General features: G+C 40.6%; 1 protein-coding gene across 1 annotated transcript; it reads right to left on the bottom strand.

Moving 5' to 3' along the window:
• Positions 1-44,596: 44,596 nt before the first annotated feature.
• On the bottom strand, positions 44,597-138,428 carry htr4 (5-hydroxytryptamine receptor 4). The gene is made up of 6 exons (XM_052013589.1): positions 138,403-138,428; positions 132,552-132,701; positions 130,215-130,415; positions 126,169-126,322; positions 124,031-124,593; positions 44,597-44,720 (listed from the first exon to the last, which is right to left on the bottom strand). The coding sequence occupies exons 1-6, from the start codon at positions 138,426-138,428 to the stop codon at positions 44,648-44,650; spliced, it is 1,167 nt and encodes a 388-aa protein (XP_051869549.1). The 3' UTR covers positions 44,597-44,647.
• Positions 138,429-144,179: the final 5,751 nt, after the last annotated feature.

Here is a 144,179-nt window from a genome sequence, read left to right as displayed (position 1 = left end):
TGACCCTCTCTACCTGTGACACCACTTTCAAGGAACTATGGTTCTGTATTCCCAGGTCCCTTTGTTTTACTGCACACTTCAGAGCCCTACCATTCACTGTGTAGTCTTAGCCTGGTTTGTCCTCCTAAAGTGCATCACCTCACACTTGTCTGCATTAAATTCCATTTTCCTAGCTGGTCAAGATCACGCTGGCAAGCTTTGATAGCCTTCCTCGCTGTCCACTATGCCCCCAATCTTGGTGTCATCTGCAAAAGTTGTTGATCCAGTTACCACATTATCATCTAAATAATTAATATAGATGATAAACAACAACAAACCCAGCACTGATCCCTGCAGCACATCACTAGTCACAGACCTCCAGTGAGAGAGACCACCATCTACTACCATTCTCTGGCTTCTCCCGCTAAGCCAATGTTGAATCCAGTTGGCTACTTCATCCTGAATGCCAAGTGACTTAACCTTCTGGACCAGCCTCCCATCTGGGACTTTGTCAAAGGCCTTGCTAAAGTCCATGTAGACAATGTCCACCACCTCCCCTTCATCAACCTTGCTGGTAACCTCCTCGAGAAACTCTATAAGATTGGTTAGACATGACCTACCATGCACAAAGCCATGTTGACTATCCCTAATCAGGCCCTGTCCATCCAAATACTTATATATCCTGTCCCCTAGAATACCTTTCAATAATTTACCCATGACTTGAGGAAAGATATACTGGCTTTGGAGGCGGTGCAGAGGAGGTTCACCAGGTTGATTCCAGAGATGAGGGGGTTAGCCTGTGAGGAGAGATTGACTCACCTGGGACTATACTCTCTGGAATTCAGAAGAATGAGAGGGGATCTTACAGAACATATAAAAGTATGGAAGGGATAGGTAAGATAGAGGCAGGAAAGTTGTTTCCACTGGTAGGTGAGACTAGAACTAGGGGATATAGCCTCAAGATTCAGGGGAATAGATTTAGGATGGAAATGAGAAACTGCTTTTCCCAGAGAGTAGTGAATCTGTGGAATTCTCTTCCCAGGAAAGTAGTAGGGGCTATCTCATTAAATATATTTAAGACACAGTTAGATAAGTTTCTGTATAGTAGGGGAATTAAGGGTTGTGGGGTAAAGGCAGGTAGGTGGATCTGAGTCCATGGCCAGATCAGCCATGATCTTATTGAATGGCGGAGGAGGCTCAATGGGCCAGAGGCCTACTCCTGTTTCTATTTCTTATGTTCTTATGATTGACGTCAGGCTCACTGGCCTATTATTTTTGGGCTTAATCTAGACCCTTCCTTGAACAATGGAACAACATTAGCTATTCCTCCAGTCCTCCGGCATCTCACCCATGGGCTAAGGACGTTTAAATATCTCTGCCAGGGCCCCTGCAATTTCTGCACTAGCCTCACACAAAGTCCTAAGGGACACCTTGTCAGGCCCTGGGGATTTATCCACCTTCATTTGCCTCAAGGCAGCCAGCTCCTCCTCTTTTATAATCCGGATACGTACCATGACGTCACTACTCTTTTGCCTCAGTTCTATAATCTTTGTGTCTGTCTCCAGTGTAAATAATGATGCAAAAATTTCATTTAAGATCTCCCCCATTTCTTTCGGCTTCATGCATAGATGACCATGCTAATCTTCAAGAGGACCAATTTTGTCCTTTGCTACCCTTTTTGTCTTAATGTAGCCATGAAAAACCTTTGGGATTCTCTTTCACTTGTCTGCCAGAGCAACTTCATGTCCTCTTTTAGCCCTGATTTCTCACTTGTGTTCTCTTGCATTTCTTATGCTCCTTGAGTGCCTCATTTGATCCTAACTGCCTATACCTGATAAGCACCTCCTTTTTCTTTACCAAGGCCTTAATATCCCTCGATAACCAAGGTTCCCTAAACCTGTTAGCCTTGTCTTTATTCCAACAGGAACAGACAGATTCTGTTCTCTCAATAGTTCATTTTTGAAAGCCTCTGATTTACCAAGCATCTCTTTGCTGGAAAACAGCCTATCCTAATCCACGCCTGCCAGATCCCTTCTGATGCCATCAAAATTGGCCTTACTTCAATTTTGAACTTCCACTCAAGGACCAGGTCCTATCCTTCTCCATAATTATCTTGAAACTAATGGAATTTTGATCACGAGATCCAAAGTGTTCCCCTGCACACACTTCTGTCACCTGCCCTGTCTCGTTCCCTAAGAGGAGATCCAGAATCGTGTTTATCCCATGCATTTCCAACCTAGATGCTACCCACATGTTTCTGTGCTAATAAATTTGTCATATAGCACAAAATTGCAGTAAAAATTCTTAGCTTTGCCATCTGCAATCAAAATTGGAAGCAAAATCAGCACCCATTACCTAAAACATCAATATATTAGATTGCCGACTGATCTAATTCTGCAACTATTATGCCTCACAGCTGAATTATTTCCATCTCCATATTTTGACTATCTTTTATATCATTTTTGAGTCTGTTGATGATAAAATAAATTCTGTTATAGCCACAGCTTGGTGCCAGTTTATCAAGGCCAACCACTGTTTTAGTTTATGAAAAAATTAATTCAGCCAGTATGATGTTTTTCCCTAGCTTTCAAAAGGAAATGTTGGTGGGCTTCTGATTATGTTAACTCAAAACTGGACTCTAATACATAAGACAAACAAACACATTATCCTCTTTTGCGTTAATGTACATCACCAATGTTGTTAGGAATGCAGGAACAGGAGGTATGTCATTCTACCTTTTATTCAGGTCGTGACTGAAACCTCCATCTAAATTGACTCTGTAGGTACATCAATAATCCAACCAAAATCTATCAAAATTAGTTTTGAAATTTTTAGTTGATTTAATCTCACCACTTTAGGGAGGGAATGGGAGCAGAGATACAAATTTCTCCTCTCCTTTATGTGAGGTGGTGGTTGCTGACAATCCCTCGGAAAGCTTCAGCTCTAATATAAAGCTAAGGCCCTTTGTTATTAACTCCCCCTACCAGAGAAATAGTTTAGCTCTTTTCTTTCAACCAACTGAGTCATCTTAATATCTTCCTTGAATGGTTTCTTAATCTTCCATGCTCAAAAAATTACATAATTAATCAATGGAACCAATCGTCATAATTTTACTCTATCAGTTTAGCGAATCACATCTACATCCTCATCAGAAGCAGTACTTTGTGTAATGTGGTGCCTACAACTGGATACTAATCTCTTAATAGGTTCATCCAGAACTTTATACGAATGTAATGTAATTTCCAATTTTTGTATTCGAGTCTCCTTAAGATTAGAGTCAAATATTCCTATTGGCTTTTTAATTAGCTTGTACTGTCTGCAAACTTTAATAACTTCTATAAATGAACACCCATGGCTCTATGCCTCCACAGTGCATTGTTTCTTGTAATTCACAAAATAATCCATGTTTCTTAGGTTTGCATTGGAATCTATTTGCCACAGTCCTTTCCTTTCACTTAATCTATCAACGTCCCTTTTCAAATTCCTCCTTGCATCTACATATTTACTTGGGTACCTAGCTTCATATGTCAAGCTGTAAGGCTCACAATTACTTCATCTAACCATTTAGAATAGTTAACAGGTGAGATCACATACAGCTTCCCAGGGGAACCACTAAACACATGCTGCAAATACCCTTTCATACTACTCTCCCATTTCCTAATTCCCTCACCTTTACTTGGGTGTCTCCAATTTCTTACATTCACAATTTTGTTAACTGTATTATTGTGAACGTTATCAAAGACCTTCAAGGAGTATTTTGAACCTTATCAGATACCTTCAAGAAGTGAGATTTATGAGAATATTCCCAGGACGTGAGAGTTTTTGAGAGAGGTTGGGCAGGCTAGGAGTTTATTTCTTGGAGCATGGTAGACTGAGGGAGAGGTGTATAAAATCATGAAAGGCATAGATAGGGTGAATGTACACAGTCTATTTCCCATGGAAAGGGAATCAAAAGCTATCGGGCACAGGTTCAAGGTGAGAGGGGAAAGATATTAAATGGACTTTGGGGAAAATTCTTCAAGCAGACGGTGGTGCATATATGGAACAAGCCCCCAGAAAAAGTAGTTGAGGCAGGTACAATAACAACATTTAAAGGATATTTGGACAGGTACATGGATAGGAAAAGTTTAGATGAAATGGGCCACATGTGGTCAAGTGGGGCTAGTTTAGATGGGCATCTTGGTCAGTAAGACAAGTCAGGCTGAAGGGGCCTGTTTGTGTGCTGTACTTCTCTGAGGCCACATAAACAACATCTATTACCTATCCTCTTTTAAATTACCACTCCCATTTTGTGACTTATCAAGCATCACAAATCGAAAAGAATGACAAGGAAAAAGAGAAAGTGATAAAACAGCTCACACTGAGTTTTTTCCCCTCTCAGTTTATTATCCTTCCCAGTGGTTAATCGAGTGGGCAGTTGGGCAAAATAAATTGGCTGGATTACTTGTTGATTATGCAGCTGCTGGAAATTAAATAGGTGCCATTATAACTTGAGCAGGTGGCAACAAACCAATGGGAATTCTGACTCATTGGCTTAAATATGAAGGTGTAGTCTTTTTCTATCACCTGTCTAGTGGGCAAGTGAATCAAGGCATTAAGTTATGTTCACATTTTGACTTTTCCTGTATGAGAGGAAGAGAAAAGGTTGGGCCTAATCTGCTGCCGATTTGCTTACCTTTGCAGGGCCCTCTTTCCAAATTTAAAACTCCTGTAGTGTGTCCCCAACTATTCTTACCAAATAACTATAATGGAACCAATGAAGGTTTTCAATTCAGTGAAAGATTAATGCTCCAATTACTTATTGATCACATTTTGTGCATGTACATTAGGGTTTCATGTACTATTTTGCTCTGCTGGACCTGTCAATTTTATTTTTAAGTTTTATTTTAAGCATAAACCTTGATTGCCACTTATTCAAGTGATACACACAACTGCTGGAGGAAAGCAATGGGTTTAGCAACATTTGTGTAGGGAAAGGAATTGTCGACGTTTCGGGTCGAGACCCTGCATCAGGACATTTATGGCTGTCCATAAACAACAAATAGAAGAAATACAATAAGTTTTCAGAAGTTTTCCTACATTAAATCCACCGACAAGTTAAGTATATGAACAACATTCAGGTAGATCTTGCTTTCCAGACAATATAATTGATGTCAAAAGGTATGATGCATATATTTAAAGTTCATAATACAACAGTATTACAAATTATTAACTTCTATACTTTTTAAGCAGCAGTTTGTGGTTCACTGCTCATATTTACTTCTATTTTCAGTCTGCCTCTTAGTCATTGTGGTGACCTTTACAGATTTACAGGTGACTGGTGCTTCATTGGATTGACTACCTTCATTGGTTCCATTACAGTTATTTTTAGAATGTGCCATGTACAATAAATCATGACTCATTTGCGTTCTGTCCTACTGGGAATGTTTGCCTTTCAATGACTCTTCAATATTTGAATTGTGGTGATTATTTTCAAAGTAAAACTGGATATTTTGATAACTTATCAATAATTGTCTTCCAAACTCCCCCCCCCCCTTATAATAGCCTGTTTGCAACCTGTGTTGTTTATGTGTCCATTTGATTTTGATTATGTGGCGCCAACAGGGAGATCCAGCGCTTGAATTACCAGATTCTGAGCAGGTTTGATAAGATCTTTGCCCTCAGGCTTTTTGAATAAGATCACTAAATGTTAATCATTGCAATATGACCCATTCTCCAGTTTTTCCAGTAATAACCAATTGCATTATATTTATGTTACCAAGCTGTTTGGCTTTTAGTCTTTCTGTGGTATCCAGTTCTTTGTTACTGAAGGAACCTAATAATTTCTCCAAAGTATTTAATCTCAAACATTTAAGTGGGCTGAATTAATTTAAGCTTTTTGGCAATGACGATGATATTTTCCCATTGTTTTATCAACAAATCTTTATTGCAAATTATTGCTGGGTTGAAATCTGTCAGTTAAGTTAAAAACAATAGTCACTCAGAAGCAGAGAAAACTTCTTAAATGAGAGAGCAAAACAATGAGTATGCTGTATTTTCAAACATCTTTATGATGTTGCACTGGGAAATGAAATGACAATATGGAGTCATAGAGGTCATTTAATCATTTTTCTCCCTATTTTAACTCCCTGAAAAAATTAACTCTTTCCACAGACGCTGTCTGACTTGCTGAGCATTTCCAGCATTTACTATTTTATTTCATATTTCCAGCATCTGCAGGTTTTCAACTTCCCTCTGAATGACCAGTTCACTTTCCTGATTGCAGTTGCTGTCTCAATGGCCTACTGCTGACTGATTTAGAGGAGTGACTGGCTGCCATCTTCTGACTGTAGTAACTTTATGGCTGAGTGGTTCCATTTTTAATGTAATATCCCACTGCCACAACCAACAGAAACCTTTCCCCTTTCTTTTTGCATTTCCCTCCCCTCTTGGCTTCAGCAAACAATATCTCACTTTGCCTTTCACCTTTTCCAAGTCGGCTGTTATAATTTTAATGTTTTAATGTCATAATTTCAAATTACATTCCATGTGATTAAATTCAATTAAGTTCAGCAGTTACAGTGATATACATTTTAAACTTCTCAGAACTTGTTTTCTGCCATTTAATCATTCACACATGCATGCACTCACACACAAGCACACACACACTCTCTCTTGCGCGCGCACACACACACACACACACACACACACACACACACACACACACACACACACTTACAGTGTTTCTTAAAGCTTCTTTGGACCAAACCTAGACAAAATGATCTTCTCTTTTTATCTTGGCATTGTGAAGGCTGGATCTTGTGATAAACAAATACCCCAGGTGCCCAGACTTGACCAGTTCTGATGAAGGTTCTCGACCTCGAAGCATTGACTGTTTATTTCCCTCCATAGATGCTGCCTGACCTGCTGAGTTCCTCCAGCATTTTGTGTGTATTGCTCCAGATTCCAGCACCTGCAGAATCTCCTGTTTCTCCTCGTTGACTTCTGTCACCAGCCATTCTGTTTCCCCCAGCACACAGCCTGCATTCAAAGTTCCTTCTGGAACTTGGATCCTTTAAATCCTGATGTGAAAGGGAAACACAAATGTTCACCTAATTCCTAGAATGTATCACAAGCTGCGCAGTGTTGGCTCAGTCTTCCAGCCCCTTGAATGTAGACACAGTCAGCCACCTTTCCTGTAAGTTTTGCTACACTAGGCTTAAAAGAAAGTCTGTATCTACTTAGAATCACTTTTGTGCCCAACATATGTGTGGCTTGAAGTAATGGAGTAAACTTTACAGTCAGTGTTGAACCAATGCTGTCCTCTGGGTAAGGTGGTGGACAGGGTGTTGGAGGAATGGGTGATAACATATAAAGTTGTCTTTGGTGATCCTCCAGTGGGAACTAGCAGAAATCACGAAGAAGATACTCTGTAGTAGGGCCCCGCATGTTGATAGGTGTCTTGTGTTGGAGAGCCAAACAAGTCCTGTCCATAAAAGAAAAAGAAAGACAAACAGCTAAGTTTGCCATCTGAAATTTGAAATCATTATAACAAAATCATTCTGAAGTCAGACCTATGTGAAAAGATCTAAAAACTATAAAAATAATCAAGCTTAAAACATTTTAAAATGTATTTAAATACAATATATTAGGGATTTTGAAAATACTTTTTTGGGCAATATTTGACCTTTCTAAATCTAATAACCCATTTAAAGGTCTTTCTGACTTACCAATCACTAACCTGAGGTATTCCCTTCCATTGAACCCAATGAGATAAAATCACTTGACAGCACTTAATTGACCAGAACTTTGGCTTTTCATGTCTGCACACACATGCATGAAAGTCCCAAGGCTGGTGTCATTTATGCAGGACAATGAATGTTGATGGCTTCACCATCTTCACCTTGCAAAAATCCAGCCTATTTGTTAACCATGAATTTGCTTTCAATGTAACCATGAAGATAACAGCCTTTACCAGGATTATTTAGATATAAGTAGGACTGCAATTTCATGGCTGGGGCTGATGTATGACTAAGCACCAATTTTCAAACATTGCTATCTGAATTCAGTGGTGTAACCATTAGCTCTATGGACTGGACTCAGAACTTATGTTGTGAACAGCTTTCACTTTCAGCAACTTGGGAAGCCAAAACAAAGATTAATAGTGTAAATCTAACATGTTAGATGGCCTGTTGCAGCTAAATATGGGCTAATAAGTATTATGTAACACAGATGTGTAACCTAGATTGCTCATTAAAAAGAATTCCTCCAAGGTTTCTCCCTGTAAGTGTGTTGCTCATTTCTGTAAGGGTGACTTTCTGTTACCTGAATGACCTGAGTGACCATAATATGGGAGTTGCCTGTAGTTCCCTTCTAGATGTTTCTTTCCTATTAATAACGTTCTGGTTCTGAGTTATAGGCCCTGTGATTAACTCATTGGCATCATTAGAATGTAGCGATATTGTCTGGAAAATGCATAATAACTCAGTACATCCTTCTGCTATTTTGTACAGTGACCTAATTAGAACAGAACTTTAGAGTTTGGCATTCAATATGTGGTAGCAGATATTCGGAGATCGAAGGACACTAATTGTGTGGTATATAAAGATCCAATCCAAAGATGGAATTTGGAGAAGTTTGTACAAACAGAACAGAACATTTCATCTTGGATGTATATTGACCAAGACCAGCAGCTTGATTTACTGAGCGCCATTGGGAGCATTGAGAACTGGAGAGAGCTCCATTTCTCCAGCAGTGGCAGAAGGAATTGGTGAAGATTCCTGAGCAAGCTAGCATTAGGAGAAGCAGGATGAATAGTGCCAACTTTAGAAGATGTTTCCAAAGGGAACGGCTGTGTTCAATTTTCTCCATACAGTAAGTTTTGGACTTGCACTGTCCCACTCTAATAGGTGTGACTCCATTTGTTTCTTCGTTGCTTGAAATCACAGTTAAAGCCTGTCTCCTCAGGATACCTCTCTGAGATGCTGAAGAAGATGCTTCTTTAATCCTACACCAACCAGACCTGGTATAGACTGGAGATTCCGTTAATTTCCATGGAAATCTTTGACCTGAAGAATGACGAAAGAAAGGACATTTTAAAGAAAATATATATTTGAATGTTTTTATTTCTTTTAAAAATATTTTAATTAACCTTAATTTGTTATTTTTAAAATTTAAGTATCTTCCGCTATGCTTAAGAACTTTTCAGCTATCAGGAACATGTAACAGCTCTGTTATTAGTGAGTTCAAAGGAGGTGACTCCTCAGCAGTACACCGCCTGAATTCTAGTCACCACCAAGGCCATGCCATGCCTTGCTGCCTGACTCTTGGTCAGTGGGATGTGTCTTCCAATCTCGCCTAGTTAAACATAGGCAGGGAGAGACAGCAGTCTGAGATTCTGGATGGTCAGCTAAGTTTAGCCCATTATATCCTGCTGCTTTCAATGAAGGATATATTTTAATGGTAATAAGTAGGTCAGAGATTTACATACAAATTTATGTACATCCACTTATGTGCTTCACCTTCCTTCTTCCTTATTTTGCCTCACCAAGCATGCACCATCACATTGCCTCCACAGAGTTGCTTACCTTGCGAGCACAACCAATCTTCTCCTCTTCTCTATCTCTCTCTCTCACAGTCTGATCTATCCGTCCACCAGTGCCTCTCTCATTGCTCTTAATGCCTTTCCTGGACAGTCACACTTATCCTTTATGTGGCCTGTGTAGGATAAGCACATTTATTCATCAACGTGTTGATCTTGTACATGACATGGTCACAGGGTAGGCAGTAAGGTTAACTTGCAACCTATGTTATGGAGGCATTGTGTAAGAAAATAGCATATTCCTACTTCCACCAAATTTCAGTTTGTACAACACAGAACATGATAAGAGATACCAGAAGGCCCCTCTGAGGAACGCGATAACTAGACATAGCTGGCCTCCTTGTACCATCACCGTGGTAACCCAGACATTAACTGATCAAAGGATACTTTAGGCACTAGGCCACCAGACCCTGAACAGAGGTGTATGAAGATCATGCAGGGAAGGTGATATCAGAAGTGATTGATCATTTTCCTTCTTGCGTTGGTCAAGAGATGAACATCTGCGCATTGGTGAAGGTGCTTTATCTTATCTCGAAACGTGTATAAAAATGTCAGACTTTGAGCATTCAAGTAAGCTGAACAGGCCTCTTCTTCCTCAAGGTGAAAAAATTGATCAAATTAATGTTTCGATTTGACTTGGGAACAACGCCTGAATAATTCTCTTACTCCACCAGGGTATCTTCTCTCCCATTACAGGAAAAGAGAACACTTGGGAGTGCATTAACAATGCCTCCGCGCATCTCATAGTTGATCACAACTGAGGAGAAAGGTAGGAAGTGAAGAGGGGTGAATTAGTGGCATTCTGATATCCCTGACTTCCCAGTTACCCGATAACAGCTAAATATCAACTTCCTGCAGTCACTGCTGCATATGTAATGTCATCTTCATAATGGGGAGATCCAACATTCATTCCTTATCTATACTGATTTGTATCTTTTCTCTCTGCTATGGGGCTTTGTGCTGCAGAAGTAATTGATGAATGTATCAGACAAAGAGTTGTTTGAAGGGTGCACCAAATCAGGACTAGGCAGCATTGTTTCACGCAGCAGTAAACAATAGCCCCAAAATATCCATGGAGGCACAAGGGACTGCAGAGGCTGGGACATCTGGAGCAAAAAACAAACCGCTGGATGAACTCAGCAGGCCAATGCAGGGTCTCAACCCGTAACCTCAACGATTCTTTTCCCCCACAGATGCTGCTTGATCTGCTGAGTTCCTCCAATAGATTATTTTTCCCCCAAATTTTCCGTGCTTTCCATGCAAAAGTTCGAACCCTTGTGCTTTTGTGGGAAGATTTAGATGATGGTTCAATTTTAATCTTGGTAGATCAGTTCACAAGAGCAGGCAGTGGTTGAAGGGTTTGCTGTAGAGAACGCATTGAAATGCACTTCCATGTTTCCAACTCTGCTCAGCTGGACAGTGTATCTGATGCTGTATCCAGGCCATTAATATAAAGGATGATCAATAAGGAGCAACAAAAATCTGTGACACACTCACAAATCTTTTATGCTTTGTCATTCACTGCAGGGAGAATAGAGGATTCAACCTGAGGTATGAATGGACTGATGTTGCAGGGCATTATGAGATTACCTTCTTTCATTGTCATTAATCACAATGATCAAACGAGTCCATTCAGACTTGACAATGTCCCTCCAGCAGCCAGGGACCTGGCACACATCAGCACGGACTTTTCTTGCTGCCACATCAACTGGAATTGGAATTGGAATTGGTTTATTATTGTCACTTGTATCGAGGACTTCTCTTGTATGCTGTTCATACAGATCAATTCGTTACACAGTGCACTGAGGAGGTACAAGGTAAAACAATAGGGAATGCAGAGTAAAGTGAACAGCTACAGAGAAAGTGCAGAACAGGTAGACAATAAGGTGTAAGGTCATAATGAGGTAGATCGCAAGGTCAAGAGTCCATCTTATCGTTCTAAGGAACCATTCAGGAGTCTTAGAACAGTGGGATAGAAGCTGTCCCTGAGCTGGTGGTATGTGCTTTCAGGCTTTTGTATCTTCTGCCTGATGGGAGAGGAGAAAAGAAAGAATGTCCTGGTTGGGTGGGGTCTTTGATTATGCTAGCTATTTTACTGAGGCAGCGAGAAGTATAGGTGGAGTCCATAGAGGGGACGCTGGTTTCATTGATGGACCGACTAGGTCCCCTCAAGATTATGAATCCTACTGGGGATGGTGTTGATTACTTATTTGTTGTCCTGTACTTATGGGAATCCAGTCAGAAAAGCAAACCTGTATATTGCCAACTCTGACTTGTGTTATTGGAAATAAGGCCACAGTCTCCATTTATCCATAAGCAGAAATCGGGGTAATCCTGACTATGTCTCTGCAGCATCCTATACGTATTCAAAGCCAATAGAGTTGAGAGTGGTGATCGTTCTCACAAGTATTGTTCATGCCATTGGCAAGCAAGTCTTCTTCCAGGAAGCTGCAATTCTCTTTCTTCACTTAACAAGACAACATTAGCATGCAAAAGTACTTTCTTTAAGAGCTCATAGAAGTCAAGCTTCTGCTTATACACATGGATGGTGCCTCCTGTAACTTTGACCCTTTGCTCCTGCCCTTTCACTGCTCTTCCTGTCTGCTCCTACTGCAGAAGTCCAAAGTTTGTCAAACACGGAAATTTTCAGTACTTTCCACAACATCAGGAATTTACATTTTTTTAGCCTGCAATGTTTTCTTTTGATGCTTAGATGCTTTCACCCTGTGAACTTCTGTCACTGTTTTCTGTTTGAGTGCATTAAGCAAAATCAATGTGAAGCTGGGAAATGAACAAGTAACTCATGTTGATCTGTATACGGATAAAGTGTTGTTTCTTTGTTGAGTTGGCTAGTTACATCTTTCTTAATTTTTGAACATTTTCTTCCATTTGAATGTTTTAAATTTTCCATAGTAGTTTAGGTTGTCTTTTGTACCGCTTTATTTTAATCATTATTTCCACTTTTTTTTCTTGTTTGTAGATTTTCATCCAATAGTTTCTTTCTTTTCCTTTATCTTTTCTTCATTGGATAGTTCTTGGTTTTAATTCCTTCATCGTGCCTTACTTCATTCCTTCATGCTTTCATTTTTGTTGCTGCTTCCTATCATTCAGTTGTCAGTCTCTACCTCCCTGCTGTATCAATAATCTGCAGATGTCTTGATAAGAAATGATCCCTGTGAAGCCTGCCTAGAGCTGAATCCATTAAGAAGGACAGAAATGCATATAGCTATTTTATACTATTGCATAAATTCTTTAACATTACTCAAGATTATGGGTATACTTTGCATTCTGTGCATTACACCAACTGATGCAACATGAATTTAATTTGGTGACACCACCTTAGACCTGGTAGGATTTGGAGCAATTATGATATTTGAAAATTGGCCTTTTAATTGGAGCCTCTGACCCTGTGATTTCTGATTATGCCTACAGATATTAAAACCAAATGTTGAATGTTGGAAGAAGCCATCCAGTTTAGAAGGTAACATCAACTCAGCAGAGAAATAATTGCACCATATACTGTAACTATATAACATATATCCATAATTATGGATAGCAGATATTAATTAAAATGAGAACAAGTCTTCAGGAAATAAAACCTATTCACAATTTAACTGATACTTTAAGGCTATTGAAACCAATCATTGGGTGTGGGACATTCTGATTCTGTACCATTGAAACTATGCAGGGAAAGACAATAGAGTTCATGTTAATTGGTGGTCATTGAAAACTTCAGGGTGAGGTGAGGGAAGACATTAAGTGGCCATCTCCCGTATTACCACACTTGTTAAAGGTGTATCCCTGCCACTTTATGCACAGTTCAGGACAGATCTGTTTTGTTACTTAATCTTCTGGCTAGTTGTATATTCAGGGAGCCATCCCTTAGCACTGTAACAAAAGAGGTATATTTTGGATGTCTGCACTTTGTGCTCAGAAGCTTTCAGACTGGCCACCAGTATTTGAATATTCAAAGCAGTTCTGCTAGTTGGGATGTGTAACCATTGTAAGTATGTAATTCTGCAAAGTTACCTGTCTGGATTCAAAATGTTAAAGTTAAGTAGGTGATTATTGTCATTGAAACTGTAGTTAATTATTTATTATTGCCTTTGTGTTCAAAAGTATAAAACATTGTGTAAGAAGAGGAGAACTAGATTCTTACCAGAAGATCTGCTGTATTGAATAAAGTCTTTTCTATGTGAGACTCAGTTTAGTCAGTCACAACAATGACCTTTAAAATCACAGAATGTTCAACATTCCTCAAATAGAGGATGTGCTTGGATTCTAAATGAGATTATCAATACACGACTTTGAACTTTAATTTAAGTGAATGTAATGTTGTAAATCTCTGCTTGATAGAGGAGAGAATCATATGCTTTGATATCTAAGTTTCTTCTTAATTGTGATACGTTGATTGCTGTGATTATAAATATTCAATGACTCCAAGTTTTTTCAAAAGGACAGAGAAAATATTTCCACTTTTCTCTGTAAATTTATATGGGAATTTTATCATTCATTCTGTAGAGCCATCAACCATCATTTTCTAGTTATAGTTCAGATGAAAGGGTCTGATAAACTCCGTACATATTTACAAAAATTATGTCTCTTGGGATGTTTTGCATACTACTACATCTGTTGAACAAATATTGCTAATTTGCCATTGACAACACCAGATTAGGGAAAGCAGTGTTTTGACCCAGAGTTAGCATTTTGGCAAAGTGAACTGAAAACATTAATATATTTCTAAAAAATGAAAGAGCAAGATGAAAACTATCCACATCTTTGGTTTTGAGAGAAATGGCATGTTTTTTAAAGATCTTGTTCACAATAATAATTAAACAATGGCAATGTTTATGAGGAAGTCATAAAAATCTTAAGCTTCTCTTAGAAAAATATAGAGGTAGTGAAGATTCATCAAGAACAACAATAGGTTTACATTCTATCTGAGAAAGGAAAACACAGAACTGGATCATAAGATAAGATTTCTTTATTAACCATATGTACATCGAAACACACAGTGAAATGCGAAGAATGTTCTGGGGGCAGCCCACAAGTATCGTCACGCTTCTTGTGCCAACATAGCATGTCCACCAACTTCCTAACCCATACGTCTTTGGAATGTGGGAGGAAACCGGAGCACCAGAGGAAACCCACAGAATCGCGGGGAGAACGTACAAACTCCTTACAGACAGCGGACTGAACTGAACCCGGGTCACTGGTGCTGTAATAGCGTTATGCTAACTGCTACACTACTTGACTAGACCCCATGCTTTGCAATCACCCCATGTGATCCCATGCCACTAAAGCCTTTTGTAGTCCTGTGGGTCTAATTGATCAGAAGAGCTGGCTGCTGCAGCCATCCCATAAAGTGGAATGGCCTACAAACAGTGACCTGTCTTCTGTCAGTGGTATCTGAGGCCCTGCCAATGGACAGCCCTGATGGCTATTTGGCAGCTTGTGTTTTTTAAAGCTCATTTGTTTAATATAAATTATTTTAAATTATTAGTACTGATTTAAAAAAACTCTTACCTTTTTCATGCAGGTTGGTGAATGACTGGGGTTGCACCACAGAGGTCAGCCTTCCACAATGTGAAGCTAAGAGTTTAGCTTCAACGTGGATTTGAACCTTTAGCTAAGCATGATTCCAGTGGCTGAGTGGGGAAACAGGTACATTGGAGTCCAGCGTATTCACAACATCTGGGTTGTAATCAGCAGGTGCAGAAGTCAATGCTGTTCCATGAGGAGGACGATACCAGTGGTTCTCTTTTAATTCTAAACGGCTCTCATAAGGTGAATACATTTCAACCCACGGCTTAAAGGTGCAGGGGAGAAATTCATCCTTAAGTGTTAGCAGTAAACATGTTACATCACTATAAACAGTAAACGTCACCCACATATTGTGCATTCAGTTCCATTGAGGTTCATTGAAACAAACACAGGGATGGTGAGCACAACTGAAGACCAATACTTTTGCGTACATTTAATGCTGGTGACCAAAGGCAAATTTCAATGTATGTATTTGGACAGTTGCAAACAGAGTGTTGCAAAATCATATTCTGGTTTTGGGATTAAGGCTGTGTTCCATTAAGATTCTGAGTGTTGCTGTCAAGGCCAGCACTTATTGCTCTTGCACTTAGCAAGAGTCAGTTAGTTACTGGTGGATCCGGAGTCACATGTAGGTCAGACAGGATAGGGGTAGCTCATTTCCTCCCTTGGAGTGAACCAGATGGGTTTTACAACAATCTGATAGTTTTTGTGATTGTCATTACTAGGACTAGTTGCTGTTGTTTTCAAATTCCAGATTATTAATTCAGTTTAAATTCCACAGCCACCATCGTCTCTGGGTTGTTAGTCAAGGCTTCTGGATTACTAGTCTGATAATTTAACCACTGCACCACATTATACCCACACATGAATCTGTTGATGCCAGAGAATTCCAAAATGAGCGAACAGTAATGGAAGATGAGATAATTCAATAGTTGAATTCCATTAACAAACATTAATTCCCTATTTGCTTGCAAATACATGTTGTGAGATGAGACTTCACTGAATTGAATTAATAACCTGGAACAGTTTAATCTAATTGCATCAATACTTAAAATAGATTCCATTGTATATGCATTATGCCCTGTTATTGTCTTACATCTATAAATATTAATGTGTAGTGGCTGCTACCGCGATGTGAAAAACAAGACACTAGTCGAAGGGTTTCAGAACAAGAACTGGTTTATTTTCCCACCTTGCGCGGGCCTTTTAAGAGAGCCTGTTCCCGCCCACTCAAAAACGGCAATGACGTATATGCTACATCATCAAATCTTTCCCGCGCGCGTGTTCTCCCTGTCACTTGGGAAAGACAAAGGCCCACCGTCATCTTGGGCCTCGCCACTCCGATGATGCGCGACCTGACCGCTGAGCCGGTTCGCTTGCTCGGATGGTGAGTTGCTACACAACCACGCCCCCCCTCCCCCCCCCAGAACTGGCGATACGGTACCCAAGGTCCACGGGCTGTGTTAGCCATTGCTCAGGAGGTCGGCCTCTGCGTCGCAATGCTGGAAACGCGACTGATTGTTGTAGATCTAAATGGGCCGGTTTGAGGCGGTCCATCGTGAAGACCTGTTCCTTGCCCCCAGTGTCCAAAATAAAGGTGGATCCATTATTCCTGATGACTCGGAACGGCCCCTTGTATGGTTGTTGCAACAGTGCCCGAGGTGTGCCCCTGCGAACTAAAACAAAGTTACAGTCTCGTAGTTCTTTGGGCTTACAGGATAGGGCTTGACCATGCCGTGAAGTGGGAATCAGGGCCAAGTTGCTGAGCCTCTCGCGCAGTCGTTGCAGGACTGCCATGGGTTGTTCCCCTTGGACCCAAAGAGCGGGTATGAAATCCCCTGGGACGACCGGGGCGCCCCGTACACAAGTTCAGCTGACGAAGCGTGGAGGTCTTCCTTAGGGGCAGTGCGTATGCCAAACAGGACCCAAGGCAGTTCGTCGACCCAGTTAGGACCCTTCAGGTGGGCCATCAAGGCTGATTTCAGATGGCGGTGGAAAGATTCCACTAACCCATTTGATTGAGGGTGGTAGGCCATGGTGGTGTGCAGCTGCATCCCCAGCATGTTCGCTAATGCAGACCAGAGGCTGGAGGTAAATTGGGTGCCTCTGTCTGAAGTGATGTGGGCCGGAACACCAAAATGTGAGATCCAAGTTGTGAGCAGCACCCGGGCGCAGGAATCAGTCATGATGTCAGATAGAGGGGTTGCCTCTGGCCACCTCATGAACCGGTCCACGATGGTGAGGAGGTACCGGCTCCTCTTGAAACCGGCAGAGGGCCAACGAGGTCGACGTGGATGTGGTCGAACCTTCTACGGGTAGGCTTGAACTGCTGTGGCGGGACTTTGGTGTGTCGTTGGATTTTCGATGTCTGGCAGTGCAGGCAAGTCCTGGCCCACTCACTGACCTGTTTGCGCAGGCCATGTCAGACAAACTTGCTGGCGACCAGTCAGACAGTTGATCTGATGGACAGGTGCGCCAACCCATGTATCCAGTCGAAAACGTGTTTCCGCCAGGCTGCAGGAACTATAGGGCGGGGTTGACCTGTTGCGATGTCGCAAAGGAGGGTCTGCCGACCTGGACCAATCAAGAAATCTTGGAGCTGCAGCCCCGAGACTGTGGTTCTGTAGCTGGGCAGCTCGTCGTCGGCTTGCTGTGCGTCAGCCAGGGCCCTGTAGTTGACACCCCAGGGACAGGTTGTGGATGGTCGGTCTGGAAAGTGCGTCAGCAACGACATTGTCCTTTCCGGAGGACATGTTGGATATCCGTTGTGAATTCGGAAATGTAGGACAAATGTCTCTGTTGACGAGTTGACCAGGGATCAGAGACTTTGGAGAAGGCGAAGGACAAAGGCTTATGGTCAGTGAAAGCGGTGAAAGGCCTGCCTTCTAGAAAGTACCGGAAATGCCGGACTGCCAGGCACAGCGCTAGAAGTTCCCGGTCAAAAGAGCTGTATTTCGGTTCGGGTGGTCTAAGGTGCTTGCTGAAAAATGACAAGGGTTGCCAACGGCCTTCGATTAGTTGTTCCAGTACTCCACCAACCGCGGTGTCGGATGTGTCCACCGTGAGGGCGGTTGGGACGTCTGTCCTAGGGTGTACAAGCATCATGGCTTCTGCCAGGGCGTCCTTGGCCTTAACGAAGGCAGCCGCAGCCTTGTCATTCCAGGCGATTGTCCTTTGCCCTTACCAGCCATCAGTGAGAACAAAGGGCGCATGATAAGGGCTGCTGCAGGGATGAACCGATGGTAAAAGTTGATCATCCCAAGGAATTCCTGCAGGCCTTTGAAGGTGTTGGGGCGGGCAAAATGGCGGATAGCGTCTACCTTGGTGGGTAGGGGTGTTGCTCCTTCACTGGTGATTTTGTGGCTGAGGAAATCGATAGAGTCAAGTCCGAATTGGCACTTGGCCGGGTTGATTGTGAGCCGAAATCATGGAGACGGGAATACAGTTGGCGGAGGTGGGAAAGGTGTTCTTGGCGGTCACGGCTGGTGATTAGTATGTCAGCTAAGTAAATGAACACGAAGTCCAGGTCTCGGCCTACCACGTCCATCAGCCACTGGAAAGTCTGCGTGGCGTTCTTCAGGCCGAACGGCATTCGAAGGAATTCGAAAAGGCCGAATGGGGTGATAATCGCAGTTTTGAGGATGTCATCCGGATGGACCGGGATTTGGTGGTATCCCCGAACGAGGTCCACTTTGAGAAGATGCGGGCCCCATGTAGGTTTGCTGCGAAGTCCTGGATGTGAGGGATGGGGTAGCGGTCTGGTGTGGTGGCGTCATTCAGCCTGCGGTAGTCGCTGCAGGGCCTCCACCCGCCGGTGGCTTTGGGGACCATGTGCAGGGGTGAGGCCCAGGGGCTGCCTGACCTGTGAACAATCCCCAGCTCCTCCATGCGACGGAACTCTTCCTTTGCCAGGCGGAGCTTGTCTGGAGGTAGTCGTCGTGCTCGGGCATGAAGGGGTGGCCCTGTGGTAATGATGTGGTGTCGCACCCCGTGTTTGGGCCTAGAATTTGTAAACTGAGGTGCCAAAACTGATGGGAATTCGGCTAGGAGTTTGGTGAACTCGTTGCCAGACAGGGGAATGGAGTCCAGGTGCGGGGCTGGAAGGCTGGTTTCTCCCAGGGGGTAGGTCTGGAAAGTTCTGGAGTGAACTAACTGCTTCCCTCGCAGGTCGACTAACAGGTTGTGGGCCTGAAGGAACTCGGCTCCTAGGAGTGGTCGGGTGACGGTGGCGAGGGTAAAGGTCCAGGTAAAACAGCTGCTGCCGAATTGTAATCGAAGTGTATGGGTACCAAAAGTCCGTATCTTGTGCCGTTTGCGGCATTGAGTACAGGACCTTGTTGCCTGTTACGAGTGTTGCGGCCGGTTCGGGGGCAAAATACTGACCTCTGCTCCAGTGTCGACGAGGAAACGCCGCCCAGACTGCTTGTCCCGAACGAATAGGAGGCTGTGTTGCCGGCCAGCCGTCGTAGCCATCAGCGGCAGCTGGCCCTGGCGTTTCCCTGAAACTTGCAGGGTGGGCGGCAATCGACGGGCCTCCGCGCTCCACCTCTGATGGTAGAAACACAGCTGGTCACCAGTGTCATCGTCTGTGTTTCTGGGGTGTGGTCGCTCAGTTGCTGGGACTGGTTGAGGCGGGCATTGGGCTCGCGGCCTGGCGATTTGGCCGACGGATGAACCGCTCTCGCATTTGGCCTTCCACAGGACATCTGCCTGGGCAGCTACCTCACGTGGGTTGCTGAAGTCGGCGTCGGCTAACAGCAGGTGTATGTCATCGGGTAGTTGTTCGAGGAAAGCCTGTTCGAACATTAGGCAGGGCTTGTGTCCCTCGGCCAATGCCAGCATCTCATTCATTAGGACGGATGGGGCCGTCGAGATGAAGCAGGCGGGCGGCGCGCTCACGATGGGAGAGGCCAAAGGTCCGAATCAGAAGGTCTTTGAAAGCTGGGTACTTATCTTCCTCCAGAGGAGACTGGATGAAGTCTCCGACCTGGGCGGCTGTCTCCTGGTCCAGAGAGCTGACCACATGGTAGTACTTTGTGGAGTCGGAGGTGATCTGCCAAAGGTGGAATTGTGCTTCAGCCTGGTTGAACCAGACGCTGGGACAAAGTGTCCAAAAGGTGGGCAGCTTGAGTGCCACTGCGTTGTCATCCATTGTGCAGGTCCAAGATCCATTTGGACCGTCGGGGTCACCAATGTAGCGGCTGCTACCGCGATGTGAAAAACAAGACACTAGTCGAAGGGTTTCAGAACAAGAACTGGTTTATTTTCCCGCCCTGCGCGGGCCTTTTAAGAGAGCCTGTTCCCACCCACTCAAAACGGCAATGATGTATATGCTACGTCATCAAATCTTTCCCACACGCGGGTTCTCCCTGTCGCTCGGGGAAGACGAAGGCCCACTGCCATCTTGGCCTCACCGCTCCGACAACGCACGACCCGACCGCCGAGCCGGTTCGCTTGCTTGGACGGTGAGTCGCTACAAATGTCTGTTAAATGGAATTCAATTATAAAATTTCCTCATCTTCCAGTACTAACTATTTATCTGGGAGTTGTCAGGCATTAATGGATTGATAAGTTTTCACATATTATCAAAGATCCCTACCATCCGGGCCATGCCATCTTCTTGCAGCTACCATTGGGCAGGAGGTACAGAAGCCTGAAGTCCCACATCACCAGGTTCAAGAACAGCCACTTCCCTTCAACCATTCGGTTCTTGAACCAACCTGCTCAACCCTTATCACTACCTCAGTATAGCAACACTATGACCATTTTGCACTACAATGTTTGCTTTGTTTTTCATTGTGCTTTTTCTTGTGAGAATTGTGTATAATTTACATTTTTCTTGTGAATGTTGTGTATCAGACGCTGTGTGCTTGTGATGCTGGCTGCAAGTAAGTTTTTTCATTGCACCTCCGCAGACATGTACTTGTGCATATGATAGTAAACTCGATTTACAACTTATTCTAAAGATAATCCAGTGATGCTGGTGTTCTGTTTTCCTTAGATTTCATGCACGGTGCACATGTTTAGTCCTATTATGCTGAAACTCACTTTCTTTCGAAGCATCCACTGCTACTGCTCCATTCACGCATGGCTTTCGCTATCCTGACGGCTATGATCTGAACTTGTCAAATAATGACATTTAAGAATACCAACCTATGGTAATTACCAGTGTTTCAAACTCCCCTGATCAGCATGCAAAACGAACGCTAGGAAAGGAAATATGTCTAAGTGTGATAAAAACTCCAGCCACTGCTGGGATTTTTAGAGCAACTGATTATTTTTAATCTTTGTAATTGAGGATGAACTACAGAAGTACTAAGACACATTGGAATATGCAGTTTTTTGGTTGCAAAGTCTGTTTAAATCTGCAAGAACTGAAATCATCATTATTATGCTTCGAACTAAATTATAGGCTGTTACTAAATAGTGGGTAGAAAATTAATTCTTGGTCACGGTGCTGGCTGTGAAATGCACTCTGCTTCTGTAATAGTTTCACAGTGTTGCAATGTTTTGGCAGCAGACTACAAAATGCAGCTGCTGCTTACATTGTGCATTTCATGCATGCGATGGAGGATGCAATCCTAACCTTATGATGTCACGCACGTTCTCTGTGCTTGTTTAATCTGATCTGTTCCTGTTCCATATATCCAAAGAGCATGTTCAAATCCTACCATGACAGTCTGAAAGTTTATATGCAGCTTTCCCCAATTTGTTCTTCTCAGTTTTGTCTTCTTTCCTTCTCCTGAAGATGCAGGGTTAATGCTGGGCTGTGATTCCCCATATATTTGTTCCCCCATTATCTTGCCAAAGTAACTTATTTCCTCCTTTGAAGGTCACCAGTGAACCAGTTGTTCATATGAACATACTGGCTGACTCTTCAATGGTTTGTTCAACTGTTAAGGCCTGGCAGAGGAGGGAATTCATTGTCTTGAAGTGTGCTGTTGTTTTCCTTTGTAATCCACATATATCTATTTCCAGTAGGGTTTGCCAGGAGGTAATCAAGAATAAGTGCTCAAATCAATTACCATTGATCCCTTGCATTATTCCTTACTACAATTTTGCTTAAGATCAAACTAACTCGATGCAGATTGATAAGTGTCACTATGGTGCAGCTGCTATCTCACTTTCAGCTCCAGAGACTTGGGTTCGATCCTGACCTTGGGTGACGTGTCCTTGGAGTTTGGCGCATTCCCTGTGTAGCTTCCTGGTGAGTGCTCTGGTTTCCTCCCACAGCCCAAAAATATGCGTGTACATTGATGTTAATTCATGATGTCAAATTCTCTACTTTTGGCATGCGTTTTAATCCTTTCAAATTTAAAACATTTGGAAGTCAAATTTTGCCTGTGTATCTACAATGACTGATTGTCACTTTGGAAACAGTATTTCGTCAATATGCCGTTAAGTGCTGAATCTTAATTTCTAAGTTAAGTAGGAACTTCTGCCAAAGCATGGGCACTTGGAATTTGAAAGGTTATTAGGTTAGAAGTCCTGTCTAGCATAGCTCTAGCATTCTTTGGTGGAAATTGAATTCCCCTGAGACTCGCAGTATATACTTTTGCAGCCCATATAAATCAGATAATATCAAAACCTTTGGGATCTAACACAAATTCAATCAAGGAAATTTATGTTTCATGGTTTGTTCTTAGAGATTTTCATTTCCTTTATGTTTACTTTAAATTCCTAACAGAAAATTAATATATACCAATAGATCTCCCAAAGCTTTAATGGTTCTCATTCTGGATACAGTCTGGAGAATGGAAGGGCAGGAGATAAATGACCCGTGGGAAAAGGAAAGAGCAGATGGAAAGATAATGTAAAGCCGGTGAAATTGTTGGGCAGAGTATAAGTGAGATGGGCACCAGGCTTGAGTTAAGGAACAGAGTGAGCCAGATTTCCTATTAACTGGGAACTGGGAGCTGCAAGGTTTGGGATCTGAAATGAAAGTGTTGCTGGAGATGAGGCTGATTCACAAAGTACCAAGGGGATAGGGCAGGGCAAAGGCCTCCTTGTGGTTGAAGCCAGAGACAAAAATTGTCCAAGAGTGGAGGTGTTGCTGAAAATGAAGGGTACTCTAGGAGCTGAGTCTGAAGGTGGAAGCCTGGGACTCACTTCATCAGTCTTCTATTCTTAAGTCTTTATTTGGGTTGGGTGAAGACGCCTGAAAGTTCATGGGTTCTTGAGGACTTTTTTTGTACAATGAACTTAGATTATTAAGGAATTAAAATAGCAAAATAATTCAAAAGATTTGCGAGTCAGGAAGATAAAGAAAGGAAGAGATAGATATGCTGTTGGGTGGTTATTATTTAGGCATGATTAGCGATAGCATGTGAGTGGGTGTGGTGTGTGATGTGACAGGCTCTGCTTAGATGTCCAGTGAATGAGGAGGAAGGTTTTAATGGCCAGTGAGAAGAGGATATTAGTGTGGCTTGAATCAATTCACTGCCCTCTTCAAGGAGTCTGTTCCTGAAATGTGGAGAGGAAGAGAGGTTCAAAAATACTTGGTGAGTGCATGGGGGGACCCAGAAGTCAGCTGTTAATCACTGGAAGATAGGAAGTTTGCAGGGCCAGAATGATTCTGTGAAGGAAAATGTTAATAAGTGGAAGAGGTAGTGTCCAAAGCGGCAGTGGTGGTCTCTATCAGTGAGTGGAGAAGAATGGGTAGGAGCTGCTGAGTTAGGGGAAGGGAGTTTGTTGGGACATAATGTGCAGTCATCCCACTTTACTATTGATTGAGTGAGGGAATACAATGTTGTTCAGGGTAGTGGAGAACTGATGCCTCTCAAAAAATGTTTAGTAGTTCCCGGGAGCTCCCAGGATTAAGTGGATGAGCTACTGAAGTCTCTGATAGCCCTATTGAAAGACATGATTGGGAGTAAAGATGGTCAAGCTGGAAGATTGAAGTTAAATGATTATACATTCAATCCAAAACTAAAATTGTTGGCTTCCAATATTCATGCAAACCACATGACAATTATCTCAAAAATGCAATGCTTTGGCATAGTGACACACAATGGCCACTGCCCTCAACTGCCTACAGACTCAATCAGCATTTTGATATTGACTCTCAATATACTATTACAATTGCTAGCTAACTGATAACTCTTAAAATGTGTACCAAGATTGCGATAAGCAATCAATCCATGCTTGTTGATTGTGTTGTAGGTAGCACATTAAATCTGGCCTGCCTGCTCATTATAATGATCTCAGCATCCAGCCAATGCACTGTTGATTGCTTAAACTGGGGTGGGGATGTATTGTGAGCAGCCAGTTCTGATTAAAACTATGATTACCACTTAAAGCTAGGCTACATTGCTTAAAGAAGAGGTGTTTTGTGATGTGCTGGAAGTTGTTATGCAAGTAAGTTGGACAACAGTGAAGAGAGCAGAACATGAGAGATGGCAATTTTTAGGTTTTTTGGACCTTGCAGATGGAAACACCCCAGGGCACATTCTCAGAAGGCAGTGAGAGAGCACTGAGCCTAAAATCGATGCCAGGAGTCAAACCTGTGGGACGTGGATACAGTGCTCCAAGAACTGACTGCACATGCATACTGAAGGTTAGTGAATACATCTTTAATGCCTTCTCCTCCCAGCTGTGTTACATAACTTGGATGCTGTTCAATTTAGTACACGTTCTTTGTATGTCCAACACAATCTTTCAGTCAGGACTCGTTCCTAACATTGACATGTTCCACCACACCCACGCACACTAAGCCCTCTTGCAATCCTCACACCCGCAACTCACAGTTTGCACGCACTGCCAGCTAGTCACCGTGACAGCTAAACCCCACAATGCTCACTGATGCACACCCTTCTCCCTTTCAGACCCAGGTGGGGCACAACTGAAGGTGGTGGCAAATTAGACTCCTGCAAGTCTATGATGCTCCAAGAGGACTCTACACTGGCTGATAGTGGGACAACTATTTCTGAGACCTTGGCCAAGATGGGGCAGAAGGTATCATAAACTGATAGTATTTTCATACCTGATGCTTCTTCCCATTTATCACCTCCCTATAAACCCACACTCACATCTGATTTATGAAGTGTGGATGGTACGAAGCGAGTACATTTTTACTTCTCCACTGTTGACAATGGGTAGCCCTCATTTTGCAGTGGCCAGTGCTGTGATCATTCAAATTCGGTTGCCGCAGATATCTAGTCCATAACAAGGGAACCTATTGCCAGAGTGCTGAACATTGGCCTGTGTGATTTGTTGCCCAAGGTCAGCTGGACATTGAGAGAGTGGAAGCTCTTCATTTCTGGGCCAAGACAGAATTGGCAAATGGTGTCACAAAATGATTTCACTGACAGCGTGTGTGATGCAGGAGTTTGCTTTCTTAGCAGTTCTTCTTGATCTCCCTGTCTACTGGTCTCTGGCCAGAGAAAATGAAATTAGTGATCCTTCTTCGAGAGTCTGAGTGACCTCCCTTACAACAGTAATGGATGGCAAGCTGCACAACATTGCTGATATCTCTGGCTCCAGCCTAAATTAAACCAAACTCACTAAAATATTCATTCCACTGTCATCTTTGACTGCTATTGACAACATATTGATGGTCCTGATGCAGGGCTTTGACCTGAAATGTCAACGATTTCTTTCCCCAAACAGATGCTGCTTGACCTGCTGAGTTCTTTAAGCCGTTTTTTTTGTTTTGCATTGACAACCCAATCCTTGTTTGCTCCAAGGTTGCAATTATAGTCGCATGTTTCCGGCCAAATTTCAGTGCGTGGGTTGTTATTAAAGTGCATGTCCCACACAACACATTGTTCCTTGCTGAAGTTCAAGTAGGAGATATGCTCCCTGAACACAGATCAGGATTCCTGCTGAGAGCCCTTTATTGCCTTACTTCTCCCCTGACAGAATGTCCCATTTTGCATTTCCCCTGCTCATTCTCCCAGACAAACTGCATTCAAGGAGAATATTTATTAAAGTACCCATGTACTGTATAGAACATGTTTGTGCAGAAGGTTCATGTCAGCAGAAAGTCTAATGGTGCGGTGCGACACCTTCTCTGTAGACACTTGTAACACTGTTTAATGTTACCTTGAAAAACATCAAAGTACTTGTTGCAGCAGTTAATGACTTATGTACAAATTGTTGTTAATTCCTTAAAATACACTGGTGCAGGATCTTCTGCAGCTGAACATATGAACACAGGTTGTCAGTGATATCAAAAAAACAGCAATGGTCTATCTGCTCTACTTACCTCTGATGAAGTTTAGGTGCATGATCTCATCCTCACGAACACAGCACCCAATGTGATATTAGGTGATGCACTTCGGGAGGACAAACCAGGGTAAGACTTGCACAATGAATGGTAGAGAACTGAGGTGTGTGGTAGAACAAAGGGACCCTGGAATACAAATCCATAGTTCCTTGAAAGCAGTGTCACAGGTAGATGGGGTCATAAAGAGAGCTTTTGGCACTTTGGCCTTCATAAATCAGGGCACTGAGAACAGGAGTTGGGATGTTATCTTGAAGTTGTATAAGATGTTAGTGAGGCCAGACTTAGAGTATTGTGTGCAGTTCTGGTCACCTACCTACAGGAAAGAAAGCGATAAGCATGAAAGAGTGTTGAGCAAATTTACACGGATGTTGCTGTGACTTGAGGACCTAAGTTACAGGGATAGGTTGAATAGGTTAGGACTTTATTCCCTGGAGTGCAGGAGAATGAGGGGAGATCCTATAGAGATATACAAAATTATGAGGGTATAGATAGGGTGAATGTATGTAGGCTTTTTCCCCTCAGGTTGGGTGAGACTGGAACTAGAGGATGTAGGTTTAGGGTGAAAGGTGAAATATTTAAAAGGGGAATCTGAGGGGGAAACTACTTCACAGAGGGTGGTTGTGTTTGTGGGAATGAGCTGCCACCGGAAGTGTTAGATGTGGGTTTAATTGTAACACCTAGAGAAGTTTGGATGGGTGCATGGATGAGAGAGGTATGGACGGCTATGGTCCAAGTGCAGGTAGATGGGGACTAGGCAGTAAACCAGGCCAGCATAGACTAGATGGCCGTAGGGCCTGTTTCTGTGCTGTAGTACTCTATGACTCTACCCCCTGCGCATATTGTGTGTCATGGACAATATTTTGGAGTTCTAAGACCGTATATGACATAGATACTACTTTCTTGTTGTAGAACATTGGCTGTTACGTTATGTTAAGTAAAACCTTATTATTTTCAGTTTTTCTCATTTATATTCCCATGCAATGCTCAGTTATAATACATTTAATAATTTCAAAACCATTAAGTGTCCTTGTTTGTAGCAAATGTCCAGATCTTCTTCTAAAACCTTGTTACACTAATAAAGATATAAGTTGAATAAATATTCAACAAACTATGAAATGCCTTTTTTTATTTAGATACTTAGGTATGCATTTGCTCATTAAGCTATGGTTTCATGAAAAATTTATGCCAAAAGAACTGTAAGATCAGGATAAAAATGATATAAATTTCATTCGGTTTTATTGTTTCCATGTAAACCCAACGTGCTCCATAAGCTATTGGAAAAAACAGTGAGGTGGAATAAAGATATGTCAGCTCCAATAATGTCACTATCTCAGTGATTTGACCAAGTCAAGCCCTTGAGTTGATGAGTGCCCTCTGGAACGCATTGCTAGCGTACAACTTGATGAAAATGCATGAGTTGTATGTCTGTCTAAGTAATAATAAATTTCAGAAAGGGAAAACATAACAGTTCTATCTTTCAAAATATTAGGTTAATTTTTGTGCTGGTGTAGCTGTATATTTTTGTAAGCTTTATTTGTAGATGCTGCTTTTTTTTAAACAAATTTGTTGCATCGTAGAATTTACTGTTCTGATAGCTTTACAGGGGTCACTATCAAACATTCTGCAAAGCTTTCAATGTTCTTCTGAAGTTATATTCAATTAAGTTATATTTATATTGCCTATGTGTTATCCTTTGTAGGACAGCAACCAAGCCAAGGCAAGTCATGGAACTTTCAAACTAGAAATACTGGAAAGATCAATATTTTAAATATATTCTGCCTGATGGCATAGTAGCAATAGATATCTGTGGTATTGTATCATTTCCTGGCACGTACTGTGATTAAGCTCAGAAGGCAACAATGAGCTTCAGAGCAATTCATCCTTGTGACCCATCTGTCTTCCTCACTTTTTTCATTTAATTATTTGCACCTTTTCCACCCTCTAAAGGAGTCTTTTCCTTGCCTATTCGGAGCACTCTCCACTCTCTCACTTACAAATACAGAACACTTCAACTTCCCTGTAGATCATAAAGAATTTTGCCCAGATATTGGTGAAGTAAACATGTTTTATGTATAGCGCTATTGCCAAACTGGAGTCACCAAAAATCATCTTAGTGGGATGTCGTCAGTTTAAGAAATCATCATGGTTCACTCTCATTTAGAAATGACTGAACACGGCCTGCTCATTTACAAACAGCAGCTCCTTGCTAAGTTGGCAGCAGCATCTCATTTGTATGCTGCCTTCTGGGAAGCAGGTCAGCTTAGTTAATGATGAGCGTGTAATGAAGGAGGAAGGGTGGGTAAATCAGAGGAGAGGAACGGTGGTTCAGTCTCGGGGAGAAACGCAATGTTGTGGAGCACTGTGATTGCACCCCCTGCTGCAAGTGGCCCAAATCCACTGTGAACAAAGGGATCAATGGAACCACAGGTTGCACAATACAGCCACTCTGATCTAAGTAAGCCCTACCTATGGTGAAAAGATCAACAATAATGAATATAAGGGAGATGGTGCTTATGAAAATAACAATCATTTAATTCACCAATGGTTTCAACCTGCTGCTTGGTTTGCTGCTTTGCTTACTGTTGGTGATAAACTAAGGTTATAGGTCAGTACTTTTTGACTCAATTTCTATTGAAAGGAAGCAGAGCATAATTAAGTATGATGGTAGGGAGATGATACCCATGCTGGAGTCAATTTGCATGGAACTGTATTGTCTAACTTCCCTCTAGGTGAGATTTCAACAGGAAGTGGATGCAAACACCTTAAAAGGTGCAACATGATCATTGCGTGCAATTCAAGGCATAAATTTGTCCAGCATCTGTTTCACTACAGCCCCTGCACTCCCACCACCCCTCACTTCCCAGCTCCTTGATAACAGAGGCATTTCTTCCTTCCACTCCAACCCAGTTCTGAAGAGTTCTAAATACTTGATGTTCTCCTCAGTTTTGGCCCTGACTGCAGTTCCTACAGACTAATATCACACATTGGCAGACCACATGCTAATTTTGCAATGTGGTATCACTTCTTTTGGGGAGGAGGTGTAAAAAAACAGACAGAAGCATCAGTGGATTTGTTGATCAGCTACTTATTTTTCCCATATGGGACTGTACTTATCTTTAAGGAATATTAACATTGAAATCTATAATTATCTGTCATCTCTTCAATCTACTATTCATGTGCAACTGCTCAGGATTCCATACAGGATGATTGCAATGTGCTGAAATGGAGAAGGGAGGACCATATTGATAATATGACCTGAGATTTCCTGCAATGAAAACGTTGGCAATGTAAACCATAATTGAGACTGTTATGTTCCTTAATCCTCTTGTGGCGAATTTACGTCTTAACTTTGCCAAAAATTGGATTTGTGTTCTGAGTATCCGGTGCATTGGACAATGTGGAGTAATTGGCTTGTATTCTAAAGGGGGGGTGATCACGGTTCTATGCAAAAGGCAGTCTGTAACTGTTTTAGAGTATAGACTGTCTTCCTGCAATTAGTCAAATTTAGGTAGATACAAAGAAAAGAGACAAATGTAAGTTAATAAGCAAACATGTTGTTCCTGCAGTGGTGTGTGCACTATGACTTCAAGATGAATTTGATATTTCATGGACTTCTGAAGGTTTCACTAGAATTAATTTTTTAAAGCTATGCAGCTATAAAAAATGTTAGCTGCAAATAATGCAAAGTAAATTGCAAATGAAAATGTACATTAAATGATTCTTTTGTATCAGGATTTGTTTGATGTTGTAGTCCGTGCATTTGGACATTGGAACCATACCCAGCAAATTCCTATTACCAGAGCAAGTATTATTATCAGCATTTCAACAATACAAGTGTGGATTGTTTTAAAATTAATAATCATCTTTTCTTTAGAAAAGCAGTAGCCAATAAATTTTGTTTCTGAAGTGCAAGCAATCACAGCTCGACCAAAAATAAGGTATTTGCATTACTCATTACATTACCTATTTTTAATGTTTTTGCTGGAAGAAATTTATGTTAAAAATAATCCCAACTGCTACTTTGAAATATTGGCATATAAGATAGTGCAATGCATACCAGACATACTCAGCTTAACAGCACCATTTTGTAGCCACTGATAATCAAGTGGCATTGATCTCCACGTTGATTTATGACAGGGTGAGATATATGATAATTGTTCAACTGTTCATGAGAAAGCTGCAGAGGGATGCATAACGCTCATGAACTCGTGGTGCAGTTTATGTAAGGGATGAAATGTAGGACTTTTGTGGTGGAAATTGGCACAGGATTATTTAGATTTATGTTTAGGGCTTTCTCTTAATATTCCAGAAATCAATCTGTTGAACCTTTGCTGCACTCCCTTTATCCTTAGATAGAGAGACCAGACCCTATACAAAATATTCCATATGCAGTCTCTCCAAGGCCCGATATAATTGGTTCAGGATGTCTAGTGTTATATACAGTTATCTTGCAATAAAAATGCACATGCATTAGCCTACCTAATTGCTTATTGAACTTGCATATTAACTTCCAGTGATTCATTTACAAAGACATCCAGGCCACTCTGAATATCAGCACCCCTCAATCTCTCATCATTTAAATTAATGTTTAAAAATCGATCACCAAAAGTTGATGACTTTACATTTTTCTATGTTATATTTTGTCACTGCGCCTTAGAGTCATAAAGCACAGAAACAGTCCCTCTGGCCTCCCGTGCCCGTGCTGGCTATTAAGTATCCCATCTATACTAATCCTGTTTCCTGCTCTGGTGATTCAGGTGTTTGTTCAGGTACTACTTTAATGTTCTGAGAGTACCTGCTTCTACCACCCACTCATGAAGTGTATTCTGGATTCCAACCATCCTCAGGGTGAAAAGGTTCTTCTTCTAATCCGCTCCAAACCTCTTACCCATTGCCTTCAACCTATGTCCCCTTTTAATATTTCAAAGTAGCAGTTGGGATTATTTTTAACATAAATTTCTTCCAGCAAAAACATTAAAAATAGTTAATGTAATTAGTAATGCAAATACTTTATTTTTGGTTGAGCTCTGATTGCTTGCACTTCAGAAACAAAAAATTTATTGGCTACTACTTTTCTAAAGTTAGAGTTTGGGGTAAAGCTTCCAACTATCTACCCAACCTATGCCCCTCATAATTTTGTATCCCATTGAGTCTCCTCCACTCCAAGAAAAACAAACCCAGTGCATTCTTCATCACCTTAACCACCTGTGTTGTCACATTTTAAGGATCTATACACTTGTCAACCAAGATTCCTCTATTCCTCAATACTCCCAGAGGGCCCTACCAGTCACTGCATATGTCCTACCTTCATAGGACCTCCCAAGATGTAAACATTTACACTTACTGGGATTAAATTCCTCCACCCAATATACAGGCCTATCTATATCATTCTGTAGCCTGTGTCTCCCTTCTTCACTATCAACAAAACCACCAATTTTGTGTCATCTGCAAACATACTAATCATGCTTCCTGCATTCACATCCAAGTCATTAATATATATAAGTATATTATGTACCACATGGATCAGTGTTGGGACCCTTACTGTTTCCTACATGCAAGTATATAAGAAACAGTAAGGGTCCCAACACTGATCCACTTGGTACAGCACTGGCCACAGGTTTCTAACCAGTAAATCAACCCTTTTAATAACTAAGGCAAGCATCACCCTCTGTTCCTAGTACCAAGCCAACCTTGGATCCATTTTGCCAGCTTGCCTTGGTTCCCATGGGGTCTAACCTTTTGGACCAGTCCTTCACATGGACTCTTGTCAGAGGCATTATTGAATGTCTTTGCTCATTTACTTAGCCATCCAGAGCCAGCTGACATCTTGTGTCTTCATGGTTTGCTTTATTCAGATTTAGGACTCTGGCTTCAAATGAAACTAAATCACTTGCAACCTTTATATAAAATTGTATCACATTTTGTTCACTGTTCCCTAAAGGCCCCTTTCTCATTGCGGAACACTAGAGCTAAAATAGCGTATTCCCTTGTTGGTTCATCAACATACACATCTAGTTGCTCATTTGCTTAAAAAAGTAATTAGATCTTGAATGCCTTGCTGTCTTTTTTCTTCTATCTTGTTTCCTTGGCTTTCTGAATAGGGAAAGTGGAAGTTCTTCAAACTACCATCCCCTCATAAAGATATTGAATCAGAAATTGCAATTAGTTGTGAATGAATGGCATTACACTTACCACTGTCTGTAAACTATTCATTGGCTTTGGAGTGGGAGATTATAGTAGGAGAGAATGTGTAAGCAAGTCAAGAAATAATGTGTCTCTTTAATCAATCAGACTGAAGTATCCTTAGTAAGGCATGCAGTCTAAACCACGAAGTAGAGGCAAAGAAGAATGGGATGATAATGAGAGACAGGGAAAAAAAAAGTTCATAATTATCTCAATTTTTATCACTTTGTCTCCAACAATAATTAAAATCCAAAGGAAAGAGACTCCAATCATAAGTGCATTTTCAATGCTAAAAGAGGTTGGCCATAATTAAATTTCCATCTGCATGATAAATCTTACTTACATCTGTAAGTTCTGGCTGTAATATTTTGTGGTGTATTGCAATCAAATCATATTAATGATGGCCTTTCTGATATTCTTAGTGTAATATCCAGGTACATGTAACATGATACTACCTTGATAATATATTTCAAAAGGCCATAACATTGTATTGTTACTGAGGAATAGGGTATGGATTTCTTCCACAATGGCATGTGAAGATTCATCTTGTCTAGATGATAAAACCATTTATCCTTTCCTCTACATTGTGAGATAAGCATATTGCCATTAATCTACATGGCAGTGACTGAGCTATTGTCTTTCCCTTGCTGAATTTTGTTCCTACCTTATCCTTGGCAAATATAGAAGAGCAAAACAAATTAAATTACACCAGTTAAATAACACTACTTAGCCTAGTTCATTGGTCAGACTCCACAATAACATCTCTGTTAAATATCACAGGACATTTCTGCTTGAATTTGATGGACAAGAAGCAATTGTTTTCATGAGTGTTTAATTCCTTTTTAGCATATGCCACAAGGGTGGTTTACTTACAACTCTGTGTGCAACCACTCTGTGTGCCAACTATAAAATTGAGTGCAGCATGGAAATGTCTTTGAGTGGAGCTGTAATTGCCTTTCTCTCATCTCATCTCATTTCATTTATAATGACAGCGTGTGATAAGAGGAAAATAGGATGGTTGTTTCAAACAATAAGTTTTAACATATTTTTGCATTGCTAGTTTGCAATAAACAAAGGTAACACTGAAAGAAGCACCATAATTATGACAAAAACATTGTTTTTCCTGTTGAATAAGGGAGAACTGCTTGAACAAGGTACCACTCTCACGGACTAAGATGTTTTTGATCTAATTTTTTGTGTGAAAAACAATTTAAAAAGTATTTTGCCAAATTGTTTTTCATGATAATGGTGCTTGGTAAGTTATTTTTCATATCTTCCTTATCATTTCACAAGGAAGATTAGTAAACAGAAAAATTACTGTTTTGAATTGGAGATCTGTAAATGCCAACTTTCCATTGTACTGAAGTTGATGCATATTATTCTAGTGTTGAGTTTTGATGTAATGAAAGTCGACCTTTATTTGAACATAGTAAATTATATGTTATAGACATTTTTAGGCACTCCTGCTCCACTACACAGTGAAGAAAGACAAATAAATAGACAAAATGCTGATGCATTGAAAAGTAATAATTTTTGGAAAATGTATAGCAATGATTCTAAATGGAAAATGCTGGTAACACTCAACAGGTCAGGCAGCATCTATGAAAAGAGAAGCAGAGATAATGTTTCAGGTCAAAGACCCTTCAACCTGAAACATTAACTTTGTTTTTTGTTCCACAGATGCTGCCTGACCTGCTAATTGTTTCCAGCATTTGATGTTTTTATTTCAGATTTCCAGCATGTGCATTTTTTTATTTTCATTACTTTAAATGGACTAGTTTACATCAGCACTGAATAGCAATGTATCTATATTTTCCTGATATGTTGTTGCCTCCTGATGGTTTAGTGTTTGCTTAGGTGTAAGAAGGAATTAAATTTAAAATCCTCTTTTTGTCTGCAGCATTCCCTCAATCATTACCTGTGGTGTAGGGAGTAAGTGGCATTATTTTGATATATTTAAACTTCTGATAATAATCCTTGGGAATGACAATAATCATAAATATTTGGATTGTTTTCCTATATGAATGACCCATTTGTATCTGGTGACTTTAATTAAAAATGATTTCCCTGACACTAATGAACAGTAATGAGATTCCTGTTTTAATGAAGAACAGAATGATATCTGGTACTCATAATCAACAGATTGTAAATGAAATTATGGGAATGTGCAGCTTTTAATTTTGTGGTATCTGAGAGTACAATTTCTTTAGCAGGTCATTAAAAAAATGGCCATCTGTTAAGTATTAAAAGTCTCTACCATCTCTACCAGCCAGTGGGAACCATTATAAATCGAGGTTTATATATGCTGAAACCTTTTGTGGAAGAGCCTAAATGAGTATGTTGTTGTTTGTTGGCTTATGTTCAAATTGTCAAGCTATTTGTAATTTAAAATAACCATGGGTAGTTCCAGTTGTCCTCATTAGGAGCAGTGTGCATACCTTTGGGATCAAGCCCCAATTTCGGTCCAATAACAATCCCACCGTGTATTCCCACTGAACCCATTGCACATTTCTCATATTATAAGAAGAATGCAAAAAGATTTTGCTAGAAACACATCAAGAAATGTTGGATGCTTTGGCAAAATATTAATGTCCCAGAAACAGGCCCTTCTGCCCATCTGTTCATGCTGGCCTTCAGGTACTATTCCCATTATCTTGTGCTCAGCCCACAGCCTTCTATTCCATGGTGTTGCATCTAAGTACTTCTTAAGTATATTCAGCAATTTAGCCTTCCGTGATAGAGAGCTCCATAGGTTCACTACCCTTTGAGTAAAAGTTGAGAGAAAACCTGCCTCCATCACCCAGCACTGACTAACAGTTGGTGTTTCCTTGGGGAATTGCTGACACTGAGCTGTCTGTGGCTGGGCTTGTCTCAGATTTTCACGCAAGCTCAGCCAAACGTGGAAGTCTGAAACAACCTGGGGGTTGGGTGTCAGTGCATCTGACCTGCTCCGCTGCTGAACTCAACATTGAGCCCTGTGGCAGAGCTTGGTGGGTTGAAGAGAGGGGCTAGAAGCACATCGTATCTGGACCTTCCGCTTCATGTGGGGAAACCTGGTGTGCCAATGATGACTCCATTCATATAAATGGAGTTGTCAGCCTGGTCAGAAAAGGTAAGAGAAAATATTTGTTAAAATTACTTTTGGTTATTTTACCTAATTTTAATATTTGTCAGTGTTTGTTGGTATTTTGTACCTTACTATCATTATTCTGGGCTTGCTGAGATCAGACCTGGGGTTTCGTGTGCAGTTTTAGTCTCCTTACCCAGAAGCTATACTTGTAATAAAGGTTCATCAGACTGATTCCTGGCATCCTGGGACTCTGGTATGTGGAGAGATAAGATTGGATCAACTAGACCTGCATACACTAAATTTCAGTGGAATGAAGGGGATCACATTGAAATATATAAAATTCTTACAAGTCCAGAGACACTAGATGCAGAGAGGATGTTTTCACTGGCTGGGTTGTCTAAAACTAGGGATCGCAGTTTTAGGATATGGAGTAAGACCTTTAGGATGAGGGAAGAAATTTCTTCACTTGGAGGGTGGTGAACCTATGGAGCTCTCTAGCATCATTGGGTATGGGGATGGAGTGGGAATATGGTACTGAGATACAGTAAAGAATCAAATTGAATAGCAGAGCAGGCTTGATGGGTTGAAAGACTTACTCTTTCTCCTGTTTGTTAGTGCTTTATGATTTTTAAAAAAAAACTTAATTAAAATATATTCATATCTATTTGACTGGAGCTGACAGTGAGCTGTCAAAGACCATCAGAGTGTTTGGGGTAGGGTCTCAGTGATGTGCTGCCTGAGACCTATTTTCCTGCAGAGTCAACTTCAGCTCGTCAGGTCTTTCAGCCTCTGGACTGGGAAAAGTTTCAGGTATCTGGGCACTACTAGGGTGTATCCAGGCAGCAGGTCAGGTCCACTGTGGTCTGGCCCATAAATTTGTAACCTGATAGAATTTATAGTCCAACATTCAAACAGTTAATCACATTCAGCTACTGGCGAATCTCAAGCTGTCAACTTACAGAGCATCACTGTTTATTGATTTAATGGAGGATGTTCAAAATAATTTGACATTTTTGAATTATCCACATTCTTCTCTCAATTATTATGTCTTTCAAAATCAAAGGACCTAGCTGTATACATTTATGCATTCATTGAATTTTATATTTAATTGTACCAATGAGGAATGGCATATATATTGATGTAAAACTTGACAGTAGTGATTACGTTTGTGTATAAAATAATTCACTGCTGAAATAGATTCTGTTCTTTAGATGTTTGATGAACATTTATATCCTATAAATGAATAGTTTAACCATGTTAAAGGAATCCTTGACACATTATCAAGTTCCCACTTTGTTTTACATTTGCACGTTAATGGGGCCGATCTGTCAGCCTTGCCGATTCTGGGATTTTCAAGGTTATTGCCGTGGAATCCTAGTTTCCAGCTCGTACGGCGGCCTAAGCTGGTGGTGGCATCTTCCACCTCTTGAAGGCTGTACCTCCCCCTGTTCTAATTCCAGAAACAATTTTCCACAGGCTTCCTAGCTCTCAGTTTTTGGAAAGCTGCCCACTGAGCCTGTGTAAACACAGCAATCTCTGGAAAAGGGAATGGGAGATATTGCTGCCAGCGGAAATATAAGCAGTTTTCTTTTAAGACATCTTTATTAGTCACGTGTACATCGAAACACACAGTGAAATGCATCTTTTGCACAAGTGTCGCCACGCTTCCAGTGCCAACATAGCATGCCCACAACTTCCTAACCTGTACGTCTTTTGGAATGTGGGAGGAAACCGGAGCACCTGGAGGAAACATGTGCAGTTATGGGGAGAACATACAAACTCCTTATAGACGGCGGCTGGAATTGAACCCGGGTCGCTGGTGCTGTAAAGTGTTACGCTAACCGCTACACTACCGTGCCTTCCCATATACATTTCCCAAATCCATGCTGGTTGATGGGTTAATTGGCTACTGTACCTCATCCCTACTGCAGGGGTGGGTGGTAGGAGATTCAAAAGTTGGTGGATACATGGGAGATAATAGGTGACAGGGAGATGGGTGGGTGAATGGAACTGAGGATGAGGTTTCTTCGGTCCTCTTCCTCACTTCCTTAATATCCAATATCAAGTTCAAGGTAACCATGGATTTCATTCTGTCAATTGTTTGAGACCGCCTGCCCCAGCCATCTCATCCACATCCTCCTATAGCAGGCTGCCTGCAGTCCCATACACTGACTCTCATCCCAACACAATCTTTACCCAGTCTCTCCTCCAGCTCGCTATAAGTTTCTGCATCCTTGATCATCTCCAGCTCCAATTTACCTTATAATTATCATTCATTGCGTGAATATTTGCTGTACTGCTCAGCTCTGATTTGTCCTCCAGATTTAAACCATCATCCTAGTCCTGCCACCGCTTCTTGTTTCAAAAGTCCAACTACATTATCAATCCTATCTCCAATGTGCCACTTCACCCTCAAGTCTGAGATTCTACCTAGCTGAGGGCTGACATGTTCCATGGCAGAGGTAGGGATAGACCTGACTGAGGACCAGAGTGAAGAAGGTAAGTAAAGGCTGAGGTAAGTAATTGGCAGATTAGAGGCCAATTCCGGCCTGACTCGAGATGGGAGTAGAAGCTGTAGTACATCATGGCAGAGGTAGGGATAGACCTGACTGAGGACCAGAGTGAAGAAGGTAAGTAAAGGCTGAGGTACAGATTAGAGGCCAATTCCGGCCTGACTTGAGATGGGAGCAGAAGCTGTAGTGCATCACAGGGCATTGGCTAGGTTTGACTCTGAATTTGGGTATGGTGGTGGTGCAATAGCTAAATTACCAGATTGATAATCCAGAGGCCTAATCTAAAAATCCAGAGACCAGAATTTGAATCCCACCACAGCTGCTGTGGAAATTAAATTCAAATAAAAACTGAAATTTGGACAAACACCAACAACTGGCTTCAGTAATGATGTTCATAAAAACTGCAGAATTGTCATAAAAATAATCTAGTTCACTAATGTCCTTCATAGGTGCTAATCTGCTATCCTTACCTGGTCTGGTCTTTGTGTGATTCCAGATTCTGAAATGATCTAGCAATCCACGCATTGTAGGTGATTCGTCACCACCTTCTCAAGAGTCACTTAAAGATGGACAATGTGCTCACCTTGCCCATGACACCCAGATCCTGAAGAAAATGAAAAATGAGATAGAACATAGAACATAGAACAGTACAGCACAGAACAGGCCCTTTGGCCCACAATGTTGTGCCAACAAAGCTAATCCCTCCTACCTACAAAATGCCCATATCCCTCCATTTTCCTCTCATTCATGTGCCCATCCAAGTTCCTCCTAAAAGTCCCCAGTGAATCTGCCTCCACCACTCTTTCAGGCAACACATTCCAGGCATCCACTACTCTCTGAGTAAAAAACTGACCCATCACATCTCTTCTGAACCTACCCCCTCTCACCTTAAATGCATGCTCTCTGGTATTGGATCGCTCAATAATGGGAAAGAGATATTGCTCATCCACCCTTTCTATGCCCCTCACAATTTTATACTCTTCCAACAGATCACCCCACAGCCTCTGCTGCTCTAGAGAAAAGAGCCCAAGTTTGTCCAGCCTCTCCTGATAGCACGTGTCCTCTAATCCAGGCAGCATCCTAGTAAACCTCCTCTGCACCGTCCTATAGCCTTGACATCCTTCCTATAGTGAGGTGACCAGAAATGCACGCAATACTCTAAATGCAGCCTAACCAGAGTTCTATAGAGATGCATCATAACTTCTTGGCTCCTATACTCAATACCTCGATTAATGAAAGCAAGCATTCCATAAGCCTTCTTAACCACCCTATTGACCTGTGTAGGCACTTTAAATGAGCTATGGTCTTGCACCCCAAGGTCTCTCTGCTCTTCAACACTATTAAGGGTCTTGCCCTTAAGAGTGTACTCTCTCTTGACATTAGTCCTACCAAGGTGCAACACCGGGTTAAACTCCACCTGCCATTACTCTGCCCACATCTGCAACTGATCTATACCACACTGTATCCGTCGCCAGTCTTCTATACTATTCACAACTCCACCAATCTTGGTATTGTCTGCAAACTTACTAACATATGCATCAACATACTCATCCAGCTCATTTACGTACATCACAAACAGCAGAGGTCCCAGTACAGATCCCTGCGGAACACCACTATTCACAGGCCTCCAGCTGAATAAGTCCCTTCAACCACCACCCTCTGTCTTCTATGGGCAAGTCAGTTCTGGATCCACACAGCCAATTCTCCACTGACCCCATGCGTCTGAACTTTCTTGATTAACCAATTATGTGGGACCTTGTCAAATGCCTAACTGAAGTCCATATAGATGACATCCACAGCTCTACCTTCATCAATCTCTCTCTTCACCTTGTCAAAAACTCAAACAGGTTAGTAGGACACGACTTTCCCGGCACAGAGCCATGCTGGCTTTCCCTAATCAAGCCATTGGATTCCAGATGCTCGTATATCCTATCTCTAAGAATTTTCTCCAGCAATTTCTCTGTAACTGACGTGAGACCCACCAGCCTATAGCTCCCCGGATTTTCCCTTGTTCCTTTCTTAAATAGAGGAACAACATTAGCCACTCGCCAGTCCTCCAGGACCTCACCTGTGGTCAAAGAGGACACAAAGATACTGGTCAAGGCACCAGCAATTTCCTTTCTCGCCTCCCTCAGTAACTCTTAGCATTAAAGTACAAACACTTCAAACCATTTGTCCCATCACATCTGTTATTAGGAATCTGCCTCATACTACATTCCCTGACATCAGCCCTCCTGCCCATTCCCTCACTTACTGACCTGTTGTTCTGCTTCCCATCCCCCTGCAAAGCTAGTTTAAACCTACCCCAGTAGCATTAGCAAACTTCCCTGCCAAGATATTGGTTCCCCTCCAGTTCAGGTGCAACCCATCCCTCTCGTACAGGTTACCCCTTCCCCAGAAAAGGTTCCAATGATCCAAGAACTTGAAACCCTGCCACCTGCACCATCTCCACAGCCACTCATTTGTCTGTGCTATCATCCTGTCTTTCCTTCACTAGTTCGTGGCACCGGAGGTAATCCGGAGATTACTACCTTGGAGGTCCTGCTCTTTGTGCAGGACCTCTACCCCTCTCTTGCCTATGTCATTGGTACCAATATGCACCACCCGAAGAATATTCTGCAACCGTTCCGAGACATCCAGGACCCTAGCACCCGGGAGGCAACACACCATCGTGGCATCTCTTTTGTGCTCTGCCTGACTTCACCCTTCCCTTTTGAACCTCAGAGCCGACCAAGTGCTACTGGCGTGGCTGCTGCTGCCTTGCCCAGATAGATCACTCCCTTAACAGTATCCAAAGGGATATACTTGTTGCTGAGAGGAATGGCCACAGGGGGACCCTGCACTGACTTCTTTCTCCCCCTACCTCTCTCGGTGCTCACCCATCTACTACCTGAATCCTGCCCTCTGGGTGTAAGCACCTGCTTTAAAGTCCTATCTATGATTCGCTCAGCCTCCTGGATGATCCTTAGTTCATCCAACCCCAGCTCCAGCTCCTTAATCTGGTCTTTCAGGAGCTGAAGTTGGCTGCACTTCCCGCAGGTGTAGTCATCAGGGGGACCATCAAGTTCCATGAATTCCCACATCCTACAGGAGGAGCATTCCATTGCCGTACCTGCCATCCTGCCTACACTGTACTAAAGGAATCTAAGACCAAAGCAGCAATAATAAATTAGAGGGGTGATGTCTTACACTGAGTTTGTTGTTTTAACAATCAGAGGAACAGAATTACCCAGCACTTTCGAAAAGCAATTAGATGGACAATTGAAGGAAAATAATTTAAGGGCCATTCAGAAATTGCAGAGAAATAGAAGTGCATAGATCGTTTTACAGTAAGCTGGCCTGGACTTGATGGGTCAAATCATGCTCCATCTGTGTTATAATAATTCTATGATTCTCCGATTCCAATTTGTGTTCACCCTCAGCTTTCTAATTACAGGGGAACATGTATCAAAGCAGATTCCATCCAGTTTAGGCTGAGGCCTTGTGATCTCATTTCTTGCTTATCTCCTTCCCACACTTGGGTGATAGTTGACTTGGTAAGTGACCATGGGACCCTTCTCCTGTAACTACCAGCTGCAGAATTAATTGCACAGGCTACCTAGATATAATGGTCTAGAAATATGATTATTTCAGCCCTAGGTGACTGAAGATGCACTTTCCTTGAGTGAAATGCAATCTTTCCTAGTTTTTTTTTTATGAGTCACATTGGAAGTTTGAGAGGTATGCAATTATGTGTCTGATGTGATTTTTGTGTCAGATTCCCACCATACAATGGCATTTTCTTTGACAGCATTGGTGTGGAGATTAGTTCATTTCCTAGGATCGGTAATTATTGGACACACCCAGGAAAACCCTGTGTTTGCTGTAAAGCCTCAGACAAGGGTTTCACTGAGTTTGATGTCCCATTTATCTTCTAGTGTTTGGGAAACAACCTGGCTCCTCCTCAACATGGTGCAGCTCCACTCTATCCACCAATCTCCCACCCCAACTTGCTGATTGGTCTGACAATTCTGACACCTCACCTTCCATTTGATTGTCCAGGCTCCTGACTCTTGATCCCCAGGTTGATTCAGGTCTCAGGCCCTGATTGGCTCAAATCCCAAGCCCCTGATTAAGCAACGGAGAATCACTTGCACCCATGGATCAGGCACTCCAAGCACTTGCTGTACAGTGCACCATAATTTCAAGGCTAGTATTTAAGGCAATTTAGGAATCCTGTGAGAAGGCCTGTAAAGACTTCAACTATTATATTCTTTATACATTCAAAAGAGCTAAGTGTAAAATTTCTTTATTAGTCACGTGTACGTTGAAACACACAGTGAAATGCATCTTTTATGGTGTTCTGGGGGCAGCCCGCAAGTGTCACCACGCTTCCGGCGCCAAAATAGCATGCCCACAACTCCACGCCCATACGTCTTTGGAATGTGGGAGGAAGCTGGAGCACCCGGAGGAAACCCATGCAGTCACGGGGAGAACATACAAACTCCTTACAGACAGTGGCCAAAATTGAACCTGGGTTGCTGGCGCTGTTGTATGTTGTTTGGATGACAACGCAGTAGTTCTGCATTGTTTGTCTGTTCTTTCTTATTTTGACCAATGCAGACTGATACCTCTGATTGTTTTCCTTTTGTTTTTCTCTTTCACTTCAGCTAATTCTTTACTACCTATATGTTCTTGTGTCTAATGCATGGAAACAAGCAAGGTCTGGGAATAATGAATTCGCCAACACTGAATCTCTCCACACCCAACCTAACCCAGAGAATGGTGAGGATCTGGAGATCACTGCCTGACAGGATAGTAGAATCAGAAACACTCAAGGCATTTAAAAATTGCTAGTTTCAGTATTTAAGACACCATAACCCAAAAGGTTACAGATTATGAAATAGAAAGTGAGATTGCCTGGGGCAGCTCTGGCTAGGCTGAAAGGCCCTGAACAGTTTTAGTTTTCCCTACAGCATTACCCTTGACTTCCTGGTTTCAATTGCACTATTTTGGAATTAGTTTTTGTCAAATCTAGGATCACTGTCTCATCTTGACCAGAAAAGCACTGCATTGTTAGAATGGCATTAAAAGTTCTGCAGTGTGGTTCCTGAATTCATGCCTCCCTCAATTAAACTGAGCCTAAAAATGCACAGCCTTACTATCCTCTTTTGAACTCAATTTTTCCCCCAACGTCCAAGCTATCAGCAAGATATAGGTATAATTCAATAATGCCCATGTCAATTCCTATCTCACTCTGCCTATTACCATTGAGAATCTTCCCTTTATTGTCTTCATACTTAATTATACAATACTTGCTCTGCCAGCCTCCTGGCTATATTATTTAAGCATTACTTCCAAGGCTGCAGATGTATTTTCAACCACTTTATGTGAATAATTTAGTTTTCAAATATTAAACTTGCTGAAGGATATAACAAGTTGAATATTTAGTTTTATATTTGAACAACATTTCAGTAAACTAAGTGAAAGGCAAAATATCTTACATGAAGAATTCAAAATAATATAAGCTTTTGAGACACTAAGACTCTTAAAAGGAGACATACAGAAAAATGTTTTTTATAATTTTAAATATTTATTTCTCTCCCAAAACATCTGACAGCAGCATTTCAAAAAAAAGCTTGCATTATTAAAGCTGTTACACAAAGAAACAATTCTTTAATATGATGGAACAAAATCTGTCATGAGCACTTTTGTCTCTCCGAATCTATTCCTATTTCATGACATACATATATAAATATATAGTGTATACATATATAGTTATGTGAAATCACTTTCGATCAACATAAATAGCAAGTTCTTTTGAGTATTTCTACAAATATTATCTTTATTTAAATTCCATCTTACACAGACTTGCGTCAGGTAATATCTAGAAATGAAAGACAACCCAGTTAACTACTAAACACTGATTTATTTTCCAAAAACTGACAGCATGGGAATTACAGTAAAAACTTATAACTCGGTTGCTGTGAGAGTCAGTGATCTCTCCTGTCAATAAAAGCAATACAGATTATAATTTACTAGGAGTTTTGCCCCCTAAAACTCCCTTCACAATGTCAAACATTTTCAATGCAACAGACAGCATTTGTGTTTTAATGACTTAGTTAAGACACATTTACGTGGTTTTAAAGCCTACAAATAATACATCCCATTTATCAAGCAGAAACTTGAAACATCAAATAATTGCGTGCATTTGATCTTTGAATTATAACATGTAAATAGACATTTTTGTTCTTTTCCTCTATAGCTTTGTTTCACACATTTGGTTCAAAACAGTTGTCACTTGTAATAAGAAAGTACAACACAAACTCTTCTACTTTGAGACTCATTCACGCACATTTACTTTAAAAGTATTCCTTATTCACCATAACAATTATTTACAAATTGCTTGCCCCAACAATGATAGATATTACTTTGTTTTGCACATAATGGTATTGTAAACATATACTTGCATCTTATTGCTGGGGTCATGTTTAATGTGAGCAGAGACACCAATTCCAGTTCTAGGATAAGGCCATACATTATGTGCCTCAAACGTGTTTAAAGCATCATTTCTATAATTCAATATCACTTCGGAGAGACAGATTTTCATGTTCCTGAAGATGTCCATTACATAAAACTGTGTACCTATGAATAAAAAAATAAACAGTAATCAGGAGATAATTAAAAAAAAAGTAAGATTGTTCTTTATAATCTGGAATATAGAATTGCTTTGCAGTGTTTTAGTAGGATTTTATAATCTACTTCAGTCTATGCATTATTTGTTCAAATTAGTGAAGTCAAAGTATGGGTAGATTTGCAACATGTTGCCTGGGTGTAAAACTGGCATTGCAGAAACAACTCTGGTGTCAGTCTCAATTTAACAACAGGCTAGCAATCTGGAAATCTACATTCTGCAATTCTAGTTGCTCCAGGACATGTAGTTAGTTTGGTTGAGCTCTTAGATCTTATCTATTACAAACACTTTCAACTTGCAAAAAGGGGGAGAAAAAGCGATTTGGTGGGCTAGAAAGTGGCTTTTATTCTATGTTAATAAAACTGCACTGTTCAATTAACTTTGACGTTGGTTAATTTGCTTGAAACTTTGCAAAATGCCTCCTGTTCCATTTAATTAAAATTGGTTAATTCAACCTGATTTGATTTTCCAAAAAAAGAAAAAGTAATTTAAAATGATGAATAAGATTCTACACATTCAGATCAAATTAAACTTGTTTGTTTTAAGGAAGCAATACTTATCCTGCAGTAAAAATTAAAATTAATTCATTAACAATATTATGCAAAACAATCTAATTTTAGTTTATTCTTTGCCCAAATATCAATGAGATTATGACCAGGTAATCTATTTTTGTCATGTTGGGTGAGGGGAAAGGGGTAGTTGTGGTGCAACTATGCGGAGAATTTTCTTGCTGTTTTAACATGCCATGGTATCCTCAAGAGCAACTTAACATCGTGCCACATTTTAACATCTCAACGGACAGTGCAGTTCTTCCTCACTGCACTGAAATTAGACCTAGATTATTTGATCAAATCTCTGGATTGGGTTTTGAACCCACATCATTCTAAATTAGTAACATTTGCAACAACTGAATTGTGGCTGACCCACTGAAGGATTTATATGTGCATCTAATGTGTATTACTTCTCCTGCCTATGTGTGTAAAACACTGATATCTTGGTTGTATTTGTAAGACTTTGGACAAGGAGTTTGACAAAGGAGCAGGAAAAATTCAGCTTGTTGAGTCGATTTTTTAAAAAATGTGCCTTTGGTTGCAAAAATGCTGATTTTATTGCACTCCCATTGATATCCTGACAGGGCCAAGGATATATTGCCAGTGTGAGACATGGGTAATTGGCATGTATGAATTATTAAAGTTTTGTCAAAATCCAAACTGCAACAAATCTTTCAGAACTGTTCAAGCAAAAAGTAAAGTTTAGGCATTTACTACCATTCAGACAAGCAAATGGGGAATGTTACAGCAGGGTTTTAATATATATGGAAAAACAAACAGTTGAATTAGAGTAAAGGAAGAGGATAAAAATAAAGACCAAGTACCAAAAACATCAACAGCGATCAAACTCAGTCAACCGGTCCAGATGGGACACTCTTGATTGCTAAGGGAAGAAGCACTGGAATCCTTGGCCAAAATCTTCTTTTGTTCCATAAACATTGGAACTGTGCCAGAGGACTGGAGGAATGAAAATATTATATTTCCGTTCTTTTTTTTAACAAAATGGGGAATGAAAAGTCCAACAATGATGGCCCAGTGATAGCAGCATTAGTGGTGGGGCATGTTTTAAGTGGCACTTGATAAAATAGAAGTTAATAAATGAAAACCATTGTGGATTTGGTAAAGGGAAATTATGCTTGACTAATTTGACTCAGTTGTTTGAAGGAATGGAATGGATTGATGAAGCTGTTGCTGTTTTGTATTTGGACTCTAAAAAGGTATTTGATAATGTACCTCAAATAAAAAGGCTTGTGCAGATGAAATTAGGTAAGGGACAGAAAACTGAATATGGATGAATGGTTGTTGGAGTGAAGTGTGCAGTGGTGTTTCCAGGAATACATTGTTGTGATCATAGCTGTTGTTGCTACATATAACTGCCCTGGTCATGGGCATGTACTGAGAACAAAGCTTCAAAGTTTGGTTATGTTATGAACCTTTGGAAATTAAACAGCAAGGTGATCAGTAACAGTCTGAAAGAGCATATGGGCAGCCAGGTGTAACGGCTAGACATGTGAAAGGTAAGATTTGATGCTGAGAAGTGATTCATTTTAGCAGGAAGAACATGTGAGGAAAGGCAATAAGAACAAAGCAGTACAATTTTAAAATGGCTGCAGGAGTGAATAGACTGGAGTGTTTAAATACACAAGTCTTTGAAAATTGCAAGACAAGTTGTGAAGACTAATAAAAGGCTTTCATGATCCTCAACTTTGAAAGCAGAGGCATAGATTACAAAATGTCTGTTATTCTTATCTTTATGAAAGATTATGAAAATTTATGAAAGTCCAACTGGGAAACTGTGTTCAATTCCAGGCCTTGCATTTACAAAAAAAACCAAGGTGTGCAGAGAAATTTAGCTACAGGAAAAGAAATCACAGTTACTTGAAGACATGAGAAAATCTGGTCAGCAAAGGTTAAGGGGTGGAAAGGTTAAAAATCTTGATAATTTTTGATAGAGCAAATAAACAGAAATTGTTTCCAGTGGCAGACAGTGTGGTAACCAGGTGACACAGAGTTAAGGTAATCAGAATAAGAAACAGAGCACCACGAAGGGGAATACTTACACCGCAACTTTCTGCTATCTGGAATGCAATGTCTGAGATGATTGTAGAAATGGGTACTTTTCAATTTTCAACTGGAAACTAAATAAACACTTGTCACAGAAACTTTTACAGAACTATGCAGGGAAAATAGGGATTTCAACTGATTGGATATACAGTACCCTTCAAGGGGCAACACAAAGTGCTGGAGGAACTCAGCGGAAGGGGAGAGTGGGAATAGCGCCAGAATGTGGAGGTGATAGGCAGAAACAACAAAGAGCTGAAGATGATGGAATCTGATAACTAATTGTGGGAGTAGTGTGTGGGTGATGGGAGCTGGGGTGCTTGTAGAGGGTGAGTCCTCCCCCTCTCCCATCTGTCTATCACCCCTCCTCAGCTGGATCCACCAATCGCCTTCTAGCTCTGGCTCCACCCCTTCCCTCCACCCTTTTATTCTGACCATCTCCCCTCCATTGTTCAGTCCAGGTAGATGAAGGGTCTCGACCTGAAACATTGACTGTCCGTCTCCCTCCGTAGATGCTGCCTGACCTGCTGAGTTCCTCCAGCTTTTTGTGTGTTGCTCCAGATTCCAGCATCTGCGGTCTCTTGTGTCTCTGGCTTTTTCCAAGGAGCCCGAAGGGGCACAATGTTCTGAATGGTCCTGTGATGTATCATTTTACAAATTACTATTGTGCGACCTGTGAATGTCAAGTCATTAAGTATAATTAAGGCTGAGATGGATGGATTTTTGAACTACAAGGGGATTGAAGGTTATAGGGTTAAACAGGAAAGTGACTCAAGGCCAACTATCAGATCAGCCATGGCCTTATTGAAAGTTGAAATATACCCACAGGACCATATTTTTAGTTTAGGCACAATTGGTTGTTCTAACTGTTAAATGTTTCCAAGCAGTTGTCCAAAAGTCGGTCTTAAGACAACAAAAGAATAATAGACTACAACATGTATAGAACATAGAACAGTACAGCACAGTAGGGGGCCTTTGGCCCACGATGTTGAGCCAACCTATATAAACCTATTCCATGATCAATCTAACCCTTTCCTCCTACACAGCCCATAACCCTTCATTTTTCTTACATCCAGGTGCCCATCTAAGAGTCTGTTAAATGTCCCTATTGTATCAGCCTCTACCACCACCACTGGCAGTGTGTCCCAGGCACATATCACTATTGTTTTAAAGAAACTACCTCTGACACCTCCCCTAAACTTTCCTCCTCTGACCTCAAACTAATGTCCTCTGGTATTAGCCATTGCCACCCTGGGGAAAAGATGCTGGCTGTCCACTCTATCTATGCCCTTCATAATCTTATATACCTCTATCAAGTTACCTCTCATCCTGCATTGCTCCAAAGAGAAAAGCCCTGGCTTGCTCAACCTTTCCTCATAAGACATGTTCTTTAATCCAGGCAGCATCATGGTAAATCTCCTCTGCACCCTCTCTAAAGCTTCCACATCCTTCCTATAATGAGGTGACCAGAACTGAACACAATACTCCAAGTGTGGTCTAACCAGAGTTTTATAGAGCTGCAACGTTACCTCGTGGCTCTTGAACTCAATCCCCTGACTAATGAAGGCCAGCACACCATACGGCTTCTTAACCACCCTATCAACTTGTGTGGCAACTTTGAGGGATCTATGGACTTGGACCCCAAGATCCCTCTGTTCCTCCATACTGCAAAGAATCCTGCCACTAACCTTGTACTCCATCTTCAAGTTTGTCCTTCCAGACTGTATCACTTCATACTTTTCTGCATTGAACTCTATCTGCCACTTCTCTACCCAACTCTGCATCCTGCCTATATCCCATTTTAACCTATGACAACGTTCTACATAATCCACAACACCTCCAACCTTAGTGTTATCTGCAAATTTACTAACCCATCCCTCCACTTCCTCATCCAAGTCATTTATAAAGGTCACAAAAAGCAGGGGTTCCAGAACAGATCCCTGCGGAACACCACTAGTCACCGACCTCCAGGCAGAATACTCTCTATCTACTACCACCCTCTGTCTTCTGTGGGCAAGACAATTCTGAATCCACACAGCCAAGTCTTCATGGATCCCATGCCTCATGACTTTCTGAATGAGCTTGCCATGGGGAATCTTGTCAAATGCTTGACTAAAGTCCATATCCACTTTACCTTCATCTATTTGTTTTGTCACCTCCTCAAAAAACTCAATTAGGACCCTGAGGCATGACCTGCCCCTCACAAAACTATGCTGTCTATCCCTAATAAGACTATGCTTCTCAAAATGCTCATAAATCCTGTTCCTAAAAATCCTCTCCAATAGCTTGCCTACCTCTGACGTAAGACTCACTGGTCTATAATTCCCAGGATTATCCCAATTACCTTTCTTGAACAAAGAAACGATATTTGCCATCCTCCAATCCTCCAGCACAACTCCCATGGCCAGAGAGGATGCATATATCATCATCAATGCCCCAGCAATCCCTTCTCTCATTTCCTGTAGTAACCTGGGAGTATATCCCATCCAGCCCCAGGGATTTATCTATCCTAATGGTTTTTCAGAAGCTCCAACACTACCTCTTTCTTCACCTCAACATGATCCAGCACATTAGCCTGTTCTACACTGACCTCACATTCATCAAAGTCCCTCTCCCTAGTGAACACAAGCAAAATATTCATTAAGGACCTCCCCTATCTCCAGGCGCATATTTCCCCCTTTATCCCTGAGCAGTCCTACTCTACCTCCAGTCATCCTCCTGTTCTTCACATACATGTAGAACACCTTGGGGTTTTCTTTAATTATACTTGCCAAGGCTTTCTCATGTCCCCTTTTAGCTCTCCCAAGTCCCTTCTTAAGCTCTTCCCTGGCGACCGTCTAATTCTCAAGAGCCCTGTCTGATTTTTGCTTCCTAAACCTTAAGTATGCTTCCTTCTTCCTCTTGATTAAATGTTTTACCTCTCTTGTCAACCATGGTTCTTTTACCCTACCATTCTTTCCCTATTTCAGTGGGACAAACCTATCCAGAACCCCATGCAAGTGTTCCCTAAACAACCCCCATATTTTTGCTGTGTATTTCCTTGACAGCATCTGTTCCCAATTTATGCTCCCATTCCTGCTTAATACCATCATAATTAGCTCTCCCCTAATTAAAAATTTTCCCATATTGTCTGCTCCTATTCTTACCCATGGCTATGCTAAAGGTCAGGGAGTTGTGGACACTATCTCTGAAATGTTCACCCACTGAGAGATCTGTTACCTGACCAGATTCATTACCTAGTACTAAATCCAGTATGGCCTCTCCTCTAGTCGGCCTGTCCACATACTGTGTCAGGAATCCTTCCTTGACACACCTAACAAAATCTGCCCCATCTAAACTTTTTCCACTAAGGAGGTGCCAATCAATATTAGGGAAGTTGAAGTCAGCCATGACCATAGAACCATAGAAAACTACAGCAAAGAAAACAGGCCATTTGGCCCTTCTAGTCTGTGCCGAAACATTATTCTGCTAGTCCCATTTACCTGCCCCCAGCCATACCCCTCCAGACCTCTCTTGTCCATGTATCTATCCAATTTACTCTTACAAGTTAAGAGCGAGCCCGCATTTACCACATCAGATGGCAGCCCATTCCACACTCCCACCACTCTTTGAGTGAAGAAGTTCCCTCTAATGTTCCCCCTAAACCTTTCCCCTTTCACCCTAAAGCCATGTCCTCTCGTATTTTTGCACCTTTCCAAAATCTGCCAACTTATCTGCTCCTCAGTGTCCCGGTGGCAATTGGGGGCCTATAGAATACTCCCAATAGAGTGATCGCTCTCTTCCTGTTTCTGACTTCGACCCACACTTACTCAATAAATGACCCCTCTATGATGTCCTCCCTTCCTACAGCTGTGACACTATCCCTGATTAGCAATGCCACTCACCCCCCCCTTCATCTCCCTCCCTGTCCCTTTTGAAACATCTGAACCCCAGAACATCAAGCAGCCAATCCTGCCCTTGTGACAGCCAAGTCTCTGTAATGGCCACAACATTGTTATTCCATGTACTGATTCCATGCATCTCCAATGACTTTATATGTTTAATCAATGAGTGATTTGTGATGCCTACGTTCAAGCACACTTCAAATGCATGCAGTACCAGAGAATATGCTCTATGAGATATAAGTATTGCTTAAGTTTCATGTGCTATTCAGCATTGTTCCCTCATATACCTTACATCCATAACCAAAGGAGTAATATTGGGTATTAAACTGCAAAGGTTTCAAATGGACTGCTTTATAAGTATGAAGCATACTTGGATGTTTCTGTCATAGTACCAGGAATATTCTTTGCATACTTACCTATTTGAATATTGTTTATTTTTTCCAAAAATGGCCAATAAAGCACAAGTACATCGTCAAATTATACGAGAGTGCAATATAACACCTGGTACACAGTTTGAAATATATTTATAATATGGGGGATTGCAAGGGGGAAATATTCACTTTAGACTCTTAAAAGCATGCAAGATGGATTGTGAGTTGCACTCTAATTTAGCACAGGCTTACTGCAAGTTGGCATGCTGGTAAAGAATTGAAGTGTGTTATAAATTGCCTCCCTGAGGACAATTAAGGCTCTAATTGATAATTAACTTGCCTGCTAGTGAACTCTAAAGAAGCTGCATGTATTTTGATGGCGAGCACTTCAACTGACAAGCTCTTTTACTGGTGGCAAAGTGAAGTATAGTAAATAACTAATTGCTGTGGATCTCATATGGTACTTAAAGCCACACTTGAGCTTCTTTGGTAGAAATAGATGATACTGGAAGAGAAATTTTGGGAAAAGTCAGAAAGCTTTTTGGGACACTTTGCCAAGACTTCACTAACATCCTATCAAGATTCCTCCTGGACATTCATGGAGGAATTCAACTCAAGAAAGTGAGTTTTTTGTTACTCTGTCTATTTAAGTGCTTATCAGAGTTGTAAGGAGAAATGTTTTTTGTGGTCATGTAAACTTACCAGAACTCCAAAGGGAATAAGGAAGAGTATCTTGGGTCAGTCAGTGCAACACTGGCTGCTGCAAGTGAGAGGGACAGGATGTGTTTATGCACTTGAATATAATTGTCTCTTCTGGACCTATTCAGGTGAAACATCTGATAAATCATGTCCACTCCCCCTCAGTCCCTGAAGTTTCTGATTGTGACTCAAACTCCTTCTTTGGTTAAAGAGGCTGCATAGAAACTACAGGAAAATTGCTTCCAATCAATGCCTCTAAGGCAAACCCAGAGGAGTCTAAATTAGCACTCCCAAGCATGAGTAAATAATGGTATTCAACAATTACTTCCAAAATTGTAGATTAATGCCAGACTTTCAAACAAGCATCAAAAAGCAAAAAAAAAAAATTGAAGTTACTGGAAATCTGTTGAGAGATCATGGACCTGAAATAGTAGCTTTTTTTCTCTCTCCACATATGCTGTCCTGACTTGCTTTTTACCCCCTGTATTTTATATTTTCATTTCAAACAGGCCTGTCTTATTCGTGCATTTATTGCCTGTTTTTATCCTTGCATCAAAATAACAAACCCGAGTGTTTCATTAGAATTCCTGAGGACCAGTTTCTCTGTCCCTAAGAAATGCATCATTGTCAACACTTCAATACACATTACACCTTACTGTGCACAGTACGTAAAGCTCACGCAAATGATATTGGTCTCCATGAAACATTCTTTCCTTTTGAATCTCCCTGCTGAAACTGAAATGAATGATAAAGTAACAGCATGTGTCATTCATAGGGATCTGTTTGTAACAGTGTTCCATGTACAACACCTGTGGTATTTAAAGGTGTATTCAACTCGATCAGGGAATCAATTGCACACGCCTGAGGGAAGAGGCAATGAAGACTTCATTCCCTCAGAATGAATCCACCAAACCACTGCAGTATTTATGTTCCTTCCTCTAGTGCTTCAATGAGCAATATCTATCACCTCATTCAGACAGAACCCCAGCCATTCACCCATGCCTGGACTGTTTGCCCAAACGTATTGTCCTCCTGGGATTATTTCAGACCATTCACAATTCACCTTTTATTAAAGTCATGGATCCTGTTTTCTTAATAAAGGAGGACAGCTTCTCCTTTTCCTTGAGTAGATTCTATCAATTGTTAAGAATGTGGGTTTGTGAGAACTGCAGATTTCCCAGAGGTTCATGTGGCATGTCGATTCTGGAGATTTGCATGAAATGCAAGGACAGTCACCACCATGAGGTGAAATTTCTCATGGCTAATCCCATGCTTTTGCGGAGCTTGTATGACTTTATTTTCAAGTGGTGTGTGGTGGAGAAAGACCAAGTCAGCAAATTGCAGCAAAGTAAGGTTTTTCTGGATGTGCTATAAGGGTGCATCTCAGGAACTGACTTAATGACCCCACTCCACTGTCTTCACATGCAGGCAGAGATACAATGATACAGGGACATTGTTATTACTTGGCACCACGTGGTTTTGGCATTATCATGTGGTGAGACTCTGGTATCTAGTTGGGAGCATCTATATCAAGTGCAGTTGACATCACCTCCACTTGATTATCCATTATGGAAAGTACTTTGGATGAACAATACCATCAAGACATAACATCTACCAGGCACACACATCTGCTTTCACAGCTGTATTTGCAACTTTCCATTGCTGTGCAGGTGCCATTACATTCCACTCTTTGCCATGTATCTCTCCATCAAAAAAGCACATGGCTAAATCAACAGGTTGCTATGAAAGAGGAGCGATGGCATTGCCTGACAGATTTGGACATAACAGCAAACTTGATGATCAAGGATAACAATGGAATATGTCCTGACAGCAAGCAGGGGAAGCATACTAAAGGCTCCGGACCAGGCTACCGAAGCACTGCCCTTGCCATAGGAATGCTAGAATAGAATTTGCAAGAAGATCAGCATCAATGCACTTGGTTTTCTGCTCACTACAGGAAGAAGCTAATATTGTTTAGCTGAGGTCAATGACAACTGAATCGCCAGCTATCCTGTTGGCTTATGCTGGGTCACTACAGTCAATAACTTACACAGTGTCTTCTCTGGGCATGCCAATCCTCAAAGAAAGTCAAGGTCTTGTGGAAAGTTACATACAGTTGCAAAAAAGGCCTACACTATTAAAACCACTAAAGTGGGAGCCCATCATCTGTGTTTATGGGATAACACAAGATGGACTCCGAGTAATGTTGCTTTCAATAAGGAGGGATTTCTGTTTTGTGCTTTTTTAAAAAAAAACCTGTATATCTGTGCTGATAAAAGATGTTTTAACAGCTAATGTTATCTGTCCTCCTGCCCAAGCAAAGCTGCAGTTATGAAAGGGAAATGATGGCCAATGTTGGCTGATTTAGCCATAATAACTGCAAACTTGCTATCCTGATAACAGGTTAAATACAGACATCAGATGAAGGAAAGAAATGTTGCAGACACTGAGTCATTGCTCAGGCTATACTCTTCATAGGCTGAGAATGAGATCCTACTGTCTGGTGAGCAGGGGATTCATCGCCACTTTATGCTGAAGACAAGTAACGTGACAATCACTAAGTTGACAAAAGAATGATTGCCATAGCAGAACGTTAAGATATGTGTCAGATGGTAAATATGGTTGCAGCATTAACCATGACCAAACCAAAACAGTGATGTTTTTAACTCTGCAGTGACTCACACCTAACACTTAAATCTATGAATTCCTTCTAATGCCATTGCAAATCTGCTTGAGGTATGGGGTGGCAGGTATTCCTACATCAATGGTGTAAAGCACCTCTCCACCTCGTCAAAGAAAATATCTACATCACTATCCAAAAATCTGAAGGCTCATGCCACTTAATTGCAATGCTGCACAAGTAACCTTCTGTTACTGAGGTCTAACTATTAAAGAGGACCCACACAATTGGTACATTGGAAATCAATGTACCACACACTTTAAATGTGTTTGCTGTTGCATGAAGAGTGCTGTATAAAATCACACTCCAGTACGATCAGGAGAGAGAGACATACTGCTTTGCTGTACAACTGTTACTCGTACTTAAGAACAGAAAAGCTTCTAGTGCACCGACTATTGACTTGTAATTAGCTAAAAGAGGAAGGGAATATCTTTAACATTTTTTATGATATTGATATCCACATGGTTTAATGTTTATTCAAAGCTAAATGATTGTATAAAGTATCATGGGATTATATCAATTTTGTATAAAATTAATGAAATTATTATCCTTTACACTGCAGTCCACTTTGTCTTTCTGTAATTATTTTTCACAATACAGAATAAGAAAATTTAAACATTCTGACACCATGTAAAGTACTTTTGACATTGTACATAATGGGATAGATAAACAATTTTGATAATGATGTATGTTATGTATTTTAATTGTCAATTTAAATTTTAGTGGTTCATGTAAAATATTAATACTCAAACCACCTAAAGGCAAACATTTAAAAGTTCTTGGGAAAATAAATACTAGTTCAATTTGCATTATGATGGCAACAGTATGAAATCATTAAAAGTAACTATGTTAACAAGGTTTCAATCAACAATTCCAGAGATTAAATTGTGCTTAATACTGCAGTTTACTCATTGACGTTATTGCGGTAAATGAATTGGTTATAGGTCTTAATGCTGCATAACACATCCAAATTGTTTCCTTATTGCAGGCTTTGAAGGTAACAGAATCACTCAATAGTCCTTGCACCATTTAAGCAGGATTTCTAATTTTTTTTTCTTTCACTGTATCAAAATTAAGTTACTTGCTAGTTTTGATTGTGTTGCATCTATCCATTGGACTGAATAAAATTTATCATTAAATTCAATTGTAGAGTGTTCTCAGGGATTATTTTCTCCTTTTTATTTCTAAGAACCAGTCAACAACCTTAGTTTAAAACTACAACTCATCCCTGGTTGGGACTGCTAATCATTGTGTCTATTAGTTCACTCATTCAACTCTGCTTCCATTGAAATGATTTTTCAGAATTAGGGTGTTAGTCATAACCGTGGTGTTATAGTGCTGCTCACTTGAATTTCTAGCCAACTCCTTTTAGTTCTGACTTTAACCTGAGAAACATTCAGGGATGGTGAGGTGTGCATTGATCAGAGCTATTCTACTTCCCTCGCCCAATTTGAATTGTTTTTACTGAATCCTGTTTAAATCTGGTGGGAGTGATGTCAAAGCCAGTCATCTGGACAAGAGACAAATAATATCAATCCAATAGGGGATGATCCCTGACATAACATTAATATTTTGGAGGATGAAGTTTCCAAATGGATCTGGTATAGAAAAGGAAGGCTGGTGCATTGGAAATATTGGGAGTCATCATGGATCCCAGAAGATAACCCCGGCTCTTCCTAGTCCATCAGCGACTTCCATAATGATGATCTTGCCATCTACTGGTCACACTAGTGCAATCCATTAGCTTTTGCTTGTGGTTTGTCAATCTTTCATTAAAATCATGGCATAATGGAGGATAACCACCTCTGCTCCGGTCTCTATAGATAGGGTTGCCTGCCTGAAGAATTTGTTTTGTTTTTCCAAGTTGAAATGGCTCGGGGCAGGAATTATGCAGGAGGTTTCAATACCATTTTATCAATCTATCTGTTCCATGTGCACCAGTTGGTCAGGGTTAAAATTGGGGTTTTTATAACATTTAGAAATTAACTTCACATCCAACAGTACAAAGATGTATCTTTCAACAAGTGACTTAACTGCAGGGGATTGCTATTGTGGAGGTTATCTGCATTGCTTATGAACCACAAGCCTGCCTACTTTTATCTTTTCTCATCACTGGAAGATCCTTTGATTTCAGCTTCAGCCTGGCTTTTGTGTCTGTTTCTTTGGAAACCCCTTCCAATCATCTGGATACCCAGCACGGTATCTTCCAGCATGTGCTCCCGTTTTTCATTATCTTTGACGTCTTACAGCTTGATAGTCCATGAGTCACTGCACATATAATAAGCAGAAGGACATTCCTTTGGAGCTCAAATCAGAAACATCAAAGTGTGGAATTACACCCCTCATTAGTGTTTTTCTGTTCTCCCAAGCTCATGAACATTTAGAGCTACAAAAAAAACTTTAATGCATCTTTTTCAAACCACACATTATCCATTTACGTTTAAAATGCAGAATGTATGATGTGGGCTGTCTGTATTCTTTTCTAGCTTCATATATACAACACACTTTGTTGTTCAAAACAAGGAAGTGGGGCAGCTGCAGTTAATTACCATTTGCATTATTTACAAAGGAACCATCTGATGCATTCATTTTCACAGACACAGAAACTTAAAGCATGCTTAGAAGAATTGAGAATCAAACAAGAACTGCAGATCCTGGAAACCCAAAACAAAATTAGAAATTGTTGGAAACACTCAGCAGGTCAGGTTTCATTTTCCATTTTCAAATTGCCCTTCTCCTTGTTGGCCTCCCGAACCATCCCTCCAAGTGCTTTTTTACTTTCTGTAGTTTAATCTGCAGCTTCTCCTATTCTTGTGATCCATCAGCACTATCTCTTTCTACATTACTCACTGCCCATCACTGATATCCTCATTGGTTCTCATAATTCTTTCCAAACTATTAAATGATTGCAACCATTCACTTCTTTAAACTTCCAAACTGCTATCATGTCACCTTCTCAATTGGTACACCCAATGTCTCTTTAAACAGAAACATCCAGCAGGTTGGGCAATGCCTCTAGAAAGACAAACAGTGTTAACACTTCAGATCAAAGACCCTTCGTATTGGATTGAGAATTGATTTTCAGATAGGAAATGGAGAAGTGCAATGTTTCTTCAGAGTGGTGAACCTGTGAAATTCCCTACAACAGAAAGGTATGAAGGCCACTTCATTAAGTATTCTCAAGAAGGGATATGGTGAGGAGGAGGGAACAGTGTACTGCATTTGATGATCATTTATGATCATGTTGAAGGGTGCTGCAAGTCCAAAGGGACAAATAGCCAGCTTCTCCTCCTCTGTGTGTTAACTTTGTTTCTCTTTCCATAGATGTTACCTCACCTGCTGAGTGTTTCCAGCAATTTCTAATTTTGTTTTGGGTTTCCAGGATCTGCAGTTCTTGTTTGATTCTCAATTCTTCTGAGCCATGCTTTAAGTCTCTGTGTCTCTGGAATTGCTGGGAACTGCTTCTATTTACAGCCTGTCTGCACCTTGCCTGTTCTTCTAATAGACACAGAAACAGTCCAACAAAAACACATCCATTTTCCCTCCTTAGCAGTCAAATATGACTTGGAGCAGATGAAACAAATTTACTGAAGTATCAACACTAATTGTAATATTTTGACTGACAACAATGAGTCTTTTTCAAATAGTGATATAGTAAATAACCTAAATGACTAAGAACCATTAATTCCCTACCAGTTAGAGCTTACAAGGCATTAGCCAAAATCTGTGATCATAGCCTATTTTGGCTTTGTGCTGGTTGGTGGTATTGGCTCTTGTCCTTTGCTTTAACCTTTCGATTACTTTATCTAAAGAGATGAGCAACATCCTCATAAAACCATATTGTTTATTTAGTAATAGCTTCAAATATAGTGGGATCAATTCTGCTTTACCAAACACCCTATGTGCCTGATTGTGCGACATTAGGTAAAACAAATTAAAGAGGTCCTCTGTCGACAGGTAATTTATCTCATTGCTATTTGTGGACCCTCTCTATGGACAAATTGGTCTGTGCCATTCCCTTGATTGTAACATGGATTATAATTTGAAATTATTTTGGGATTGCTATATTAAAGTTTAAAGTAGTTAGACTTGAAATCTTTGATTTTTTTTGTCTACTTGTCAAAATATTGTCCATTCATAAATTCAGTCATTAGCTAGATTACTTATTCATTTTTAAAACTTAATACATTGCTTTTATATTTAAATTTTAAATGAGTTTTATTGCTTGAAGACTGAAGTAGCATTTTTTTTTTGGAATGGCAAGTGTCCATTATAGAAAATAAAAATAGAATGAGATTACTGTTCAATTATTATGATCTTGAGACCTGGAAATGTATTCTCAAGTGTTCAGGAAGGTGAAACCTGCTCGTGAGAGTTAAAGTAATCCAGAATAAGAAGAGTTAATTCTTGAACACGTACCAAGCCAATGCTATGAGGAAGAGTCACAAACTAACACAAATGCTGTTTCTGATACTGCTTTTAATACTTGATTATATTCCATCTTTGCAGTGATGGAAGAGTAGGACAAGACCGAATAGCATCATTCTAGAGTAACATGGCTGAGTAAACACCTGGCCTGCTCCCCCCTGTATGAATAGAAGAAGGTTTGAATGTCTGATAAATCTTTTACTTGCTGCTCTGAGTGCTAATGTTTTTTTTTGATGCTACATTGGGAATCCTCCACCGTGAATGGAAAATTATACGTGCATCTCTGGGGTTAACAGGCAAATGAGAATTCACTCAAAAGTTAACCCTCAAATCAACAGTAATTTTTAACCATAAAGTGAGGGACAAAAAAAATTCAAGGCTATTTACAGCAGGGAAGTGTGTAGTTTGTATGTTCTGCCTGCTGGATTGAAATCACCGTGGGATAATGGATTTAATTTCTGTTACACAATACATCTCAACTTCAATCCACTTCGCAATTTCCCTATCCTATAATTCAATAATTATGTTGTAGTGCATTCATTTTCAGTGTTGGTTCTTACCAGTTCCAATCAACAAAAATAATACTCAATTCTTTATTCATGCTTCAGGAAGATTGAAAGCTGCTTCCAAGGTACTGTGGCAGACTTCCTTCACCAACCCAACTTGATACCTCCATAAATGTTTTTTGTGTATTGGTCTCCATCTAAGTTAGTCAGCCCTCTTTGAATCATTTGAAATGCTGCAAATTATCTGAAATTTAAATTCTTTTAAACATTGTTACATCTAGAACAGGTGCTAACCTTTCTGCATTGACCTTTGATGGAACATTTAATATTATTCAGCCACACACAAAATGATGGAGGAACTCAGCAGGTCAGGCAGCATCTATGGAGGGAAATAAACAGTCAACGTTTTGGGTCGGGACCCTTCATTAGGACAAGAAAGGAAGAGGGCAGAAGCCGAAACATCATTCTGTAGTCTTGTCTATTCAGCTAGAGTACGAATGATGAAAGTAGCATTTCAATGTTTCACTGCCAAAGAAAATCTTTTTCCTTCTTAAATAATAATAATCCTTAACAAAAAGTGAATGGATACAACAGCCATAGGTTACAGGGAAATAAGGGAGATGCTCTGAGAGCTGGCATAGACTTGATGGACTGAATGTATATTTTAAGAATATATGGAAGAAATAAAGCAGTATAGTACCATGAATTACTTGGTCATTCTACAAAGTATGACTATTGCAGACATCCTACTACCTCTCTGCCATGCAACATTGCATGGCTTCTACTCTGGTCAGGTAATCAAGCTAATTTTTGCTAGTAAATGTATGACAATTCCCTCGCCCATACCATCACCTGCTGCTACTCTCCCTCCAAACAGCCCAAGTAATTCCAGAACCCTCCTTCCTTCTCCACCCTAACGAGGATCTCTCCATCCTTTTCAAATGCTACTCAGTTTCTCCCACATGACCTCTCACTCGCTGTCTTTTGACACTTCCGTGAGCTATCAGTTTCCTCTTTCATTCTCATCCTATGCTTCCTCCTCATCCTTTTCTCCATTCCCCCCCCCCCACCCCATTCTCCCTTTCTAACACCACCTATTTTCCCCTTCCCCTCCCACTGTATTGGCTCCTGCCCCTCCCCTCACTATAGGGCATCTAGTTTTTTATCTCATCTGGTTCCACCATTTACTTCTCTAGCCAACTATCTCTACCACTGGTTTTCTCCGACCCCATTGGCTTTTCCTCTCAACACTTATTCTCTCTTTCTCCACCCTGTGCTATATATTCTACTCTTCTTGTACTCCTACTTTTGTTATTCTACCTGAGTCCATTGCTTATTTAACCAGACATGTTCCACTTGTCATAGTATTAATTTTAAGATTGTCATGTTTGTGCAGATGGTTAGGGATACAACTTGAGTTGTATAACGGGTGACTTATCCCATTTTGTGCACCATTGCCAAAAGTATAAATTACTCCTAGTGTGCATAACCATGGAAAATTAGTTATGAAAAATGTTGCTTCATTTGGCCAAACAAAAGCAATCTTTCAGCCAACTTCAAGTGTATCTGTTCCTTAGCTTTTTACAGAATATTTATAACAGGGTGTTGGCAGATGAGCTGCCCAGTGTCCATTAAAATGGCTTGGGGATCTTGTGAAGTACCTTCCTGATTTTAATCATTTTACAAAGTTCCTACCAGAGCTGGGGCAGCATAGTGGCACAGCAAGTAGTGCTGCTACCTTAGCTCCAGCAGCCCTGATTCAATCCTGACTTCTGGTGCTACATGTGTGGAGCTTACATGTTCTCCTTGTAACAGACACAGACACTTTTCAGGTTGGTTGGTTACTTGGCCTCCAATGTAATAATGGATGCTAGAACTGATGGAAGTGTAGGGCAACTAGGTTACAAGTAAAATTAGTGGAGGAAAGAGATTGTTTTGTGAGCTGGTCCAAACTCAATGGGTGTCTTTCTGTGTTGTAACGAAATATGGAAATACTGCAGAGTTGGGTAGCTGGTTTAGCTGCATGTTAAACCAAAGCAGGAGAGTGACTGTGTGTAGTAAACTAACAAGTTAGAAATTCTTCAATCTGTGCTTTCACCATTAAAGAGGTACTGCATAGGGAATACAATCCAGATAGGTGTGAGGCTTCAAGGCTGTAAATTCTACTGTACAAGATGGCTAAAGAATCATATGAGATTGTACTGTCCTGTCGTGCATAAAGGCGTTTTCTCTGTGATCTTCCCACGGTGCAGGACAGCAGATATTAACAAGGAGACGTGGGGATCTGACTACTGAGTGGAGTGGGAGTTTGGTGGGTGCTGGGAAAAGATCAGAGGGGGCATGAACATTTGTTGGGTGGGGTTGATGTATGACTGGGGTGGGGTGGAGAGAGGATCCAACTGTGTTGGTATGAAGACCAGGTGGGGCCTGGGGAAGGGAAAGGGAGCGCTTGCTGAAGGTAAAACTAGAACTTAAGGAAGGTTGAAGCTTCAGTCAGACTTCAAGTTGTACCCTTTTATATCTCATACTGGAATGGCCTCTGTTTTGTCATCTCCTGTATGATCTGGTTTCCACTGGGGGAAGACACAAATCCATTCTCCTTCATTTCCCATCCCCTCAAACCTCTCCCCACAACCCCCACTTTTCATTTCATGTTAGACATTTCAAAAATTCCTATAAGATGATTTTAAAAACAGTGTTTTAGCACCCAAACATACTCTGACAAATCAATGTATTATAAGCAAAGTAGCATGAGTTAACTGAATTCTTGAATCATTTACCATGCACTGACTTCATAGGTAATGGCTTCCCAATGGACATGGGTCTGTTTTTAAATATCATCTTACATTGGTGGTTACTCTGTTCCAGGAGAAGTGATTTACTCCTTAATTTTTCTGTACTGTGAGAGACTTCCCTTCTCATTTCCAAATATTGTTCTATCAACACCAAATAAATGACGGGAAATAACACTTTCTGTTTTCAAATGTTCCAATCTGTTGACTAATATGACATTTCACTAAATATGTTGTGGTTAAAAGAAATGTATATTTAAAGGTTGAAGTAAAAATTTATTTGCAAATAAGTTAAAGACCAATATTGAAGTATTTTAGCTACCCTACAAATTGCAGCCTAATGATACTGCAGATGGAAGAATGACCCGGCCAGCATGACAGAAGAAATGCAAGGAGTGTCTTTTTTTTAGAAAAGACTATATGAATACCTAATGACTTCTAAATTGCATTGGGAACAAACTAAGAGATAATTGATATTAATAGCAGAAGGCAACAATTTTAAAGAAATACAAGAAACATTGTTTAAAAAGGAAGAGTAAGGAATAATTAATGAATCATATTGTTGGCTAAGCCTGGCTTTGTTGGAAGAAATATAATTAAAGGTGGTTATTTAAAATGTGCATTACCATAATAGAAAAGCACAATATCATGTGGTCAATCATAATGTATTTTTTCATTGATCTATGAGCTAAGTTGAATAATAACTGTCAGTTTGATATTACACTAATGAAAATTATATTGACCTGGAAATTGTTTAAAATGAAAATTGGTCCTATTGATTTCTAATTACAATTCCTGGAAAACCATTATATGGTTAACAAATACAACGGTCATCAGTTCTGATTTCAGTATACTGAACTGAAAGATTAACCTGTTTCTCTCTCTCCAGAGAATCTGCCTGAAGCTAGATCCCCATTATGTACAGTATGTTGCTTTTGTAATAAAATATATAAACTATGAAAACATACAAGTTTAAAACACTGCAAATGTATTTTTGTTTCTGCTCCATCAGCTGATGTTATTTGAGGTTGTTATACAGTGTAAAATAAATCAGGAGGAAAAGGAAGATGCTTTGTGTGTGCATTGGTGTGAACCAGAGTTCATATTAGATCAAACTGGTATCCTATGTCACGGGTTTATCAGCTGGCAAGTTCATATCAGATGGTAAGTTCACGGCACTTTTGATAGAACTATTAAGTGGAATCATTTGCCAATTAATGAAGTGACTGAAAATTAATAGGCAATGCAAAACTGTATTAATCATCATGAAATTGAGGTTGTTTGAAATCATTATTATTATTATTTATTAATTATTCTGTCCATGTTTTGTGGTGATATTCAAGATGAAGAGCAATGGATTAATGTGGCAGGTCCAGTTTGACCCAGTCTGTAGCACTAAATGTATTGTGTAAAAGCATCTGCAATCTGCATCACTTCCAAATTTTGATTTCACTTGGGTATGAATATCTGACACACTTTAAACAGGCTTATACTTGTGTGTCCTGTTCATGCTTTGATTCTGATTAGCAATGTTGGGAAGCTTCAAGGAGCCCTTGAATGATCTTGCCAATAATTCAAAGTCATAAATTCTTATTTGTCCACAGCTGAAATATTTAACTGATCATTTTTCAGGAATGCATCAGATGTTGGGTCTATTTGGACCTTGGATTGGACATTCACTGAGGAGGAATATGTTGAGAACCATTGCTTTGCCAAATACTCATACAAATCATCTTAGTGCAAAGCTGGTAGAATCTTGCAGCAGTGCTTTTTTTTAATAAAGCTATGTTTAGCAAGTGGCGTGGGAGTAAGATTCAGTATTCCACAGAAATTTATAAATAACAGGGTGCAAATAATTGATCCTGTTTGTAAAGAGCAATTTCCAGTATCTTATTATGACTACGTCAATCGAATAGTTTACTTCAGAGGAGGATAAGAAGAAAATTAATGAATAGCAGTGTCCCTGGAAATGAGCAGATGATTGCAACTTTTTACTGAAAAAATAATAAAAAAATAATGTTTTCCCGACTGGCATGTTACGTTTAATAATACCTGGAGGCTTTTGGATTTGATGCAACTTGGTATGCTTGGGTAGTATTACAAACTCAACTATAGCCATTTTCTGGTAGGGATCTTGGATTGGACTGCCTTCTGGGAAAAGGGCTACAAAGAACTGGCTGAGTGAACTATTGGAGAGTTGCCAGTTTGCTAGATCTGCCATCTGTTATAGCAACTGCCCTATTCTGATTTTCCTGTGTTGGCATGGCAAGTAAAGTTGTGACCTTGTAAAGCTGGTGAACACTACTGAGTGTCTATAGTTTGTCTTTAGGTGATTTTTCTATTTTGTCCTCGCTCTCTGGTCACCATCCTTCCTTTCAATTACTGCATTAGTCATTTAATAACAAAGAATGTTATCTTTATCGGAGAATCTATTATTTTCCATTTTAATTTGTATTTCTCAGTAATAAGTTTAAACCACAAGTACAATAAATTGCTTATGAAGTTGTTTTCTTAGGCAGTTCCTTAGGATCAAGGAGGAATTGATTCCATTCCTCTTTTGTGGGTTCTGAGATGCCTAATGAATCATAGAAATGTGCAGCACAGAAACGGGTCCTTTAGTCCACCAAGTCTATGCCAACCATCAACCACCCATTTACCATTAATCCTACATTCTCATTGATATCACCCAGATTCTACCACCCACCTACATATTGGGGACAATTCAACTACCAACCCGCACGTCTTTGGGATGTGGGAGGAAATGGGGGCACCAGGAGGAAATACAGTCACATGGAGGACACACAAACCCCACTCGGATGGCATCAGAGGCTAGTGTGTAATCATCTGGGCTAGTGTGCAAACTGAAGACTCTTCAGGAGGAGCAAGAAGAGCCTGGTTGTAGTTTTGAGGTGGTGCACTCCTTCCATATAGATTGGATCTCAGTGTACTCCTGCTTAATGGACCCAAGGTTGTTAGTGCTCCAAAAGCTCCTTTTCTACTTTGATTGTTCAAGGACCAGGGATTCCTAGGAGTTGCTGGGGAGTTTGCAATTTTTCCAAGGAGGCTTTGAGCACTCCTTGTTTTTCTTTCGCTCTCTCTTGCAGTCCCTGCCTAGGAATCACTTCCTGTGACAGAACTTGGAATAGAGCATCTATTTCAGAAGTCTGCTGTTGGACATGCAAACAAGATAGTTTGCCCAAAAGAGCTGACTGAGTGTAATTAGGGTCTCGTGCTGTGATATGGTCCAAGAGAGGACATTGATGCTAATTCACTTTTCAGCAGATTTGGAAGATTGCAGAGACAGTGGTGGTAAGTTCCCAGAGCTTGAGGTATCCACTGAAGCACGTGGGTGGACAGGATTCACTGATACCTGACAGGCAGAGTTTTTTGCCAACTTTATGGTTTAGATTTTCAAACTTTTTTTTTGTCAGTCAGCCAAAGACAATATTGGCATAGTGAAGGTAATGGTAAATTTCAAAATCTGTTGGCTTTTGCACAGAGGTGGCACCCAAAAAGGGCAAGTGTTTTTTTTTTGGGAGGGTCTCTTGTCATGAACATTGACTGTTAGTAGGCAGTAAGTTAAAGTGGTAGAAGGCCTTTTGTCTTGTGAACATTGACCCATCCTTCCACAGGAGAATGAGTCAATGATGACTTGGAGCTCTGCCTTCGAACATGCACAAGTGTAAGCATTGTCTGGGTACAAACTCCTCCTACTGAGGTTAGGGTGACCTTGGTCCTGGAGTGCAGCTGCCAAAGGTTGAACTGTTTCTCACTAGTTCTGAAGATTAGCTCCAATGGAAGTGAGGAGCTGCATAAAACAATTGAAAAATATATTGGGGCAATGTCTGCTACATTCTTCACTAGGATTGGCTGTGTTGATTAGGATCAGATATGCATGCCATCATGAAACACAAGATGAATCTCTGCTGGCTGAATTTAATAAAGGTCCTCCACTGACCCTCATGGTTGACAGCATCAAAATCTTTGAAGTCAATATGGGCCATGCATGGTGGCTGATGTTGCTCCCTGCAATGCTCACAGTAAAAAAAATCATGTACACAGTGCTTCTAGATGAGGAGACACTTGAAGAGGACCCTGACAATGTGACCTGAGGTCTGGAGCATGGCTGAGAGTGAAGATGGGTGTGCCCAGAGAGTGAGGGTGTGGAAGGGCCTAGGAAGTAAAAGCTCTCCCAAAAATACAGCAAATTCACTCTTTCTAATGGGGGGAAAATTGCAGGTAGGGATGTTTTTCATAAAACTATAGCCTCTATGTTGCTCTTCTGTCTGTATAACACCAGATTTAGTCTTCAAAACAACATGTTTATAATGGTGTTGTTTCCTAGGGTAGAAAATGGGGATTAAACCACACACATCCATTTACACACTGCAGGTGGTCTACAAACCTTGTGTTTGTAGCTGCAGAATATAGATAAAAAGTTTTTTAGGGTGTATTTGGTACATCTCATTCCATTTCTGTTAATTTACCACTACTAAACAATTTACCTAGTTGAGTTGTAGAAATTTACAGCATGCACATTGGTTGCTGCATTTCTTGCATTGCAACAGATTACACCTTTGCTTTGGAATGCTCTGAAAGTAAGATTTTTAAAAACAAAGTGGTATAGGTGTATCTTTTTTTAAAGTAGAAGAGTACAACATAATTTCTAGTCTCGACATCTGTTTTGGTATAAATATCTAAAACCATTCCTGTAGGTGAACTTTAACATTATAACCAGGATTGTGCCTTTTACCTCATGATTTGATACTCCACTGGATGGCCTTTTGAGTATTGTGAGTTGATGGAAAGGAAGATTTTTGTCATGTTATTCAAATTATTTGCAAACCAAACAATCGAGTGGAAATTCCTTTTATTTACTGGTTATATCGCATGCACTTTCTTATTTTATTTTTTCACGTGACTACTTGGGTCCTTCAATATAAATCCTGTGCGAAAGACAAGAACGAACATTATTAGCTATAGTCACACTTGATGTAGTTGACTCATTAATTGCCAATAAATTCCAGATGTGCAAGAAAAGCCCCACTCAGCATTATTATCTGAAAAATTTATAAATATAATTAAATGCAACAACACAAACAATCATAAGAGGATTGTAAACATGACCAATAACAAGTAACCCAAAACCTGTGTCTGTCTCAGTAGCTTCCCTCATATAAATCTTTCTTTATATTTATTCCAAGGAACATTTTAAAGCAGAAATACAATCACAGCCAAAGTAGAGAAATTGCACCATTTATTTTAGTACATTTTCAAGCCTAATTGAGTAACTGGCATGAAATCTGCACACAAAATGCAGCTGAGCAGAAGTTTACATAATGAAGAAATGAGAACTTAAGCATATTTCAAGCCTTCTCTTCTGGCTTTTCCTGCTCTCATTCTGAATCTGAGCAATTGAAGAAGCCAAGTGCAGAATCAGCCCTGTCAGCTGTCAAAGGAGACAGTAGTTCCCTAATGTATTGGGGGAAGCTTGTGAATAACATGACAAAAAAGTTCCTTTCCATCAAAGTCACAAGATTCAGAAGGCCATCCAGTGGAGTGCCAAATCATGGGCATAACCTGGAGAGGGTGTGGAGGAGATTTAACAGGATGTTGTAAAGAGAGACTGGATAGACTTGTTTGCCTACATGAGAGTGAAGGAGACTGAGGGGGTGATTTGATAGCAGTATATAAAATAATGTGATCTGTGCTGGGTCCATTGTTTGTTGTCTATATCAATGATATAGATGATAATGTGGTAAATTGGATCAGCAAGTTTGCTGATGACACTAAGATTGGAGATGTTGTGGACAGTGAGGAAGACTTTCAAAGCTTGCAGAGGGATCTGAACCAACTGGAAGAATGGGCCAGAAAATGGCAGATGGAATTTAATACAGACAAGTGTGAGGTGTTGCATTTTGGAAGGACAAATCAAGGTAGGACATACACAGTAAATGGTAGGGCACTGAGGAGTGCAGAGGAACAAAGGGATCTGGGAGTTCAGATACATAATTCCCTGAAAGTGGCATCACAGGTGGACAGGGTTGTAAAGAAAGCTTTTGGCCTCCTGGCATTCATAAATCAAAGTATTGAGTATAGGAGTTGGGATGTTATTGGTGAGGTTGTATAAAACATTGGTGAGGTCATTGTGTGCAGTTCTGGTCACCTAACTATAGGAAGGATATCAGTAAGATTTGAAAGAGTACAGATGAGATTTACTCGAATGTTGCCGGGTCTTCAGAAGTTGTGTTACAAGGAAAGATTGAACAGGTTAGGACTTTATTCCTTGGAGCGCAGAAGAATGAGGGGAGATTTGACAAGAGGTTTACAAAATTATGAGGGGTATAGACAGAGTTAATGCGAGCAGGCCCTTTCCACCTAGATTAGGAGAGATAAGTACGAGAAGACGGCTTTAGGATGAAAGTGGAAAGGTTTAAGGGGAACATAAGGGGGAACTTCTTCACTCAGAGTGGTGGGAGTATGGAACGGTCTGCCATCTGGTGTAGTAAATGCGGGCTCACTCTTAAGTTTTAAGAATAAATTGGAATAGATACATGGAGGGGAGGGGGTCTGGAGGGTTATGGACTGGGTGCAGGTAAATGGGACTAGTGGAATAATTTGGCACAGACTAGAAGGGCTGAATAGCCTGTTTTCTGTGCTATGGATGGCATACATTGGGTAGATAGTAATAATCTTTATCCCATGGTGAAGTGTCTAAGAGGGTATAGGATTAAGATGAGAGGTAGAAGGTTTAGAGGGGGATCTGAGGAGCAAGGTAACATGCCTCCATGACTACTGACCAGTGGCTCTGACATCCACCATCATGAAGTGCTTTGAGATGTTGGTCATGGCACGCATCAGCTCCAGCCTACCAGACAACCTGGACCCATTGCAATTCACCTATCGGTGAAACAGGTCTACAGCGGATGCCATCTCCCCGGCTCTACACTCAGCTCTGGAGCATCTGGACAGTAAAGACACATACGTTAGACTATTGTTTATTGACTACAGCTCTGCCTGCAATACAATAATTCCAAGCAAGCTTGTCACCAAACTCCGAGACCCAGGACTCAACACCTCCCTCTGTAACTGGATCCTTGACTTTCTAACAAACAGACCGTAATCAGTGAGGATAGGCAGCAATACCTCCGGCATGATTATTCTCAACACTGGTGCCCCACAAGGCTGCGTCCTCAGCCCTCTACTCTACTCCCTATACACTCACGACTGTGTGGCCAGATTCTGCTCTAACTCCATCTACAAGTTTGCAGATGATACCACCATTGTAGGCCGTATCTCAAAGAGCGATGAGTCGGAGTACAGGAAGGAGATAGAGAGCTTAGTGGAATGGTGTTATGAAAGCAACCTTTCGCTCATTGTCAACAAAACAAAAGAACTGGTCATTGACTTCAGGAAAGGGGGCGGTGTACATGCACCTGTCTACATTAATGATGCTGAGGTCGAGAGGGTTGAGAGCTTCAAGTTCCTTGGAGTGAACATCACCAACAGCCTGTCCTGGTCAAAATCACATAGATGCCACGGCCAAGGAAAGCTCACCAGTGCCTCTACTTTCCTCAGGAGGCTAAAGAAATTTTGGTTTGTCCCCTTTGACTCTCACCAACTTTTACCGATGCACTATAGAAAGCATCCTATCTGGATGTATCATGGCTTGGTACGGCAACTGCTCTGCCCAAGACCTCGAGAAGCTGCAGAGAGTTGTGGACACAGCCCAGCGCATCACGGACACCAGCCTCCCCTCCTTGTACTCTGTCTTTACCTGTCGTTGTCTTGGTGTAGCAGCCAGCATAATCGAAGAGCCCACCCACCTGGGACATTCTCTCTTCTCTCCTCTTCCATCGGGTAGAAGATACAGGAGCCTGAGAGCACGTACCACCAGACTTAAGGACAGCTTCTACCCCACGGTGATAAGACTATTGAAGGGTTCCCTTATACAATGAGATGGACTCCGACCTCACCATCTACCTTGTTGTGACCTTGCACCTTATTGCACTGCACTTTCTCTGTAGCTGTGACACTTTACTTCTGTACTGTTATTGTTTTTACCTGTACTACATCAATGCACTCTGTACTGACTCAATGTAACTGCACAGTGTAATGAATTGACTCGTGCGATCGGTTTGTAAGACAAGCTTTTCACTGTACCTCGGTACAAGTGACAATAATAAACCAATACCAAGGCCATTTTTTTTTTACACACAGGGTTTTTCCTTTTCACTTCCATCTCATGGTGCTCAAGTGACTGATCATGCATGTGAGAGACCTTTTCTTTCCCCCTCTGAAGAATTTCTGCAGCATTACTTCTAGTTTCCTGGTGGGAGCTGACCCTTCAGATGCAGAAAGCAGTGACCCATCTTCAGCTACCACATGTCATGTAACATTGTTAGGGACAGTGGGGCAGAAAGCTGGCAGAGGAAGCATGCATGGCAAACTTTTCTAGCCATCAGGGTAAGCTGCAATATTTAGGTTCCTATACTCAAACACAATGAAGCACAACACTTTATTGCCATAATATTAATAGCATTTGTCAGTTTTGAATTAACTTTATCTACGTTTCTCTGCTTTATGGTTGAAAAGCTGACCTGGAGCATTCCATCACCAATTGCTTCATTGTATTACATTGTCATTTTTACAAGTTTAGCAAATGATTAGGAACAATGCAGTCAAATATAGACATAGTTAACATGTTTTACATTGTCTAATATTACTACTTCTCTGAAATATATAAAAATTAAACATCTGCAGCTGGATGTGGAAACATTTGTCTGAGCAGCTTTATGATGACAGTATTTTGAAAAACTTTGCTAATACTAATAAAGTTTGGTACTGTTTAATGTCTGTAACAACCCTTCCTTTTCGATTTGTTGGCCTGTTACAAGTAAGCTATTAGTTATTGTTTGTTTAGTGCATAGTTTTCTATCAATCAGCTGTCCAGCTCTTTTGGGAGATTTGACTAGTCTGCAGTAATCCTTTAATTGCTGTTTTTGATTTCTGATAGACAGCATGTACTGCTTTCTGAGTGACTCCAATTAAATGCACACAATACCGCAATTGAGCAGATACCAATTAAATGTAAATATTTATGGTAACCATTGAAATTCTACAATAAAAGTTGAAAACTTAAGCTGAAATGATTCTAACAACCTAAATTCAGTCAATAAAACTATAATATTTTGATATTAAAGTTCTAATTAAGATTTTAATTAGAAGTGAAAATCTGGTCAATTGAGAACCACTTTCTGGACAAGCCATTAATAAAGTATCAAGTGCTGAAGATTATTCGGTTCCATTTTCCATTTCTTAAAATACGCAGAAAAACACCACCAACGATCATCTAGCACACTTGATCAGGTCTTTTTGGTGGTCACACTGCAGGATGGCCCTGCTATCTGGTCAGAATGAGTCCTGCTGGAGCTGCCAGTCATGAGTGCAGACATCTGGAACTAGCAAACACGAGGTAGGCAGGAGGGGAAGGGAAGCTCCTGGAAGTTGAGCCCAGTTGATAGCACTGATTTGGACAAACCCCACAAAAAGGCATTTTAGGAGCAAGCTCTTGGGTAAGTGCTTTGAAATGCTTGAGGCAGTATCTGGCCTCTCAGACCAGCTCCATGATAGGTAGGACCATGGAGGGGTCCATGTTCACACTCTCTTGGGGGCTGGTGCAAAACCAAGAAATTCTCCCTCCCACGTTGGAAATATTTCACTCTTCTGGGTCAGGCTACGGAAATGTTGAGGAAACGTGGTGTTGATTGAACAGGTTCTACTCCTGTTGAGGCACCGTCCCAGTCCTCCACAGCTGGAAGCAGCAGCGGACCGAATCCCAGGACAGCAGACTGCTGCTCTGTAGGATGTCAGTGCTACTGTGAGGGACCGGACACTAGAATTCCCAAGCCTGGATGAAAGTTGCACAGTTTGGACAATAGCCGATGTGGATGCCTGCCTGTTATTATGAGAATGCAATTGACAGTGTGGGAGTGGGGACTTTCGTCCTCTCACTGATCTCTCCTGTGGCCTCTCGGGCATGGGTGTACCCAAGCTTTATTCCCCAGTGATTTCCCCAGATTGCAGGCACACCAACTGGTACCTTGCAGTGTGGAACCTGCCCATTGTGGCATGAGCTCAATGTAGGCATCCTGAGAGGATATCTGCATTGCAGGGCCAAGAACAGAACTGTCCTTCCAGTGGCTGGTATCTGTGGTAGGGTTCCAAGCCTACATGGAAAGTCACCGACACTAGGTGGCACTAGTGGTGAGTAGAATTTAATTCATCCTTTCATTGTTTCCTTTCTAAATACTAAATATTTTGTTCTATTAAAGTTATTGTTGATCACTTGTGTAAAGTGCTGAGCAAGGCCATTTAATGTGATCTGCCCATGCTTTTCATCTGTCAGTTCTCTATCCTTCCTCAACCATGATAAGGCAGCCAGATGTGTTGAAGTGTTGGTGCTGTTGTCACTTCAAAGTACAAAATGAATGTCTGGCTCATGAGCTGTAAGCATATAAAGTTCCTTCCTTGTGTGATTCTTGTCCATTTCTGTGATAACCTTCAAGCAATCATTCAAAGCTGGGGACAGTAAGTCTGACTGTACATGGTTAATCCAGGATACCATATAAGGTTACACAAGCTCCCTTATGAAGTCTGGCATCAGAGGGCAATCAATGTTGCCATCAAGAGTCTGCTATTGTAGGGCTCCTTTCATTATTGTGTCCTAATGTTGGCAATAATAGTGGACTGCTGCTTACAGTTCAAAGGATTACAAAGGTGATTTACTAGAGAGAAAGTGTTTCTTCAGAAATTCTGCAGTAGTACATAATGATTTTAGAAAGAATGCAATCCCATGCTTGGAGCCAGTAGATAATGAACTGGGGTCTCTTTGGGAAAAACGTAGTGATTGTACTGAGAGAAACCAAACGTCAGAATACCTTGCTATGTCTCAGCCTTTTGGTCTCAGAAATATCTGTCAGTGAAAAGTCATTGTTGTTTGAAAAATCACAGAAGGGCAGAGATGGAGATATCTCTTTGAAGCATCTCATTACACACCTCCGATGTCTTGTTTATTTTGCAGAGGCTTCCAGAGAGCACCAGCACAGAAGTGTGGCTGTCAAACTCTTGAAGTTAAGTGTGTAGCTGCACAGATTAACATGCCACATTAGTTTCTTTGTTAGTGATTTAGTTGTAATTTCTGATGAGACCAAGAGGCTTAAGCAAGTGAAGCAGTGACTATTTGCAGCTGCTGCCTAAGTATTCCACTGAATGAAGAGTAGATCATTAGGGGGCCTCCTGACCTTATTGATCAGCCCTAGTACTGAGTCTTGTTCTGCTCCTAAATATCCATGATTGTGCTTGACTTCAACCTGTTCTTAAATGGTCCATGTGACAAGCACCTGTAAAGATTGTAAATGGGAAGAGCTGCTTGCTATAAGTATTGCACTCTGAGATTAATTTAAGATGCGGCAGGCTTGAAATTTGAAGATAGTGTGTACAATGAGCAATAGTATTCACATTTTTGCAAGACTGCACATTAATAATAAATTAACAATTTGCATCAGTGATTCTAAGAAAACCCCTTTTGCATTGTCTGGCTGAAAATGAGAACTGATTTGGGAGTTTGACCTACTGTTTATCATTAAAGACGGCATCCATTTTAAACTAAACAATTTTCTGTAACTTGTGTATAGTTGCAGTAAGAGAGCAGTAACCAATAACATCACATTGACTGGAGAATATTGTAAGATAGTTCAGTGGCCAAAATGACCCTGGAACTGTACAAGTGATTTGGGAAAGATTGTGCAAGAAGATGTGATGTTATGGGGCTTATGAGCACTTTTCCAGGAACAAATGCTGTTTTTGCAATGGATTCAGAAAGGTGGGGACATTACAGCCCTGAGGACTTGATGACTAATTCAAAATTTTCAGATAAACAGCCTTTCCAGTTGTATCAGAACTGGTTAGTTCTGGGGAAAAAAGCCATCAACTGTAATGTTACCTAGGCTTTTCTCTCTCCATGCTGCAGGGCCTTTGGGTTCTTTCTGCATTCTGATTTCAGAAATCCTGAAAGAAGCTGCTTTAGTTGAAACTTGGCATGGAGTTCCTGTTGTTGAGGGTGAGGACTGAATGGCTCCTCATCTTCCTCTTCTAGCTGCTTCTGTAATATTACAGAATCCACTCCTTTCCTGTTGATAAAGATCTTTATTTTGGGAATGGGAGCTCTAATGGTCACATGAGTGCAGTCTAGGAGCACCTGCACTTGGGGATCTCTGCATTGGCAGCAAGCCCTCTGCCCAGTTTGCTTGCTTGTGTGGCTGAAGGAGAAATAAATGAAGTGAACTCTTCTGGAGTATAGTGTATCAGTGATCTTGCTAATGAAGTGGAGAGCAAGAAACTGTGAGGAATAAATTTATCAGTTAAGGAGGCTAAGAAGTTAAAAGTGTGTGTGAACTTGATTTCCACTCTGAAAGCAGTCCAGGTTGCTTGGGAGCTTGTATTTGAAGTTTAGAGGTCAAAGATTTCAGTCTTGAGGATTTTGAGGAAGTGCAGCCTGTGTATAGACATTGCTCCTGTAAGAAATCTAGGTGAGAACATGGTTCCCTGTGAACCCTGCATGGGTTTTGGTGACGAGTTGATCAAAGCTTCCAGCAGGGTAAACGTTGTGGCTACCTGTAGTGTCTCAGAGATATCTACCCATACCAGCAAGTCTCAACAAATATCCATTGCAAGCCAATTTTTCTTCCAGAAAAGTGGCTCAGAATGTAAGGAAAGATCAGTTGTCAGTGCGAACTATTGGCCTTCACCATACTGAGCAGCATTCTGATGATTCATGTTGATTTCTCGTGATTGGGCCTTTTAAATAAAGTTGTTTTGTGCAATTGTCACTTGCAAAAATTAGTTTGCCGGAAAGTGATTTATAGTTTTTCAGACCAATGTTGTTTAATAAAACAAAAACTGCTGGAAGAACTCAGCGGGACAAGCAACATCTGTGGGGGAGAAAGGAATTGTCAATGTTTCGGATTGAGATCCTGTATCAGGACAACCACCACCGCCACCACCCCCCCTCGCAACCCCCCCCCCCCACACAGATGCTACTCTATCCAGTGAATTCCTCCAGCAGTTTGATTTTTGCTCCAGATTCCAGCATCTGCAATCTCTTGCATCTTGATGCTGATGTATTTTGGGCATTGCCCAATTGCTGATGTTACTTGGTGTGGTGCACCCAAAAATGTGTATACAAAAGCATGTAGAACTGTGTGTAAAATTGCTTTACCCTGATTTAACGTGGTTTTCAACTTGGCAGAATTGTTTTCTTTGGCATTATGCAGACAAATTTCTTGGCCGTTGTTTCTTTCTCAAAGTCTTACATCTAAAATGCATACCTCATTCGACATTACTAGAAGTACACTCCCTAAACACAGTTGAAATAAAAAATTAAATTTTTTCTTTATTATTATTTCTCATTAAGTTTGTATGCCAAGTGATTTCATCATCCCTCTAGGTTCTCCGGCTCCAACAGACTTGTATCAAACTGGTTCAAAGGTCTAAAATTATAACCTTTTTACCACCTTCAGACTTTAGACGGCACAGTGACACAGCTGGTAGAGCTACTGCCTCGTAGTGCCGGAGACCCAGGTTCAATCCTGACCTCGGGTGCTGTCTGTGTGATGTTTGCCCATTCTCCCTGTGTCAGCAAGGATTTCCTCCGGGAGCTCCAGTTTTCTCCTATATTCCAAAGATGTGAAAATTATTAGGTTAATTAATTTACAATAATTGTCCCTAGTGTGTCATGAGTGGTAAAATATGGGAGGAATTGATGAGAACGTGGGGGTGAATAATAGAATATAGTGTAAATGGGAGCTGGATGGTCAGTGTGGACCTGGTGGGCTGAAGGGCCTATTTCTGCATTGTATCTCGCTATGACTGTATGACTTGCACTGACTGTATGACTTGCACTATCTTATAAAATACCATCCTGACAGCACAAAGGTAGTGTTGGGATGTTTGGCAAACACTAATACAGCTATTCCTCAGTTTATAAAAGGTATGTGTTTGTGAAAAGCATTTTACTAAGCAAAATTAGTACCCTGAAAAAGCTGGGTGAAATGCATTATGGAAATTATTTTTGGCACAGAGAAGAATGTATTCATTATAGTGAGAAATAGCTTCATAACTTGAAACCATGCACCCAAGACTCAAGTGCTTCAGTGAAAACTTGTAAAGCGAATGTTCGCAAATTGAGAAGTATGTGTTCAGCAAAATTCAAGAGATTGACTATTTTTTGTGAGATTTAGACAAACATCTGTCATGTAGACACTCATGTGCCGAGTTTTCTTTATGGTCTTGCATTTCCACGTGACGATTCAATAATAGACCCATTTGAAATGGCAATAATACCATGAGCTCAGCTACAGTGTGAGCACATGTGAAGTTAAAGGGAAAAAAATTGTTTAAGGGCTTGGTATCCTAACTCTATCAGAGATTAAAGGGGTGAGGAAACTGATGCATGCAACCATAATTTATTCAATTGCTGGGTACCATAAAACACTGGCTGGCTTCTTTAGGTTATTTTTTTCCCCCCACTTGCTCTCACATCATTTGGCTGCTAGTTCTCTCCCTCTTGCACCTCATGTCATACAGAATTTGCACTACTCCAGGGTTGCCACCACTTACTGCGCTGCTTAGGGGTGCACCTTCAAGCAAACATCATGGGGTAGATAGAAATGCCCTGTAGCATTGGGCAACCACTTTTCTGAAAGTGAAACAGGCCATTTTTAAAAAAGGTGCATCATTTAACTATTTCCTGCTCACAACTGATGGCAAATTTCTGCTGACAAACTGCAGCTAGTTTGAGAACGTGCTATAAATGCACAGCAAATCACAGATTACAAAATTAATGTCCATCTGGCATGATGCTGATAAACAAAACATCACCCCTTAGTTCTAGGATTAAATAATCAACCATGATTTGTTTACATTTGAAACTAAACTAATCCCATATTTGTTTAAATCACTTAAAAGATAATGCAAATACTAGAATGCTAGGTAGGGAATATTCATTTCAACTACCATTTCTGTTGGTAAAACTGGTTTTGATGCAACATGTAGATAAACGAACAAGCTTTAAGTTTACAGAAGAATGTTCCATTTCAGGGTTTTTACACCTCGATGAAACTGTCAATTAATAAAAGGTATATTAAAAAAAACACAGCATCACTTACTGTCAATTTTCTAGATCTACACGGGTTGAGGCCTATTACAGAACAGCAGCAACAGCTTGGAGACAGCAGAGCAGCCACTTTAAAGTTCAAGCAGGAAAAGTTGAAGGGGAACGTAGATAAAGAGAGAAGAAGGAAAAGACAGTTAATACATAAAGAATATCAAGGTGCAAAACAAAACTACAGTGACAGAAATTAACACGTACATACAGGAAGTGTATTCTTTATTCCTTGATTTGGTGCAAAGCTTTAGATCTAAAGCACACACCAATATGTTTAGATATAAAAACTAAGTTTTAGTTCTTGTTTACATATTGCAAATAATATTTTATCTTTTCTTTATTGCACTGATTAAGACTGTGCTTCCTGGGTATCATTCCTTGCGCACCAGATGACTGTGTATTTCATTCAACTGTTCCATTGTTGTAAATATTAAGGTCCACCAAGTCCTATTCACACCTTTTCATTTATTTATCACCAGTGATCAGCTAATTTGGTGAAAATGAAGAATGAAATTGGGATATTCTTGAGCCTTATGGCTTACGACTAATTAGAGAAACTCTGTCATGGTTGATATAGAATGCTGCTTTGTAAAATGAAGAATGATAAATCTTTTACTGACTCTTATTTCGTTCCTCTGCAGCATAGTTTTAGCAAAAAGGTTGACTTTCAATTAAAAGAGATGTAATGGAGAGATTGCTTGAGCTTATTTATCATAATAAGTTTGATAATGTGTGCACATCCACTGTATGCTCAGTGCTGTTAAGTCACTATATGTAGACATGAGATTCTGCAGATGCTGGAATCTGGAGCAACGCACTCAAACTGCTAGAGGAACTCCGCAGGTCAGGCAGCATCTATTGAGGGAAATAAACAGTCAACGTTTCAGGTTGAGACCCTTCATCAGGAAGAAGCAAGAAGACAGAAAAAGGTCGGGAGAGGCCTCAACATCGATTTCTCTAACTTCCGGTAACCCCTCTCCTCTTCCCCACTCCCCTTTTGTCTTCACTCATTCCTGTGGGCCCCCTCACCCCTTCTCTTTCCCCTCTCCCACCCTCATGACCTGCCCATCTATTACCCACCTCCTTCCCTTTTTTCCATGGTCCACTGCCCTCTCCTATAGGATTCCCCCTTCTTCAGCCCTTTGCCTCTTCCACCTATCACCTCTCAGCTTCTTGCATCACTCCCTTTCATTCGCCCCCCACCTACCTACCTTCCCCCTCTCACCTGGACTCACCTATCACCTGCCGGCCTGTGCTCCTCCCCCTCCCCCAACCTTTTTACTCTGACTTCTGCCCTCTTCCTTTCCAGTCCTGACGAAGGGTCTCGACCTAAAACATCAGCTGTTTATGTCCCTCCCATAGACGCTGCCTCACCTGCTGAGTTCCTGCAGCATTTTGTGTGTGAAGTCACTATATGTGCAGATTTTGCATTTGAGATGAAGATACGTGGAAGTAGATTAATTTATGCTATAATTTGCTTTCTGTGATGTATTATTTTCCCAACCTCAAAGGGGTATCATAAGTTGTCTAACCCTCTTGTTATTTTTAAAATTTTTACTTCTACTCCCTACTAATTTTCTTTGTATCAGTATACCATTTTTATAGATGTACTTGCATTTTATTTCCCTCATGTTCATTGAAACATTAAAGTGTTACTTTGCAAAAATTGTGCCTCATATTTTGGTACAAAGGCAGGTGGTGCACGGGAACAAGAGCAGGTTATTGATCTCTCTGATCTGTTTTGCCATTGATAGCTTAATGATGGCTAAGGCTATTAAACTCCTGATAACATTTATCGATTGATCTAGCATTCACTACTTTCTGAGGGAGAGTGTTCCAGACTTCTACACTCTACATGTGAAGAAGAATTTCCCAGTACACCTACCAGGTGGTTCAGCTCTAAGGTTAAATTTGCTTGTCTTTGCCTTCGTCACTGGCAGCAAAGTTCCTCTCTGCCTATCCTCTCAATTCCTTTCAAAAATTGAGAAACCTCAGGCAAATTACTCATTAGCTTCTTCATTCCAGGGACCACAATCTTAGCTTCTGTTGCTTTTCCTCACGATTTAACCCATGGAACCCTATGGGCAATTTACACTGCACTCCTTTGTAAACCTGTGGTGAAATTTTTCCCCTTTGTTTTATAATACTTTTTAAAAAAAATATTATACACCTGGCCATTGCATTCTAGTGATTCTTTGATTTTTTTTTCACTCTTCCCTGATTTGCATCACTCATATATATTCCTTATTAGGTCATTATGAGGTGATCTTGTATTTACTGGCATGCATTCAATCCATCTGGCATACTTTTGACTACTGAATCAACCAATACATTTTTGTAATTTTATGCTTCCATCTACACTACTTATGATATCACCTATGTCTGTGTCATTGAAAACTTGGATATAGTGCATTCCGGGGGCAGAGTCCTTGGGTATATTTAAGGCTAAGGTAGATTTCCAATCAATATGGAAATCAAGGGCTAAGAGGGAAGGGCAGGAGAGTGGAGTTGAAGAATGTCAGATCAGCCTTTATCCCATCGAATGATGCAGCAGGCTCGAGGGTCTGACGTGTCTATACCTGTTCCTATTTCTTATCATTTCATGGTCAGTGTTATCTATACCATAAATAAATATAGTGACCAGTTGCAGCCCCAGCACAGATTCTTGTGGGGCAACATTTATCACTCTCTTCCTATTTGAGTACACCCGTAACGCTTTACAGTGCCAGCGACCTGGGTTCAAATCCGGCCACTGTCTGTAAGGAGTTTGTATGTTCTCCCCATGTCTGCATGGGTTTCCTCTGGGTGTTCTGGTTTCCTCCCACATTCCAAAGACGTATGGGTTAGGAAGTTGTGGGCATACTATGTTGGCACCGGAAGCATGGCAACACTTGCGGGCTGCCCCCAGAACACTATGCAAAAAGATGTATTTCATTGTGTGTCTTGATGTACATGTGAAGAATAAAGATCTTAATCTTATATTTCCTCCTAACAAGGTAAATAATTTTTCCATCAATTTCATGCACTTTAATATTCGCAAACAATGTCTTATGTGGAATCACATCAAATGCCTTCTGGAAGTCCATGTAAACTAGCTCCATAGATATTCCCTATCTATTACCTCTTTTAAAATAAAATCAATTAGGTATGGCAAATATGACTTAACATATGCATAATTTCCTGCAGCACTTTGTGTTGTTCCAGATTTCTAGCATCTGCAGTCTCTTGTGTCTCCATTTTCATTTTTATTTATTTTCCTAAGTATGATGTGTATTGCAGCTAGTTTAACAAACAATTTAACATTTATACTGGATAAGTGACTTATCTGTTACTTGACAATTGTCAAAGTATTATTAACAGAGGTATGCAGTGACTGGCTACCTTTTAATTTATTTGTCAACAAAATTACATTCTCAAGTAATTTTCCATTTCATAAGTCTTGTCACTGGGAATTTGCTTAGAGGAACATTACTTTAAGAGAAGTCTGTCAGAAGGACAGACAGATGGATAAACTGTGATGGCAAATTGGAGAGAGCCATCCCCCAAAGAAATTAACAATATGCCATATTATGAGGCTTTTCAAACAAATGTGTAATGTAGTCAACTCTTTTGAGCAGAAATAAACAGTCCAAGAAAATAAGTTTGCACTTCCTTAGCCGGATAATAGGTACAGAAATTTGTCAATTCAACCCTTGACTGTGTTCTGGCATTTAATAAAATCTTGGCTGATCTGTGACATATTCTGTTTTTTTCCCCACGCAATTTGACAACTTTGGTTAACAAAAATCTATCAACCCCAATTATTTAATTAACAATTGACCTTGCATTAATTGCCATTTGTGGAAGGGAATTTAAAAAAATTCCAGCACATTCTGCATGTAGGAGTGTTTCTTGTCTTCTTGAAAAGTCTGGCTTTAATTTTTTAGGGATGTTCCCCAGTCTTAGATTCCTGAAACTGTGTAAATAATGTGTCTCTTATCACCTTATTAGTTCCTCTTAATAGTGCAGAAAGTGCAATAAAATTACTACCCTGAAATTACAGGGAGTAAAAACTGTTAATCTCTTCTTGCAATTTAACAGGTATAATCCTGGTAAACCTCTGCAGAACTTTCTCAAATGAAATGTTCCAGATGTGTCTAACTAGGCATTTTATAAAGCTATAATATTTCAGAACACTTGGTATAAATGTCCATATTCCATTAGCCTTTTTGATGACTTTCTGCACTGGTCCATGACATTTCAATGACCTGATTATTTGGAGCATTAAGTCTCTTAAAACATGCATTTGTTAATGATCTTCACTAAATAGAGATTACATGATTTCCCTTCTATGGGCATCTCATATTTGGATGTGCCATTCAACCTCATCAATTAAGTCATCGATAAGCTCAGTGAATGGTTATGGTGCTGATTTCAGATCCTTTCATTCCACCGATACAGGTACCTTCCCATTATCTTGTTGCTTAGCCAATTTCCCAGCCAAGTCATTACACTGCCTTCAGTAACACAAACTTCAACTTTGAAACTTTTTTTTAAAACAAACTTCGCCTAATGCTCTGAAGTCCATATAAATAACTAAAGTAGTCTAATGACGGGTGTTATCACCTTTTCAAAAAAAAAATCAATTGGATTCATTAGAATGAAACTTTACAAATCCATGCTGGGTCTATTTCTGATCTACTATTTAAAAAAAACATTTAAAGTGATCAGCCACTCTATCCTTGCATATAATCTTTAGTAATTTCCAGATAACACGTATCAAGCCAATGTCTCCTCCAATTCAATGTTTATAACATGTGAGAACATGTTACTTGTAGGTATTATTAAATTAAATATATTTCAATGGCTTTCAGGATTTGAAGGAACCCATATAATGAGTTCTTTTCTAAAAAGCAAGACTCTCAAGTGCCCAGCACATGAACTAAAGGCGAACAGATCTGCTTCATTACTCAACAGCTTAATAGATTAATAGAGTAGTTAATGGTTAATCTAGAATCATAAATTAGTTCAACTCTGAAGGAGGCTATCTATCCCAGCTCTTTCAAAAAGCAAACCTGTTATTTCCAAGTTCCTGCTCCTTACCCATGCCTCCTTTTAGTTTAAATATTTATTCATATCACTTTCTAAAGCTACTTTTGAAACTAATCCACCAGAGAGTGCATCTCAAATCCTAATCACTCGTGTAAAGGAAGTTTTTTTTTCCTTGAATCATCTTTGCTGCTTAATTCTTCAACTATTTGGAACAGTTACTCCACTAAACTATCCGTGAGTTCAAATACCTTTATCAACTGTCCTTCAATCTCTCCGTGTAAATTTAATTCCTCATCTCTGGAAACATCCAAGTAAATCTCACATATACCAACTCTATGGCAATTATACTCTACCTAAAGTGAAATGCCCGAAGCAGTACAATGGCAGGGCTGAGCTAGAGACTGAGCATGACTTCTTGGGTTTTGTACTCTGGGGTTGCAAAACCTGGTACTGTAGCTTTATAGTTTGGATCCACGGACACCAGATTAGTTCCATCATGGTGACTGATTTGTGGCATGAATCACTCCTTTGACTATATTGGTAAGAGCATTATTGTGTGTATTGCTAACTCTTACTGGAAGTATGTAGAATAGGCTGATCACACTGTCAATCAGTTTGCCAAGCTGATCTGATGCCAGTGCTATGAGATTGGAACTCAATCTTCTGTCTAACACTCCCTCATAAGTACCTATTCAGGTGCATAAGTTTCAACAGGGAATAGTCAGGCAGGTGTTGAAGGACTTTTTGTTGCTTCAAGGTAAAAGTTAGTTGGTCCCAGGTGTGGTTGCATTAATAGTAGGTATTCCACCTGGGATACTGTATGAGGCATAGAGTGAATGCAGACCAAGACAAGTTGCAGGAAAGATGGTTGAGGGGTGTGGGAGGGGGAGGGGTAGGGGTACTGGAGAAGGAGTCTTATCAGGAGACTGTTTCAAGGTAGGGGGTTGTGGGAGCACTTGAGGTTCAAAGTGGCAGTGTGTCTGGGTATTCAGATGTTGGATAGCTTCTGTTTGTGCTACTTTGGAAAGTGAGGTGATAGTCATGAGATGCTATATTATGCCCAAGTTCCCAAGTGTACTATTGGAGCTATCTGCCTTTTCCAAGCTGGAAAGGAATGTGATCTAATCTCCGCGTAAAGCCTGTGCAAGGTTAGCACTGGACTCCTCTATGTTCCTTAACATTGCACCCAGGCTTTCTGACAGGCACCTGCATGCACCCAGCATTTCTTTTTGCATCAGCCTTTATCTGTAGGATATCACTGCTCATCTGAATCTTCTGTAGGAGAACTTGCATGCATCTGCCTTCCGGGAACTGGCCTCTGAGCTATCCTTTCTTCCATTCTTGGATGAAGTCCACTCATGACCTACAACTCTCCATGTGAAGAATCTGTTTCTAAGGTAACAGTTAAATTAATTATCTCTAAATTATGGATCCCCATATCTGTGTTTATGCCTAGGATTTTTTAAATAAAATGAGGTTGAGTATTCATCTTGCTCTTTTAGCTCTCCACCACCAGCTGGCGAGATTTCAGTTCCTGGCTCTTTGAAGCAGAAAGGTACAGGAGTAGGGCAGTGGGGGAAGGTAGGAAGCACCAGCTTGCACCATTGGTGACTTGTATATCAGAAGAGATGGTAAGAAGTGAAAGTGGGATTAGTTATGGGGAAACAGTCAGGATTAGTTATGGGGAAAATCCACCCTGACACTGGCTGTGGATTTAGTAACAGCCTCTTCAATGATGGACAGTACTGTCTCCTCCAAGGAGCTATGGTGATATATGGTGCTATGGTGATATACCCAGGACTCCTCCCTACAGGTTAACTGCTGCAGCCTATGATTATGGCCAGCAAGAGAAGGTTTTTATCAGTGAATACCATGCATTGTATATGGTTAATGTACTTGTCCTGATTGAATAAGGTATGCAAGTTGTGAGACTCAAGCGTGAGTGTTAAATGTGTGATGGTGCAAAGGACCTAATGAAGATTTGATGTGTAACTAAGTGTGGTGCCTTGAGCAATGTTAGAAGCTAGTGTGGTAGTTGATTCAATGTAGCATTTGAACATGTTTCCACTGACCTTGAATATGTGTTAGATCATTGAACTTCTTGCTGCACTGAATGTGACAGTTATCTCCTCCCACCATGATGTGAGTTCACGTCAGAGGGACTCCTTGCCTCCTGCTGAAATGGAATATTTCTACACCTCTTTCATCATGGGCTTCACAGTGGTTTTATATAATTGTGCAGCCTCTCATGTTATCATTCTTGAATTTCTCAAAGATTCCAAAACACCCATCAGCACCACAACGTTCTTCCTTTAGAGGTGTAGGCTGGCTTTAAATGGCGCAGGTTACAATTAACTGTTAGCCACTTGGGAAACTGGCCCTGCCCTGAAGCATTAAGGCAATAAACAATGCTGTTAGCAATGACTGCATGCTGAAGTCATTACACTGAGCAGGCTGCACAAATTCGGTGGGCTGTCTGCATCATGTCAAAATGTTGTGAATTAATCACACCTTGTGTTCTTGGGCCCATTTTGTAGAGATAACCAATTTAGTTTCCAAGGACATTAATGTATGACAGATTGGAAAATGTTTGGGAATAAAATTATACTATACCACAACTGATTTGAGAAGGTTAAGTCTTAAAACTAAGAGAAAATCTACCATTTACTGGCCAAAGTAATAAACTATATTTCTTAGTTATCTTTTGTTGTTCTTGGTGCGTGGAAACAATGAAGGCAAAAATCCCTTTAAGCCAAACTTCAACATTAAGTAACATTGTCACGATGTTAATAATAATGTCACAAAGTATGTATTCCATTTCAACCTCTCCCCAGGGATGATAACATTATATAATTAGAGGAAATTCCACTCTGTCATAATTCTTGATGCTTTTTCCCATTGGAAGAAAGCAGAGTGAGCCATCTGCCCCTTGACGCTGTTCTGCCACTCAACATGATTGTGGCTGATTTCACATTTCTCAAGTCCACTTTCTTTCCCTTTTCCCAGAACCCTTGATCCCATACTGATTAGAAATCTATCTGTCTCAGGCTTAAATGTAGACAAAGATTCTACACCCATTATTCTCTGTTGCAAGGAGTTCTAAAGACCTTCAACAATCTGGGAGAAGAAATTCTTCCTCCTCTAAAATGGGCATCCCTTTATTCAAAGACCATGCCCTCTGGATCTAGACTCTCCCATAAGAAGAAATATTTTTTCAGCATTTTCCTGCCAAGTCTGCTAAGAATCTTTTATGTTTAAGTAGGATTGCCTCTCATTCTTATCAACACCAACGGGCTGAGTTCCAAACTCCATACCAAAGAACATCCCGGTGAACCTTCTCTAAACTGCCCCCCAAAGAAATGATATCTTTCCTAAAAAGGGGGCCAAAATTGTTCATAGTACTCTTGATGTGGTCTCACCAGTGCAACTGCAGGAAGACTTCCCTACTTGTATACTCCCTGAAATAAGGGCAAACTTACCATGAGTCTTCCATATTACTTGCTGCACTTGTGTGCTAGTGTGCTTCATGAGCAAGAGGTCCCAAATCTCTTTTGTGGAGAATGAAATAACTTTACATTTTGTCACATTATACTTCATTTGCCAACTTTTTCTCACTAACTTAACCCATCAGTACCTCCCTAAGCAGTTTGGATTCTCCTTGCAATTTGCCTTCCGATCTATTTTTTTTGTGTGATCTACATGTTTGGCTACTAGACATTTGCTTAATACCAATCTGTGTGGATCCTCACTAGTCACAGTTTTCAAGCTGAAAATGGCCCTCTTTATCTCTACTCACTTCTTACTGTCTGTTAGCCAATCCTCTATCATTGCTAATACATAATCTCCAACACCAAGGGTTCTTATCTTGTTACTAACCTTTTGTGAAACACCTTGCTGAGTGCCTTCTGGAAGGCCAAGTACATCCAGTGGTTCCCCTTTATCTATTCTAGTTGAGACTTCCTCAAAAATCTCTCATACATTTGTCACACACTTTCCCCTTCATGAAGCCATTGCTGGCTCTACTTGATTAAATATGATTTTTCAAATGCACAGCAATTACTTAATAATTGATTCTAACAGTTTTCTAATGAGATGTTAGGCTAAATGGCCCACAGCTACCCGCTCTTTGCCTCCATCTTTTTTTGAATAGGGGTGTCACATTGGCAGTTTTCCAATCCTCTGGTGGTACTTTAGAAACTGAGGATTTTTGGAAAATTCTACTACTTTAGTTATGGGGAAAGATTGGATTATCTGGGCTTGTTTTTCCTGGAGCACAGGAGATTGAAGGTGCTGAAGGTGACCTGATAGAAGTTTATAAGATTGTGCAAGGCATGGGTAAGATAGATTGTTAGTCTTTTCCCTGTGATAGAGGTATCAAAAGCAAGAGGGCATAGGTTTATGAGAGGAAGGAGCTTTAAAGGGGATCTGAGGGTAAGTTGCCTTTTTTAAATACAGTGGTTGATATCTGGAAGTCATTGCTGGAGGAAGTGGTGGAATCAGACACAATTATCATGTTTAAGTGGCATTTAGACAAGCACTTAAATAGGTGAGGCATGGAGGATACAGTCCTAATGTGGGTAAATGAGAGTAGTATGGATGGGCAGAAAGGTTGGCACGGATGTGGTGGACTGAAAGGCCTGTTTCTCTGCTATATAACTCTATGACTCTAATGCATCCATTCTGTTACTTTTAGAATCCTAGGATGCAAGTCATTCAGCTAGGGGACTTATTAGCCTTTAGCCCCATTAGTTTGCCTAATATTATTTCTCTAGCCATGGTATTTATTTCCTTCTCAACATTATTCAGTATTAATGACATGCTCGTAGCATCTTCTAATGCAAAAACTGATGCAAAATTTCTGATGGCCTCCTTGCTCCCCATAACTATTTCCCCAGATTTATCCTAAAGTCACAGAGAGGACGGAAACAGCTCGTTGAGACCGTGCCAACCATCAACTACCCATTTACACCAATCCTACATGAATCCCATTTTTTTTTATCCTCCTCAGATTTTCATCAAATGCCCCAAGATTCTACCACTCACCTATACACCAGCGGCTAGTTACAATGGCCAATTAACCTACCAACCCGCATTGTCTTTGGGATGTGGAAGGAAACTGGAGCACCTGGAGGAAATGCATGTGGTCACTGCGAGAACATGCAAACTCCACACAAGGGTTCCCAAGGTCACAATTGAACCCAGGCCTCTGGTGCTGTGAGGCAGCGGCTCTACTATCTGTGCCACTGGCACAGGCACCTGTTCAATTGGACCTCTTATTCTGTATTCTTAATAAAAACTATTATTGCCTGTTTTTGTATTTCTCTCTAGTATTCCCTCACTGTTTATTTTTTCTCTGCTATCTTTTTAGTCCTTCTTTGCTAGATTCTTAATTTATGCCAATTTTTGAGTCAGCTCATTATACATCTTCTCCTTTAATATGATTTTTAACTTCCTTGGTTAATGCTTGGTTCATCCCTCTCTTAGAATTTTTCCTCTTTACTAGGATGTTGTGCTGAATTTTACTCCATTGATTGGCTAGTACTCTGGAAGGAAATAGGAAATGACCCATTTCTTATATTTGTTTAAAATAATGTCAGAAAGGAAGCTTAGAATCACATCCTATTGGAGATTTGCTCGACTGTTTTCTGTTCAATTACTTTAATGATCAGAAAACTGGAGCACAAAAGCAGGAAACTCCAGGCATCTCATACAACATGCGAATGGATCTAAAAATGTACTTCACCCATTCTTCTTATTCTGTGATGCATTCTATTTGTGAACATTTTATTTACAAAAGTTTTCTAAGTCAGTTGCTATAACTGGCAATGGCCCTGGGAAAAACTCCTTACTCAACAGTGTAAGTGGTACATTATGCACTAATCTGTAATATCAGCGATATCACTATCTGAACACTTAGCATCACATTGTTTTGTCCAATACCACAGGTTAAACTGCTAGGCAAGTGAATAGCTGGGTTCTTCATGAAATGCATTTTTCCCATTTTCTTATTTTCTGAGTATCCCATACTTTCATTGTGTGAGGAATTTGGCCTATTACTTTAAACTTAAAGTCTTGCATTGGCCCTGGATCTTTTCCTATATCTTGTACTAAAATTACCTCTTTAGTCAAACATCTAATCTGTAATCTTATTAATTTAAAATCATAAAATAGTTTATTATATTTCACATTCAATATTCATGAGGCGGAAATTCATTTTGTATTGCACCCAAGTTCTGATTATAAAATTGGTATTCAGAGAACCAATTTCAGGGTCTGATAATCTGTATCAAACACCTGTCCCTGGAAGAGGTTAGAATTCTTTTCTGTGTGCTCCTCCCACCCCCACCCTTGCCGCCAGGTAGGTTTGATCTTAATCCCCTGAATGAAGCTGACACACTGGAGCCTGCCAGCCAGAGTTTTGTATGTGCTCAGTTTTGGCGGGTCTTTGGGATTCCAACCAAAGCTGCTTACAATTGCTTAAAGTTCCTTAAAGGTTGCTGAAGTAAGGGCTCTTCCTGTCTCCACTTTATTGCTGTGATCTCCAAGGCTGCTATACAAACCTTCAGCCCTTCCAGTACATACCTAAGTCTATTATTTGACAAAACCTACAAATAGGTCAACTTCAATGGGACGGCCAATGGGTCTCCTCAGATCCATACAGTGTATATAAAATTCTAGCTGACGTTCGTCAGTGCTTAGCAAAAACAAAAACATAGGCTAAAGAAATTTGGTGCGTCCCCTTTGACACTCACCAACTTTTATTGATGCACCATAGAAAACATCCTATCTGGATGCATCCAGGCTTGGCACGGCAACTGCTCTGCCCAGGACCACAAGAAACTGAAGAGAGTTGTGGACACAGCCCAGTGTATCACGGAAAACAGTTTCCCCTCCTTGGACTCTGTCTTTACCTCTCGCTGCCTTGGTGAAGCAGCCAGCATAATCAAAGACCCCCACCCACTGGGTCATTCTCTTTTCTCTCCTCTTCCATCAGGTAGAAGATACAGGAGCCTGAGGGCACATACTACCAGGCTTAAGGACAGCATCTATCCCACTGTGATAAGACTAATGAACGGTTCCCTTATACAATGAGATGGACTCTGACCTCACGGTCTACCTTGTTGTGCACCTTATTTGTCTATCTGCACTGCACTTTCTCTGTTGCTGTGTCACTTTACTCTGTACTGTTATTGTTTTTACCTGTGCTATCTCAATGCACTCTGTACTAACTCAATGTAACTGCACTGTGTAATGAATTGACCTGTACGATCAGTATACAAGACAAGTTTTTCACTGTACCTTGGTAAAAGTGACAATAATAAACCAATACCAATAAAAGCAGGCAGAGTGATGGCTCTGGTACCTTGCTGTCTGTTTCAGGCATGGCTCCAGGTTCTAGTCCCACAAGTGTATGCTATTTGGCATCTACTAAAGATGCCAGATATTTTTGTTTTAAGTTCTCAGATCCTTCACATTTTGATCCTCCATATCTCTGTAGTCACCTCCTGTTCTCAAATGTTGCTTTTCGACTATCCTGAATGTAATTGCTTCACCGGTGCTAATCATGTTCCCAATCTTGAATGTCAAGACTCTGAAATTCCCTGCTTAAACTTCTCCACCCCTTTTTAACTCTCCATTCTTTAAGGTAGTCCTTAAAATCTGTCTCTTGGCCAAGCTTTTAGTCATCTGTACTTACCTTTTGATTTTTTTTGTTTTGAGAGTCACTCCTGTGAAGCCTCTTGGGATTTTCTTTTTACATTTAAGGTGATTTATTATCAGTGGTTGTAGTCCTTTCTATTGATTAATTGTGTTGGAAAATTTATCAGTTCTTTGAGCTCGAGATGTTTATGATACCAAAATATTATCACCTGCACTCAAAAGGACACATGTCTATGAGTTTGCAAAGTGTCATGAATGGAAATCAATTTCTATCATATTCTCAGCTGTATGATTTATTAAATCATTAAGCAACAATGGGCCATGCAGGCAGTTCCATTTTGGTCCTTGTATTGTTCTGAATCATCTGACAAATTGAACTTCTATCAACTTTAGTTTTAGCGTTCCATTGCACTGGCACATTTGAGGCTGTTGTACTATATATCCAAATTGAATCCTAATAAATAAATCTGCAATCATAATTTCCATGTATTATATACCTTAAAATGAACCAAATCATTTGGAAATGAGTCGCTCCAGGTGACCTGATTAGGATGTTTAAAAGAATAAAGGGAATAGACTGTACTTGTACTAGCATATTATTCTTTATTTTATCTGACCCTTCATTTTGTCTGGAAACTAGGCAATGGTGCAGGGGATTTGGAGGAAGGTATTAAAATAGCCTCCCTTCTTGGTGTGTCCAGTGTTAATGTGATGACTTGAAGACCTAACTTCCACCTTGGATTTGAGGCTTGAGCTGAGGTGAGTGGCAATGATGTCTTGCTTGAGAATCAAAACCTTCCAGAAGCCCAAAAGTTCTATTTTGAATTGAATTTTCCATTTTCTTTACAAGAAGCTTAGATGGGGCAGGATTTCTTCAGTGCATCCAAGAGGGATTCTTGAAACAGTATGTGGGGAGTCCAACAAGAGGAGAGAACATTTTGGGAAATATTAGGCCTAGTTTTGGGAAATGAGCCAGGCCATGTGACAGACCTGATAGTGGGTGAACATTTTGGGAATAGTGACCATAACTCATTATGTTTTAAGATAGTTAAGAGTAAAGATAAAATTGGATCTTGCAGGAAGGTAGTAAATTGGGGGAGGGCAAATTATGACAGAATAAGGCAGGAGCTAAGGGGTGTTGATTGGGAGTAGCTGCTGTCAGACAAGTCCACGTCTGATGTGTGGGAGTTGTTTAAAGACTAGCTGCTCAGAGTTCAGGATCGGCATGTTCCGGTAAGGACAAGGGTGGTAAGGTAAGGGAATCTTGGATGACCCGCGAGGTCCTAAATTTAGTCAGGAAGCGAAAGGAAGCATACGTAAGGTTTAGGAAGCTAAAATCAGACTGGGCCTTTGTGGAACATAAAGACAGCAGGGAAGTGCTCAAGCAGGCGATTAGTAAGGCCAGAAGGCATCATGAAATGTCCTTGGTGAGCAGGATCAAGGAGAATCCCAAGGCATTTTATACTTGTATTAAGAAAAAGAGGATAACTAAGGAGAGGGTCGGTCCACTCAAGGATAAAGGAGGGAATTTGTGCTTAGAGTCTGAGCACGTGGCCGAGGTACTAAATGAATACTTTGCGTCGGTATATAATGAGGAGAAGGATTTGGAGGATTGTGAAAACAGAATGGGGCAGGCTAATGTGCTGGGACATTTTGAGGTTATGGAGGAGGCAGTGCTGGGTGTTCTGAGAAGCATTAAGGTGAATAAGTCCCCAGGGCCTGATGGCATATATCCCAGAATATTGAAAGAAACAAGTGAGGAGATTGCTGGGGCTTTGACAAGGATCTTTGTGTCCTCACTAGCAGCAGGCAAGGTCCCAGAGGACTGGAGAGCAGCAAATGTTGTGCCATTGTTCAAGAAGGGAAATGGGGATTATCCAAGTAAGTATAGGCCAGTGAGCCTCACGTCGGTGGTAGGGAAGCTTTTGGAGAGGATACTGAGGGATAGGATTTGTGTGCATTTGAAAAGGCATGGCCTGCTTAGGGACAGTCAGTATAGCTTTGTGCAGGCAGGTCATGCCTTAAAAACTTGAGTTTTTTGAGAAGGTGACACAGGTGCGTGATATAAGGGTAAGGCAGTGGATGTTATCTACATGGACTTTAGTAAGGCATTTGATAAGGTCCCTCATGGTAGGTTGATTCAGAAGATAAAGATGCATGGGATCCAGGGTGAATTGGAAGTTTGCATTCTGAACTGGCTTGCCCATAGAAGAGAGACAGTAGGGGTGGAAGGCTGTTATTCTGGCTGGAGGTCAGTGACCAGTGGTGCTCTGCAAGGATCGGTGCTGGGACCTCTGTTGTTTGTGAGATGGAGTTTAACTCTGGCAAGTGTGAGGTGTTGCACTTTGGGAGGTCAAATGAAAGGAGAAAGTATACAGTTAAAGGTAGGCCTCTTAATAGCATTGAGGTATAGAGAGATCTTGGGGTTCAGGTCCATAGTTCACTGAAAATGGCTATGCAAGTGGACAAGGTAGTAAAGAAGGCATATGGTATGCTTGCCTTCATTGATAGGGGTGTTCAGAAAAGAGTAAGGAAGTCATGCTGCAGCTATATAAAACTTTAGTCAGACCACACTTGGAGTATTGCGTGCAGTTCTGGTTGCGCCATTATAGGAAGCATGTGGAGACTGTGGAAAAGGTGCAGAAGAGGTTCACCAGGATGCTGCCTGGATTAGAGGGTATGAGCTATAAGGAAAGGTTGGACAAACTTGGGTTGTTCTCCCTAGAGCATTGGAGGCTGACAGAAGACCTGCTAGAGATTTTTACAATTATGAGAGGCACAGATAGGGCAGACAGTCAAAATCTTCTCTCCAGGGTAGAAATGTCAAACACCAGAGGATATGCTTTGAGGGTTAGAGGGGGGAAGTTTAAAGGTGACATGAGGAGCAAGTGGTAGTTGCCTGGGATAAGTTACTAGGGGTAGTACTGGAAACAGGCAGTATGGTGCATTTTGAGTCTTTCAGATAAACACATGAATATGAAGGGAATGGAGGGATATGGATGAAACACAGGAGGAGGAGGACATTTAGTATAAATTGGCGTCAAGATTCGCAGAACATCATGGGCTGAATGGCCTGCCCAGTGCTGTACTGTTCTATGTTTGTCCTTCAGCTGAGGCCTCTTGCTGCACATTCCTGTTCTCACCATGCTTTCAGTTTGGTCATGTGTTGAATGAACACTGAAGAGAAATGATGGCTTGATGTTCAGAGAAAGTTTTTAACCATGCTTTACCCGTACACTCATTTTTTTTTTCTTTAATAGCAGGTAATTATTACAGCTACTCAAGACTCAAACAGCACAGAACCAGGCCCTTCAGCCCACCATGTCCATGCCAGCCATCAAGTACCTATCCATACTAACCCCATTTTGCAATGCTTGAATTGCTAACGCATATAATGTTATGAAGCCAAGTGCTCATCTATTTCCTACTTAAATGATCTGAGGGTCTCTTCCACCACTCTCTTAGACCTTGGGTTTCAGTTTCCAATCACTCTCTGGGTTGAAAAATATTCTTCAGATCTCCTATAAATATCTGACACATTACCTTAAACCTATGCCCTCTGTCATGGGGAAAAGTTTTTTACTCTCTGTGAGCATTTGGAGAGCCATAGCCTAATTAGGGACAATCAGCATGGCTTTGTGTGGGGCATGTCTTGTCTTCCTAACTTAATTGAGGAGGTGATAAAGGTGATTAAACGTAGAGCTGTGGATGTTGTCCACGTGGATTTTAGTAAGGTGTTTGACAAGGTCCCACATGGTAGGCTCATCTGTAACATTGAGATGCATGGGATCCATGGTGACTTGGCTGCTTGGATAGGAATTGGCTTGCCCATAGAAGACAGAAGGTTGTGGCCGATGGGACTTATTCTAGTACATAGTTAATGGCAGGACCCTTAACAGTATTATGTATAGAGGGATCTTGGGGTCCAAGTCCATAGCTCACTGAAAGTGGCTGCAAGTTGATAGGGCAGTAAAGAAGGTGTATGGCATGCTTGCCTTTATTAGTGAGGTATTGAGTTCAGGAGTCAGAAAGTTACATTGCAGTTCACCCCATTTATAGGAAGGATGTGGAGGCTTTGGAGAGGATGCTGCCTGGAAAAGAGGGCATGTGATATGAGGAGAAGTTGGACAAATTTGAGTTGTTTTCTCTGGAGTGGCGGAGGCTGAAGGGAGACCTGATAGAGGTTTATAATATTATGAGGGGCATAGATAGAGTAGACAGCCAGTATCTTTTACCCAGGGTTGAAATCTCTAATAATAGGGGACATGCATTTAAGAAGAGAGAGGGTAAGTTCAAAGGTCATGGGTGGGGCAAATTCTTTTACACAGAGTGGTTGGTGCTTGGTATGTGTTGCAAGGGATGGTGGTGGCTGCAAATACGATCAAGGTGTTTAAAGAGGCTCTTAGATAGGCACATGAGTAACCAGGGAGTGGAGGGATATGGACTTGTGTAGGCAGAAGGGATTAGTTTAGGCTTTTAATTACTATCTTAATTAGTTTGAAACAACATTGTGGGCTGAAGGGCCTGTTCCTGTGCTATACTTTTCTATCTATTACCTCAAGAAGGCAGCATCCATCATTGAGGACCCTCACCTTCCGGGACATGCCCTCTTCATGTTACTACCATTGGGAAGGAGGAACAGGAGCCTGAAGACCCACACTGAATGTTTCAGGAACAGCTTCTTCCCCTCCGCCATCAGATTTCTGAATGGTCCATGAACACTATCTTGTTATTCCTCTTTTGCACTATTTATTTATTTTTGTAACTTACAGTATAATAATTTTTATGCCTTTATGTCTTACATTGTACTGCTGCTGCAAAACAATGAATTTCATGACATACGTCAGTGATAATAAACCTGATTCTGATTCTGTCCTTTCTATACCCCTCATAATTTTTATACACCTATCAAGCTCCCCTCAACCTCCATTCCTACCCCTCACTTCTCAACCTTCAGCTGCAAAGCCATGTTGGGGCAGAGTTTGGTTAGATATCAGGAAGTTCACTGCGTGGGGAAAGGATAAACTTCAGCTCAAGTGTTGAGTGCTGATACACTGCATTTGTTCAAAAGAGATGTGGCTTATTCCTCCCATTCAGAAGATAAGTGAAATACAATGTATGATGTATATCATGGTTTAAGTAGTCTCCTGGATGAGTTTATTCATCTAAATCACTTGTAGTAGAATTAACCCGATTTTTTTTTTAACCTAACCTTCAAAATTGACCTTTTTGATGGATTTCTTTACTCTTCTCTGGGGATTGCTGCAGATGAGTGTAAATGTTGTGAATTACAGGGTCAGTGGTCAGATTTTTTTCCCTTAACCAACAAATTAGCATCCTCTTAATAGAATACTCTTGTTCAGTTCTAATTTGGAAATAATTAATAATGGAGCAAATGCAGGAAAAATTCATAATCCCAAAGGTGTTTGTCCCTCTTAAAATAATATACAGAAATATAAGGTGAGTTGTAAGTGAAACATTTGCAGTCTTATGTGACTTTATATTCCCTGTAGGTAAAGAAACAAGGGGAACTGTTTCATGGTAATAGCATCAAATTAATATAAGCAAAGGAAATAAAAGCTTATTTTAACAATGTTTCTTCACTGAATGCAACTCTTTGTGTATGTGAAAATGAGTACTACGTCAAAATTATAGTCAGAAAGCAATGCTTTGTTTCTGCTTGCAGTCTTCCAATCTTTATAAAGTTTACTTTACATTTGTTATTGAAGGATGATTCTTTTCTAAGAATTTATTCATGATGTATCCTAAGAAGCAGCAACCTTTCAAGGCCCTGGATATTTCTAGACTACCAAAGTTAAATATAATAAGGTTTGACTTATTCAGCAGGACATGCAATAAAAAGAAACCCAATAGCTACTATCAATTAAATCTGCAGCAAGAGCCACTAGTGACATTTCAGTACCTTTTTTTTCCTGTACTATTAATGTATTTTTGCCCATTTTGAGAGATCAGCTATTCGCACATTTTAGGCTTTCACCAAGGATTTAACAATATGATATAATAATATATTTATGACAGGGCTTCAATGCTATTGATAAGGTTCTAGTTTTTAAAGTGTTAAGGCTATGATGGTAATGACTTTTAAATCTTCACTGCAGAAGGGAGTGAATTAACAATTGCTATATCTATTGATCTCAATTATTCAAATTTATAGGAGTTAATTCATGACTTCCTCCATTAAGTACATTTTGCCTTCCTAAAAATAGCTTTTAATGACCTTATTGTATTTCTTTGCAAATATTAAAGATCTCAATTACTGAAATAATAGACCATGTATTGTTGTAATAGGACAGTGAATGATATCAGCCATTACTTAATTTGTCTTTGTAGCTTTAAGATTTTTAAAAAATTTGTTTTGTGGCAAATTGCTGAAAGGAAAAGCTAAAGATGTCACTGAAGAAGAAATATAAATTACAATGTGTGAATTAATGTCAAAACAGGTTCAGAAGGAGAATAAAAGGTTCCAAGAGAAAATTTGATTAAGAAAGGGGAAAAAATGTCAGTATTAAATGTTTTAACAGGTTTTATAAATTTACTATTGTAGCGACTCACCGTCTGAGCAAGTGAACCGGCTTGGTGGTCGGGTTGCGCGTCGTCGGTGCGGCGAGGCCCAAGGTGGCGTTGGGCCTTCGTCTTCCCCGAGCGACAGGGAGAACCCACGTGCCGGGAAAGTTTGACGTAGCGCATACATCATTTCCGTTTTCGGTGGGCGGGAACCTCTTAAAAGGCCCGCGCAAGGCTGGAATAAATCAGTTTTTGTTCTGCAGCCCACCAACTAGTGTCTTGCTTTCACATCACGGTAGCAGCCGCTATATTGGTGACCCCGACAGTCCAAACGGATTTTGGACCTGCAAAATGGATGACAACGCAGCAGCCAATGCAGTGGCACTCAAGCTGCCCACCTTTCGGACGCTTTGGCCCAGCGTCTGGTTCGACCAGGCTGAAGAACAATTCCAACTTCGGCAGATCACCTCTGACTCCACAAAGTACTACCACGTGGTCAGCTCTTTGGACCAGGAGACAGCCGCCCAGGTCGGAGACTTCATCCAGTCTCCTCCGGAGGAGGATAAGTACTTGGCTTTCAAAGACCTTCTTATTCAGACCTTCGGCCTCTCCTGTCGCGAGCATGCCACCCGCCTGCTTCATCTTGACGGCCTGGGGGACAGATCCTCATCGGCCCTAATGAACGAGATGCTGGCCTTGGCTGAGGGACATAAGCCTTGCCTAATGTTGGAACAGGCCTTCCTCGAACAACTACCTGCTGTTGGCCGATGCCGATTTCAGCAACCCACGTGAGGTAGCTGCCCAGGCAGATGTCCTGTGGAAGGCCAAATGCGAGAGTGGGTCGTCCATTGGCCAAATCGCCAGGCCGCGAGCCCAATGCCTACCTAAACCAGTCCCAGCAACTGAGCGACCACACCCCAGAAACACAGACGACGACACTGGCGACCAGCTATGTTCCCAGCATCAGGGGTGGGGCGCGGAGGTCCATCGACGCCGCCCACCCTGCAAGTTTCAGGGAAACGCCAGGGCCAGCTGCCGCTGATGGCTACGACGGCTGGCCACCAACACAGCCTCCTATTCATTCGGGACAAGCAGTCCAGGCGTCGTTTCCTTGTCGATACTAGAGCAGAGGTCAGTATTTTGCCCCCGACTGGCCGCGACACTCGTAACAGGCAACGAGGCCCTGTACTCAATGCCACAAATGGCACAACGATACGGACTTTCGGTACCCGTACACTTCAACTACAAATTGGTGACAGCCGTCTTACCTGGGACTTTACCCTTGCCGCTGTCACCCGGCCACTCCTGGGAGCCGATTTCCTTCTGGCCCACAGCCTGTTAGTCGACCTGCGAGGGAAGCAGCTAGTGCACTCCAGAACTTTCCAAATCTACCCCCTGGGAGAAGCCAGACTACCAGCCCCGCGCCTGGACTCCGTTTCCCTGTCTGGCAACGAGTTCACCAAGCTCCTAGCTGAGTTCCCATTGGTTTTGGCACCTCAGTTTACAAATTCGATGCCCAAACACAGGGTGCAGCACCACATCATTACCACAGGGCCACCCCTTCATTCCTGAGCATGACGACTACCTCCAGACAAGCTCCGCCTGGCAAAGGAAGAGTTCTGCCACATGGAGGAGCTGGGGATCATTCGCAGGTCAGACAGCCCCTTGGCCTCCCCCCTGCATGTGGTCCCCAAAGCCACTGGTGAGTGGAGGCCCTGCGGCGACTACCGCAGGCTGAATGACGCCACCACCCTGGACCGCTACCCCATCCCTCACATCCAGGACTTTGCGGCGAACCTACACGGGGCCCACATCTTCTCCAAGGTGGACCTCGTCCGGGGATACCACTAAATCCCGGTCCACCCTGACGATGACCCCAAAACTGCGCTTATCACTCCATTCGGCCTCTTCGAATTCCTTCAAATGCCATTCGGCCTTAAGAACGCTGTGCAGACTTTCCAGCGGTTGATGGACGCGGTAGACCGAGACCTGGACTTCGTGTTCACTTACTTAGATGACATACTAATTGCCAGCCATGACCGCCAAGAACACCTTTCCCACCTCCACCAACTGTACTCCTGTCTCCGTGATTTCGGCCTCACTATCAACCTGGCCAAGTGCCAATTCGGACTTGACTCTATCGATTTCCTCGGCTACAGAATCACCAGCAAAGGAGCAACATCCCTACCTGCCAAGGTAGACGCTATCCGCCATTTTGCCAGTCCCAACAAGGTCAAAGGCCTGCAGGAATTCCTGGGGATGGTCAACTTTTACCATCGGTTCATCCCTGCAGCAGCCCGTATCATGCGCCCTTTGTTCTCGCTGATGTCTGGCAAGGGCAAGGACATCGCCTGGAACGACGAGGCCGCGGCTGCCTTCGTTAAGGCTAAGGACGCCCTGGCAGATGCCGCGATGCTGGTACACCCTAGGACAGACGCCCCAACCGCCCTCACGGTGGACGCATCCAACACCGCGGTTGGTGGAGTACTGGAACAACTAATCGAAGGCCGTTGGCAACCCTTGGCATTTTTCAGCAGGCACCTTAGACCACCCAAACTGAAATACAGTGCTTTTGATCAGGAACTTCTAGTGCTGTGCCTGGCGGTCCGGCATTTCCGGTACTTTTTAGAAGGCAGGCCTTTCACCGCTTTCACTGATCATAGCCTTTGTCCTTCGCCTTCTCCAAGGTCTCTGATCTCTGGTCAGCTCGTCAGCAGCGACATTTGTCCTACGTTTCCGAATTCACAACGGATATCCAACATGTCTCCAGAAAGGACAATGTTGTTGCTGATGCGCTTTCCAGACCGACCATCTACAGCCTTTCCCTGGGTGTTGACTACACGGCCCTGGCTGACGCACAGCAAGCCGACGACGAGCTCCTCAGCTACAGAACCGCAGTCTCGGGCCTGCAGCTCCAAGATTTCTTAGTCGGTCCAGGTCAGCAGACCCTCACTTGCGACATCGCAACAGGTCAACCCCGCCCTATAGTTCCTGCAGCCTGGCGGAAACGTGTTTTCGACTCTGTACATGGGTTGGCGCACCCGTCCATCAGATCAACTGTTCAACTGGTCGCCAGCAAGTTCGTCTGGCATGGCCTGCATAAACAGGTCAGTGAGTGGGCCAGGACTTGTCTGCACTGCCAGACAACAAAAATCCAACGACACACCAAGGTCCCGCCACAGCAGTTTGAGCCTACCCGTAGAAGGTTCGACCACATCCACGTCGACCTCGTTGGTCCTCTGCCAGTTTCAAGAGGAGCCCGGTATCTCCTTACCACCGTGGACCGGTTCATGAGGTGGCCAGAGGCAACCCCTCTATCCGACATCACGACTGATTCCTGCGCCCGGGCGCTGCTCACAACTTGGATCTCACGTTTTGGTGTTCTGGCCCACATCACTTCAGACAGGGGCACCCAGTTTACCTCCAGCCGCTGGTCTGTATTAGCGAACATGCTAGGGACGCAGCTGCACACCACCACGGCCTACCATCCTCAAACGGGTTGGTGGAACGTTTACACCGCCATCTGAAATCAGCCCTGATGGCCCGCCTGAAAGGTCCTAACTGGGTCGACGAACTGCCTTGGGTCCTACTCGGCATTCGCACTGCCCCCAAGGAACATCTCCACGCTTCATCAACTGAACTCGTGTACGGTGCACCCCTGGTTATCCCAGGGGATTTCATACCCGCCCTTCGGGGCCAAGAGGAACAACCGACGGCAGTCCTGGAAAGACTGCGCGAGAGGCTCGGCAGCTTGGCACCAATTCCCACTTTGCGGCATGGTCAAGCCCCATCCTGTGAACCCAAGGAACTATGAGACTGTAAGTTTGTTTTCGTTCGCAGGGGCACACCCCGGGCACCGTTGCAACGTCCATACGAGGGGCCGTTCCAGGTCATCAGGAATAATGGGTCCACCTTTATTTTGGACACTGGGGGCAAGGAAAAGGTCTTCACGACGGACTGCCTCAAACCGGCCCATTTAGATCTACAACAACTGGTCGAGGTCCCAACACTGCGACGCAGAGGCCGACCTCCTAAGCAACGGCTAGCACAGCCCGCAAACCTTGGGGACCGTATCGCCAGTTCTGGGGGGAGGTTGTGTAGCGACTCACCGCCCGAGCAAGCAAACCGGCTCGGCGGTCGGGTCGCGCGTTGTCGGAGCTGCGAGGCCCAAGATGGCGTTGGGCCTTTGTCTTCCCCGAGCGACGGGGAGAACCCGCGCGTGGGGAAGGTTTGATGACGTAGCGCATACGTCATTTCCGTTTTCGGTGGGCGGGAACCGTTCCTCTTAAAAGGCCTGCGCCAGGTGGGAAAATAAATCAGTTTTTGTTCTGCAGCCCACCGACTAGTGTCTTGCTTTCACATCGCGGTAGTAGCCGCTACACTATGTTACTTTTAAACTAAAGAAATTACTCAATGACAAATAACACCTGTGTGTGTTAGTAGATATATTTTTTTTGATGCCAAAATGTTTGACTAGCAGTAATTAACTCTTCAATTTACATAGACTAAATTGAACAAACTATCATTTTTGGTGGTGTGTTTAATTTGAACATACCAGGCAATTGCATTGCATTTCAATAGTGAGCAAGAAAATGAGATGCCGCGGTTTCAAAACTGATATTGCAGCAGCAAAACTCAGTAACTTTTGGTACTCCCTGTCCATCTGCCTTCACCTGAAATTCTTATAATGTTTGTGCCTAAATACCAGTCTGCAATATTAGCAATATTATCACTTTGAAAGAAAACTCAAGTCTATTGTCAGCTTTGGAAAATTATAGTTTGTTATCCCTTTTTAAGATCCATGGGTACTGCATTGTTTATGAACAGTATGCTTGCCAACAATTCTATATCAGTCTGGCTACCTCAGATTTAATAACAAAATAAGCTACCTTGAATAAAATCAATATCAGATGCCCTTTCCACCATATTTTAAATATTTTCCCACAGGAAGATGTTTAAATATGTCACCGGGGAAGTCCCTGGAAGGCTTCCATCTACTTATTCCCTGAATACTGCATTGGTATGTTGCTGGGACCCTCCAGCTCTTTGGGTAAAATATCCATGCAGAACGTTGTGCAGCAAAGATGCTATTCCTGGTTGTCTCTTTCCACCCACAGTCCTTGCATTGTTTTTGAGGAGCATCTTGTGCACCACAGCTGGGTCTCCCAGTTCCTTTTTACCTCATGAAATGAAAAATTTGAGCAGGGACTAAAATGAAGCTGATTGGCTCACATGGTCGGAAGGAACAGATTACATGAAAACAATCGGTAATCAGCCCAATTGGGGAAAGGCGGAATAAATATATAAACAGATTTATTGTAATATATCATAATCAAAGGTTGCACTAAGCTGGCATTCTTGGGACACTGCTAAGACCATAAATAATAATGTGTGCTTATTATAATATTATGAATCATAGTTTGCAGATGATTTACAATTTGGGACAGGGCTGCTCCTAAGAACACAAAGGCTCTGTACCTATTTCTTCGGCCAGAAGTCTTTGTCCCAAACTGCAGACCCTTTTTCCCATCTCCAGAATTCACAATCCACTTGAACCCCTCCCTCTAGCCTGTTACCCACTCTAGATCTATTCATTACTAACTGCTAGCATGACATTCACTGCCTTGATTTTTCCATTCCCCACTCTCACTTTTACCTATCCCCTTCTGAATTTGCAGCACTCTATTCGTCATGAATTAACCCTGATGATTTGATGGTCTGATGATGATGATGATACCAACCCTGATATCATCATCAAACCTGCCAACAAGGCAAGTGCTGGTGCAGTTTAGAGAATTGACTCTACCTTGTAGAGGCTGAACATCATCTCAGCACATCCTTGGACTGGACCACAACCCATTATCAAACATCAGCCCGTTGTCTCCCTGATAATAAAGGATCTCATTTCCTCTAGAGATCTTCCTTGCACAGCTTCCAGCCTTGTCATCCACCAGCCCCATGCGGCCCTCTTCTAAACCTTCCCCAAAATCCACAAACATGTCTGTCTGGGCAGACCCATTGCGTTCGTCTGCCTTTGCCCCACTATAATCTTGACACTATCCTTTCTCCCCAGGTCTATTTCCTTCCCATTTACATGCATGACACCTCTGATATCCTTTGCCACTTTGTCTGTTTCCACTTCCCCTGATCCCAACTGGCTTATCTTTATCACTGATATACAAGCCCTCTACACCTCCATCCCACACCCAGATAATATGAAGGCCCTCTGCTTCATTCTCCACCACAACACTGGAACAACTCCAGTCACTTTCTTTACATCGAAACTTTGGGAACTTGTATGGGCCCAAGCTTGGTTTTTCTTCTTGTAGGATACATGAAACAGCCTTTGCTTCAGTTCTACTTGAGGATGGAGGGCTCTCCCTCGATTCATTTTCCAGTATATTGACAACTGCATTGATGCTGCTTCCTGCACTCATGAAGAACTCAGAAATATCATCACTTTTTTCTGCTACTTTCCACCGTTCTGTCACCTTCACAAAGTCCATTTCTGACTCCTCCCTCCCTTTGCTGGAACTCCATCTCAGGGAATAATGATAAGCATCCATTACAAGCTGGAGACATGAGACTGTAGATGCTGGAATCTGGAGCAACAAAAAAAATGCTGGAGGAACTCCGATGGCTCAGGCAGCATCTGCAGTTCAGATGAAGGGTCTCAACCTGAAACACCGACTGTCCATTTCCCTCAGATGCTGTTGGAGCGTTTAGTCACCAGGCAATTGTTCCAAACCTGGCCGGGTTCCAAAGACTAGCAGTAAATTGAGCTGAGCCCAGAGAAGGTTGGACCTTTAGTACATCTCTCCTTCCCCCACCCCCCCCCCACCCCTGCCCCCCCATCGCTACTTTATGCCCCTTTTGTGCACTATCACTCCCCCTTTCCGCCCATTCTTTTCTTCCTTCTGTCTCTTTTATTATCTGACTTTGTTGCCCAATTCTAACTTCACCTGCCTTTTAATGTCCTGATTTGAATTCTACCATGACTTTAATTACTATTGTGCAGTATCATGTGGGATCAACTGCTTTTAATAAACATTGATGCAATCACGAAGAAAGCATGCCAACAGCTCTACTTTGTTAGGAGCTTGAGGACATACAGTATGTCACCAAAGACTCTTACAAATTTCTACAGATGTACGGTGGAGAGCATTCTGATTGGTTGCATCACAGCCTGGTATGCAGGCTCCAATGCACAGGATCGCATGAGGCTGCAGAGGGTTGTAGGCTTAGCCAGGTCCATCACTGGCACAACCCTCCCCACCATTGAGGACATCTTCAAGAGGCGGTGCCTCAAGAAGGTGGCATCTGTCATTAAGGACCCTCACAATCTGGGTCACGCCCTCTTCTCATTACTACATCAGGGAGGAGATACAGGAGCCTGAAGACCCAAACTCAATGATTTAGGGACAGCTTCTTCCCCTCCACCATCAGATTTCTGAACAATCAATGAACCCATGAACACTACCTCATTATTCCTTTTTTTTTTGCACTATTTATTTATTTTTGTAATTTATAGATGTTTATGCCTTTGCACTGCTGCCACAAAACAACAAATACCATGTCATATGTCAGTGATAATAAATCTGATTCTGATTCATTTACATAGAAGACTTGCATATAAAATGTGTATTTAAATACATGGCAGAAACATCAAAACTCAGAAACCTGAGAAACTATTTAATAACCTCAGAAGTTTACTGAAGCAAACACGGCAACTGGCGGTGATTAACGAATGGCACTTCCAGTTAGTGCTTATGAAGTGATAGGAAGCAGCCCACAATTTACTATGTCAAAAGCATTAGCTAGTAGACTTCATTTATCTTTAGAATCTAGACCTTTTAATTTATTTATTTCCCAGTCTTGTCATTAATGAAAGGAACAGCATGATGAGAAAGGAACTTGTAAACATCATAAAACAGAACCTAGCTGACTCAGCTACAAGAAGGACCTGAGGAAAGACCAATGAATTTTCTCGCAGGGGGTGGTGAATTTCTGTATTCTGTAGATACATTTTTAACAGATCAGAGAATTGAGGGCTGTATGGAACTGGCACAGAAGAGATGATGCCTGGGGCAGACCAGCCATGATCATATTGTATGGCAAGGCCAGTTTGAAGGGCTGAGTGGCTCCACCTGCTCCTGTTTTGCTGTGTTCATACCTTTCAAGTGCACATAAAATTTGTCATGATACTCTTCAATGAAGATCATTGGGTTTCTCCAGCAAGCGAGCCAACTTTCACCCTTTGAATGATGGCACTAAAATAATTGTCTGCTCGTTTTTAAACCTGCAGTGTGCAAGTGGCTGGCATTTTGCCTACAATTGGCAACATGTCTGAAAATGAACTCTTTTTCACTTTAGAATTTTCAGAGGATCTGAAAAGCTACTTAGAAATATAAAACTAGTTGCATGAAACTAGCCTGATACTGATTTGAGAATATGTCATGTGTTCATTTGAAATCCTTTCCCTACCAGTCTTCTGAAGGTACTTGTTCACTTAATTAAAATGTCAAGATTGTCACTAGAGTAGCAGACCATTCTAACATTAATCTCATTTGCATTAATTTCAGGGACAACCAAATGCATATTTAATTTCAGTCCAGAATGTAGTTGTTATATTGGTTATAAGGGTTCTAACTGAAAATGGGGAGTTTCAATCAAGTGTTTAGCCTCTTACCACAAAATTGTTCACCTGTAACTTATGAATAAAAGGTAAGTGATTCTACTTCTATCCAATGCACATCAGAGTCACATTCACCATCTGGGAATTCCTTTGGCCTTGTATGAAATTATAAATTAGCAATTTCGTCTCAGGATATCATGATGATTGCAGGTTGTTGCTGCCACCACTGGACACTGAGAAGCTGGGCCCTGCGTAACAGATTCTCAAACACTTTACCGGCATTGACGTGTTATGAGAGGGTATTGAATTGATAGTAAACTGAATCTAGAAAAAGACATGAGAGATTCTGCAGATGCTGGAATCAGGAGCAAAGCACACAAAATGCTGGAGGAACTCAGCAGGTCAGGCAGCACCTATGGAGAGGAATAAAACATCGACTGTTTATTTCTCTTCATAGACGCTGCCTGACTTGCTGAGTTCCTCCAGCATTTTGTGTGTAGAAAAAGACATACCTTGATAAACATCCAATCAGGATGTGTGTTTACTGTATATGCTATGAATTAAGTTTATTTTGGGGGTCAAAAAAAAGTTCATACTTCATGCAGCAGGAGGCTTTTTGAGATTTATTCTAGGTGCATCAGTGCTAAAGACTTGATTTTAAAGCATTGGCATCCTTCTTTGCTACTAAAATAAGCAAACCAGTCATTGTGAAGTTTTCTTCTGTATATGGTCCTAACGCATACAGGTGGGTACAATGGGCATCAAAGAATAACAATGGTTTATTAACAAATCTGAACTGTAACCATCTAAGCAATATACATGTTACTCCTACAAGCTTCTAGACTGACTGTTCCTGTTAAGCAAAGTGGGGAAATCACATGACCCCATCCAAAAAGCATCCAGTATGTACATGTAAGGAAATACACCATAGTCATTAAGTGACAGGAATTCAGTATTTTGAAATACACTGTTGTGATTATTTCTTCTGCTTCTTAAGTGTAGGTGAGGGGCTGGTTAGTGGTATGGGAGGATAGTGAGCAGATTGGTAGAGGATCTTTGTTTTATGGACATTTAGAGTACGCTCCACTTTTGTAGGCTTCAGTGAAAGAAAGGGCAATGAATTGGAGTTCAGCTTCTGAGTGTGTATGTAGTCAAGCAGCATCTGCATTCTGCAGCTCAACAGCTGAAGTTGGGGTGAGACAATCTTGGTTCTGGAGTGGAGGTCATGGAGGTTGAACAGATTCCCATTCATCCTGTAGAAAACTCCACTCATAGGGCATCAAAGGTTATGGTGAGAAGGCGGGGGAGTGGGGCTAAATGGGAGAATAGATCAGCTCACGATAGAATGGCGGAGTAGACTCGATGGGCCTAACGGCCAACTTCTGCTCCTTTGTCTTATGGTCTTATATGTTGAGGTGAGATGCAATATTGCAGCAAGGGAGATTGAGGGGGTTGGTGCGATGACATAATTTGCTTGACCCCAGTCTGTATCTTGGTTGGGTTTATAGTGAATCCATTGGTTATTCTCAATGGTTTGAACAATATCGTGCAACAGATGTAGAATGAAGATAAATTTTCGAGAGCAACCAAATTTGAGGTTTCTTCCTTATCCCTCTTGTTTGACAGAGTCAAATGTTTTTGTAAGCTGAAAGGGGTTGATGCTACTCCCTGAATATTTCGAGGCATCACAAAGTGGAGATCATGTCAAATGTATGTCTTAATAGACATAATACACATTGTGAACTCTTCAGTCTCTGGGAAGAGACAGTTAAGGACCCTGTGGTAGGCAGCAGGGAATCCCCCTGTAACTACCTAAGCAGACTTCTCGTTTTTGAGGGTAGTTCCAATTATGGCATCACTGTGCGTTGTAGGCATGTTATGTTGGTGCCGGAAGCGTGGTGACACTTGCGGGCTGCCCCCAGAACACTCTATGCAAAAGATGTATTTCACTGTGTGTTTCGATGTACAAGTGACTAATAAAGATATCTTATATCGTCCTTTCCCCAGATGAAGAGTGAAGGATTTCAAAACATGCTACAGATTTGATAAAAGATGATAGAAGAAGAACCAGAGTATGCTTGAAAGGGTATGGTTTCAGAATCTTCATATGTGCAATGTCTGGCTGCTGGGTTTTAAAACTGTCATTGGTAGTATTGAAAATCTCATTAAAACCAGAAGATTTACTTTGTGAAATGTTATTGCTCAGACTCTATTTTTAGCGTGTATAATAAGGTTCAACTGGCTCAATCCAGATCCATTAAATTAGGATGTCTTTGAGAAGATGTTTTCTTTAAAACTGCACTCTGAGAAGAAAGTAAATGCATCCAGCAGTATTGTCAGACATATTGATATATGTGCCCAGCCTTATTGTCAAAAATACTGAAAGCAGATAGATTGGAGTGTAATTTAGTAGATGAACTCTTTCATTGGCCAAGTAAACAGCAGGAAAGGAAAAACAGATAAAGTGACTGTTCTGCTCAACTGAGTTATTTTGTTAAAAGACATTTTGAAAATCTTGGCAGAAGGTGACACTAGAAAGCTTTGGTCATTTTCTAGTCACCCCACCATAGTCTGTGATTGTTAGTCACTGATTCTCCCTCGATCCCTTATCCTGAGATTGCCAATTCACATAGCTGCCCCAGTCTGCCCATCAATTTCCTGCAGGCTCCAGGATATTAGTTAAACTAGAATTTCCATCCAGTTTTGTTCATCCACTCAGCTGCACTATCCCTACCCCCTCTCCCACTGTAGACAATGTGATAATCCCAAGAATTTCAGTAAGGGCTATTATGTCTGATCTGGTAACTGGACAGAATGATTATTCAAATAGAAATACTTTATAGACTTTGTTTGTGTGTTGTTCCTTTTCTTACATTTCCATTTTATTTCCTTGGCTACTTTGGATGGTGGTCAATGACTTGGATGAAAGTCCAGATTATCTTCTTGTATTTGGAACAGAACATCAGATCTTCTCTTTAACTTGTAACATATTCCTCTTTTCTCTCTACAATTTTTTCCCTCCCATTTATCTCTTTGCCACTCTCCACTCTCCCCCAACCCTCCAACTTACTGCATCTCCATCCCACTACCTCCTGTGCATGCTACTGGACTTGATCACAATAGCCAAAAGGATGCAGAAATCGTTTGTGTAACACATCACACCTATATTTCCATTCAATCGTATCACGTTCACTTTCCTTCCTGATTTCCCCTTGATGTCAAAAATCTAATGATTTCTTCTGAGCATCCACAACCCTTTGTGATACAGTATTTCAGAATTCTTGACTTTGAAAAGAAATTTCTCTTTGTCTCCTTTCTAAATACCTCTGATTCTGATTCTCTCGTTCTGGTTGCTCCACAGAGAAGGAAGAATTTTTCAGCATCTACCCTCTGAACCCACTCAGAATCTTTTCTGGCTCACTGAGACTACTCTTATTCTTCTGAAATTTTAGTGAGTATCGACCATGGTTCATTAATCGCTCTGCATAGGACAACCCCTCATCCCAACCATTATAACTATCTTATAAATTCATGTTACACAACTCCAACACCAGCATATTCTTCTTCAAATATGGAGACCAAATATGTGAGCACTACTCCATATGTGGTCTCTTCGCAGCCCTGTACAACCTCCTTTTCATATTGCATTTCAATCACTCTATAATATGATGCACTCAGACCCTCTATACAAACGCATTTGCCAAGTTCTCAACACCTATAAAAACATTTTCTTTTCCATTCTTCCTATCAAGATTTACAACATCACCTTTTCCATCTTGGACTCCATTATGCTAACTTCCTATTTGTTTAGCATTTTGCAGAGCATGCATCTCAGTTCACTTTCCCACCTAGCTTCATTTCAACAGCAAACCTGGATTCATTACACCTTTCTTTTCATCCAAGTCACTAATGTAAATTGAGAGTAGCTAAGGATCCAATTCTGATCCTGGTGGCATTTTGCATAATAGACTACTAACCTGAAAAAGAGCTGTTTATTCCTATTCTTTGTTTTTAGCCCTTTAAACCTCTATCCTTACCAGATATTATGGGAATTAGTTAGCTCCCATAATTTCACCCACCTCTGACTCAGTTATTTTTGTTAATTTTGGAATATCACAATAGATTAAATAGTACACTTCAAAAATTTGGATATGGTCACTGCAGTTGACCTGAAGCTTTCTTTCTCCACTTCTGGCAATTTTTATTGCATTCCCTATTTATAATAAGATTACATCTTTCTTCAACTTTTACATTTTAAAACTCAAATTGAGAGAATGACCTACTCTTAAGCATATATGAATTTTGCTGTTGTACCAACTTTTATGAAACTTGGAGATGACAGCAGATTTAATTGCTAATTAACGATTATAGACATTGAATTTAAAAAATACATTTTGAATATGTGCACAAAATATTGATATCATGCATTACTGTTCATTTAATAAATCAGACAATTTGTTCTCGTGCTTCTTGAAATGCAATAACTCACTTTCATTTGCAAGTAAGCTAAAATTCCAATTGTTGTTTTAAATTTAACTAAATATCTCAACAAATAACTATTAACAGACTTCTTTCTGGACAGTTTATATTATTCTAATTCTGAACTTCTCCTGTTTGTTGGCATACTGAATACAACCTGTCAACCATGATAATACAAAATTGTGTTTTCTTTTTAAGTAATAGCATACCACTCATTTTGTTCATTCCTATCTTAGTATGAGTGACTAGTCTGGTTCTGTAGCTTCAGTTTTAGAGGGCATGAGAGAGCCAATGGAAATTACTCCACAAATAGTGTCTAATTAGCACTTGAGTGCTAAACTTGCAGGTTTCTGGTTAACACCCGCAGGCACATTCAAATCAGGATAGTCATCGGGCAGGCATGGCAGTGTAGCGGTTAGCATAATGCTTTACAGTGCCAGCGACCTGGGTTCAATTTTGGCCGCTGTCTGTAAGGAGTTTGTACGTTCTCCCTGTGTCTGTGTGGGTTTCCTCTGGGTTCTCTGGTTTCCTCCCACATTCCCAAGACGTACAGGTTAGGAAGTTGTTGGCATGCTATGTTGGTGCCGGAAGCGTGGCAACACTTGCAGGCTGCCCCCAGAACACTCTACGCTAAAGATGTATTTCACTGTGTGTTTCGATGTACATGTGACTAATAAAGATATCTTATCTTTTTAGCCTGAAAACTGTGCACTGAATTCATACGTCTATATATCTTATTTGTATTGGCTCAGGTAACTAAGCCCCGAAGGGTCAGCTTTCACCCTGCCAATATGGACAACACTTCGCCAAAATGATAACCCTTTCTGATTTTGTCGTCTACCTTTCAAGTAATTTCCACACTGATATCCAATAACATCACATATGTTATGTTAATTTTCCTTGCCTGATTAAAGTTTGCCTCAACGTTTACAGGAAAATATATACCTCATGAGAATGCTCTACCCGATACTGCATGGTACCACATTACAAGGAGGCTCCAGGTTCATTTCCCATTATGAATTAAACTGTATGATCTCATATCAATAAGCATTTGAGATTCAAAATTGGACCTTCTTGGAATGCATTCTCAGTTGTGCTAGAAACAGTTGGGGCTGGAAATTCATCCATGGTCAATCGAGCTTTCTTACAATGTAATTGTGGCTATACATCCTACTCTGCTACAAATTTCCAATGCAGAGTAAAACATTGTATCTATTCTGACTTTGGTACAAAAACCTGAGGATGAAATACCACTCCAAGATGTGCTCCTCTCTAATCAGAAAGGCAAAGCTAAATAACCACAAATGAAGAAAGGTATAGAAGTTTATGCTGATGATGTTGGCTTGTGGGGAACATTAACAGTGGCACAGACAAATTGGGTCAAATAGCCTGTTTCTGTAAATTGTATGTAATTCAAACGTTGTGTGCAAGACAAAATTATCTATTTTATATTTTATTTATTATGTATTTCATCCATAATCTTTAAAAAGAGTTGCAATACAGATTACTTCTGTAATAACCCAGTATCAGGCCTTTCAATTATCAAACTGTATGACACAGATGAGCTGCTATTTTATAATGAATATATTAATTGTGATTGTACAATCTGCTATTGGATTCCCATAAATTGTCCAAAGTGCTTTCAAGTTTTATTCTTCTGGAAAGTGAAATTTCTAATGTGAGGAATGCTTTCAACAAAATATATATTTATTTTAAAGGTCCATTTAGCAATAGAAGTTTAGAAGTTCATACACTGAATTGATCTTTGTTTCTCTTAGTACCAACACCCTAGTGAGGCACAATCTCTCCCAAAAATGTATTTGGATTTGATATTTCTGCTCTGCAAGCTGAGTGTGAATTTCTCAATCTGATCTACTACTACATTCAGATCAGTAAAATAATCCTAAAATAATTGTGAAAAACAGATCAAATTTCAAAACTTTCATTGAGTATATCTGTCCGGATCCATGCTGGGACCTACATCGGCTATTTGTGATATATGTATGTATATGTGTGTGTATATGTGTGTGTATATATAAAATATACATACACACACACACACACACACGTCATATAAAACGTGAATGGATAGCTTAGGAAGTTCGCAGACAATACAAGGGTTGGTGGCATTGTGGATAGTGTAGAGGATTGCCAAAGGATACAGTGGAATATAGACCATAGAACGCGATGTTGTTCCAATCTATATAACCTATTCTATGATCAATCTAACCCTTCCCTCCTACACAGCCCATAACCCTCCATTTTTCTTACATCTGTGTGCCTACCTAAAGAGTTTTTTTATATGTCCCTATTGTATCAGCATCTACCACCACCCCCGGCAGTGCATTCCAGGCACCCGCCACTCTCTGTGTAAAAGGAAACTAAAAAACCTACCTCTGACATCTCCCCTAAACTTTCCTCCTTTGACCATAAACTGATATCCTCTGGTATTGGCCATTGCCACCTTGGGGGAAAAGGATCAGTTGCAGATATAAACAGAGAAATAGCAGATGGAGTTTAATCTGGCTAAGTGTGAGGTGTTGTGCTTTGGGAGAACAAATATAAAGGGACAGTACACAGATAATAGCAGGACCCTAACAGTGTTAATGTACAGAAGGATCTTGGGTCCAAGTTCATAGCTCCATGAAAGTGACTGCACAGAATAATAGGGTGGTAAAGGCGGCATATGGCATGCTTGCCTTTATTAGTTGAGGCATTGAATTCAAGAGTCGGGAAGGTGTGTTGCAGCTTTATAACACTGTGGTTAGGCCGCATCTGGAGTATTACATTCAATTCTGGTGTCTCAATTATAAAAAAAGACGTAGAGGCTTTGGAGAGTGTGCAGAAGAGGTTTACCAGGATGTTGCCCAGATTAGAGGGCATGTTCTATGAAGAAGGTTGGACAAATTTTGGTGGTTTTCTCTGGATTGGCAGAGGCTGAGGAGAGACCTGATAGAAGTTTATAAGATTATGAGAGGCATAGATAGATAGCCGGTGTCTTTTTTCCCAGGGTTGATATGTCTAATACTAGAGGGCATGCATTTCAGGTGAGGGGGTAAGTTCAAATGAGATGTGTTTACACACAGAGAGTGGTGGATGCCTGGAATGTGCTGCCAGGGGTGGTAATGGAGGCAAATATGTTAGAGGCAGTTAAGAGGCTCTTCGAAATGCACTTGAATGTGCAGAGAATAGAGGGATATGGACACTGTGCAGGCAGAAGGGACTAGTTTAGTTGGGTGTTTAATTATTAGTTTGGCACAACATCATGGACTGAAGGGTCCGTTCCTGTGCTGTACTATGTATATAACATTTCAACTAATTATTAAAAACAAAACACAAAGGCCAATGCAATAGAGAAAATGACAAAAAGATTATTAAACAAATGTAGAACAGTATAGCACAGGAACAGACCCTTCAGCCCACCATGTTGGCACAGAAATTATTGTACTGATAGTAACCTGAAACTTTTACTTTCAATAGGCTGCAAAAAGTCCATAAAGCTGAAGATATGGAAGAGAAATGAAGAAATCAAGGAAGAAATGTGAGACAGTAATGTCATGGGCCAGTGAGGGAAAGGATAAGAGGGTACAGAATCCTGCTGAGGTGAGTGGCTGTTCCTTCACTCCAGCTACAGATGAGACGGCCTCCACTAAGTAATGGTTATGTTCTTGCATAGCTGTGGTAGGGATCCAGCTCCTGCAAGGCTGTGTTAGCATTACTCAACATGACAGCTTGTGCTTTGTCTGAAAGTCTCCTGAGGTCTAAACCCAGTGGAAGCCAAATACTTGATGTTTTTGTTTTTGCTTTAGAGACCAAAAGCAAAACAAAACATTAAGTTTTTGGCTTCTACTGGGTCGATTTCTTCAAGGATCAATAATTGTCTGTGATCTTGGGTTTCCTCATGTTACTGGATTCATACTTTAAATTTAAAATAAAACTGACACTTTCATGGAAAAGCTAAGAACATCGTGCATTTTATAGATATTCGCAACCTACTGGGTATGTCAAAGTGCTCCACAATCAATGAAGTTCTTTGCAGTGTAGGAATGTAGAAGATAATTTAACAATAGCAATGTAAAATTGACCCACTAATTTGTTTTGTTCAAATTAGTTGTAGTGACCCGGGCAGCAGGAACAGTCTAAAATAACAGTTGATAATGTATTTTGAAGAAAATTCATCAATCAGTAGGTTTGGGACATCAACAGTTCATAAGACTGTTGCAGGAATTAGGGGAGTGCTCAGGGTTGGCTGCTGTGGCTGACTGGACGATGGGTGTGAAGTGGAGCAGAAGGGAGGATAGTGGACTAGTGGTGGGTGGGCAGAGCGTTGTTGGTTTATACATTAAATTGGGGATTGAAGGTAGGGTGGGGTCAGGCAACAGGTCAAGAAAGCAGGGGATTAGTGCTGGAATCAGGAGGATTGTGAACTGGGGATGGGGGCTGAATAAGAGTTATATGGAGTTGGTCACAGCATGGCACTTAGTACATAGCTACTGTTTTTGTTTCCTTTTTCTTCTTGTGAGGCTCCAGCACAATCAATACAATGGAACACAAATTTTCCACTTTTAGAAAGAAACTTCATTTTAAATACACAATAATATAAATATATTAAAATATTTACAGAGTTCTGGATGTGCTCTGCTCCTATGGAGCCACCAGAAGAATTTTACTGCACTGATAGGTCAGGGCATGTGGTTTAGCTGTCTTCAATGTTTTTTTTAAAAGAGATCTCATTACTGCCTTATTGGGAAGGACTCTCAGAAATCATCACTGGATGAAGTACAAAGAGGTGAGTTCAGGAGGTCTCAACAGTGGCTGTAAATTCCTGGTTACTGCGTCTGTCAGGGACTTGGGGAATCATTGAGTTTTGGGTTGGGATAAAGATTTGACCATTGTAGGTCAGGTTGTGAAAATAATATTTTATGGGGGCGGCAGATTCTCCATTTAAGTAGTGGCTGGCCATTGTGACAACTCTAGTCTGGTGGGGCAAGGGAAAATTGCAAACACTGGTAATTATTTAAGATAAATATGGGGAATTTTTAAACTCGGCTGTGGTGGATTCCCGGTGTCACACTCCATGTCCCAGAATCTAAGTCCCCATTATGTGAAACCAAAGCAAGCCACACAATTATAAGAACTTGCTTCTTCAAGAGTGGCTGTTCCCATTCATGGGCTACATTTGCATGGTAGATGATTGTGGAAGTGGTGAACAAAGTAGTTGGGGTGCAGGAGTTGGTGGTAGTGTTGGGGGTGGGGTGGGGAGGATTAGTTTGGAAGTGGGTTGTGGTATTGTAGGAGGGAGAATTAGATTGAGTCTGAGTGGTAGTAATGGGGAAGTGTGTGAGGGAGTTGATGGGGGCAGCTGCTAGGGATGTAGGGATTGGGTGGTAGGGACTATTCTGCAAGGCCTACTATTTTAACTTGTGTGATAGGAAATCTTAAAAAGTCACATCTTGAAAAAATAAAAGGAACCAGCTGTTTCTGCTGCTTTCTTCTGATTTTCATAATCCAATCACTTCCTAGGCAAAGAGAGGATCATCTTCATGTGGCTCAAACTGCAGATTAAATTTCCCTAAACTAAAATAATTAGACCTCCAGATGACCACAGTAAGTTAATAGGTCCTCCCCCAGGGGAGAAGATGGAGGGGCAGAAGATCAAATTTGAGCTCTGGTCACTTCAGACACGGCTCCATGTTGGAGAAAGGCTAATGCAGCAAATAAAATAAAATCAGACGGGGAGGAACCAGTGCCATGAAGGAAGAGTACTTGACTTTCTTGCTGTTCAAGTGGATGTAAGTTTATATGAGATGCTTAAGTGAGTCCACACAGGAGGTCCAGTGTTGCAAGCACAGGAATAATAAAATGTGTTACTCATTCCAGAAGTATCATGAATGTTATCCCAGTTGTTGCATACCTTATGAGCAGAAATGTTTATTTAGTGTTGAGTGGGAAGGAGATTATAGAGAGATGTAGGATTCAGAGATGGGATACGGATGATGAGGGAAGATTGCAGGGATTGGCAAGATCGTTGGTGACAATGGCCTGGTAGATCATAGAGGGTCAGAATCAGAGGGCTTTTGGTTGTGCGAGACTCCAGGAATGAATGGGTCTTTGGTTCATTCTTGGATGTGTATGGGAGGGAGGCAGAAATGGCTGCATCTTGAGAAACTTGTTATTTATTTACAAGATTAGTGACAGATGCAAAAGAGATTCTTGAAACCAACAATGTGTCTGCTCACTTAGTCACCCAGGCAGGATCCATAAGGACTCGTGTTCAATCTGATTACTGATTGGGGATATGTGCAGCTGATCAGCCAATGTCTGAAATTCTCCAGCATGAATGCTATAAATTGGCATGCAGATCTTGTGCATGAATCCAAAAGCTGATTCCCCACTGTAAATCCTGGAGACTATTTGCAAGATTTACCTTCACTGCTGGACTCCATGAAGAGTCAGCGGCAGAGTGAAATAACAGGTTCTACAAGTTTGGGATTTCCATGTTTGGCAATGGACTCAATTTAATTACAGGAATTTAGCAGCAAGATCTGGGCCACCATCTGGAAATGTAACCTGGAAGATTTGATGTTAAAGATAAAATGTCCACTAAGTGGTTGAATTTTCTCAGAGCACAGCATAAGTGTCAGCCTAGTCACTAGATGAACTTTGGACTAATTCTCATATCTCACTGGGTCAGACATACTTGGAACCATTGAGCTAAAAAAAGGCAGAATTAAGACATCTGTCTCAAGAATCTCAACAAAGGACTGGGCCACAGAACATTAACCCTTGCGTAAGGAATAAGCTGTGTGTGAGAATCTAGTTTGGTACTAGACCAGTATAAATCAATGGTCAATTACAGCAGGGCCACCAAGATCAAGGCTAGCTTTATTTAATTTAAATTTAAAAATGCTATTACCATAGCAACATTGCATACATTCCAACCCCTTTTTGTTTTGGTATTAATGTTGCTAAATATGCAAATGTAAGAATCATGTTCTATGATATTATGCCTACAGCTGCAAAAGACATCCCCACACAGGTGAGATTTTTTTCAGGGAATTTTATTTCTAATTGTAACCTTGCATACTGTGTTAAAATTCACTTGCACTCTGCTTATCTTCTTGGTTCAGTGCAATTAGAAGAAATGTTGCATTGTGCTTTAAGAATTTTCCAATGGGAGGTGAGTGGGGAATATCTTGGTTTCTATTTAGTGGACAAATGGGAGATGATCATAATAAGTGAGCATTTATACCTGTTCACAGACACGGAAAATCAGAGTGATATAGTCTTGTGGCAAAGTCCTCAAGGTAAGAAAATGGTATATCTATTTTTGCAAGGTTACTCTCAATCATCCTCTTGTCCTTGCAAGAAACCATTGTTGGATAGCACCTGGCTACAGGAACAGAGATGGATGCTGAAAGGAATGAATTCCCACTATCTGCCTCCCTCTCTGCATCCCCCCCCCATCCTCTTCCCCCCTCTCTCACACTTTCCTCCCCTTCTCTTTCTCCCTCATTTCCTCCCCTCTGTTTGCTCCCTCTCTGCCCTCTCCTCCTTTTCTTTCCTCCCTCTCTCCTCTTCCCCTCTTCCTTTTCTGTCCTCCCCTGTCTCCTCATTCTTTCCCTCCCTCCTCTTCTCCCCTTTCTCTCTCCCTCTTGTCTCTCCTCTCTCCCCCTGCTTTTCTCCACTCCCCTTACTCACTCCCTCTTGTTCCTCTTTTCTTTCTCCGTCTCCCTCTGCTCCTGGCCCTCTCACTTACCCCCCGTGACTCCTGCTTCCTTTGTCACTAAGTTCGTCCACCATGCTGGAATCTCGACAAATCATATAAAATGAAAGAGACCCAGCGCAACAGGTATTTGTTTCTTTTTCTGAACATTTGTGCCTGGGCAATCGTCATTGCTAGAAATAGAAAGATTTGGTCCCCAAAAGTAAATACTTTGCATTTTTTAAGGATTTCATTTTTAAACATGAGTTGCATCTCAGAGCTGCAGGAATTTACAGGGCTTACTGAAATTTGGTAAAACTATTAAGTTACTTGGCAAGCACGGAATAATAAAAATGTACAATGCTTTTTAAATATTCATGGAAATAAGCTCATAAAATATTGAAAACGAAATAGATGTTGAAGAAAAGCCAAAGTGTCAGTGAAAGTTTGTGGCCAACTTGCAAACTAAAGAAAAAAATTCTGTTATTTTCTGTCCACATTATATCATCACTTCAGATACTGTGATAATATCACATGATTGGACATTTCAAAACATGAATACCTTATTAAAATAATGCTATCAAAACATAATCTGGTACCTGTGGGTACTGGAAGTCTGCTTTGAGTCAAAACACTGAACTCTAGCAACTCAATTCAAGGGCATTAGTGAGGGAAACAGAAAAATTTTCTATCATCTTGGAAGACAAGTTCTGTGCTCCAAAATATGATATGTTATTGACCATCTGTCATGTTTTTTTTATTGTTCTGGAGGGATTATGCATTTCCTGATTAAAGATCCTGCTCGGTAGGTCAAGTTATACGAATCACTTCATAGTGGCTAGTTGAAGTCAGAGTTCAGGTGTGGTCCCTATATTGTTCTGGATTAGAGTAAGATGATTGCAGCGGAGAGAAAACTAATTTATAACTGTCACTCTGAGTGATTGATGGTTGGTATATTGAACTCTTGATGCCTTTTAAAATGGTGGTCAATTAATTCAAGGTCTTAAAAGTTTTCGCTGTTTAACTTGAAAAACTGAAATGCTCATTCCATCCTTGAGGATTCTGAAGGGGGCTTTTGGCAATAAGTTTCAGCAATTACCTGTGTTATCACATTGCTCATGACAGTTATCATACTGTACATAATCAAGGTAACATGGACTTAAAACATCAATAGGAGTATGATTTGGAGAATGGTTTCCAAAGGCATGACAGCTTGATTTATAGACTACACTCTTGTTGACCATGGCTGTCCAGTGGGAGATGAGAATTTTATTATCTCCAAGAACTGCCAGAAAAATGCTTATTATTTTATTTATGCGACTAGAAAAATAAAATGTTCCAATTATTATGCCAAGTAATTGTCATTTAAAAGAAATACAAGAGGCAGGCACATGCATTTGCAGTTAACCAGCAGTAAAACTAAAACTACTTGCAGAAATAAGTTTTCAAAGAGTAACAAACCTGAAGATTCCATGCTGATAAGCTTCTTAAGGTTCCTGAAGGAACTTTAAGGAATTCTCGATAGTAACTCATTAAGTTAGCTACATCTTCCAATTTGCTATCTTCTACCCCTAAAAAGAATGCAGCATTGTTCCATCATATTTAGCCACATAAAATCTAAAGCCAAATATTAAGAATAGATAGAGATGGCTAGAGTTTCTGGGTTATTGGCATTGTGAAGTCATTACTTACAGGAAGTTGAGCACAAGTATTTGTAGTGCATGTGCCAATACTAATCCCTCAGTGATGTGATCAAAAGTGGTGCCCATGATTTTTTTAAAATTTTATTTACAGCGTGGTAACAGGCCCTTCTGGCCCAATGAGTCTGCACTGCCCATTTTAAGCCCAAATTAACCTAACCGTACGTCTTTGCAATGTGGGAGGAAACTGGAGCACCTGGAGGAAACCCACGCAGACACGGGAGAACGTATAAACTCCTTACAGACAGCGACGGGAATCGAACCCCGATCGTTGGCGCTGTAATAGTGTCGCGCTAACCGCTACGCTACAGTGCCACCCCATAATGTGACAAATGGGAGGAAAAGAGGCCAATTTGGTTTCACTATGTCATCTCACATTTTTGATCAGGGAGTTTTCAGGAGTTCTGAGCTGCTAGCTAACCATAATGACTGTATGAGGATATGTACATAAACTGGGTTACTCCAACTGGAGCAAGTGCTGAGCTCACATTGATTGTTGGATAGCATCTGGAGCAGGAATATTCCAAACAGCCATCAATAAAAGACAGGATTTTTAAAAGCAAAAGCATTCTAAATACACAACTCGTCGGTCACAACTTCCATTCTCTATCCAGTCCTCCTAATCTGACCACCATTTTCCTGTCCTAGGTCTCCTGTCAGTGAGGTGGGCAGTCCATGCTGAATTGATTGAAATGGGTGAGCTGCCCTCATGAAATTGATCCTTTCTTCCAATTATCACAATGTGGCACAAGGCTCAACTCCAGACATGTTTTGGGCCTCAGGCTCAGGAGTATTTTCAGTTGTATTCTCAGTTGTATTCAGGAATAAAGGACTCTTTGTGAAAATTTATTGCACCTACTCAAGTTCTTCTGGTGGATTCCTTGGTTTCATTCCTAATTTTGGAATATGAAAATTGTGGTGAATCATCAGGAAAGACCATTGCCTGGCATTAACAATAAAGGAGAGAGGTAGAATACATCCATCCCAAGGTCAATCCCTGTTCTCTGCTGATTCCTGTGGGCAATTACAATCTCAGTGTTGCTGGGCTAAAGCTGTTGAGAGTGAAAACTTTTTTTGTGGACTGATGTCTCTAACCTAGACACCAAGGTGAAGTCAAGAGTAGTCTTAGCTTCAATATTCCAATGGGTCATAGCACTGCTAGTATTCATGCTCAAAACTCGCACATAAAACATAGTTATTTGGGCAACGTACAGGAAGATTGTCAGAGTCTCTGACCCATATTACCTTTTAAGCCATGCTGTACAATTAGGATCATAAAATTTATCTCTATTCACACAACAATAGCACACTGTGTACTCTGTTCAGCCTTCCTGAACAGGGATGAGTTCTCGAACAACAGAGGAAGCATGGAAAGTATTTGATAAATAAGAGTTCGTTTAAAGGATGACACTTTTTTTGAACTTTAAATACATAAAACTGTATTTACAGTGGAAATATTCACTGCTGTGGAATTTTTTAAATTATAAACATGAGAGAATATTGCTGCAAAAATCATTGGGATAGAGTTCTGGTGATGAGCAATCAGTTTCCTGTGATCACACCATTGGTCCTAGGGATTTTAATATTCAACTCTCAAAACTGATTGAGAGAGGAACAAAAAAAGGCATTGAAACATCAAAAGGGTTTGCTAATAAAGCAAGTGATATTTGGGATAGAATTCTAGACATTTGGTATAAGTGGGCATCATTCAAGGATGAGCTTAGTTTGCAAGAGAATAAATAAAGATGGATTGCCTGGACCTGGAAAAGAGACAGGGAAAGTAATAAATGAAAATTAAAATTAAAAAAAAGGTGGAAGGGCATGTTGTGATGCAGAAATTTTGATTTTGCAACAAGTTATGATAGATTGAGTGATTTGGTGAACACCTGGCACATAGAGTTTAATGCGGGAAAGTGTGAGGTCTTGCACTTTTGGTAAAAGAATCCAAAAAGCAGATTATAATCTAAATGGAGAGAGGATTGCAAATGAGTGAATTTCAGAGCCACTGAGGTGTTCCAGTGCATGAATCACAATAAGTTTGCCTTAACTGCTTGTTGAATTTACCTGCTAACTGGTGGTTGGAGTTTAGGAATGGTGGGGGGGGGGGGGGGGGGGGGGGGCAGTGGGGAGGTTTGTTACAGTTGTACAGAGTGTTGATAAAGCCACACCTGGAATACTGTGCGGTTTTTGTTCCCTTACCTAAAAAAGGTTATAGCAGCATTGGAAGCAGTCCAAAGGAGATTCACCAAGCTGATTCCTGGGATAAGACGTCGTCCTATCAAGAGAAGCTGGACAGTTTGGGTCTGTATTGCTGGGAGTTCAGGAGAAAGAGTGGTGATATTATTCAGACACTAAATGTGGGGGAGGGGTTTAACTGTAGACGTTGAGATGTTTCCATTAGTGGGAGAATCATGAACAAGGGGTCATAGCTACAAAATAAAGAATTAGTCATCTAAAACTGAGGTACGTAAAAACAACTTCTCTCAGAGGGCGGTGAATCTTTGGAATTCTCTGCTGAGGGTGGTGGAGATGGCAATAGATTAATATGTGAAAGGCTGAAGAATTGAGGGTAATGGAGAACTGGCACAGAAGAGGAGGAGAGGGTAGCATAGATCAGCCATGATCATATTGAGTGGTGGGGCAGGTTTGAGGGGGCTGGTGGTCTACTCCTGCTCCTAATTTTGTGCTTTTGTGTGAAATGTATTTTTGAAAAGGAGCAAGGTAGTTCTGGAAGCTGAAAGAGAAAAAAGCAAATAAAGTGTAGGGTTAGAGAGAACAAGAGAAAGTACAACTAGAAGGAAGAGAGTCTTCTGGCAATAGGCCACAGCAAGAGGAAATAAAACCCACAAACAATCCCCTAGCTGGCAAGCCTCTGAGGTTCTGAGGAACAGACTGTGATGACTTTCTTTGTTAAATATTATTTTTTGTGTGCTGGATGCATCTTACTTCATAAAATTTGTCATGTTTTTAATCAATATACCTGTACACACCTGTATACCTTGTAGTCATGAGCAAGACTCTCTAGTCATGTTAACTGAAGTACGAGTTGGAAAATCTTACACCCTTTATATACAGTCATAAAACTGGAAGCAGACATCTTATAGGCGAGTATAAAACTTGTTGACACCCCATTGGAAGTTTAGACACTAGATGGGAGAGTTGATCGAAGTGCTACCCCCACTCTCAACAGCAACCTGTCTAAATTATGCCATCATGGAAATTTCTGCATCCACATTTGGAACAATGTAGACAAAAATCTATTTTATGCATTTTCATGAAATAAGAATGAACATGAACAAGATATGTTGAAATCTACTCACCACAGCTTTATAAGCAATTACTGTAAAAATATAATTGCCAACACACATCCACCTTCTGCAGGCTTTTCTAAGAATATTTCGATTCTGCAATTGACTGGAGTTTGGATTAAATGGAAACACTCCTATCCCTCTAATCCACTAAGGATTTTAGCAATTTACTTTGCAATGAGTTATTGCACTTTTCGAACTCTTACTGGCCTGAATTTCCTGGACTAGAGGAAATTTTCTCAGTTCAGTGATATTTGTAGCCACCTGTCTCATTCAACTCTGACTATGGCAGTTATTCTCGTAAAGGAATAGCTCTGATAATCCCAGTAGGTTTCTAGTTCCAATTGTACCAGGTCATAAGGAAATGAAAATCACTTAAAAATGCCAGTCCAAAACAAGATAAAGCCAAAATGTGTCTATTTTCCCAATTTCCAATTGTTCCACTGCATCAGTGCTCTGTGATCAGTTACAGGGATGTTTGCTTTCTTATAAAGCTTCCTATGCTTAGTAATGCAGAATCCAAGAAGGAAATGGTGTTCCTACTGCTCAGTGCGGCTAAGGCGTTAGTGATGAAAAATATCAGATCACATACCCACACTCAACATTTCAGGAACAGCTTCTTCCCCTCCACCATCAGATTTCTGATTGGTCCATGAACCCATCAACTCTACCTCATTATTCCTCTTTTGCACTAATTTATTAGGTAACTTGTAGTAATCTTTATGTCCTGCACTGTACTGCTGCCACAAAATAACGAATTTCACAGCATATGTCAGTGATAATAAACCTGATAATAAGCCTGAATAAAAAATCCCCACCATATTTCCCAGAAACCACCCAAAAACATGGCAATATGATGTCTTAAATCTTACCACAATGAATAATGAATTAAGTACCAGAACTGGGAGGAGAAAGTTATATTTACCAAGATAATAAAGGTATGGGTTCAGTTAATATCGAAAAAGTTGCCTCACCTGTACTTGGACTGAGTTAAAGTGGTTATTTAATGTGTAACACTTACCTCAGTACATGTGTTGATCCATTGATTGTTGTCGTAGAACAGGGTATTGTCTGTCCCAGTATAGAAGATTGCCGGTGCCTCTCACCACAGCACAAAATTGTTAGGAAGGCACGCCTGAAGGACTTGTTCAAAAAAGCGTACAGAAATGGATTCAACCCTGAATTAATATATCCAAGCCAGAGGAATGCTGTCCAAATCTTGTCTGGAACAGAGTAGTTTATGAATGGGTCCACAATATTTGTGATGAAAAATGGTGCCCAACAAAGGCAAAAGCATCCCATAATGATGCACAAAGTTTTGGCTGCTTTGGTTTCGGTCTTCATTCTGTGATTGCCGGGATGGTCAGCTTGTTGTCCAGACTCATTTGAGGTTCCTGCACGTTTCAACATTTCAATCTGCCGTGCATGTTCTCTGGCAGTCACATATATCCTTTGGTATGCCAGTACCATTAAAATAAAAGGTATGTAAAATGCTACAACTGAGCATGTTATGGCATAAGGTTTGTTCACCATAAAGACACAGTATGTCGTGTTTGTGTCATTTTTGAATTTTCTTGCCTCTACCTGCAAAGTGATGAAAATCAAAATTTTGCTTTTCAGTTGAAGGAGACATTTTAATCAAAATGTAAACATCTCTGGAAACATAATTACTTCTCACAAATCAAATTTTGAAATAAGTGTATAAAGTTATTTTAAAATTTTGTTTGCCAAAGTATTAAAATTGTGGCAGATCTTTACTGACGCTCAACCACCTTCGATGAGTGGTCCACATGCCTTATACCAGACTACCAGTACAAGCACTCTACTCTGAGCTCTGTAATGTCATGAGGGTTCCAGAAGGAGAGAGAAAATGCTTCAAGGATGTCCTCAAAGCCTCCATGAAAAGATATAACATCAAGGCAACTCAAATTGATGGAGAAACACTTGGGAAATCTCTAGGCACTGAGAATTTCTCCATCTGGATTATGTGGAGGCCAAATGCAAACAGCAGAAAGGCTATGCAATAATTTAGTAATTGACCCCACCCCAACCTGTGGCAATGTATGTGGATCCTGCATTGAATTCATTGGTCACTTCAGACCTTACAAAACTACACAGTAAGCAAATAATTCTGGATCATGGAGGACAAGAAGGGAAGATGAAGTCACTGAGTAGGCAATGGCGATGAGATGGAGACTGAATATAATGGCATCATTCTTCCCTGATTTAATCTGAGGATGTTTCTGCTTTTTCAGCACTGGATACCAAACAAGGTGTGTGACAGACCAGAGGGGTTGAGAGAGGTGGGGTTGAGGTAGAATTACATGTCACCTGCATATGCATGGACCTTGACACATTTCGGATGATATTGGTGATGCCAGCTAAAGTTAAATCCTTGAAGGATTCCAGAGTTCCTGGTGCAGGAGTGCAGTGCAAAGTGCCTTTGCAGGTGATGCTTTGCCAAAGACTGGATAGATAAGAATCACTCAGATGAAGGCTGTCCCATCCAGTTGGATGATAGAGGAGAGAGTTAAAGGAAAACAGCTTGGTCAACCATTACAAAAGTTTGAAAAAGAACAGTTTCCCAAGTCTCAGTCCAACAGGATGTAATTTGTGACTTTGATCATGGTCATTTCTGCAGTGTGACAGGGCAAAACTAGATTGAAGGGATTTAAACAGAAAGTTTAACAGTCAGAGACTTTTTCCCAGGGCGAGAATGGCTAACATGAGGGGCCATAATTTTAAGGTGATTGGAGGAAGGTATGGGGGGGGGGGGGGTGGTATTCAGAGGTAAGTTTTTTTTTTACACACAGAGAGCGGTGGGTGCATGGAATGCACTGCCGCCAGAGGTGGTGCAGGCAAATACATTAGGGACATACAAGAGACTCTTAGCTAGGCACATGAATGATAGAAATATGGAGGGCTACGTGGTAGGGAAGGGTTAGATAGATCTTAGAGCAGGATAAAATGTTGGTACAACATCGTGGGCCGAAGGGCCTGTACCGTGCTGTAATGTTCTATGTTCTAAAGTTGTGTAAAAACTGGGTCTGGTTTTGGGACCCGACAACTCCAAAGAACATTTGCAGTATTTCCCACTGTAATATGACATGTATCACATTTCATATCATAATGCATTTTACTAGGCTACGCATTACTTACCAGTTCCTGTATACCAATACTGTTCCAGCCTTGCATGATAGGAAGAAATGAAATAAATGAGGCGATAATCCAACAGCCTCCAAGCATTACAACAACACGCGAGGGCGTCATTTTGTTCCTGTAAACCAGAGGTTGACAACAAATGGCGTAGTACCTAGCAAACAAAACAGAAAAATACCTTTACCTTAATAATTCTGCCTATCCTTCACAAAGCAATCACTTTATGCTTACCCCCTAATTCCCATGCTTATTTCCTTGGTCACTTCGGTTCCTTGTCTCCTTATGTCAAGGAGGCAGGTCTGGAACTAAATTCTTCTTTGTCAGTTTCATGTTTTCCTTATATGTTGATAAGATATGAATTTACGTTGAGCAGGATTAGGTCAGTTAGAATTGCAGTAGTTTTCACAAAACCTAACAAGTTGAGGCACTTTCTAAATAAGACAAAAGGAATGCAGGTAGAACGGAAACATTTTGCATTGGTTGGTCTCTGCTCTATATTCTACTTTGCATCAACCTAAAGGCAAATGTATACCACTGTACATTATAAAACAACTGAATATCAACCTCAAGCAAGTAACAGTCTATCATGCCTTTACTGCCTCCAGATTCAACTTTCTGAAAATTCAATCTCTCTTATATTTGGAGCACTTTGGCCAAACCAGAGGCCACAAAAAAAAATGCAAGACTGGTATATTCCAACTGTAAGTAATTGTTAAGATGGCTTACTCCCTTTAAATAGCATAAAACCTGATCTGTGCATTTCACAGATGCTGCTGCTTTTAAAGTCATCTATAATAGGAAATAGTTTTACACACACATACACATTGTGAGCAGCAGTTGGCCACTCTGCTATTTAATAAGATCAGGGCTAATCTCATTGTAATCTGAATTTACCATTCACATCTACCTGTTGTGACCTTTCATCCCTTTGCTTATCAAGTACCTATACACCTTGGCCTCAAAAGAATTCAAAGACTCTCTTTCTCAAAAGGTGGTGGAAGCAGTGTACAAAGACTTAGAAAGTCTGTGAAAAATAATGGTCTCATCTCTATCTTAAATGGGGGACCCCTTATTTTTTTGTTAAACAGAGATCCCTAGTTCCTCATTCTCCCACAAGAAAATCCTTACCAGATCCACTCTGTTAAAACATCTCAGCGTCTTTTATACTTCAATCAATCTTCTGAACTCTAGTGGATGCATGCCTGGCTGTCCAACCTTTCCTTATAAAACAACCCGCACATTTCAGATATTTGTCTAGAAAATCTTTTCTGAGCTACTTTTGCACATTAATATCCTTTGTCATGCAAGGAAGCCAGTTGGAGTATATAGTACTCTGGATGTGATCTTAGTAATGCCATATAAACAAAAACATAACTTTCCTATTTTCGTAGTTAATTCCCTTGGCAACAAAGGCTGCAAACTACTTGGGACCAAATCATAGAATACTCAATTTGTCATTATGCCCTTTTAATCCAATGAAATATTCAATCATTTTTGATGTTTACATAACATCAGCTATAAAGGGTGATTGTTGTTTTAAGATTGTTATCCCTTTAAGGATTGTGTAACTACTCTCTAGTGTGCTGTGGAAATAAAGTCAACAAGGCAGAAAAACTAGGGGGGGGTGTTGTAATCACAATGGGTCTTCGGGGGGGGGGGGGGGGGGGGAACCTGTGATTGTGTTTTGTGGCTGAGAGTGGTCCCAACCCTCATAAATCAGATGAAGCATTGGGATTCAGACCAAGGGAACCAAGGGACAGTGTAAACAACAGAACCTCAATCCATGTTGAATTCAGCTGGCAAAGAACTTCTGTTTAGATAAAAATTACAGGAGATATACACGACATAAAACAATATTCCAGGAGACAATTTTAGATATAAACTGCATAATTTCAGTGTGATGTACACATTGTTGAACTGTGAGTTTATAGTAGAGACCATGAGTGGCAGCTTTCTGATTCACTTTCTGTAACTAAGTAATTATTGGGGACCTGGCACCTTGATAATAACATCACAAGTGAAACATGGCAGGTAAACTCTATCAGGATTAGGGTGAATTACAACAGGAAATGGCCAGTCAAATTTCCCAACGTGTGCAACTTCAACAGCAAATGGGTGCAAACACTTCAAAACACACTGCTCACACATAGAATATGGACAAAACTGATTTTTCCCACCTTTAATTTCTATTCATCTCTTATACTGATTGAAAACTGTGGTCAAAATACAGGACGTACTGCAAGAGTCAACAAATCTTAGCATAACATCAGCTCTTAACCCTGTGACTTTCACTATAAAGAGGGAAAATGGGAAAACAATCAAAAAAATTATGGAAAAAAACATTAACTCCAAGCTTTCCTTCAAGTCACACATAATTCTGAATGGGATGCATTACTAAATTCCTTCCATTACTAAAATCCTTCTCTCTAATACCCTTGTAGGGTATTCTGGACTACATATAGTAAGCATCTCAAGTACTAGATAAATACTACCAATGCTGTCTCCGCAAAATTCTCAAAATTCATTGGAAGAATAAATAAACCAACATCAATGTTCTTTTCCAGGCTAAAATTTCCAGCACTGGGGCCTTAGTTACTCTCAGTCAGCTACATTGGCCAGGCCATGTCATTTGCACACCCGGCACCTAATTCCCAAAACAGCTACTCTTATGAGCTCTGTCGTGGGAGAAGATTACCAGACTCAAGGATTTCAAGGATGTGCTCAAAGCTTCCTTGAAGAAGTGCAATATTCTCACTTATTCTTGCAGACCTCCGGCCCACAACGGCTCAAAGTAAAAAAGGAGCGTTTGCAATGGCATTGAGAACCTGGGGTCCATGCGTCAGGAGCACACAGCAGTCCAGAGTTATCAGTGGAAGGAGTGCACCATCTCGCAAACTACCCAGCCACCAATCCCATCAGTCATTCCTGCCCCATTTGTGGAAGAGTCTGTGCTTCCCACATTGGCACTGTTAATCACCTCAGAACCTTAAAAACAAAAGTGGAAGCAAGTCATTCTCGATCCCAGGATCTGTCTTAGAAGAGAGGTATCACAAGGACTGAAGTGATTTAAGGAAAAGGTCCAAAGCCATCTATTCAAAGCTAACATCTGACTTTGACAGATGTCCCCAACTCCTCAGAACAACATTTTTCAGGCACTTGTTTTAAATTATTACTGTAATTTAGTTGAGATAATTTTGCGAATAATAAGGTGCTGAAGGTAGCTTTCAGGCACATTATTTCCATCCCAGCTCTTTGAAAGAGCTATCTACCTAGTCATGCTCTGCTGCTCTTTCTTCATGGATCTGCAAATTTCTCTTCCTCAAGTAAAAATCCAATTCTCTTTTGAACTCTAATTAATCTAATTGAATCTATTACTATTGAATTTGTTATCCTCACCTCTTCAGAGAGAGCATTCTGGATTAGAACAAATGCAAAGTAATTGAGTTCTTAACCTTTAATTCAGTTCATTGCAGTGTGTACAGATTGATAAGTGTCAAACACAAGGAAATCAAAAATCAAACAAGTTGTGTGCAGAACTCTTTACAAACTGCCTCATGAACTTTCTATACACATTCTTGCAGCCCAGATAGCAGTTAGTCACATGATAGGATTCTTAAAAATGGGTAACAACTTTGAAGCAAAACATATTCTTCGCAAGAAATATTACATAAACTTCAACAACTGGACATTTCAATGCCTTAAAACAGCAAAAAAGCATTAGCAAGTTGAGATTACTGTGATTAATACTAAGCATTTTGAGATGTACAGACTATTGCACCTTATGACATCCACTGAATTTACAACATAAACTCACATTGATTTTTCCAACCCAAAAAACTCTCATGTATTATATAAGGTACATAGCCAACAAAATGTAATAAACAACATTCTGTCTGACCCATCTATGAAAATAATGAGGTTATCCCAACATTAAAGCTTGCTTTTGTCACAAAGAATGTATGATATACATAAACCATAAATATTGCATCTTAGTGTACTCATTGAAATAGTTTGAGCATAGAAGAACTATACGTAGTTTTACCTACCTATCTAAAGAAATGCAACATAGATGAAGTATAGATGCTGTGGTTAGCAAGACATCCAAAGAAGTCCGAACAAGGCAAAATGTATCTCCATATATCCAGTTCTGTTGTATTAATTCAATTGCTCCAAAAGGCATCACCATGACTGAAACAAGCAGATCAGCAAAGGCCAAAGAGACTATAAAGTAATTGGTCTTGATCTTCCTATAATGGATTAGAAATTTAAGAAAAACTCATTATAATAGTTAAAACTATTGCATATAAAGAAACCATAGTCTGGATTGTTAAAAAAAATCAAAATATGGTGTTGTCAGAAATCTTTATATATACACCATAGTCCCTCAGTGTATAGGACATAAAGTCCATCTCTTCCCATCTGCAAAGGAAACTTATGATACTATAGGACAGCCTTAGATAAAATATAAATGTTCTGATAACTTCTACCAAGAAGTATTTCCCCTTTATCATCTGCTCTGTTCAGATAGAAATCAAAAGCAAAAGTGCTAGATTTTTCCATTCCTGAATTCTGTGACATTTATTAATAGTTGAGATTAGACCCTGCTGATCAACTTATACACTTCCACACTTAGCAGTATATCAGTGGTGCACATGCAAATAAAAATGATTTCTCCTACAGATGTCACGTAATACTTCTAAACAGCTTACAAATGGCTTGCATTTCTTAAAAACACAAGGGAGCAGATGTAGTCTTTAACACCAGGTGTACAATGTTGCTGAAAGAACACAGCTGGTATATCAACTTATTTATAAATTATCATGTAAGGAGCTAACATATTAATTAAATGTGAAACTACAGGTATGATAATTGACAATAGCAGTTAACACTGAATAATACTGATTACATGATCATGAGCAAAGGTATAGTGCTGATGCCATATTGAAATACTGATAGATTTTCTTCTGTTTAATGATTTTTGTATTGAGTGCTGAATGTAATGTTCATTTGTTTTTGGCATTTCTTCAAAAGCCTTTTTCTAAAATTTCAGTTTATTTTGCCTATTTGAATTGTTTTTTTCCAATGTATTTTCATTCCCTTCATTTGACATGTAATGTATTTGCATACACCTACATCCTTGCTGGCTTCATTAGTTGCTAAATCTTGTCCAGGAGTGTTTTTGCAAAGCTGCTTCTTGATTAATATTTCTGTGCATGAAACTGCAGTTTCCTTGAACTACCACACATTTTTTCCACATCCAATTATTTTCTGTCTCTTATTACATGGTTTTACTCTTCAAATTAGTATGTTGCTTTCAATTATGCAAATTGTTTTGCAAGAATACATCATTAGGTACCTTTCTCTTCCATCAAGAATGTTTACACATTTCCCGATCATGGAGTAACATGTATATTAAAAGTTTAATTTGAACATTAGGTTTTACTTTGCTATCTTGCACAAGTTTGCACCTTATGGTATTTATTGTCTTTAAGCAGCTCAATAGCTGCCTGAGAAAAATTGAACGAACAGAAGGAGCTAAACTGGCCAAATTTGCTGGCATTATAATATGCCAGCAACACCCATCAGTTTGACCACAAATTTATGCTTCCTGCTGATGATCATGATTTAAATAACCAATCAACACTCACCATCCATTAGTACATCACCAAAGGGCTTAACATGATGAGATGCTCATGGCAATACAAGCTACTGCTATTTAAAACCAGCTTGTACTTCTTAAAAGGGAATTAATTTGTGGATGGAATATTGAGTGGAAGTCATTCCAGAATCTTATTAGCATGCCTGAATACAGGCAAGAGGCTGTACCCAGAATCTTTTTGATCACCTCATGTTCTCCATTTGTTCCCAGTTTAACAGATACCCACTATTTAAAAATAATCATTATTTGAAAATTATCCATTGCTTCATCTCTTCCCCCACCCCCCCCACCCACCCCTCCTCCGTGTCTCTAAGCTTCTCCAGCCCCACATCCCTCTCTGATATCTGTGTTCTTCCAATTATTTCCTCTTGATCATGTTCAGGTTTAATTACTCTACAATTAGTGGTTGTGCCTTCAGAGGCTTAGGCGCTGAGCTCCAAAGTTCCCTGCAAAACCTCTCTGCCTCTTGAACTCTATCTCTTCTTTTATAACACTCATTAAAACTTACCACATTGACCAAGATTCCAGACATTAGCCTTAATATCTCCCAATGTGATTCAGAGGCAATTCTTTTTTCAAGTGTCTTAATACTTTTACCAAGTTAAAGATGCTGTATAATTACAAGTTGTTGTTGTAAGCCAACATGCATCAAAGTCACTCTGAAACCCAGAAAACTGCAACAACACTCTTGCACTTTGCATTGCTTTAAAATTTTCTCACTTACCGTAGCTGCCTGTCCTTGCAAACAGCTACCATAACCAATAGATTTCCCAAAATGGTCATTATTATAATAGCTGAAAGAAAGGTGATAAGGATTGTCTTCTGAACCATAGAGAAACCATGAATTTCATCTGGCTCACTGTCACTTCTTGCACTGAAAGCAAAATAGAAACCAGAATTAATTGCCTTCATATACAAAACTTTATTCAGAAAGTGTCATCAATATCAAGGCAATGCAACCCACAGCTGACAGCAAATGATAATATGTAGGGTAGAAGGAAACAGGAAGATGAAGGGAAACAGATTAGCAACATCGAATCAGCAATTTAGGTGCAATGAAATTTTTTCCAAGGCGGCTAAATAGGTTATCTCTGAAAATATTATGTAAATTTCCCATTCTAACTTCAAAATTAGCCTTGCAGTTTGTATTGCAAAGCGTTTCGAAAGGCTAGTTTGCCAGATGTTCTGTTTTTGTTTCAGATTTCCAACATCTGCATACTTTTGCTTTTTGTTTCTTTTGTGCTCCAGATGCTGGGAGCACACTCCACCTATTGAAAGGATATCAGTGCAAATGTCACTTTTAAAGAGCTATTGCTCAAACTGAAAGGCAAAAAATTGCCAGCCGTCAGAAACAAATTACACACGACAGAAGATAAGCAATTGACAATGTTTGTTCTGTAGACACTGCATTGGAAGTGCAGCCTGGGCAAAGGAGACTTGCTGGCTTTTTTGGATGTGACAAGTCTCCCACAGCGCACAAGTCCATGATGCTGCTGGAATTTATGCTCCTTTTGTTCAGAAAAGTTATGAGAGGAATTCTGCGGAGGGACAGAGAAACATCAGTTAAATTGAGATCAGGCAATATGTTATCAGCAGAAGCCCTACTTTTACAGATTAAATACTTAAAAAAAATGCCTATTCCAAAAAGATGAGAGGTCAGAGAGGAGCATAACTTTAACCAACATTTTCACATGGCAGTGATATATTCACATCAGCAGAGAGAATTCCATCACAAAGTATATTACTACCACTTGCACAAGCAGTGAGGGTGCCCCTCACCATGGTGTACTTAACCTAGGTTTTCCTGTTACGGCTCATTAGCCACCTCTTGACAATCAGTGGCCAGGTTGTGACCTTGACTGTGTAGTTGGATCAATGTGACAAGAGGACTGGCAAAGGAAGAATGGATCAAGGCGGCTATCATGTGACTGGGCACAGATCTTCATGATACTTGCCACCATTAGCCACAACCTGCACATTCAGGGAATGGATTTCCTTTTCTGTTCAGAAAGGTGCCAGCGTGGCAATGTGGAGCGTGCAAGCAAATATGACTGCAAGCTATGCCACTTTGAAGCCTTAGGACATCAGCACAGCAGCTGAAATTAAATGCCATCTCTTCCTTTCTTTCGTTTGTTAGGAAGGTCTCCTGCCATAAGGAGACCTTTTGATGTTTTGGATCCAAAGCCCTGCTCATCCCTTTGTCTTTTGTTTTGTTCTTTAGCTTCAGACCAACCAGACTGTGCAAAGCTGAAGAGACCCAAAAGCTATACAATACAAGCAAGAGCTAATAGGAATGAACCAGCGGTCCAAAAGGATAAGGTAGTAACTATCCGGTACCGTGAATGAGCCTTTTGAATAATGTGACTGTAGAATCCTTGCTGTTTGTGAGGTCCATAATTTGGTAACAGACCTATTAATTTGTGAATCAAATGAAGAGGAGCAAAATTTCACAATTTGATTACAAAGAGCATTTCCAATACTCCCGGCTTGAGCTCTGGATACCAATGGAGAAGTTTGCTCTAATGTGGCAGGACATACACATCCACAAGGAATGAATGCACACCTGTCCCTTGCCTTGAACCCTTTGATATCCATCTTATGCCAATGGTCAAATTTCCAGCTCATACTTTAACAAAATGTCATCATGTCGTTCATTCATTGTATTATCGTGTAGTCTTCAATAGCAATTGACTTTGAATTTTGTTTGTTCTTAGCAACTAATGGAAACACATTTCCAGTTTTGTCCCCATTACTCTTAAGATCAATACCAGTGTCTGACATCTCATCTTTTTGGAACAGACATTTCTTTTTAAGTACTTAATCTGTGAAACTAGGGCTTCTGCTGATAACATATTGCCTGATCTCCATTTCACTGATGTTTTTCTGTCCCTCCACACAACTCCTCTCATAACTTTTCTGAACAATAAAGATTTACTAAAATTAACTGGAGCATGAAACTCTTGAGAACTTTTTCTTTCGTGCTCTATTGTGATTTTGACTAAATGTTCCATTGTTTCTCACTGTTGATGTCTACATGCCATTGTGAGAAATATGCACCATATGTTTGATGTTCAGGGTGTAGAATGAAGAATATGGTGACTGTGTGACTTTAGAGAATGGCCGTAACAATGGATGTATGTTAAGTTCATATTTGTAATTCTTCCACGACCTTGTCCAAAATGATCATTCATGTGAATATTGGTATTGGTTTATTATTGGTATTTATTATTGTCACTTGTACTGAGGTACAGTGACAAACTTGTCTTGCATACCATTCGCACAGATCAATTCATTACACAGTGCAGATACATTGAGTTAGTACAGAGTGCATTGAGGTAGTACAGGTGAAAACAATAACAGAGTACAGAGTAAAGTGTCATAGCTACAGGGAAGTGCATTGCAGGTAGACAATAAGGTGAAGGTCACAACAAGGTAAATTGTGAGGTCAAGAATCCATCTTATCATATCAGGGAACCTTTCAATATATAGAATAGGAATCCTGGAATAATGGATGAATGAAAATACTAACAATACTAATTTTCTATTACATTCTTTTGCATGGATTTGAGTTATTATGAGGAATCTTAACTGGGGAATATGTTGGTTTGTGTGCAGATGAGGTGGTGTGGGAAGGGGTATGTTCCATCCAGCAAAAAAGCAAACACATTAGGCTCTGTTATTTTGATTTCCATATTTAACTTGTATGCATCATGTTGGTTACACACAAATCCTCTGGGGGAGGTGGATTGCCTATTAATATAAGGTTATCACTCAATTGGAATGATAGCTCACACTTTGAAGTACTTTATGGCACTCCTTTATGGGGTCCTGGCTTCCCGAAATTTACCATTGAAAGCTAGGTGGCATCACAACAACAACTGAGGGCCTGACACAAAACTAAGGGATAATGCAAATAGAGATACAAATTCTTGGAAATATGAAAATGGCCAACATTCACAGCTGCTTCTTTATTTATTTATGGGCAACAGTTGAGTCATACTGCATTTTCTGAGGGTTTGCTACCTATATTTTGGAGGTTTGTTAACTCAAACTGGATCCTGTATGAGAAGTAAGTGACACTGTGAGCAGCAGCCTGTTGTTGATACCGCCAGCTGGGCGATGGAAAGGGAGCCATCAGCAGAAGTACCTGCAGTTGAGAGACATGCGAGTGGAAAGTGAGGTGGGGAGGACCAGAGAGAGCAGCAATAGCACAGTGCAGCCTGCAGGTGACACTGCAAAGTGCCATCCACAAAACCCCACAATGCAGGTGACATTTGAGGTGTTTTCCAGGGACAGCAAGTATGTGAACTTTGCCTCCAACTAAGCCAATGAAAATGAGCAGGCATATAGGTTTCCATCTTTGGCCAGATTCCCACTGGTGCAGAATGTAATCAACTGCACACACACAGTGGCCCGGGCACACAAAGATCAACAAGCACACATGAAACACAGAGACGGCCAACATATGACCAGTGTGCAATCCCAAAAGGATATTTCTGCAGACGTATACAAGATTAACATTTTAACTGTGTTTTTGGATCTGCAAGCACAATTAAGTGATAGTCATCAATGAAAAGGAGAATTGCTGCAGAGCAGTAGAGAACACGTAATGTACTTTCAGGATTTCCAAACACACTAACCAATATTGTAGCAAAAATTGAGTTCACTCAGGTTATTGCAACACGGTCTTCTAGTATCAACAGTGTGGGCAAATCAAACGTGGCATTCCGATGATTCCAAGGATACAGCGACCATGGCCACACACATTCCTGCCAATCCATCTGCTGCCTTAAATTGGCTTACAGTCACACAGATCTATATCTACATATTCCCCAGCAGAATGGAAGCAGTGTGTTTGGCCCATGAGGGAGCTGATGGTGAAAGCAGAGATAGAAATGGGAATTCCATCTTATTCATTGATCCACAGCCTCTGCCAGTGATAGCTGAGTCTTCCCTTGCTCAGATGCAAATGGAATAGTTACATAACAAATAGGAGCAAAAGGCCATTTGGCCCCTCAGGCTTGCTCTGCCATCCAAAAGAAAATGGTACCTTTATTTTCGCTATGCTAACCAGTTCTCAGTCCACGCTAGTATATGACCCCCATGTGCTCTAACCTTGTTTATCAAATACACCTCATCCACACATTCCCTCACATCTACTCTATTAATTACATCCTCAAATAACTCCAATAGATAAATCAAACATGATTCTGTAAATCCAAGTTGGATCTGTTCAATCATGTATATTATATTTGAAGTGTCTTGCCATGACAATCTTTATTATAGATTTCAGCAATTTCCAAACTACTAATATCAGGCTAACAGATCAGTCTTTCTCTGTTTCCACACTCCATCCTTTCTTAAATAGATGGGTGATTTTTGCTACCCTCCAATCTGCAGAAAATATTCCAGAATCTATAAAGTGTTTGAAAATGATAACCATTGCATCCATTATCTTCAAAGCAACCACTTTCAAAACTTTGGAATGTACATCATGTCTTTGGCATTTATCAGTTTTCAGGCTCATTAACTTCTGTAGTAATTTTTTTTACTCATACTAATTTCTTTTATTTCCTCATTTGCATTGAACCTTTTGTTCTCCAATGTTTCTGGAAGGGTTTATTATCTTATTCTATGAAGACAGAAAAAGTATTTATTTAATTACTCTGGCAGTTCCTTATTCCCCATTATAAATTCTACTATCTCTCTCTGTGGTGGACCCACGTGAAGCTTTAACAGTCTGATTTTATGTTTCCTACTGGTTTTCTTTTGTATTCACTTTCCCATTTCTTTATGAATTTCTTTGTTGTCCTTTATAGAACTCTAAAATACTCAGCTTTACTACTTTCATTGGCAACGTTAGAAACATTTCCTTCAGATTAAAATATGCCTTTGTTGCAAATCATGTATTTTTTTGCTTAAGTGCTAAGCATTGTCTGTGCATTGTCACACACTTTAATGCTGCCTACCTAACTAACACTGCCAATCTGCCCCTTTAGGTTCTTTTTCAGGTCTTGATTCTATCTATACCAGGTTAACCCTGTCAGGAAGCTACAATGGCTTCTTCATTCCAGCCTTTAAATTGATTAAAATTGCTGGCTGGTCTCTGTCTAACTTGTTCAAAGTACAAGTAAAGATCAGAAGTAGTAGGGAGACCACAGGATTTGTACATGCAAGTCCCAGGGGTCATTCTATTCAGCAGCTTGGCAGACTTTCACTAGATTTCTGGCGTTATGCATTTGTGCATACTTTTTTTATACATACTAAAAGCAGCTGAGTAATATCAATGTGGAAAATGACAGAAAAAAAGAACAATAAAACTTCCCAAATATTGGAATATTGATATGTCTACTGAAGAATATAATCAAGTTTTGTTTGCTGGTTTAAGTATTTTATCAAACAACAGATTACTTTATTATTATTATTCATACAGATTTGAGGTTTGAACAAGGCTACAATCAAGTTGATATCCATTGATCTGTAATCAATATACTCTTTCAAGGTTTAACACCACAATACATTTTAGGAGACTAAAACAAATATTATGAGATTTCTCCATGACATTACTTTCATACCTCTCATTTACATCCGCTTCATCCATCACAGAGAGTCAATTTGCAAATATCTGATGTCAGTGCCCATGTAAGATAACTCGCCCTATAAATAAAAGGACAGAAAATTATTTTACTGATTTCAAATCCATGACTTGTTTTACTTCCTTCATCTGTATTAAAATTAAATCTCAATTCAGTTAAAACACTTGCTCTAAATTGTGCTTCCTCATTTCTTATCAACATCTGAAGAGATTCATAGATAGTGAATTACTTTGAAGTGTAAAAACTTCCTTTTTAGGTATTTTACAGTTTTCCCTTCTCACAAAATAGAGATATCATCACTTAAATGAAATCAATTGCATCACAGTATTTGTGATAAAACTGAACATCTTGAAATTTATAGAAAATATTACATCTGCAGATCACTTGGTGGAATGGAGTGTAGGACATTCTTTGAACACTAAAGAGCCATTTGATATAGTTTTCATTGGATGGTCAGAAGGCCTAGACATCACCATCACTAGAGAAAAGATATTATGCAATCCAATGAGAATAAAGGTCACTATTTAAGATGTAATGAGCAGGATTGATAAAGGGGAATAGAAAGCAGCAGCACATCAAAGCACTGAGTGACATCTGCAAATCCACAATGGACAAATGAAGTCAAGGCACAGATCCATGATCTAGATGAGTTTAAAACAGGTTCAAGAGGCAAAAAGGCCTACTTGTATTCCTGCCAAGAGTAACAAAAGCCTATGAAAGTTAGTGTAAATGAAAAAGGTCAAAATGCTACTTTAATATTGGTCCCACTGACAATTCATCATTCCCATTCTGTCCCGCAACCAGGAGAATTCAAGATATTGGAACACATCCACATTGGAAGATTTTAATGCTCAAAACTCACAAGCAGTGTTTAGGAAATTATCTCCTAACTCTCCATTTACCCTTCTGAAGTTGCCTTTAATTTTCTTTAGAAGTGGGTATCTTCAGACTTGAACTACCCATGATTATGTGGGGATTTGCAGAAGAGGAAAAGAGGGGATTTCTAGATTTAAAAAATATAAATTTGTCATCTATTTGTCATGTATTCATGAGCAAGTTCCATCATTTAAATTAATAACTGCTATTCTGGTTTTGTAACTCATTTCTCCATCATCTAATAAAAAATCTATAATTTCAGTATTGGAATTTTCAATAGTCCCAGTTGCCATAATTTTGGGAGAGGAGAATCACAGAGTTCTTCTATTGTTTTTACATAAGTTCCAGCCCTAAAAAAAATCCAGAAAATCAAAATTGACAGCTGTACACCAATAAATGAGCATTTACTAGTTGTGGAATTTGAATCCTGCTACCACCCCACTTTAAGTGCTAACGGTACAAAAGTGAGCAAATATAATGCACCCTCTCTAGGGACGGTGAGGTAATCACAGCTTTCATGACACTACATGGTTTATTTCTAACAATAATGCAATGGGTTGCCTATATTTATCATTGGCAATTAAAAATGTGTAGGTAGCAAACAAGGCTCTACTGAAGGATTTGTAAAGTATATACCTTTCAATAGCCTTACAGGTATAAAATACTGCAATACTGGCAATGTAAAAGAGTTCTTTTATGGGTCAGTGTTGAAACCCCTAGTGAATTAGATGTCTCTGTTACCAATAGACTAAAATACGTTGCCTTTCTTTTACTGGGCTCACAAATCAGATGTGCCATGAAAAATACTGCCAATGTTTTATTTACTTCCAAAAGACATTAAGTAACTATTAGTAGAAGAGAATGCTCTCTGCTAATGAGCAAATGCAATAATTTACCATGCTTCTGTACTTAGTTGCTTACCCTAACATGGTGGATATTGAAGACATATTCTATAATCTGATCGTTTTACTGTTTCAGACGTAATTATCTAGAATAGTCTAGTTATAATTGAGGAACATTTATTCTATTTGAATTGTAATAGCATTGCAGACCTCTTCTTCATGAAAGTGTATCTGATTTTGTGGAACATGAGCCTAATTGTGCCTTTAACAATATCAGCCAATAAGGGTGCCACGTAAAGGTACAAGGTTTGCAGTAAAAGGACATATAATCAGCTGGAAGTCATCAATGTCATATTCAATACCTGCATGGATTGAAAGTTGATTGACAGACAGGAAACAAAATAGAAATACATTGGATTTTCTCTGTTTGGCAGGTGGTAACTAGTGGGGTATCACAGGAATTAATGCTTGGGCCCTATTCACTATAGACTTTGATCATATGGATGAGGGAACCAAATGTAGCATTTATATGTTTGCTAATGACTCAAAACTGGATGGGATTGTGCATTGCAAAGATGCAAAGAAGCTACAAAGCAATGTGTACAAATTGAGTGAGTGCACAAACATCAACTTGGTGGGAAAAACAGAAAGGCAGAGCATAAGTAAATGGTGATTTACTAGGAATTGTTGATGTACGAAAGGATCTAGGTCTTGTTGTACACCATCATTCAAAGCAAACATGCAAATGTAACAAGAAGTTAAGAAGACAACTGAAATATTGGGCTTCATTACAAGAGGTTTTGAGTACTGGAACAAGGAGATCTTGCTGCAGTTGTGCAGAGTACTGGTGAGACCTCACCTGGACTATCATGTGCAGTCTTAGTCTGCTTACCCAAGAAAGAATATATTTGCCATGGAGGGAATGCATCAAAGATTCACCAAACTGTTCCCTAGATGACAGGACTATTATGTGGGGAGAGAGTCGATCAGCTAGACCTGTATTCAGAAGAGGGGATCTCTTTGAAATCTACTAAAGTCCAACAAGGCTAGACAGAAATGCATGTTGGGAGAGTGCTTCCCTTGGCAGGGGTGGGGGGCGAGGGGGTGGTGAGGGGGACTGGGAGGCCAAGAATGAGGGTCACAGATATATGTTTCAGGGTAATGCATTTAGAAGTGTCACACTTCTTCACTTAGAGGGTGGTGAATCTGTGAAATTCTCCCAACCTGGATTTCTGTCTAGCCTTGTCAGACTTTAGTAGGTTTCAAAGAGAGCCCCTCTCATTCTTCTAAACTCTTCTGAATACAGGTCCAGCTGATCGACTCTCTCCCCACATCCTGTCATCCAGGGATCAGTTTGGTGAATCTTTGATGGATCTCGTGGTGGAGGCCAAGTTATTGCAAATATTTTAAAAATTTGTAGATAGATATCTGGATACAAAAGGCATGAAGGGCTATGAGGAGAAAGTGGGAATATGAATTCAAATAGAAACTCAGACATGTTGAAATGTGAAGTAGGTTCAAAGGGTCAAATACGCATTTTCAGAGTATCAATCTTTCAATATTATTAGTAATGTTAATATCCCCTGATTAATTATTAAGAATTGAAGCTCCTAAAACGGATCACACCACCAGACAGTAATAAATTAAACTCAACCAAACTTGGAGAATGACGTGCATTTTTTTTTGGGGCGTGGTGTTGGGTGGTGGTGTGGAGAAGGAAGTGCATTTAAAATTGGGGCTTCCCAATAGTTGGTGATCACATAAACTAGATATTCAAAAAGAATCTTAACTAAGTAATGGAGTACTCATCAGTGGCAGACAAACAATGGCTGGAAGGGAAGATATTTAGCATTTATCTTGAAGACAATTAAATCCTCATGGAGAATTTCAAATAAATATAACCCTGTGGAGACCAAAATTAATCTGGGGAATCAGACTAAACCAGACATACTTCCATTTAATTGGATCAGTTTACAGAAAAAAATTAATGTGGCATTGAAAGAAAAGAACTATATTAATCCATAATGAGAGTGCAGATGTTGTCAAAATGACAAATTAACACAGGCGTCAATCCATCCAATACACACAATTACAATTGGCAATAGAAATTTACTGTAAGCTAATTCTGGATGATTTAGGATATTGGCATGCTTGAAGACATCGAAATTTGTCAAATTGTGATACCTTAAACGGTAAAATATAGAAGAATTGATTGTATATTAATTGTGAAAATAGAACAGAACATCTTTCTCACTAACTTGTGCCCAGAAATGTGGCTGGGGTGTCTTAATGCACAAGTAATTCCTTGCATTTGAATGGCAAATCTGATTTTCCCGAGATTGGTACTTGGACCTTTTTATAATGAAGACATCATAGCACCAGGGTCCAGTCATAAAGAGCTGTGCAGTTTTGGACCACTGTTAGAATCAGATTACTACATTGTAGAACAAAGCCTAGAACTCATTTCAACATTGATATGAGGATCCTGCACTCATTTCAGGAACCATTTGTTCAGGAAACGTTGAAACTACTTGCAGCGTGTCATATGCAGACTTGTGTTTTCGGGCTCCAAAATGACTTAACCAGTGTTTCTTGCAGGAATGGCCAAGGAATTCTGAAGAAATCAGCAGGATCCTATTTCTTGACTTACCTGAATGTAGAATGGGGAAGAGGATCAATGCTTTTTGTTGCTCTCTAATTATACTGCAGTCCACTTCTGCCCTGCATTGACAACCCCGCACCCCCCGCCCCCACCTCCCCCCCCCCCCCCCCCCCCCCACCACCACCAAACCTCTGCTGCCATTATTCCTACTCTTCACTCCCAGGGCTTCAGTTCAGTCTGGCTCTGCGCTTTACGGACATGGACAGATGAAATGTTTTAAAATGCCCACCAGATTGGTTCCAGAGGATGAAGGTCATTACTGCAACTATCTTTCTAGTACTCATTCATTTTGTTATGGTTCATTATCAAATTTATCTCCTCTTTACTAGTCACTTCTTTTCATAATTTTAAATACCTCTATCCAATTTACTCCATAATAATAAAACAGCTTGGATTTTCTATGCTTTTGTATACATTTTATTTCCTCACAGGTGCATTCTAGTGAACCAGTTTCCTCAATATCCTTAGCTGGAGCTTAAATCTACCATTATTTTTATGTACACATTTTATAAAGGTCTGACCTTTGCTATCACACATCATACATTTTGTCATCAACCAAATGTTCCATTAGTTTTCTTTAATACTTGATCCAATTAATGAGGAGTTTATAAGAAACCTGATCTCCGAATCCCTCTCTACCTCTGATTTACATAATAATTAAAAATATTTCCTTAACAAAGTTCCACCATCACTACGCTTTACAGATTTCTTTGGTCTCCAAGTTATTTACTATGCCTCATGTTTAAGTACTGACTTCAAATTAAAAAATTACTCTCATTATCTTTATAACTGAATTATTGAGTGGACCAAACTGGACTGAGAACAATACACTATGAGACACTGCTACCTATCTCCAGGCACTCTTTAAAAAAACTGCCCTTTAAACATCCTCTCTATTTTAGACTCTACCTTCTCCTAAATCCTTATAAAGTGATGTTTTCTTTGCATTATTTTGTGAAATATTATTTTGTCTATTATCTCTAGCTTTACCAAGTTTTCTGATACAGAATCACTGTTGTACAAAGAGGTCCTCCAGACTTCTCTATTCTAAGATTGCCTTCTCACTTAAGAAAGCAAGAAATTGGATTGCACGAGACTGTTTAACCATCAAATAATGTTGTGCCCAACATCCACTCCATCTCCCCATATCCTTTGATTTCCCTAGTATCCATTCAGCTATCATTCTTAGTCCTGAACATATTCAGTGCCTGAATATTCACAGCCCAAACCCATGAGTGAAAATTCCAAGAAAACTTTGTGATTTTCCAAGTCCCCTGTTATTATGTCCTGAATAATCGATTCCTGCATTTTCCCTATGAATGACATCAAACAGTCAGCCTTTGATATCCTACTTTCTCTGTTCCTCCTTCCTTGAA

The sequence above is a fragment of the Pristis pectinata genome, chromosome 4 (genome assembly GCF_009764475.1).
Source record: "Pristis pectinata isolate sPriPec2 chromosome 4, sPriPec2.1.pri, whole genome shotgun sequence".
NCBI classification, from domain to species: Eukaryota; Metazoa; Chordata; class Chondrichthyes; order Rhinopristiformes; family Pristidae; genus Pristis; species Pristis pectinata.
The sequence above is the reverse complement of the archived record's forward strand: the minus strand, read 5'-3'. Positions and strand labels throughout refer to the sequence as shown.

Coding starts and splice junctions, on each gene's coding strand:
- htr4 (XM_052013589.1), bottom strand. CDS start 138,428: ATGGATGAAGCGGATGTAAATGAGAG. Junction 132,702..138,402: donor GAAGCGGATGTAAATGAGAG/GTATGAAAGTAA, acceptor TTTTGCTTTCAG/TGCAAGAAGTGACAGTGAGC. Junction 126,323..130,214: donor TGTTGCATTTCTTTAGATAG/GTAGGTAAAACT, acceptor TTTGTTTGCTAG/GTACTACGCCATTTGTTGTC.